The sequence below is a fragment of the Notothenia rossii genome (assembly GCF_949606895.1).
Source record: "Notothenia rossii genome assembly, chromosome: 5".
Lineage (NCBI taxonomy): Eukaryota > Metazoa > Chordata > Actinopteri > Perciformes > Nototheniidae > Notothenia > Notothenia rossii.
The window spans coordinates 39,766,972-39,897,780 of record NC_136903.1 but is presented as its reverse complement, the minus strand read 5'-3'; the positions used below and the strand labels follow the sequence as shown (position 1 = coordinate 39,897,780).

Sequence of the window (130,809 nt, the reverse complement as noted above, 5' to 3'; positions counted from 1 at the left end):
ACATAAGCAGTGGAATAATAGGATATCTCTAGGTCATTCAACTGTCTTCAGTTTAATTTTATTAATACAAAAAAGAGGTAATAGAAAATGTTTCATAGTGTATTTCAGCAGAGCGGGGGGTGCTGCTGGACCTGGAGGTGCTGACCTGGGGTCAGTGGGACATCATCTGGGCAGGTTTAGGGGAAGAAGGAGAATATAAACTGTAATCACAGCAAGATTAGAACACTAATATTGTCAATCAATCTATACAACATGCTTTTGTTCATTTAAAAAACATTTTTTTATTAGTACAAAAAAATTAAGACTTATTTTAAATATGATTAAATGACATTATCTATATTTAATTAATTTGTTAACTTACTAATGTAACATTGCTGGGGGCTAAAGGAACAGCTTCACCTTATTTACCTGGCCATGGTTCTCTTTATTTAATCGCCGACGGTGATCTCCAAAAAATATAAAAGTAAAGTTTCTGGATCCTTTTCAGCTAATTTGCTAGCAGGCTGCTGGAGCAACGCAACCGAACAGCGAGTATCACGTGACGTAAATACGAAGCGCTCCGTAGGCTATACCGTCTCATTTCGTAGGCCGCTCGGTCCAGCCTACCCGGGCCCTTTCTCATTTCATCAAGTCCCCCTCCTCGACTCCTCGGTCCTCCGGTAATGACCGTGACCCGGATATGAATTTCAGCGCGCCATGTTGAAGGACATCTCATTTCTCTAAATGCACTTCGAGGACCGAGGATCGAGCGTCGAGGAGGCTCTCTCGGAGCTATAACCGAGGATACACTGATGGGTCCTCCACCGTCCTCCACGGCTCCTTCGTGGATGCATTTCTGGGAACAGAGATGTTTCAAAGAGTCGTGACGCACGGCCGGACTTATCTCAGCCAATGACAGCTCTGCATGCATCCCCTGGATATTATTTTATTCTGCTTTCATCGCGACGCGATGTTTACAGTGAGAACAGCTGTGAGGTCTGTGCAGAAAGCAGAGCAGTGTGTATAATATCACTCAGTATAACAGGCCTACTCTCTGTATTTGCTTTAGTTTAGTAGATATCTACAAACAAAGAGTATATATCTTTCTAAAACCATTTATTGCTTCACATAATAAAATACACAACGGCTGTAGCCTGTTTTAGGACCTGTAGGTGCGTATCCAGTCTCTGATAGTGTTACGTTATTATGAGTGTGCTCTGTTTGATTCTGAAATTGTATATATTTATATAAATATATACGTGTGTGTGTGTGTGTGTGTGTGTGTGTGTGTGTGTGTGTGTGTGTGTGTGTGTGTGTGTGTGTGTGTGTGTGTCGGCATCTGTAGCCTGTTATTGTCTCATTATACCGCACTTTGAATGAATTAAAAGTACATATATAAGTCGTCATGAACACATCTGTCCATCAGACAGAGGGCTGCTGTGCCTCCTGTCATCATTAATGGACGTCTCTTTAAAATGACCGCTCAGAGGAGAGGAGTTCTCATTTCTCTAACCGCCTGCTGCTTCCCCTCCTCTCTCCTCGGTTCCCCTCCTCGGCTCCTCCGCTCGCATCTCCTGTGGGCGGGACTAAGTCTCGAGGATAGGAGTCGAGGAGGGGAGTCGAGGAGGGGAGTTAGAGAAATAAGAAAGGGCCCCGGTCTACGTGGGCTGGGTCCTCCGTGGACCGCGTAGGCTGCGTACTCTGAAGGGTCCAGCCCCTGAATTGAGACACGGCCAGTGTGTTGGTTATAGGAAGACCGGAAGCTGTGTGGTTAATAAAAACCAGCGCTGATAAAAACATGTTAGTAGTAAGATTCATCCCGCTTTCATCTCATTAGTATGCATAGAGGGTGACAGGTGCTGTGACAGGTCACACCTCTACCTACTTATGCTAATGAGCTAAGTCCCGCCTCCCTTTGTTCGAGGTGTGAGATCTCAAGTAGGTGTGATATCCTAAGTAGGTGTGAGATCCGTCGATAGGAGGGGGTTGATGTGTATTCACAGGTGTGAAAAGCCCCCACTGTTGCACCTTATGGTGTATCATAAAAAATGTTTCAATCACATTAGTATGCATAAAAAGTGACAGGTGGGCCCGCCCCCAAGTCTATTAAAACAAAATGCCGCTTCCATCACATTAGTATGCATAAAAGTGACAGAAGGGCCCGCCCCAATTATGTGATGTCAGAAGACCGAGGGGGTGGAGTGAGATAAAAAAAAAAGAACCCTGTGCAGATAAAAAGCCAGTCATTTCCAATCATCAAGTCATCTCTCCAAAATGAAAAAATGGCCAAGAGACGCCTCGATATGGGTTTAATCAGCGAGACGCCTGTGACAACTTACCGCCATTCGTCCGGAGCGCCAGTCAAGAAACGGATGCAGTATCTGTGCCGGGTTCAAACACCTCCGGTCGAAGATCTTGAAGAGAAATGGCTTCTGGAAAATGAACATGTTTGGGGATACGTATTCAACTATATGGCGAATGAACTGCATTTCTACAACCTGAAGAATGGAGAAACGTATGGACCCCACAGTGTTAAAGCGACGTTGACCTCAACAGATTGGGCTGTGTTAACTCTGGTGTCTTCCAGAGATCTCCACGCAACCATTGTATCGGAAGAAGTAGTGCATCAAGAAAATACTGTGAAACCAGCGGTGTACAAGATATTTGCAACAAAAAGCAAAGAAACGCAAACAAAAAGCGAGATCAGAGAAGAGTTCTCACCGTTACCCCTCAATGTGGAGGAAGAAGAAGGAAATATCCCCCCGCCGCCAGAAGTGAAAAGAGTCCTGACAAGCACCGTCTGGGAAACTAAAAGCGGACCATCTGGACGATGGTATTACCGAGCAAGCCGTTTGCTGACGCAGGGGAAGGACCCCTCTGATGATTTTGTTTTGGAGTATTTCAACTCTACATGCGGGGTTTTTCAAACATCCTTGCGGGTGCCTCTGACTGCTTGGCTGAAAATGATTGATGAGAAATCTACAAAGCTTAAAGAACTTTTTAAACAGAGTCAGACATCGATGGACATTATACTGGTGAAAAAGACTCTCACCTATGCAGATGACTCCTCCTCCCACTCAGCATAACAAGTCCCACCCCCCTCCCCAGATCATTTAAAAGTAAGGACCGCTCAAAGACATTCACTGAACACTAACCATGGATCTGAGAAAAAACAAGTCTCTCCCCGCGAGTTGCAGCCTGGAACAAACGCCTGGAGGACCCCCATCATCTCCAACAAGCTGGAAACCCTATATCGACTATGGTGTTGCTGCCATTGATGTTACTGGTTGGCTGGATATGGATCAACCTCCATCTACTCCATCCGTGTCTCCAGGGAAATCAACAGCTTCTTCACACTCCCCGGTAGCAGACATTGAATCGCCATGCTTTTCTTATGCTCCAGAGGGTGATGCTGCAGAAGGTACTAGGACGGCTTCGTTCCTGAATACGGTAAAAGCTGTAGTGGTTCATCTGCTGGACAGGGTCCTACATCTGTACAGAAAGGAGAAATGTTACGGATGTCAAGTCGACCATCCCAGTCAAATTCAACATGAGTGTTTGTTTCCGACCGAAGAATACTATCTGGATCGACACTATGATGAAGTGGTAAAGAGACTGTGGACCGTTCGTTTCATTCCAGCCATTCGGGACGCTCTACACCAGAGCCACCTTCATGTGTCGGGGAAGAGGATCTTTGGAGCTGCTGAGGCGATTCTGCACAATCTCAGAAACACAAGACTCTTTGAGGCTAAAATCGACAAGTTTTACAAACGGCTCGACGAGACCCAGACAAAGAACATAACAGCAGCCTGGGACTCTTGGCAGCAATAGGAAGAGTTTGATAGTTTTTTTTTTCGTAAAAGTATGTTTTTTTATTTTATCTGTTTTATTTTTATTTTACTTGATCTAGTGTGTCCTTCCTAACAATCCCGTTTGTGCTTTTAAAATGTTTTTTTATTCTCTGTTTGGAGAAAAGGTTTTTTTGATATATGTGCCAAATCAATAAAATGCGTTGTAAGAAACACTGTTGTACTCATTACCTCACTGGTGCTGTAACGGGGAACATGTCTGAGAAACGTGTCATGCGAAGGGTGTATTACACTCCGTCTAATCCAGGGAGTTTAGGGGGCGTTGATAAACTCCATAGAGCTGTACAGATTGAAACGGGTAAACAAGTAAATGTAGAGAAAGTCAGAGAATTTTTATCTGAACAGAATGCATATACTTTGCATAAGCCGTCTAGGGTGAATTTTGTAAGAAACATAGTTTTCGTACTCAGACCGCTACAACAATTTCAAGCTGATCTCTGCGATATGCAGTCGCTGTCCAAACATAATTATGGTTTTAATTATTTGTTAACAGTCGTAGATGTATTTTCGAAAAAAGCCTATGCTCAGGCAATCAAGAAGAAGACTGGTATAGAGGTTGCCCAAGCCTTTGATACAATTTTAACACACAGTCAGATTCCTAAAAAGATACAAACAGACGCCGGGAAAGAATTCTTTAACAAAGCCTTATTGAAGAAACGAGGTATTGTACATTATGCAACAGCCAGTGATATGAAGGCGTGTGTGGTAGAGAGATTTAACCGTACGCTGAAAACTAAAATGTGGAGGTATTTTACAGCTAAAAACACTCATAGATATATAGACGTCTTACCTGAATTAATTGAAAGTTACAATAATAGTTATCATCGCAGTATTAAAATGACACCACTGCAGGTGACCAAGGAAAATGCGGCTCAAGTGTTTCGCAACCTGTACACCCCCTCCAGCCATGGTAAAAAAGCTGCTACGAAAATGAACTTTAAGGAGGGTGAGCTTGTAAGAATATCCAAATTGAGAGGGGTCTTTGATAAAAAATATGAGCAGAGTTATACGGACGAATTATTTACGGTGTCTGAAGGCATACCTCGTCAACCACCTGTTTACAAACTCAAAGATTATGATGGAGAAGAGATCAAGGGGACTTTTTATGAGAAAGAGTTACAAAAAGTGAAGGTATCAAGTGACAAGGCTTTTCAAGTGGAGAAAATTCTGAAAAGACGTGTGTTGAGGGGGAAAAAACAAATGTTTGTATGCTGGAAGAACTGGCCCGAGAAATTCAACAGCTGGGTTGAGACTGGCGCCATCAAGGATGTATAAAAACAAACAGACTCAACGCTCAGTCCTTCATTACAGCCATGGAGATAAATGAAGGGTTCTACATTACGCTGCCGTCCAATGCCAGCCTTGATGTATTTCAAAACAATACAAGCTCTAGTTATCAGGTAAACCTAGCACAACCTTTACACTTGGACGGTTCGTGGCAGGTCGCCATGACAGAAATGTCATACCCCCACACCTGGTATAACATGCCTTTAGAAGTAGCCTATTTTGAATGGATAAAGAAACCAAAAGCCCCCGCGATAGCGAGCAAGTTAAAGCTTCAAATGTTTCGAGGAGGTTACTATAGTAGCATAAGTCAGCTCATGGTGGAACTCGAGTCCTGCTTCAGAAAAATTGACTCAGGTGTTAGTTTGTATTATAGTCCAATTCACAGGAAAATTGAATTTCAAGGAGATGGACAATATCGTTTTCGCTTTCCAAAAACCGTGGTTTATATGCTTGGAATAAAACCAGACCAGTGGCTCAAAGTTGATGATAAATCAGCAGCCCACCCCGCAGATATAAATGCAGGCGTAACTCATCTCTACTGTTATAGTAACGTGGTCAGTCACCAGCGGGTAGGTGATGCTTTTGCTCCTCTCCTGAGAACCGTAGATATAAAAGGGACATTCGGCGACACCATCACCCAGTATTTTAGTCCTGCGTACTACTTGCCGGTAACAAAAACGCATATTGAGATACAGATAGAGATAAAAAACGATCAGAACGAGCCGATAAAGTTTACCTACGGCAAGAGTGTAGTGAAACTTCATTTCCGACCTTCAAAAGCCGGGCAATCTTTTGCAAAACGATGATTCATCACGATCCACACCGTTTTGTGAGTTACTATGAAAATCAAGCTGGGGGGTCCTTGCCTGGTTTTTATGGAACACCAGTTATGTACGGCCGAGGTATTGGTTCTATATTCTCCAGATTATTTCGTTTTGTAGCCCATCTGGTGAGAAAGGGATTTGCCATAGCTAAACCTCATCTGAAATCGGCGGCCAAATATATTGCATCAGATGTTATCAATAAGGCGGTCCATAAATGTAGCAGCCAATCAGATCAGGGGTCTCAAGAAGGAGCAGGAGGTCTGATGGTTTTAGCAAGAAGGGCCAGGAAGAGACCTCCAGGAAAACGGGTTCCGGCCGGCGTTAAAAAGGGGAAGCACACAGTCAAGAGAAAATCATTAGGGAAAAAACACCCACGAAGAAGGAACGTATTGGGGAGAGATATATTTTAGAGTGTTAAATATGGCTCTTTTACATCACAAATCTGCTGAATGCAGTATGGCTGAGCTGGATTTATTTTCGGCTCCCATGACGCAGCTTTCTATCGATGAAAAACACTACACAGAGTGTCAAGGGGAGAACACTGAGGCATGAACTCAATTGCACGACTCAAAACTCAGACTCAGATAGCGTTTCAAAATAAAGACTTTACTGGAATTTGCACAGTAATAAAAACAAGGAAAACAAAACCACTCTTTCGAGGAAAACTATAATGCGATCTATAGCATAGGTCCGTGAAAGGTCCGTGAAAAGGTCCGTGAGGTAAGCCGATACGTGGTCTTCGAGAGACAACGAACTGACAATTAACAGGAGGGAGCTAACACAATATATACACAGGTAAAGGGGACACAGTTGGAAACAATCAGGGCGGGGAAAATAATCAAGGACGCAGGAGACAGAAAAGGGGCGGGGAGCGTGGAGGCCTGAAATGAGAGGAAGAAATAATTAAGGGTATAGACATAAAGCACAAGACAAAGGGACATGACAACTCTAACATAAAGAATAAACTTTTACAATAAGTTTCTTGGACATGACAGTACCCCCCCTTCTAGGGACGGCTCCTGACGGCCCAGGCTCCTCTGAGTTGAGGCGGTCAAAATCCTCAATGAGGCTTTTGTCCACGATGAAGCGGGAAGGAATCCATTGCCGCTCCTCAGGACCATAACCCTTCCAGTCAACCAGTAACTGTCGCCCTCTACCCCTTTTCCGACTAGCCAATAGTGACTTGACCGTGTAAACCGGACCTCCATCGATCATCCGGGGGGGCGGGGGGGGTTTGACGGTGGGAACCATAGCGCTCTCCTTCAATGGTTTTAATTTCCCTACATGGAAGGTGGGATGTACCTTCATGGCCCTGGGAAGCCGTAGTCTCACTGAGACTGGGTTTATGACCTTGGTGATGGGAAAAGGACCCACAAACCGGGGAGCCAGTTTTCGGGAGAGTACGTGGAGGGGAAGGTCTCGTGTAGAGAGCCAGACTTTTTGGCCTGGCTGGTATACAGGGGCTGGTCGGCGTTTTCGGTCTGCTGCTCTTTTAACCAGTTGTGAATTTCTGCAGAGTATCTTCCTAGCCGCAGCCCACACGCGCCGACAACGCCTGACCAGAGCGTGGGCAGACGGGACCGTGACCTCCCTCTCCGTGGCTGGGAACAGTGGCGGTTGGTAGCCATAAACACAGTGAAACGGGGACAGGCCCGTGGCAGAAGTAGGGAGGATGTTGTGTGCATACTCAACCCAGGTGAGGTGCTCGCTCCAGGAGGATGGATTCTGGGACACCAGGCAGCGCAGGCAGGTCTCCAGTTCTTGATTTAGGCGCTCTGTCTGGCCGTTAGACTCCGGATGATATCCAGACGAGAGACTGACCGTGGCACCGATGAGGCTGCAGAACTCCTTCCAGAAGCGTGACACAAACTGGGGGCCCCGGTCGGAGACAATATCCTTAGGGAAACCATGAAGCCGAAACACATTCTGCATCATGACCTCCGCCGTTTCCTTAGCTGAGGGCATCTTTGGCAGAGCAATGAAATGTGTCATTTTGGAAAATCTGTCCACTACCGTGAGAACTGTGGTTTTACCTCTAGAGAGGGGCAGGCCAGTGACGAAGTCCATGGAGATCTCTGACCAGGGCCTGTTGGGAATAGGGAGTGGTTGTAATAACCCTATTCGCGACCTGGAAGAGGTCTTGTTTCGAGCGCAGATAGGGCACGCCTCCACATACTCCTTCACCTCCTTCTCCATGGATGTCCACCAGAAACGTTGTTTAACGATGAACATAGTTCTCTTGACTCCGGGGTGACAGGTGAGCAGCGAAGTGTGAGCCCAGTGGATCACCTGTGGTCGCTCGGCCTCCTGAACAAAAATCCGGTTAGGCGGGCAACCCCTTGGTGCAGGAGCTCCAGCATTGGCACGTATTACCTCCTTCTCTACTGGCCAAGTCAGCGCTCCTACCACCCGGTTCAATGGGATGATGGGTTCCGGCTCCTTGGCTGCAGGCACAGGGTCAAACAGACGGGACAGAGCGTCAGGCTTGACATTCTGAGACCCCGGCCTGTAGGAAAGAACAAAGTCAAAACGGTTGAAAAACAAGGTCCACCTAGCCTGGCGGGAGTTCAGTCTTTTGGCCTTTCTGATGTACTCCAGGTTTTTGTGATCGGTCCAGACCACAAAAGGATGCTCGGCTCCCTCCAACCAATGCCTCCACTCTTCCAACGCTAACTTCACGGCCAGCAACTCACGGTTTCCCACGTCATAATTTCTCTCTGCCGGGGAGAGCTTCCTGGACAGGAAGGCGCAGGGGTGAAGTTTGTTGTCCTTCTGTTGTTGCTGGGAGAGGACCGCTCCCACCCCCTCGTTGGAGGCATCCACTTCCACCACGAACTGGCGAGTGGGATCCGGCATGGTAAGTATGGGGGCAGTGGTGAACATCTTTTTCAGCCGAGAAAAAGCCTCCTCAGCCTGAGGAGACCACACAAAAGGCACCTGAGGGGACGTGAGGACATGAAGAGGGGCTGCAATAGCGCTGAAGCTCCGCACAAAACGTCTGTAAAAATTTGCAAAGCCTAAAAACTGCTGCACTTTTTTGCGAGAGTCAGGGGTAGGCCAACAGGCTACTGCGCTAACCTTCTCTGGGTCCATCATAACCTGACCTGGGGAAATGATGAAGCCCAAAAAAGTGACTGTTTCCACATGAAAATCACACTTTTCAGCTTTGACAAACAACTTATTTTGGAGCAGTTTCTGTAGAACCAGGCGGACATGTTGTTTGTGGGTGTGAAGGTCAGGGGAGTAGATCAGAATGTCGTCCAGATAAACAAAAACGAAACGGTTCAGAAACTCCCTCAACACGTCATTGATCATAGCCTGGAAGACTGCAGGAGCGTTTGACAATCCAAACGGCATGACCAGGTATTCATAATGTCCTGAAGGGGTGTTAAAACCCGTCTTCCATTCATCGCCCTCCCTGATCCTGACCAAATGATAGGCGTTCCGCAGGTCTAATTTGGTGAAAACCTTGGCTTCCTGAAGCTGCTCGAAAGCGGACGAGATGAGAGGGAGGGGGTACCGGTTTTTAACCGTAATGTCATTGAGAGGTGAGTAGTCGATACAGGGCCTAAGAGACCCATCCTTTTTGCCCACGAAAAAAAAACCTGCCCCTGCTGGGGATGAGGAATGACGAATAAGCCCTGTCTTGAGGGAGGCATCAATATAGTCCTTCATGGCCTCTTTCTCAGGTCCTGAAATTGCATAAAGTCGACCCTTAGGAATGGGAGACCCGGCAATTAAGTCAATAGCACAGTCATAGGAGCGGTGAGGAGGAAGAGCCAGAGCTTTGGACTTACTAAAAACTTCACTAAGGTCGTGGTAGCAGGAAGGAACTGAAAGTACATCCGGAATATATATTTTTGGGACTGTATCCTGCCTAACACTCCCAGTGTTACATCCCCTGTCAATCTCTGCTACCTGCTTAAAACAGAGATCAATGCAATTCTTTCCCCACCCCTCCACCCTCCCAGATTGCCAATCTATGTGAGGGTTATGAAGTTTCAACCAGGGAAAACCCAAAATGAGTGGATGTTGGGCTGAGTTAAATAAGTGAAAAGACATTGTCTCATGGTGGTTATCATTACATCTTACTTCTAAAGGCTCCGTTTGGTGAGTCACTTTAAACAACAGCCGCCCATCGAGAGCACTCGCTTCAAGAGGCTGGGGTAGAGGTTTAGTTTTTATGTCCCATTTTTTAACTAAACCCCAATCCATAAGACTTTCGTCCGCCCCTGAGTCAATGAGAACACCATGAGTAACTACATTGTCTCTGATTTTTACCTGGATCCGGGTCAGGGTGCGAGGAGGAAAGTCAGAGGAAGAGATCCGGCTCACCAACGTACTCCTCTTCATTGGTGAGCCTCCTCTTTTACCGGACAAGCCGCTTGTGGGTGTCCGCGCTGCCCGCAGTAGAAACACAGGCCTTCCTTGAATCGACGCTGACGTTCTGCCAGCGAAAGCTTGGCGCGGCCCAACTGCATTGGCTCCTCCACGGAGCCAGGGGGCGCTGTTGTCCGGAACGCAGGTGGTGAGGGGTGACGGGACCTCCAAGAAGAAGTAATATCCAGCGGCGAGCGTCTCCTCTGGAGAGGTGGATCAACCGCATCCTTGGATTTATTCCTTCTCCTCTCCGTCAAACGATTGTCTATTCGTAAAGCCATGGATATGACAGAGTCCAAATCAGCGGGCAGATCGAGAGGCGCCAGCTGGTCTTGTAAAGAATCCGAGAGACCGCTGACGAAAGCGTCAAACAATGCAGCGGAGTTCCAGCCGCTGTCGGCTGCCTTAGTCCGGAACTCGATGGCGTAGTCAGCCACACTCCGCTGATGTTGTCGCAGCTTGATCAGAGCCCGAGCTGCTTCCCTGCCCGGCGTGGTTTGATCGAAGGTCTTCCTCATAGTGTCTATGAAGTTCTCCAGAGACCCGCAGATAGGCGAGCCTCGGGACCATTCTGCCGTGGCCCACGCTGCTGCTCGGCCGGAGAGATGAGAGATCATAAAAGCCACTTTGGAAATGTCCGTGGGAAAAGCAGCCGGTTGGTGGTGATAGTGTAACTCACACTGCACGATGAACGGCCGGCAGCCTTCTGAGTCCCCGGAGTACCTTTCGGGTGGAGCCAGACGCATGGAAGCACTGTGCGGCTCAGTAACCCGGTTGGGATCGAATCCGGTCACCGCTGGAACCGGAGGAGTCGTAGGAGGAGAAACAGCCTGCAGGTGAGTGAGCACACGCTGAACCTCTGCTGCCAGTAGATTAACTTGGGTCGTCAACGATGTTTGTAGTTCCCCCTGGCTGCTGGTTAGATCCTGCACTCCCTGCTGCATGGTGGCCATACGCTCCTCTTGTTGCCCAAGACGTTGGCCCTGAGAACGGATAGCGTTCTTAATCTGATCTGAGTCGGCTGAGTTCATTTTGATGGTCAGTTCGTACTGTCAAGGGGAGAACACTGAGGCATGAACTCAATTGCACGACTCAAAACTCAGACTCAGATAGCGTTTCAAAATAAAGACTTTACTGGAATTTGCACAGTAATAAAAACAAGGAAAACAAAACCACTCTTTCGAGGAAAACTATAATGCGATCTATAGCATAGGTCCGTGAAAGGTCCGTGAAAAGGTCCGTGAGGTAAGCCGATACGTGGTCTTCGAGAGACAACGAACTGACAATTAACAGGAGGGAGCTAACACAATATATACACAGGTAAAGGGGACACAGTTGGAAACAATCAGGGCGGGGAAAATAATCAAGGACGCAGGAGACAGAAAAGGGGCGGGGAGCGTGGAGGCCTGAAATGAGAGGAAGAAATAATTAAGGGTATAGACATAAAGCACAAGACAAAGGGACATGACAACTCTAACATAAAGAATAAACTTTTACAATAAGTTTCTTGGACATGACACAGAGGTCCTTCCGTTGTCTGCCATTACAGATGACGGACCCATTGAATTTTTCATTCCCGGGGACGGGGATAAATACCTCGATATGAATGACACCTTGATGCATCTCAGGATCAAAATAACCAACGCAGATGGGACTAATTTGGCAGCTGATGCCCCCGTGGCCCTCGTTAATTATCCACTGAATACAATTTTTAACCAATGCGACGTTATTCTAGGGGACAGGCTGATTTCTCAGTCCAGCTCGACTCATCCGTACAGAGCAATGATTGAAACGCTATTGAATTACTCTGATTCTACTTTAAAAACTCAGTTCACTGCCGGTTTATTTTATAAAGACACCGCGGGAGCTATGAACTCCATAGTGATCGCCAATGGCCCTAACAAGGGTCTAGTAAAGAGAGCTGTATTCACAGCTGAATCTCGAGAACTCCATCTAATGGGGGCCCTGCACACCGATATATTTTTCAGCGAAAGGTGTCATGTCTCACAAATTATGTTAGTTAGTTTTTGTCTTGGTCTAGTGATTTTCCCCTTTATTTTTGAATAGTAACCTTCCCTCTCGTTTCAGATACTCTGACCTCCCTTCCTTGTGTGTCTCCCACTCCTGTGATTGTCGACCCCGCCCCTGATTGTTTCCACCTGTTCTCCATTACCTGGTGTATTTATTGTCCTCGTCTCCCTTTGTCCTGTGCCAGTTCGTTTCGTCCCTTGTGACTACCACCAGCATTAGCAATCCAGGATTAACCCCAAGCAGAGCTTTGAGCCACGTCTTGTTTAAGTATTTTTGTTGTTCATGCTCCTAGTGTTTTTCCTCTTTAAGAGTGATTTTGTTTTTGTACCACTATCGTTGAGCTTTGGTTTGAATAAAACCTTTTTTTTGTTAAATTCTGTGAGTTGTGCATTTGAGTTCATACCCGTTTAATCAGTCGTAACAAGAGGCTTCTCCTGAACTCTGTAGATTTGAGAATCAAACTCACCAGATCTAACGATGCGTTTACTCTCATGTGTGCAAATGATTCGACATACCGTCTAAAAATACTGGGGGCCTCACTTTTTATCAAGAAAGCCACCATCTCCCCTGCTGTGCGTTTAGGTCATGCTGCGGCTCTGATGAGAGGGAACGCCCTCTATCCTTTATCTCGCGTGAATATCAAAACATACAGCATCCCGGTGAATTCCAGAATATGCACCCAAGAAAATCTCTTTCTGGGTAATATGCCTAAATACATAGTATTGGGTATGGTAAATCACGAAGCCTTCACCGGAAGGAGAACGCTTTCACCTTTTGATTTCCTTCATAATGATATGGAATATCTGGCTTTATGTCAGGACGGTAGGCAAGTACCGGCCAAAGCATTCCAACCTCAATTTAACCAGGGGTCTTCAGTCAGAGTTTTACAACATGTTTACGGCTACAGGGAGACACATGAAAGACTTACCTCTGTGTATCGACCGAGAGGATTTCGAACAAGGATACTCGTTATTCGTATTTAATCTCACTGCAGGGGAAGATGCTGACGCATTGTCCCCGATTACAAGCGGTAGTTTAAGACTGGAAATGAGATTTCGAGTACCGCTACCACAGACTACCACTTTAATCGTATATTCTTGTTTTGATTCGATTCTGGAGATTAATTCAAAACGTCAAGTGTTGGTAGATTATTACTAAGAAGATATTACTCCATGAATAATCATCAATTGGATAGTCTGCTGCGTCATATGGTGGGAGACTCTTTTGGTGGGGTGTGGGCGTCAGATCAGCTACCCCAAGTAAAACAATTATTTAGATACCCTGTATACATGATTGTAAATACCCACCCCTCCCACATGCCGGGAGAACACTGGCTAGCAGTGAGCTTAGAGGAGGACGATGTGGGGACTTTTTTTGATTCTTTTGGCTTTCCTCCCGATTTTAGTCATTACCCCAAAAGCATCCTCCAATTTCTAGAAAAACAATGTAAAACTATTTTACACCACAATCAACAGCTTCAGAATGTCATGTCTACAGCCTGTGGTCAACATTGTGTTTTCTACCTGTGTAAAAGAGCGTCTGGGTTGTCTTACGAAAATGTGTTGTCTCTGTATCAAGTTGATGTGATAAAAAATGATGCTGCTGTAACTAATTTTGTGAAAAAATACCAACGGTGTGAGAGACGTCATAAAGACACTCATTTTAACCACAGTGTTTGCTCTCTACAAATGTTTAAAGATTGTTACAAAATGTAGAAAATACAAATAAAAAGGTCTGAAGACAAAATTAATTCAGGTGACTCTGTCTTTTATTGAAAAAAAATAGAATACAACTTTATGGGGTAAAATGTAACCAGCTGGGGCTTATTTTTCTATCTTTCCTTATTCTTTTCTTCTTAAGAGGGGCACTCTGAGGTTCTTCCGCATCTGCGGTGTCTAGGGTTCCTGACACCTCACGGCTGAGGGTCGTTGGAGATGACTTATTATTTCCTCTTCTTCTTCTTCTTTTGGACATATTTTCTCCATATAGTTCGCCCTCTTTGACTACACGATATTGTTCACGAGCTTGTAGGTTTTGAAAAGCTGATAGAGGAATGTTGAGCTCATTCATACTATTTAAAAAAAAAAAACAGCCTTTAGGCTCCTGGACATTTGTTTTATACGAGGACGACAGATGTCTAAATAAATCTAACATGTGTGAACCTTTTACAGCTCTACCCTTTTCTACAAATTCCCCCGTGGGGGTCAATCCATCTGTACTCGTGACTAATTTACTCATAATGTAGGCTACTCTGCATTCTTACGGTAACGCTTAGGGAGGTGTTGAAGTACCTCGTTCTTTATTTTATCATTGGACATGTCATCCTTTTCTTCTCCTTTTACCAACCCCGTGTCTTCGGGTAGAGTTAAAGCAATATGTCGTTCCTCCTGCCCGTCTTGTTTGAGTAAGGTGAGATATCGCTGCAGCAAGCCGTTGTATTTTCTTATTTTTTCATAAGAGGGTCCTGTTTCGTTTAACACCGCTCTCATTTTTTCATCCAGAGCATCTTCGGCAGTGCGTCTCATTGTTTCCTTACTATGGGGGTTAGTTACACCCGCCTGATTGAGTTGATTAAACTGGTGAGGTGATAACAAAAACATCTTTTGACTCATGATCGAATGAGTCCTCCTAAAAGCTGCGCTAAAACGGGAATCACAGCACCTAGCAGAGGCAGAAGAAAGCCTCCAGATTGATTTCTTAAGGCCTTAAATTTAGTTTTAAAATTGGCCTTTTTATTGGCCTAGAGTTTGATAATCTTCTTTAGTTTTTTCAGTTTGTTATACTGGGCGCCAGATAGTGGAATGTTACCCTTTAGAAGATTTAAAGACAGCTCACAGAGTGATTGAAGAAAATCCGTGGAGCAGTTCTTGAGTATATCCTTGCGCTTCGAGGGCTTGGCGTTACAAAAGGCCTTCAGCATCGGCATGTTTCGTTTTAAACGGGCTGACATAGGCTACTGTTTTAAGTTTTCGGTTTTGGTACATAAACAACTAGCCACTGGTTAGGTAGTGCTCCCGATCTAAGTCTGTAGATGTCTGGACAGCTGGGGGTCATGTCTACGATTAAATAACCGTGAGGTTCTTTGGTGGCGTCTTCAAAACTCTGTAGGAAAAATGATTTATTGCCAGGGTATATTTGCTGAGCAAGTATGTTCATCTGCAATCTGTCTCGGGGGTTTTTAAACAAGACCATGTAATTAGTATTCAAACTAATGGTACGACTATTTTTCCCCTGATGAAAAACATTCTGTGTAAGCATCATAACACTCATATTCCTGTGATGACGGTATTGGGTGAAAAGTCTGACTACTTCCGGATGTTCGGAGGCCTGAAATATAACATCGTCCAATATAATCAAATGACTCTGATTAGGAGGAAATAGAGATTCGTCTTCAAATGATTCAGGCAGACCTTTGATGAATTTCATATTTGTATTCTTTTCCTGCAGTTCTGCATACATGGGCTGGAAAGAAGTATAAATCCACACAATATTTTGAGGCTGTACATCCATCACATGAATACAATTTTGCAATACATTCTTGACAAAAAAAGTTTTTACACACCCACTGGGGCCAACTACTAAACAAGAAAAAGGAACACGTAGTCTGGGCTCAAAATCAATTTGGCTGGGTGAAAACATTTCTGTCTCTTCTTATTATTTCTCAATACCCAAAAGGCAAAGTATTTCCTCCGTCTAGCAGACGTCTCTTATCAAACACAACTCGGAACTTTTTGGTGAATGACACATTTCTCAAAACGAAACCCTCTTTATTCCGTACAATGTTGTGTTGCGGAGCCTCAATTACCCTCCCCCTCTCAGAGTTTTGAACGTAGCCTTCCACCAGATCTGTTAGACTGTCAAAGTTCACTCGTTCACAACATTCGTGCGTTTGTGTGATCCCTTTCACTCTCATCACAACCTTTTTCTGATTTTTGGTTTGGTAAGCATAACTTTTAGAGCCTGCTGAAACAAACTCTTCAATCGTGTCGCCCCCCAGTTCATCTGTCAGATCCCCCAGATAAACCCCCATGGGCAGTGGAGTCTCCCCCTGTCTTGTCACATAGATTATACTATCTGTGTCGTAGTAGAAAACTGTGTGCTGTAATTTCTCCAACTCACTGTACAGTTTCAGTCTGGCATACGCTGTGGTGAATGCTGCAATGAATATGTTATCTACCTTGTTGGGAGGAGAATAGCAATTGTCTCCGTAACACCACTGAACAAGAGCCGTCCTGTCGTTGAGGAATGAGAAATACTTAACCTTATGTTTAGCTGAAAACAAGAGGTTAAGAAATTCTTCTGTTTTGGTCACAATCTTAGTCTGAGTCAGATTGCTTCTCTGGGCAAATTTCCCCCAGAAACTGTTGAGACATACTTTTGACACTTGTCTTTTGGCTGGATTTGATTTGATTTTATCTGCATCCAGCAAGATCCCCTGATTAACATGGTAGTCTGTCACATACTTTTTTCTGCTCTCATCATCTGTGGCCTCTGAAGGATAACCTGATGCTTCTTGTTTGCCCTTCAAAAATGTGTGTATATAGTCTACAAAAATGCTGTCGCTTTTGTTCTCAAAATGCCACACCTCTGTGATCTGAGTCAGCTTGTACCCCATATCCAGGGCTTTGTTGAACTCTGTGGTCACCCAAACTCCTGTTAATGCTCTTTCCTCTTTGCTGTGCATGCAGGGCCCCTGTTGATTGTTAAGCTCAGCGCATGTACGGCAGAGGGTGAACACTAGCTTGCCCGCTGCAGTTCTGTAGGGAAAGACTGGAAAGTAAAGGCCCTTGGGAGGATCTACTGTGGCTCTGATTAACCCAAAATAACTCTGAGGATCTTTGAAATCTCGGAATATGATCTGGGGGTGTCCAAGTGGATATAAGCCTGTACAGTTTACAAAAGGATAGAGCGAGGTGAAATCACAATAGTGAACCAGTTCATCGGCCGCTGCCGTGTGCCTCAACTTCACTGCACATGTCCTGCCCCCGTACAAAGCCTCCCGAGGGGTCAGTGGCTCTGGAGCTTTGTATTCCCTGAGGAAAGCCTGCAAATCCTGATTGGATTTTTTCATCTCACCCCATGTATGCTCCCGCATAACGATCACTTTGGCCCCGTGAACAGACTGTAGCTCATGCAGCTTTTCCTCGCTGGCAGCATGGAGCTGCTCAAATGTGCCACCTGTCAAGGGGTTTTTCTCATGACCCTTATAGCAAGATGGACACCCGTGATAGAAGCAACCAAGAAATTCCCATACAATCTTTGCGCCCGCAACTTCAGCAAAACCGTCCATGACAAAACGACCCACTCGTTTCTCACCCTCATTCAACGCATGCTGAATAAATACACCTTCGGCTTGGGCCACCCACTCCAGCCACTGAATACCTGCATCCGAGTACGTCTTGTTTTCACGGCGGTAGTCGTCGGGTGGGGGAATTGCTAAGGTCTTGGGCGGTAGAAAGTTTGTTGTAAAAACTTTCATGCACGCAGAAGCGATGGTCCCCCGACTAAAAGGATCCACTCCTGTCTCCTCGAGAAACCCTTTTCGAAATAAAGTGGCGCCCTGGGCAAGAATGTCAACATCGTTTTTACAGTAAAGCAATGCCTGCTTTCGAAAATCAAAAGTACCTGTGCGTACCGTCTCATACCATCTGAAAAAGTCACTCTTTTCATCAGTTGTCATGCGCTCAATCCCATAACAGTGTGCTGGTGGGTAAGGTCCGATATAACTCAGATTGGCCTCAGAGCTGAAACCGTGAGGGAAGTACCCCTTGATTTTATCTTCAAATCCCAAAGCTTTTGGCATTGCTGCTAAACGCATAGAGAGATAAGACAGTGAGTCTATGTACTTTTGTCCGAAATCCTGGTCAGTAAAAGAGATCACTTTACTTCCTTGCATTATCAAAGAGGGTTTTAGCCCCTGCTCAATCATTGCATTGATAACGAGATAGCTGTCAAAACCCTTAGCATTGTGAGCGATGAATGTTGCATTTTTGAATTTGGGGGACCTAAAATGTGCCAGAAACTGCAGTGCACAGTCGACACCCTCAGCGACCCAAATTTTGCCTGCAAGGGTTTTTGTACACACCAAAAAAGGGGCATGTGCACCTTCTGCCCCCGCCATTGTCTCAAAATCATAAAACACAATGTTGTCATTGTGTTCTGTCTCTTTGGGTAACACTCCGATGTAACACAGATGTTTTTCACACTCTCCTAAAGAAGCAGAGGGTAATTTCTTGCTGCATGTTTTACATTTCTTCACCACACACTTGTGTGATTTATCTGCACTACTCTTGGGGGTGTAGTAAGAAAGTTGGCAATCTACACACTTTTTGTGTAAATCGCAGTTACTGGCAATGCCTGATGCTCTCTGTGTCTGTTTTTTATGTCGAGAGTGGCAGCCAACCGTACGGCACTTTTTGTTACAATCTTTACAAAAGATGGGTTTAAACTCTTCCCGAGTACATGAGGGGTCAAGGCAGACAAAACAATGACCAGTACAGGTGTGTGTCCACTTTGAGACATATGGAGAGCCTAAAAACCCCTTCAAGTCTTTAGTCCCATAATAATGGTTTTTGAAGAGGAACAAAAACACAGTTTTGTCTCGTTTGGGGCCGTCTGTCTGGAATTTACAGTGGGCACGATCATCGTCGCCTCTGTAAAACACCACAATCTTGCATTTCAAACTCTCTTCGAATTTATCAATGTCGTTGAATGTCACAGCTGTCTGATCTGTCAAACCCACCCTCCTCTGAATCTGTATACCGCGTTCATAAGCTTCGCTATCAGTGATGTTGTTATGCAACAACATGGCTAAATTAATAGCAAAACACAGCTGGTTGGAAGGGTTCTGAACAACGTAAAGAAACCTCTTCTTCTTTCTGACAATTTCACTGTCCAACATTTTACTAGCCAATCGTTTCTCACCACCGCCACGGGGTGATTGAACAATTTGCACCACAAGCTCAAGATTGCTGTCTGCCATTACCTCCAAATTTGACTGCACTGCATTGAACAGGGCATCCTCAAAATCATTCAGATTATTAACACCATGGGCATTTAAAATGGCTGACACGTTAGCCTGTAGCTGTTCACCTTGCAGTTCAATCTGTACAAGATCTTCCCTCTCTGCCCGTGCAAAAGCCTCATGTAGCATAGCATGTACATTGCTCATCAGAACCCTATAATAGGCCGCAAAGTCTACGCCAGCGTTAGGAGGAGTTAGGACTAGAGTCTGACGCAGTTCTGTGTTATTGAATACAGGTCGAGAGAAAACACATGTTGAGGTATCTCGGCTGGCGCCTCCACCATGTTGTAACGAGGAAACTGGTGATTCTGAGTCACTCGGAATGTCATTCTGATCAATATGTCCACCACTTTGCATGGAGGAAACTGGTGATTCTGAGTCACTCGGAGTGTCACTAACATATCCACCATTTTGGACTGTGTAGACTGATGATTCCGAGTCACTCAGAGTGTCACTAATATATCCACCATCTTGCACAGTGGAAACTGGTAATACGGCATTGGCTGAAGCTTTGCTATTTTGTCCATTCAGACGGAGTACATCGTCTGGGAGCTGATTTAAAAGCCCCCGGTTCTGGTAAGAGTCTAGTGTCCATTCCATAGCGTCATTTAATGCTGGAGAGGTTGAGTTTGTTTCAGAGGAGGGGGGATGTACGCATGCAACTGTTTCTTTGTCATTTGATTCACTGATACTGCCTGAACACGGAGGGGAAGACATGTCTCCAAAAGCGTATTCCTCCTCACTGCTTAACTCATGCATGTTTCGCATATCCTCAAGAAAAGACAGTTCTCTAGCTGTGGGGGGTTCTGCTTCTGAGGGGCTAGGAGATTCGTTTTCAGCTGAGCCTGCTATTTCACTGATATTGCCCGACCCCCGAGGAAATGACAGGTCTTCAAGCCTGTAATCCTCATCACTGCTTAGCCCGCTTATGTTATGTATATCCCGAAGAAAAGACCTGTCTACATCTGTTAAATCATCCATGTTTGACCGTTTATGAAATCATTCCCCATCAAACAAAAAAAAACAAAAAAAAAACAAAAAAAAAACAAGATAAATCAAAAATAGATGGGGCACCACTGAAGAAACATTTCATACCGCTTCTACATTTATGGTCATAAAGCCAACATACCATTCGGATACATCATTAGCAGTTTACATGAGACCCGTCCAGCTTATTCATTTGGTGTGACCGAAAAGTTGACCGTAACATCAGCAAGGGTCCTCTTGATAATAGGGGATAGCTCTATAGAGAAAAAAGAGAGAGAATAAAAAAATAAATAAGAGGATAAGTATTTTTGAACACAGGATTATACATTTAACAAACAATTCATTTAGCGCTAATCTTATAAAATAACAATAAAAGGCATTTACCGGAATGATAACTCGTCAGGAGTGTATCAGGGCCTGAGTTCAATATCGACCTGATTCTCAAGCAGATTCTGTGTTGAGGGTTGACCCCCACCTGCTGAAGAGGGGCTGTGTCTGTCGGACTCGTTTGGGATGTGTATGAACCAGTCACAGGTGTTACACACTGAGATCAGACACGAGGGCAGGACGGGTGTGTAAAAACTCCAGAAAGGAGTCCTCTTGGGGGTCGCTGCTGGCTGGCTCACGCGGGGAATTCAACGCCTTTTAATAGAAATGAGTAAGTATATTAAAAACATTATTTTGGATACTTTACTCATAAATAAAAAAAAGCCAGTAAATACAACAACATCCAAGCCAAGCAACATTAAATAATTACATGCTATTATATAAAAAAAAAAAGTACTTACCAGTGTTTTTCTTCCAAAAGATCAGATCCGGGGTCCAGGAAAAAAGCACACAGATGATCTGCTACTCACTACATGACCTCTCTGGTGAATCTGTAACCTTTATAAAAACCCCAGCTGAACTAGCGAGGTTTATGACTCTAAAAACCCACCAATCGGATTATTCCTAGTTGTTTAACAAATTAACATCACATTTGTTTTTTTTATGACAGAGAAAATACTGTTTAGGCTTATTCTTATATATATATATATATATATATATATTGATAATATGTACATACACATTACAAACATGTAGATAGTAGACGAAACTAAAAAAGAATTTCCCAGCCTTTCTGTGTTCTGATCAGCTCTGAATCAGCATATTTTGGTCTGGATATATTGACACCTCAGAGTCTCCTCTCAAAAAAAACCTCCTACCTGCTTTTTCTATACTTTTAAAGCCTCAGCCGACTGCAGGACCTTGGTTGTTAAGAGACAGGAGTCTTCATCTCCATGTGAAGACATCCGTGACTGCTTCACACACGCACCTAGGAAGGCAAAAGGTGCTTTCTTTGTTCTGATCAGCCCCAATCTGCATACTCTGTCTGAATACATTGAGAGTTACTTTTGACTCTAACAGTGTTCCACTGGAGTCATAGCTTTCTGAACTTATTTCTTAGCAGCAATTCGGTTTCTTTTAAATGGCCTAGGCGAATTTTGGCTTTTTTTTTTTTTTTTTCTCTTGCCAAGATACTTTTAGACACACTTTGAGGTATGCAAAGCCTTAAAACTAGAACACTGATGGCTGGCATACGCTGCAAACTTCATCGCCTTTTAACAAGAGAGTAAGTATATAAAACATTATTTTGTATATTTTACACATCAGCAGAAACAGAGAGAGAGAGAGAGAGAGAGAGAGAGAGAGAGATGGAAGGAAGGGGTGAGGAAGTCTCCCCCAACTCTACAGACACAGGCCATAGAAAAGAGGAAAGTGTGACATTAGGAAGGCAAAAGGTGTTGTCTTTGCTCTGATCAGACCGAATCCGCATACTCTGTCTGAAATACCTGGAGAGTTACTTTTGTTAGAGCTTTCAGAGCTTTCTGAACTTATTTCTTAGCAACACTGGGCATTTTTGTGTTGTATTGTATACAGTTGAAAAGTGCACAGATAAACAGTCAAGCATGGGCGGTAAAAATGTGTCTCATCAGGCTCTCTAATACACACACAGTCATCTCTGTGGTGCCTGCCTGCTTTCCAGGACTTTTTACAGCCTCTGGCCGACTGCAGGGCCATGGGGTGTTAAGACAGGCACCTATAGCTCTGGAGTGAAGGTCTCCCCACACACACACACACACACACACACACACACACACACACACACACACACACACACACACACACACACACACACACACACACACACACACACACACACACACACACACACACACACACACACACACACACACACACACACACACACACACACACACACACACACACACACACACACACACACACACACACACCTCCTTGGGAGGACATCAGTGAAGGTCCCCACACCCACACACACACACACACAAGCACACACACACACACACACACACACACACACACAGACACATGGGGGGCGGGCCCACCTGTCACTTTTTATGCATACTAATGTGATTGAAACATTTTTTATGATACACCATAAGGCGCAACAGTGGGGGCTTTTCACACCTGTGAATACACATCAACCCCCTCCTATCGACGGATCTCACACCTACTTAGGATATCACACCTACTTGAGATCTCACACCTCGAACAAAGGGAGGCGGGACTTAGCTCATTAGCATAAGTAGGTAGAGGTGTGACCTGTCACAGCACCTGTCACCCTCTATGCATACTAATGAGATGAAAGCGGGATGAATCTTACTACTCATGTTCTTACTCAATAGCAAGCCACAATTATTGCTTTTATTTTAAATCGTATAATTTCGGACTTTTGCTGCCGTCTGTAAGGAAAATAAATGGGGCTCAGAGCCTTTTTAAATCTTTTTTTCCTTCTAATTTGTTATTCTTTTCAAAATAACACAATTATCCTTGTTTTTATTTATTTGTTTAGTTCCATAATCTCTGGTTTTGTTGGCGTCCGTCAGGAACTGAATTTCAAAATAAAAATAACCGGAAACAGACGTCGGTATTTCGAGCGATTACCCAAGATCCTCAGCTATGGTTTAAGCTCGCCGATTGGATGTTTTAGCAGCAATGCATGTTGAGATTTGGTGTTTATATGATATGAAATTGGAAAAACATTTTAAAAGAATAAAATAATACTTAATTCCGAGTGTTCTTGCTTTTCTCTTTGAAAGTCATCACATAACGGCATTGTAATACACGGTTCGGCTGCATTACATATTACAGATCTGCCGTAGTTCTCTATTTATAGAGCCCTGATGAGAAGACCTTTGAAAAAACTGGAAGAAATGCCGCCGAAACTGAAGACTTGACGTGGATCATAAATATATCAACAATTAAACAACATCTTCAATTTCTCTTCACACAATACGTCTCCTTGCAGTATCAATAGTAATTCGGCTGACTTTTACATTTGATCTAATTCATAGATAGGTTATATTTAATTTACACCATAACGGTGCACAGCTGATATAAAAGGACTTGTAGTTTTTAAAGATATTACTGATTTTCTTTGAATATAAGAATGTAAATACAGAGTCTGAAATAGTATAGCAATATGCTGTAAAATTATGTGAAAACATGTATAAAACTACACATCTTCAGATGTTGTGCATACATAAGTGTCCTACACTAATAATACAAAGTTATTATGGATGTGTGTACCTTGTGTGCACCGCCTAGTGGTTAAAGCCCGTTATTGAATTATTGTTTTTATGTGTTATATTTGATTAAAAAAATATTAAGAGTACATACTTTCATAGGGGGGAAGTAGAAGGTCTGTGATAGCAATATAGAATATAAAAAATCAAGAAGATACTGTAAGTGATCTCTACAATAAAACAGTTTAGTGCAGGATGTACAAATATAGTAATATGAGGAGGCGCAAAACAGAAAAACGAATTAACCTTTATTTAAACATTAAATAATACCTTAGATTAAGGTCTTCTTTTAAATAAGAAAAAAGCTTTGGGCGTATCTACAGATAAACATTAAGCCTGACAAAGTTAACGTCTAATATATTGCTTTCCTGCAATGTTAACTATGTTGAAGCACTTATTTTAACTGATATTATATATATGAATTATACTCTTACGAGGCGCGGGAAGGTATTTTGAGTGAGGGTGCTGAGGTGCTGGACTCCAGTGAACACTATTACGGGCACTATAGAGCCCGCACAAAAGCACTCCAGTCCCCACACGCAAACACACAGTACACCCGCGACTGTTACAATGAAGACTCGATAAACAGCTCACGGCATATAGGCAGGGGCAAAGTGCCCCTCCTCTAGGGGGGTCCGGGGGGATGCTCCCCCGGGAAGATTTTTTTAAATATTGAAGTTAAAAGCATCAATCTGGTGCACTTTGAGAGCAACATTAAGAGATCTATGGATACATCTCTCAACATCCATATGAAACACAACTGTAAGCAGATGTTGTTTTTCTTTATGAATATTTTACAAATCACTCCCCTTTCAAACTGTTTTCTTGTTTTACTGCCATATAGTATTTCATAACTGTTTTTCCTTTATTCTCTTATTTTTTTATAACTATAATGATCATATGAAGGTGTGCCGCGGAAATAATATTTTTAATAATTTGTGACCAAACTGTTTGAGACCCACTGAGATAACTTAAACTAAAGTTAACTATCTAAACACTCAGAGAGTCCTTTAGCTCACCTGAGCCTCTCAGTCTGAGAGGAGAGCTCTCCTCCAGCTTGTTGTGGAACAAACAGCTCCGTATGTCCGTTAGTGCAGCTAGCTAACCAGATGCTAACAACACGGTCCCTGCTGCTGGCACCGGTCCCTCTCTCTCTCCCCCCCTCTCTCTCCCTCTATCACACACACTAAATGAGCTATTTCCGCACACACACACACACAGAGCCGAGTTTGAATGACACAAGCACACTTTTATTTCCATGCAGCTCTCTGATTGGTCTGGTGTCTTGCCTCTGTTTCATTCACTGAACACGGGAAATTACAGTCCTGCCGTCCTCTCTAGTGTCTTGATGAGGTTCACGTAAAGCACGGTTAATGTATTATATTATTGAGGTAGAATTGTCTGGGGCTACAAAACATTCGGGGCAGGCCCAACATATTATTTTACCAACAATGTGGAATTTATTGGCAACATATTACACAGATTATGCACAGCGGGAGCAGCAATAACCGTCAAATAATAATTCAGACAGGGGAGCTCCGCACCCCCTGCCTGCCGCTAGGGGGTGCTGCGCCCTCAGCACCCCCCTTCCCGCGCCCATGTAACTCTTATGTATGTAGATAGTATAAGAAATGTGCAGAATATGACAGTTTAATGGTGGAGGTATACACACATATTGATAGATGTCTTGTAATGCGCTGTTGAGGAACCTGTGACCCAAGATTTTCATTCATTGCATACACCGTAGTTGTGTATGTCAATAACCTTTGAAAATCTTGAAAGGGATTTGCAAAATAGTCATTAGACAGTTTTTAATTAACTATTAGTAGACGATAACGAGTAATGAATATACTTTATTAATCGTTTCCATTCATGTCAATTGCAGATAAATGTTTAGTCTTCTCAAGCACCAACTATCAAATATCTCTCCTGATTGTTGGCACTTGACAATCACCTTCCCTGAATTTTACTCAGGTAACTAAAGTCTGATTTAAGGGTTGTTTATATTTCACATCATTAATCAGAATCTGCAAAGTAACTCAAATAAGTGTAGTGGAGTAAAAATACCAGGTTAACCTCTGAATTGTAGTGGAGTAGAATTACAAAGTAACAATGAACTGTCATGTGGGTATATATTAATGCTGCGCATTATGGACACAAGCAATTTTCACCCATTTATTAATTATATGTTTTACATTTGATAACACCAATGTCATGGCAACTTCTAATTGTGGGAAAAACGAAAACGTTCAGTAGAGACGTCCCATAGAACATTTTGCGAAACACAATAGCCAGCATGTGTAGTTCTGGGGGGGCGTTCGATTCCAGTTTTGGATAGTCTGGCGTGGTTTCGTTCCATTTCAAACAGCTGTTTGACGCTAGGCTAACCTTGACGCACTGCCACTCCAACATCCAATCCCAGAGCTTGAAGATGAATCACGGGGAATGTAGTCCTAAACGATAGCTGGGGATTATGGGTAGTGTAGTGTCTTCGGCCATCCTAAACTCCTTCGAGGCCTACGTCTGTTTCCGGTTATTTTTATTTTGAAATTCAGTTCCTGATTGACGTAAAAAAATCACGAGATTATGGAAATAAACCAATAAATAAAAACAAGGATGATTGTGTGTTATTGATGAGTAAATAACAGTGTGTTATTTTGAAAAAAATAACAAATTAGAAGGAAAAAAAGATTTACAAAAATACAGATTTCAGTATCCTGAGGCTCTCAGCCCCATTTATTTTCCTCACAGACGGCAACAAAAGTCCGAAATTATACGATTTAAAATAAAAGCAATAATTGTGGCTTGATATTGAGTAAGAACATGTATTTATTAACCACACAGCTTTCGGTCTTCCTATAAAACGTAATGCTGTGAGACTACCAATATAAATACATTGCTTTTAAAATCGTGCTGTGCAACACACACAAAAGGGGAAAATCGTGTTGGTGAACACGAATCAATAGATTAAATATCGTGCTGAAGGGAACTGCGGAGTTGTGTGATAATTCTCAGAGGGTTACATTTGATCTACCAATAATAAAAAAAAAAGGCTTTATTAGTCATGACCGAAAGAACGAGATCGCGGGTACAAGCGGCCGAGATGGGTTTTCTCCGCAGGGTGGCTGGTGTCTCCCTTAGGGATAAGGTGAGAAGTTCGGTCATCCGGGAGGGACTCGGAGTTGAACCGCTCCTCCTTCGCGTCGAAAGGAGCCAGTTGAGGTGGTTCGGGCACCTAGTTAGGATGCCACCTGGGCGCCTCCCTAGGGAGGTGTTCCAGGCACGTCCAGCTGGGAAGAGACCAAGGGGTAGACCTAGAACCAGATGGAGGGATTATATCTCTTCTCTGGCCTGGGAGCGCCTTGGGATCCCCCAGTCAGAGCTGGTTGATGTGGCCAGGGAAAAGAAAGTTTGGGGCTCTCTGCTGGAACTGCTACCTCCGCGACCCGACCACGGATAAGCGGGAGAAGATGGATGGATGGATGAATGGATGGCTTTATTAGTGCAGCTTGGAGTATTAACAAGCTGATCAGAACACAGATCCAACAGAAATGAATGCGAAGCAAACATCTGAAATCTTTTTGACAATTTACAGACATTGAGACAAATGTGGAATGGATAATGTTTTGTTCAACGGCTTAAAATATAATTTCTTAAAGGTCCCATGTCATGGCCATTTCTACTGATCATAATTCCATTGTTGAGGTCTACTAGAATATATTTACACTGTTCAATGTTCCAAATCACATTGGTTTCTCATACAGCATCTCTGTAAAGTATGTGTATTCACTCTCTGTCCTAAACGGCTTGTTGGAGCTCCGGTCAACAACCCATCCCCCTTCCCTGTGAGCCCACTGTGCTCTGATTGGTCAGCTCGCCCACTCTATTCTGATGAGTCCACCACCGTTACAGCGGAACATCAGTGATTATGTGTTACAATTGTTGCCAACATAACTGGATGTTACCGCAGCAGCACAGAGGAAATGGTCCAATGTACGAGGGAGAAAAGTAGAGATGAACGAGTTGAAGCAACTAAAAAGGTACATTTGAAATGAATTTATGCACGCAGATGTCTTTGATGTCTTTTGCTCTAATTTTTGTTAATTTTGTGCTTAATCCTGTCCTGCTTATTTTATTTCCAGTAGGCCTCTGTATCAATCTTTTTATCAAAGTAATCATTCATGTTGGGCCTGAGGACCGCGCCTATATAATCATTTAATGAAGAAAACTTAAGCCAGAACTAGCAGGACACTTTCTAATTTTACAAAGTTTCTGTGTGTTTGTTCCTGAATGGTAGAATAATAGAAGAAGAAATAGACTAAAACTACATATTTCAAATTGTGGTTTATAAGATCAAAATATATACATAAATATCCTAATTATGAATTATGTATGAAAGAAAATCAGCTTTAAATAGCATATGGTGCTGTGATATGATACAACTACAGAGGGTGAATAACTCACAAAAATACATTCTAATTTTTATGAGGTTCAGTGTAAAATTCTACATCAAACTTCACGTGTTAGGGATACCTTGGCCACAGGGGAGCAGCCTGTGAGCACTGTTCGCTGCTTGAAAGTGAAACACTGAAAACACTGAAGGAAGGTTTACCTTTATCTAGCTGGAGTTAAATGTTGTGTTTAGATGAAGGTGTACCTGGGAGTGGCGGTGGATGGCGTGTTTCTGACTGACACAGCAGAAGAGCTCCTCAAGAGGAAAGAGGTGTTGTAGGTTCCAGTGATGATGGGAATAACGAACCATGAGTTTGGATGGATCCTGCCTCAGTTCACTCACTTCACATCACACATAATGTGGCTTACCCAGCCTCTTTAACAATGCTCCTTCTATTGATGTGTGTCACTAATCTTCAGACCCATCTTTTATGAAAGGAACTCTATCTTGAAGGATTTGTTCTTCATCTTGAACTCTTTTTGAAGCGTTGTCTCATGCTGATCACAGAGAGTCAGTCCTGTCAGTGGCCAACATCTTCAACCCTGCAGGGGTGAGCTCCATTATTTTACATTTTGAATTTTGCCCCTTAAAATATTCAGTCAAAACAATATGGTACTATCACTATCAACAATTTAATGACATATTTATTCTGTAAATGATCTCTTATGAGGGAAGCCATGCAGGTAGCGAGCAAAAATATATACAAACAAGTCCTTCAAACACACAGACCAAAGCATGGACTTCTGGCAGGGGCCAGTGCATCGCTTCGTTTCTAATATTGCAAAGTAAGTAAGTAGTAGAGTATTTCATGCAAGTGATATAACATAAACTGATAGGATGCTGGAACACCAGAGGAGATAACAGACGCTTTCACTGAGAAGATTGGCGACATGCTCATGGCGCTGCCCATCGTCACAGTGGCAGGATACCTCTCAGGTCTGTGACATGTTGAAGAAAACTGATTGAAGCAGTGTGTATAGGGGGACATTCATCTCATTTTAAACTGCTTTAAGGAAAGCAACACCTTACATTTAATGCAAACACTGTGTGGTTAGAATGATAATAACCTGCATATACAGTGGGGCAAAAAAGTATTTAGTCAGCCACCAATTGTTGAAGTTCTCCCACTTAAAAAGATGAGAGAGGCCTGTAATTTTCATCCTAGGTATACCTCAACTATGAGAGACAAAATGAGGAAAAAAAATCTAGAAAATCACATTGTCTGATTTTTAAAGAATGTATTTCCAAATTATGGTGGAAAATAAGTATTTGGTCAATAACAAAAGCTCATCTCAATACTTTGTTATATACCCTTTGTTGGCAATGACAGAGGTCAAACGTTTTCTGTAAGTCTTCACAAGGTTTTCACACACTGTTGCTGGTATTTTGGCCCATTCCTCCATGCAGATCTCCTCTAGAGCAGTCATGTTTTGGGGCTGTCGCTGGGCAACACGGACTTTCAACTCCCTCCAAAGATTTTCTATGGGGTTGAGATCTGGAGACTGGCTAGGCCACTCCAGGACCTTGAAATGCTTCTTACGAAGCCACTCCTTCGTTGCCCGGGAGGTGTGTTTGGGATCATTGTCATGCTGAAAGACCCAGCCACGTTTCATCTTCAATGCCCTTCCTGATGGAAGGAGGTTGTCACTCAAAATCTCACGATTCATGGCCCTATTCATTCTTTCCTTTACACGGATCAGTCGTCCTGGTCCCTTTGCTGAAAAACAGCCCCAAAGCATGATGTTTCCACCCCCCATGTTTCACAGTAGGTATGGTGTTCTTTGGATGCAACTCAGCATTCTTTCTCCTCCAAACACGTCTAGTTTAGTTTTTACCAAAAAGTTATATTTTGGTTTCATCTGACCATATGACATTCTCCCAATCCTCTTCTGGATCATCTAAATGCTCTCTAGCAAACTTCGGACGGGCCTGGACACATGTACTGGCTTAAGCAGGGAGACATGTCTGGCACTGCAGGATTTGAGTCCCTGGCGGCGTAGTGTGTTACTGATGGTAGCCTTTGTTACTTTGGTCCCAGCTCTCTGCAGGTCATTGACTAGGTCCCCCTGTGTGGTTCTGGGATTTTTGCTCACCGTTCTTGTGATCATTTTGACCCCACCGGGTGAGATCTTGCGTGGAGCCCCAGATCGAGGGAGATTATCAGTGGTCTTGTATGTCTTCCATTTTCTAATAATTGCTCCCACAGTTGATTTCTTCACACCAAGCTGCTTACCTATTGCAGATTCAGTCTTCCCAGCCTGGTGCAGGTCTACAATGTTTGTTTCTGGTGTCCTTTGACAGCTCTTTGGTCTTGGCCATAGTGGAGTTTGGAGTGTGACTGTTTGAGGTTGTGGACAGGTGTCTTTTATACTGATAACGAGTTCAAACAGGTGCCATTAATACAGTTAACAAGTGGAGGACAGAAGAGGCTCTTAAAGAAGAAGTGACAGGTCTGTGAGAGCCAGAAATCTTTTTTGTTTGTAGGTGACCAAATACTTATTTTCCACCATAATTTGCAAATAAATTCTTTAAAAATCAGACAATGTGATTTTCTGGATTTTTTTTCTCATTTTGTCTCTCATAGTTGAGGTATACCTAGGATGAAAATTACAGGCCTCTCATCTTTTTAAGTGGGAGAACTTGCACAATTGGTGGCTGACTAAATACTTTTTTGCCCCACTATATATGAGATGATGCTGTTGATCTTTGCCCTTCCTCTCAGCCAAAGCACACACCTCTGGCCTTTTGTCTCCTTGGTGTATTTAGATGTGAGTGTTCCAGTTTACATGTGAGTTTGCATACCGTGCTGAGATACACAAAAACAACCGTCCTTCCTTTGTGAAGGCAGATCATGCAGAGGATGTCGGCTTTGTGTTTGGTGGATGTTTCTGGAATGGACATTTAAAAATCATAGGTATGCTAATGCTACCCAGTACATCTTTGTAGAGTAGATGGTCTCTCTTGCTCCTTTCTACTCTCATTACAAACATGTGAGGATTATGCAATGTAAAGCACAACCTCTTCATCCCGGACTTCTGGGATATCATGGATAACAGTCTCTGATTTGTGATTGAACTATTCCTGTCCCATCTTCAGGAAACATTACCAAGGAGGATGAGACACTTTGTAGAACCATGATGGCACGTTGGAGCAATTTTGCTCGCACTGGGTGAGTATTTCCTTAAAACAACAATAAAGCTGCACTTGTAGTGCCAGTAAGAAGGAGTCGGAGGCGGAGTATTTAAGATGGATTTCCACTCTTTATTTTCCATCAAGCAATAGTAGTATCAGACATGTACTCAATGAGGAGAGTCAAGATAGAGTGCGTTGCTAGCTCTAGCTTGGCAACCTATGTCTCCGGTGTTACACTAAACAAGGTCCGTGTAGGAACTGTGACCCAAAAGTGAATTATGGTTAACTAGAGTCACCACACAAGCCCCCCCAGAATTCACAGATAAACAAAGTCCGTGCGGCGGGGAGGAACAACACGCCGACCCCCTCTACTCCTGAGTATGGGGGCAGGCAAAACAACTTCTGAACGTGCGGTTCCCGGCAAAGTGGGAACCGGGACCACAGGACTCAAACCAGTAGCGGGAATCGAAGACGGGGGGCGACCCAGTCGTGGTGGACGGGCCAACACCATCGGCTGCTCCAAGTCCAAATGAGCAGCCTTCACCCGGTCCACCGAGACGGTCTCCGCCTTGCCAACCATGTCGACCACCAGGTGCTTGTCCCCCTGCTCCAAAACCCGGAAAGGCCCATCGTAATGGGGCTGTAGGGGGCCCCTGTGTGCGTCGTGGCGGATGAAAACGTGCCCAGCCGAGCGTAGCGCTGCTGGCACCTGAGACCCCGGCGCGCCGTGCTGACAAGTCGGAACCGGAACGAAAGCCTCCGCCGCATCTTGCAGGAAAACCCGCTGAGCCGTAGGAGACCAAGGAACTGCTGCCTTGGGTAGGAATTCCCCTGGGACTCTCAGGGGTTGACCGTAAACCATCTCCGCCATGGAGCACTGCAGATCCTCCTTAGGCGCAGTCCTCAGGCCCAACATCACCAAGGGCAGCTTGTCGACCCAGTTACCGTCCGTAAGGCCGGCCTTGAGCGCCGCCTTCATAGAGCGATGGAAGCGCTCGCAGAGGCCGTTAGCCTGGGGGTGGTAAGCGGTAGTCCTGTGCAGTTTGACCCCCAAACTGTCTGCAACCGAGCCCCAGAGCCCTAAAGTGAACTGTGAGCCCCTGTCCAAGGAAATGTCTGACGGGGTGCCAAAACGACACACCCACGTCGCGATAAAAGCCCTAGCCACGTCAGCGGCTGAAGTCGACACAAGAGGAACCGCCTCTGGCCAACGGTTCGTCCTATCCACCATGGTGAGGAGGTAGGAAAGACCCTGAGAGGAGGGCAACGGACCTACCAGGTCGATGTTAACATGATCAAATCTCCTCTCTGGCACTAGGAACCGCTCCAAAGGGGCCTTCGTGTGGCGGTGAACCTTAGCGCGTTGGCAAGCCACGCACCCCCCCAGCCCAAGCTCTTACATCCTTTTTCAGCCCACGCCAGACAAACTTCGCGGCCACCAAGCGCACCGAAGGTTTAACGCCAGGGTGAGACAAGCCGTGCACCGCCTCGAAAACAGGACGCCTCCAGTTGGCGGGGACGACCGGTTGTGACAGGCCCGTAGAGACGTCGCACAGAAGGGTGATGCCCGCGTCGCCGAACACCACGTTCTCCAGGCGCAGCCCAGCGCTCTCTGTCTTCAGACTCTGGACGCCGGAGTCGGTGACCTGGTCCGCCGCCATACGAGCATAATCCAGGCCCAGCTGGACGGCTCCGATGAAGACCCTGGAGAGGCAATCGGCAACCAAGTTTGACTTGCCAGCCACGTGTTTAATGTCTGTGGTAAACTCCGAAATGTAGGAGAGCTGCCGCTGCTGACGTGCCGACCAAGGCTCCGCCACCTTTGACATGGCGAAGGTGAGCGGTTTGTGGTCTACAAACGCCGTGAACTCACGGCCTTCCAACAGAAAACGTTTGTGCCCCACAGCCAAATAAAGACCCAGGAGCTCCCGGTCAAAAGCGCTGTACTTGCGTTCCCTCGGCGTCTGCTGCCTGCTGAAAAAGGTGAGCAGTTGCCAAGCTCCGTCCAGCCACTGTTCGTGCACCGGGCCGGCTGCGTAGTCCGAAGCATCCGTAGTGATGGAGATGGGAGCCGTGGATGAAGGGTGTGCCAGCAAAGCCGCTTGAGCCAGCGCGGTTTTAACTTCAGTGAAAGCGACTTCCGCCTCTGATGTCCAGTTGATCGCCTGAACGGGGGTCTTGCCTTTCAGAGCCTCATACAATGGCCGCATGATGTGGGCGGCCCGGGGGATGAAACGGTGGTAGAAAGTCACAATCCCCAGGAACTCACGCAGCGACCGGGCTGTAAGCGGGCGAGGAAAAGCCGCAACAGCCTCCACCTTCGCCGGCAGGGGTGTTGCACCGTCCTTGGTGATGCGGTGCCCGAGGAAGTTAATGTCAGACACCCCGAACTGGCACTTTGCAGTGTTGATGATTAATCCATGTTCGCTGAGCCGCGTGAACAGGGCCCGGAGGTGAGACAGGTGCTCCTCCACTGAAACGCTTTATTTTTAATGTCCACCAACAGCCTATGAGCACACAAAAAATCCGCCCCAAGAAGAGGAAAAGAAATGTCCGGTGTTACAAACTTGTAACGCTGTTACAAACTCCCAGCTGCACAAACACATAAGCCGTAATCCGTACGTGTGAATGGGCCCGCCGTTAGCCGTTGTTAGCCGTGGGCTGTGCCCGTCTCGAGTGATGTCTTCTCTTGACGCGGGAACCACACTCCGCTGAGCACCTGTGTCGCACAGAAATAGGCTCCCTGAAACACTGTCTTTGACGAAAAGGAGCCTGCCCGTGCCGCCGACGCTCAGAGCCACTACTGAGCGTCTGCACCTCCGTTTCCCGGAGGCTTGTAGCTGCATGGAGCGATGCACCTCTTTGCCATCGTCCCGAAACGTGCATGGTAGAAGCACTCACCGGTATCCCCTCGCCGACTCGGCGCCGCTGTGTCCGGCCTCCGCCATGCTTTCTTGCCCGCAGAAGGGCCGCTGTGCGCCACAGCCAACGCCTCCGCACCAGACTGTCGTGTAGCCAGGAAGAAATGGTCCGCTTCTCTGGCCAGCGCGCGTGGCTCCGTGAGGGTTTTGTTGGCCAACGCCGTCTGGACCAGGGGAGGTAAGTGTTGAAGAAACATCTCCATGAACAAAATCTGGGTATCTTCCCCTCCTAGCAGGCTTAGCATCTTCTCCGGGCTCTTTCTCTCGTCGATAAACCAAATGTCTTCAGGAGAAGAGCCTTGATAGCCTCGTATTTGCCGAGGCGTGGGGGCTGCGATGAAACCCACTAAGCTGGCTGAAGTAGAAACCCCCAGCGAAGCCACCACGTGGTAATATCTCAGCTCTTCGTCGTGGAGATGCTTGCAAGGGAAGTGAGCCTCCACATGTGCAAACCATGCCTCCGCGGCATGCTCCCAAAACTCCGGCAGCTTTACGAAAACATCTCGTTCAGCCATGTTCAAAAAAAATTCTGAAACTATCTTGAAAAACGCAGGGTCACCAGTGTAGTGCCAGTAAGAAGGAGTCGGAGGCGGAGTATTTAAGATGGATTTCCACTCTTTATTTTCCATCAAGCAATAGTAGTATCAGACATGTACTCAGTGAGGAGAGTCAAGTTAGAGTGCGTTGCTAGCTCTAGCTTGGCAACCTATATCTCCGGTGTTACACTAAACAAGGTCCGTGTAGGAACTGTGACCCAAAAGTGAATTATGGTTAACTAGAGTCTAAAAAAGGGAGTTAGCAATGATAACGGAAGTTACCAAGCAACAGGAAAAAGAGGTGATCTTTTGGCTAGAGTAGATTACCTCAAAGGTTCATAAAAGCTGACGGCTTAAACAGATTCAGACAGTATTCATTGACCAAAACGAGACTAAAATAGTCATGCTGTTCTTTGACTAAAATCTAGTTTTTTAAAATAGACTTTAAAAACAGGATGAAGCTGACTAAATATGATTAAAAAAAGAAGGTCATTTGACACAGACAGTTAATGACAAGAAAAAATAGATCCTTCTGGGAATGATTATTGTCTTATAATGACTTAAGCTTAGTGGTTTAGTTTTAATGCCATAACTGTAATGTTTCATTCTCTCTCTCTTAGCACTCCAAGTGAAAGCTTATGTTGCTATGTGTCTGCTGGTTACGAACATGGGAAACCTTGTTTCCAAAAATCTGTCATTTACCACAGAGAAGAACAGCAGAACAGTGCGGAAAAGCATTGGATTTAGCAGTCCATTTATGAACAGACTACAATTAAGAGGAAATTGTCGAAAAACAGTTTGTTCCCGTTCCACACACACCTGATTCTCACCACCTAAACTAAAGGGTAAATGCACTTCCTAAATGTACCCCCCCCCCCCCCCCCCCCCCCCCCCCCAAGGGGCGGAACTAGACAAATATGCATGGGGTGGCAAGAGGGTGGCAGGAGATTTTGAGGGGTGGCATCCCCTGGCAGAAGTATATGCTGATTTAATCGCAGTCATATCAATCAATGTTAACTTGGAAAGCCACAATATTGATATTTTAACTTAATAACATTAGGTGACATTATTGTGGCACATCAGTAAAGCCTTAAATATAAATATATAAGGTGGCACACGTAATTTAAGGAATTGTAACTGAATGAGTTGGTTTAACTCTTAGACGAGCAGGGGTACCAAATATGCAGACTGCTGCAATAAGTACATTAACTGTCTCATCGATGTGTGTCTGTATGAATAGGATAATATTAACAATCATATTATTCCTATCAGCTGTCAATCACTGTTATGATTCACATATTCAGTGTTATTATTAAATAAACTATATTTTTTGGAGGAGTTAATGATGAATGTTCCTCAAGATGCTTGCTCCCCCTCCTTCAAATTTGAAAGACCAGTAATTACTATCATAATTCAAAAGAATCAAAGGAACAGTTCAGCGCCCCACAACTTCATTGCAAACAGTTACAACCTTGACTTTACATCAGAAAGAAAAAACATTAAAGAAATGACTAACTGCATCAGTTAGGGTTAAAAAACGTGTATTCAGCTAAAACATACATCGCTGCAGTTATTATCCAGTGGAAAGCCCTTACCTACTGGTTAGTTAAATCAAAGTGGTTACTTTTTTTTGGCTGGGCAGTGAAGTTTTACACACCGTCTTATTTGACTTTCTTAGGACTTGAAACTGTTTTTTGGGGGCAGAAACATGTATTTACACATGTAAGGTCATCTTCTTAAACAGTTTATTATTCTCATCGACTCATCCGTGAGCAGAGCATCAAGTTGGCATGTCTATAACAGCTGAATGTGGCGATTACCATCTTGATCAGCAAAACGCCTCACAAACTTATTAAGATTTAAAGCTATGGTGCGTTTTGATTCAATGCTGAGTGTTGGAGATTTGAGGATGTTCAAAACCAACCTCGTCTCCGCGTGTCGTTTGATAAGCTGGGTAAATTCGTAAAAAGGAAGGGATTAAGAAACACCAGAATACAAGTGAAACAATAATCCTGCTTTAATGATACAAGGTAACAATACAAATACAAAGAAATCACGAAGCACTCTGCAGAGTACTCCGGGCTCAGGTTCTACCACCGTGTGAGACAGGTCTCAGGAACGGCCGGTCAAAAACAAGAGCGCGAACCAAAGGAAAACACAGGCTTTCATACTAAAACACAGGAGGAGGTGTGTACGTGCTTTCCCCCAGAGGTCATCTTATTGGCAGAGACCAACACATGGCCTGTCGCACCCAATCAGTGCGACACAGCAGAAGAAACCCGGAAACAAAAAGTCTCTTTCAGTTTGACGAAGACCAGACACCTTTTGGTGTCTGGTACGAACCTGCTCTAAACAACAAGTTTCCTTCTCTTATTTCACATCTTGCAGCCAGCACACACACATCCCCTTTATGGCCCTTTGTCCCTGAGTCCATCTTCCCCCCTTCAGGTTACCACACACAAGTTAAAAGTATGTTTTAAGATATAGTTGTTATAGTTGGCTAAATATACGTAATACATGTAAATCACTTTCATATCAATAATAACGAGGAACACATTACCTATGCTCTTAAGCAGTATTAGAGATGCTTTTCAAATAGTCAAACTTCACACAGGCCTAATATAGAGAACACACTCATTTGTCCTACAGCCTTTCCATTTGTTTGAGCTATTGTTCACATCTTTACTTCAAATAAAAGGTTTCACATTGCATATTTCCAGCTTCCTTTACACATACTGTTATTATTAATACAAAGTAATTAACCACACACATCTATTGAAAACAAGTAGATTTCCCTGATAATTGACATGCTGAAAATGCTCTCTCGTCCCTATCATAAAAAACTGCTTCCATTTCATATAGAGTAATAAAACATGTTTAAGCTAATTTCTCCACAATGTTTGTAGCCATTTAGTACCCACACATGAAAGAATAAGAACAGAGGTATAGTTGACCAGTAATCATGTAGCACATATATTTACTGCAATGAAAACACACACACATCTGCTCCAAGCATGTGTAACGCACACCCTTCTTTTACGAGGGAAACATTCCAGCGTCTTGGCACTATCCCCAAATAAGGGTGTCCCCTGCTCACATCTCTCTCTAAACACAAGGACTTCACCTCAATATATTGGGGGAGGGAAAAGATACTTTGTCCCTTCTAATTTAACACACATGAATATATATAAGGTGACATTAAAAGGAATATACCAGATTGAACTTTCCTGCCATACAACGTTACTTTAATACTTCAAATAATTCAAATAATCCTTCATGAGTACAGCCAAACTTGACGGGCTCTTCTCTGTCATAGTAGACCGCAAACAGTTGCGGCTCCAGAGTATTTGTGTTGGGTAATCTATAGTAGGGCTAACCCATACAGTGGTGGGGTTCAAGTCAGTATTTGCAATGTAATTACATACACGCTCCCCTTGACAGTGAAACGCCACGCGTGAGGTTTAGATTATTTCCGTGTCTCAATCCAAATTGAACTGTATGAAATAAAAAGGCACATTTGTCTTGTAGTAAATAAAAAGGGCGACCTGGAGCCAATCCTGCAATTTCCCCACAGGTGAAAGAGTTGAAAACCCAACCCCTGCAGGGATTCTCCCCCAGGAGATTTTTTGAAATACTAACATCAAATACACATTCTGGTACTCTCTTGAGAAGAAAAATAAATAAATATATATTACTACACGACGTATTTAAAAAAAATGAATGCCATTTTAGTTTTTTGTTACTTTGTTCTGAAAGCTGAACCACTGAACTATTGAGAAGACGATCACTACGTGACAAAGGTTTTCAAAACCGTTTCTAGTCTTCGGTATTTCCAGACAAGTGGCTACTGAAATCAATCTTACTAACTGCTGTCTGTGCAATTTACTCCGCGCGAGTTGGAAGACTTTATTTAGCTTACTTTAACATCATTTTTCATGGTGGGGCTAAGCCATTTATTGGTATGGCTGTAGCCTACCCCAGCCATACCCTGACCGCAAATACCTAATTCCTTCTGTCTACTTGTATCCGAAATGCTTCTCATTTTGCGCTGTCCTCCCGTTCAAATGAAACCGCCGCCAATCATATTTCCAAGCTCGCGCCGGGGGGGGGGGGGGGGGGGGGGGGAATTGGGTTACAAGGCTCGCGTCTTGTGCTGCATTCACTTGCACTCGGACATTAGAGATTTTCTCTCATAAATGTCCGATGAGCCACAACTTTTCTTTCAAAACAAAGCTGCCAAATGGGGTGGCAGCTGGGGTGGCAAGGCATTTTTCTGAGGTGGCAGCTGCCACCCCGTGCCACCCCGTAGAACCGCCACTGCCCCCCCCCCCCCCCCCCCGCCCCCCTATATCTTTTTAACATTTAAAAATGTTTATGGCCGCAGCGACATTATTTTAAAGATATAATTCATTTCTCATTTGATATGTCGGTGTTATGTATCTGTTTGTTCTGCAACAGAACATGAACAGAAAGCAGCTTTTAAATGAAGTCTTATTAAAGTGTCAGACTGGCCAGACAAGGTTCTTCATTCAAAGTCATTCTTACTAGAATATTATCGTTCTTCTGTGATAGAGCAAAGCAAGGAGCAATATTCAGCAGAATGTGAATATATCTACTGTCAGGGAATAATTTCGCCCTACATGTTTACCTTTCACCCTCTGACGCAGCTGACCAACCTTGAGCAGCCGTTATCTCCCTTAAGGAGGGGCTGCCCTAGCAAGTTGTTTTTGCAACACACTGCTTGTTTGAGACAAGCGAGACCTGCGCAGACCTGCGCAATCTCGATCAACGTCTTGCTCGTGCGTTGCATGATGGTTAGTCATTTTGTCCGACTTGCTCTGGAGGCTCGCTCACATGAGACGTTGAAATCTCGCGGGACAAAGACGCCCGCAGCCTTGAGAGCGATGCGGTTATGGCTAGAAAGGATCCGTCTTGTGTAAAACTCTCGCGAGAGTTTGGCTGAATGTTTACGTTTGGCAGGCAGCATTTCAGTTACGATCGTTAACATCAGTGGGCCACAGCAAATGATGATGAGAAGCTAAACTATCTATTAATTATGTCAATTACAGGGAGTGTGATTGTTGAAATAGGGTGTTAGCGGTCTTGCTGGTGTTCAAAGAAGAAGAAATGACAACACTGTAGATCACCAACACTATGGTTTATTTTTTATTCACAGGCAAGTCAACGTTGTCGCAGTAAAAGTCCCAAGATAGCTCCTGGTGCAATAAAATGTTCCCTTGCAGTGTTTTACTATTATGTCGGATGTTTCTCTATTAATATTGCTGCTGCATTAATGTGTATGTTGCATCATGTTACTGCTGTAGATGTGTTTCCGAGCCGCTCCGATTACAACGAGTTACAACGAGAACGTGACGTCATATTTACACTAGACGGATCTTTTCTAGCCATAACCGAGCGAGGCGCGGCGAGGCGTATCGAAAGCCGATAGTATCGAAAGCCAAAAGTGCCATAATACGCCTGTATGTTCGTCCGTAGTTTCGGTATGGAAAGCCAAAAGTGCCATAATACGGGGGTGAAAAAACGCGCGAACATACGGGGAGGTCCGTTTTTTCGCGCGAAAAAACGCGCGAACATACGGGGAGGTCCGTTTTTTCGCGTGAAAAAACGGGCCAATATACGGGCGAATGTTCGCGCGGTTTTTTATATGATAATGAGCCCCTCCTTCTGATTTCCTTAGCCAATAAGTTAAAAGTGTCTGTAACCAATCAGTGAAGGGTAAAGCCAGACCAAAACAATCTGTAGATGAAAAGTTCCTGACATGGTGAGGCTGTGCTGTAAATTGTGCATTATTCCAGATTCAGGGGACTAAGTATTAATTTGCCTTTGAATATAATAAATATATCAATCAATATATCAATATAACCTGCCTTCATTGTTTTTTTTAAATAAAATGGCATTACCCTTTTCCTTAAACCTTTGGAGTGTGAAGTGAAGGTATTTTCTCAATTTTTAGATGTCTCCTTAAATCCACTTTTAAATGTACTTCTTATAACATGGCATGGTGTTACATGTCAAAATGTTCAGTAGTCTCTGGTGTTGCTAGAAATGCAAATTCACTCACCTTAGAGCACTGTCTTATGAGAAACCTAGCTTAGAAATCCGATTTTTGGAAAACTTCAAAACTGTTGTGAAACACATATGTACTCATGTCATCCATTTTTTTTGGTGTTTCAGATTTTGTTCACCAAAGTCTTTGGTTCACAAAAGTAGTGAAATATATCAATTACACTATAAGCCTATATAAAAGTGTTGTTCATGTCTAAAATGAAAATGTGTAAATTATAATTTAGAGTAAAATATTTCCATCCCTCTACTTTCACCACAGAAAAGTTACATCAGGACTGAATAATGACTTCATATTCCATACCAAGGTTTATGTGATGTGTACAAATACAAATTCAGCATTTCAACTTTATTTTTCAACCAACTATTTATGTTAACATATGAAACTGTAAAATCTCAATATTTCCAATATCAGAACTTTTTCAACCAACTATTCATTATAAATGTAAAGACAGGGGGTCTTTGTCCATGGTCTTTGTCTGTCTTCCAAGACAGTGGGTCTGGCTGCTGTGTAGGTGGGGCTGATGGTGCATGGCCTGCTGGTGGCTGTGTCGGAGGGAGGTAGGTGGGATTGTCCCGGGTTGATGCTGGGATTGTCCCGGGTTGATGCTGGTGGCTGGATGGGAGGTACGTGTGCTAGGCGAGACTTCTTTGCTGGCTGGGTTGATCGTGATGGCTGTGGTGGAGACCTTTGTATCGAGGTGTATCTTAATCTTGTGGCAGGCACAGATGGAGGTGGAGGCCGCTGTAGGGATGCTGGTCCTCTGGTCCTCGGGTCCTTGGTGGTGATGGCTGTGGTGGACGCCTTTGTACCGAGGTGTATCTTAATCTTGTGGCAGGCACAGATGGAGGTGGAGGCCGCTGTAGGGATGCTGGTCCTCTGGTCATTGGTGGTGATGGCTGTGGTAGAGGTCTTTGAGCCACGGTAGATTTTGACCTGGGGGCCGGCACAGATGAAGGTTCTGGCTGCTGGATAAACGCCACCTCTGGGCCACTAGGCCCAGGCAGCTGTGAAATCTGAAGGAAAAAAAACATACCTTTACATTTAGCAAATCAAAATAACTGTATGACGTATTTTTCTCTAATCAAAAATGGAAATAAATCCACATGCCATATTATGACTTTTATGAAGGATTAAAGCCTTCTTCATTTCCAGTATATAATACAGTGATAACACACACAACCCGGTTGACTGTACTCACTTTAACCTGGCTCTGTTGTCCACTGATAGGCATAGTGCTGTGTACCTGGACTCACATTCAGGTTCAGGTCCGGACTCAAGTCCAGAGGTTCAGGTTCAGGTCCGGACTTATAAGTCCGGACTTGGGTCAAGTTGTGTGAGTAACTAAAGTGAACTTATTGTGAGCTAATTATCAATTGAAAATAAACTCATAATCAACTCAAATTCAAACTCGTCAGGTTTATTGTGCCCCCTTCCAACTTGTGTCTACACCATGTATTTTCTATAACTCTACATGTGTTACTAACTACACAACACAACTACATACATAGTGATGTACATACAAGACTCAATCTGCAAGAGTACAAGTCTATGTGTTCTTGTTCAAGAACAACAGCATATTGACATTGTTTGGGTGAAGTGTTGCTCTTTCGGCAGACACTATATCACCATACATGCAAAGGAGTTAGCTTAGCTACACTACCAAATATGGCAACCAGCATCCCACGCTGTCAGTGTCCACTATGTCTAAGCCAGCTTCCCTTGACGTCACACAGATCTCGCGAGCAGTTGCGATATTTTGCGAGACTTCGTGAGTTCAGTAATGGCCGCCATATCAGAAGCCAAAACAATGTTTTTCGTCTTTTCTCAGCGCAAATTTCTCGATCTATGGAAGGTTTTAGATGGTTTAGAACAAAAAGGAGAATATACGTAAGTACCGGTTCCCGACGTTCCGGTTTTAACCGGACTTGAACCGAAACTTTTTACAAGTCCAGTACCGGTTCGGCGTACCGGTACGCAGCACATCATAGGCACAATATTAGCATAGCATTAGCGCGCTATTAGAATTTCAATAATATGAACAATTATGAACTCAGACCAGCATTTCACATATTTATACAAGCAGAATACACTTGAAATGTAAGCCAAACTACTGCACGGGAGTCATACACCTAGTAACATAGAAGAACAAAGAAGCTAGCGGACGCCATTAGCCACTGTAGTGGAGCCGAACTAGCTGACAGAATGACATTAAACTACACATAAAGAACAGTTTCAAAAACACTTCTTAGATCGAAATATGACATAATCTTTGTACACACTACTAACCTGTTGAACAGGAGAAATGAATGAAGCAGAGGGAACGTTGTTGCCGTTCCAGCCAGAATGCCAAGTCTGCGGCAGACACATAATAACAACACTTACTTTACGGCATGCGCTCAGCAACACATTCCCTTTTACGGCATGCCCACTGAGGCCTTTCCGTGTCCTATACTGCCCTCTGCTGTTTGTAATGATATACAATATTTAACATAAACATGCCTTCGAGAGTATAACTTAATTTATACAAGACAATATACATTGAAAATGTGCCCACATATTTATGCGGTTATCTGAATCATATTTTCTACCCCTTATATTCGAAAATATATGATTAAATATCTAAAATATGCGCACTTCGACGCTGCGTGGGTGGACTCCAGTTATATCTTTCAAACTAAATCTATCCACTATCTGCTTGTAGACTAACGGTCAAAGGGTCTAATATCCGGGAGGGCCGGGCTCGAGTCTCGGAAAGGAAACGTTTTTTTGTGTTATCTCTTTTCATTCACTTACAATCTTTGTATAAATGCAAAGTATTCCAAGGTCTGCTTCACCTTAATTGTCCCAACTGCTTGGCAACAGCTGTCTGTTCTCCAGTTGTTTAAGGTGGTAGCCTGTCGCCTGCGTTCATGTTTCAAATAAATGGGAATTGATCAGCCTCAGATGTATTAATTTATAAAAAAAAATTTTTTTTAATTCGAATGTTTCTCTTCAGTGCAATTGCAATTGCACATTGCATCATTTTTGTGTTCTTTGTTCTGTTTTAGAAAGGAAGGATTGTTTACTTTTTTCGTTGTCTACAAAACCGGAAAAACAACATAATTGTGCTTTTCCAGACACTGAAGAAAGAAAAATACCATGAATTTTCGGTATCAGGGCTGTTAGGGAAAAGATCAGGCAATATATCTTGAGAGAAAACTTATCTTTTGATCCCGTTTGAATTGTGCCACGAATTACACTTATGATGTTTGTCATCTTAAACAATCACTTCCATGTCAAAAAACTCAGTTTGTCGTAAAACTGTTGAAATATAAGACTATGAAAAATACGCAACTAGAAATAAGTGAAATGTGCCAACGTGACGGCCGTCTTGGTGTGTGGTGCGCGACGGGAGATGTAGGTCATTGACTGGTTTCAGGCAAAAAAAAAGTGTTACTTCACAGTTTTACGACACATTTAAATTTTTTTGACTTGCAAAATTATCTTTTAAATTGACAAAAATCATATGTGTAATTTGTGGTTCAATTCAAACGGGATCGAAAGATAATCTTTCTCTCTCCATTTACTTCAATACATACCTTTTCCGAAATAAGGTCCCATGGAGCTCAACCGGAAAGGGAGGGACTTCGCCTCTCTATAAGCATGCAGCAGCAGTAGCAGCAGCCGGAAAAATGTCCACGAGAAACTTCATCTTGCGTTGCAAAAGGACAATAAATGACTGCACAAGACTTCTCCAAACAGATGATGCCGGTCATGCCGTGTTACAATCCACAGTAACGAGGTAAGGGCCAAGCCTATTGCTACTGTTAGAAATTAAAATCAATGTTTTAATGGGGAAATGTAGTTTAAACATGCCGTCAGTTTTAATGCTCTTTTATACTGAAAAACCAGAAATTCTTGTGCACAAGCAGTTAAGCTTTTATTCTGAAAATCCTTCATCTCCGGTTAGCATTTAGCATGTGGCTAATATACGATTTCCTGAAGAGGTGAATTTAGTAGCGAAATGAGAGAGTGGTGCAAACCGAAGCCTACTGACTTAACACTACAACTATAGATGTCGAGATACTACCATGCTGAATATTAAATGAAGGTACAGTTTATTTGAATACATTATTTACAGACGAGAGTAGCATGTGACAACATCCGGAATGACCGGAAACCAAACGAGCCGAGAAGTATTGTTTAGAGTATTGATTACAGCGTTTAGAATGTGTTAAATGAAGAGTGATGAAAGAGAATATGAGGAGAAACTGCGTGTTAAGCATATATTGAATGTGAAAAGAACCTATCCTCTGTTTAAATGCAATAACGGACATTAGAGACGAGGCGAGCCGGCTGGCGGGGAGGAGCCAGCAGACGATATATAAACAGCACCGGAGGAGAGATCCGGGCTCTTCTCTTCCCTATCGAGGAGAGCCAGATCACAGCTGTTTGTCTGACTGAACAATATTCTGTCTGTAACACTACCGCGCCTCTTTTAATTAAAGTACCCAATTGAACTTTCACAGAGACTCCATTTAGTCTCCTATTTTAAAGCTTCTCTCCTGGTCGGGAGAATAACGTACACAGTTAACACTACTACCAACACAAAGGAATGTAGTTTGTTTTTGCATGTAACCTAAACTGAGGTTGTGTGAGATCTTTCACACTTACAAATTCTGTCTTCTCCCCTATTTCACCAAACCGTTTACTGGCAGGTTAGAAACCATGGAAAGGAGCCTCGAGTGGTCACGGGGCAGGCTAATTAACGTCCCTACAGCTGATCTTTTACTTCAGGACCTTCGGGAATATATACTTGAAGTCCGGAGATCTTGGCCTACCACACCCGCACAACAAGGTAGGTCGATGTGATAATTGTTCACTTTAGCATAGGCTTTCGTTGATAAACCAGTGCTAGTATTGTTGAGTACTAAGTGTCCAACAGGCCAATACATTTTAAAGTAATTATTTGTTTTAAATATGGGTAATACCAATATAAACACCTTTTTTAATCTGTAGTTGCCAGCTATTAATTACAACATTCTGGTGAGACGCTCTGAGTCTCGAGTTGTCCACTTAAAACTGTACTCCAAATTCCACCTTTATATCCTGCCACAGTAGAGGAGACGCTATTCCCCCTCCCCCGTCGAGGGCAGTCTGGCCATCTGTAGTACACCACGTATCATCAAACGTGTGAATGAGGACATTGAAAGGGTGCCAGAGGGGGAGTCTCTGTCTTCAGGGTTGGAAGACACAGACTGCAACTATGTATCTCTATGCCCATACACATTTATGCTTTTGTTCTTACTGTATACTACAACTATAGTGTATTGCATGTCCACTGGTTTAATGCCAAACTGCATTTCATTTTTTTTTAAAGTATCTTTAGGCTGGGCAATGACAATAAAATAGACGCATTGTGTGCGTTTCTGGCACAACGGCATAAATGCGTTGCTTTTACAACAATGACAATAAATGTAATCTAATGTTTTGCTGTTGTTGCAGGTCATTCTGGCTACCACGCCCCACTCATTTTGTTGGGTGGTCGAGGTCCCCCACAATTCAGCATTTCCAGAGAGCAAATCTCTTTTTTGAGGAGCTGTGGTTTTACAGCAACAAAGATGGCACAGATATTAAAAGTATCTCTGCGCACAGTGAGACGGCGATTGAGGTATGTAGCAATGTCTTCAACATTGGAAGTGCCATCTTGTCTCAATTTATTGTAAACATCCCAAGGAGGGGTTGTAGCCATGTTACACTATGCATGTTGTAAAGTAAATCTGAATACCGTAGGTCTCATATATTTAAAACATGTTTATTTTTCAGGCAGTTCCACATGCTGCGCTCTGGGACATACTCCACCATCTCATATGCTACACTAGACGACCTCATCAAGGAGATAGTGGCTGGGAATAACCAGATTGGCCCTGAATCTGTCAGGGCACAGCTGCAGGCCCAGCAGATGTGGATACAGAGACGCAGAGTGCGGGACAGCATGAGGCGGATAGACCCAGAAGCAGCTTCACTGGACATGTCCTCTCAAGCTGCAGAAGACAACTCCAAAACAGTGGAGGATCTGCAGAAGCAACTGCAGGAGTTAAGAGTCCAGCGAGAGTTTTGCTAACAGAGGTTTGCTGGCTCCGACGACAACATCCGATTCTATACAAGGTAATGTTTTGGCTAAATTCTATCCAAGTTTTTGAGATGGGTTAGCTTATAAAGAATCCTGTTTACCTGCCGTGTGACCGCTGACTATATGCATGCAGTGTTGGAATAAGTACTCAACTTAACTGAAGTATAAGTACAAATACTATGGTTTTAAAATACTCCTGAACTGAACATGTAGAATCATAAATCCTGTGTTTTCATATATAAAAAGTAACTAGAAACTATGAAGGTTAACTAAATGTGGTGGAGTAAAACATATTAATACTAACAACATACTGAGAATATTTTACTACAAGTGGAAATCTTCAAAACCTTACCAAAGTAAAAGTATGTCAATATCCACTGCGTTTCCCCCAGTTGCACACGTAAGAATGAAGAGTAAACGTAGTCATTGTGTGTAAAATGTTCCCTGTATGTTTTAGATTATTATTACTGCTGCTAATGTAGTTGCTACATTTTACTGCTGTAGATTACTATACCTGCACCTAGTGCCTTCTTACTCAGTCTATTTGAATTGTAATGTATTATAGCAAACAAGAGGAAAGCATTAGCCCATGTGTTACAGTTAACACGATTGTATTTACTGTCAATTAATGACTGACATGTGTCTTTTGTGTACAGATTCCCGAGCTATAACCACCTGATGGCCTTCTGGTTTTTAATTGAGCCTTCAATTCATTAAATGGTTTGTGTTACTAGAGCGATATCAACTGCCAAGAGTAATGAAGAAGTGGTTACACACGCACGTCCATCAACGGTAGGTTATGTTTCTTTTAACACACAATCTAAACACAAACTGAAGGGAAAATGTCTCTCCGACATTTCATTGCTTTTGTGTAGGCTAAAAGGCTAAAGTACTCAATCCTTTTTGAATACATCAGAGAACTAAAACAACTTAATGTTTTTCCCATAGTGTGCTACACTCATGACATTAATATAGTAACCTTTTTTTGTTTTTATCTTCCAGAGACAGCTGCTTCAGCCAATTGACGAGTTCTTCCTTTTTCTATGCTTCCTGTCGGTGGGTTTGAAAGAGAGGGACCTTGCAAACCGCTTCAACGTACACCAGTCCTCTGTGAGCCGCATCATTGCAACATGGACAAGTTTTCTTACAACTTTATTGGGGTCACAGTGCATCTGGCTTACACCTGCAGAAGTTCAAGCCCACCTCCCAGAGGCATTCAAAGATTTCCCAGACACACAGGTGATCCTGGATTGCACAGAGCTGAGGTGTCAAACACCATCCTCACTCCTCCTCCAAAGTGAAATGTATTCTACATAGAAATCTCACTGCACCATGAAAGCCCTGGTTGGCATAGCCCCACATGGTGCAGTGACATTTGTTTCCAGTCTGTATGGTGGTTCTGTCAGCGACAAGGAGATTTTCAAACAATCTGGAATAGCTGCGTTGTTGACTGAAAACATAGCAGTGATGGTAGATAAGAGCTTCCTGATCAGCGATTGCTGCAAATGCAAGGTGTACTGCCCACCTTTTCTGTCAAAGCAGAAGCAAATGCCAGCCTATGAGGTGAGGGAGACACAGGCCATTGCCAGACTGAGGGTTCATGTAGAGCGTGTCATTAGGAGGATAAAAGAGAACAAACTTTTTGATGGTAAATCCCACATAGGTATTGTTTGTATTCTTATCGATAGTCATGAACTTTCTCTTGTGACAAAATAGACTCTCCGTTAGTAAACGTTTACTCTGTGTAAAAGTGATTTCTGTGTGTAAAAGTGAGGTAACATGTGTAGATGAATAACATCAACTTGTATTCGTCCCACACATACACACCTATAGATGTAGTTATATTTGTGTCTGTGACTTTATATTGAATGGGAAATAACTGGAAAATACCTGTGTAAGAGAGAGACTCCTGTCCCGCCTCTCCATTTTATTTTTAGTTGTGCATTGTTATTTGTGCTTTAGAAACATTCCACTTGAACTTTATTTGAATGAACTTAGTAGTAATTATTGTCCTATATTTCTTTCAGATTTCACAGCTGCCTGGGCCTAGGAGAAAGAACCTCCATCTGTGCCTGCACCAAGGTCAAGATCTACCGTTGCTCAAGGGCCTTCACCAGAGCCATCACCACCGAGGACCAAAGGACCAGCATCACTACAGCGGCCTCCATCTGTCCCTGCCACAAGATCAAGATACACCTCGGTACAAAGGCCTCCACCACAGCCATCGCGATCAACCCAGCCAGCAAAGAAGTCTCGCCTAGCAGACGTACCTCCAATCCAGCCACCAGCATCAACCCGGGACAATCCCACCTACCTCCCTCCGACACAGCCACCAGCAGGCCATGCACCATCAGCCCCACCTACACAGCAGCCAGACCCACTGTCTTGGAAGACAGACAAAGACCATGGACAAAGACCCCCTGTCTTTACATTTATAATGAATAGTTGGTTGAAAAAGTTCTGATATTGGAAATATTGAGATTTTACAGTTTCATATGTTAACATAAATAGTTGGTTGAAAAATAAAGTTGAAATGCTGAATTTGTATTTGTACACATCACATAAACCTTGGTATGGAATATGAAGTCATTATTCAGTCCTGATGTAACTTTTCTGTGGTGAAAGTAGAGGGATGGAAATATTTTACTCTAAATTATAATTTACACATTTTCATTTTAGACATGAACAACACTTTTATATAGGCTTATAGTGTAATTGATATATTTCACTACTTTTGTGAACCAAAGACTTTGGTGAACAAAATCTGAAACACCAAAAAAAATGGATGACATGAGTACATATGTGTTTCACAACAGTTTTGAAGTTTTCCAAAAATCGGATTTCTAAGCTAGGTTTCTCATAAGACAGTGCTCTAAGGTGAGTGAATTTGCATTTCTAGCAACACCAGAGACTACTGAACATTTTGACATGTAACACCATGCCATGTTATAAGAAGTACATTTAAAAGTGGATTTAAGGAGACATCTAAAAATTGAGAAAATACCTTCACTTCACACTCCAGAGGTTTAAGGAAAAGGGTAATGCCATTTTATTTAAAAAAAACAATGAAGGCAGGTTATATTGATATATTGATATATTTATTATATTCAAAGGCAAATTAATACTTAGTCCCCTGAATCTGGAATAATGCACAATTTACAGCACAGCCTCACCATGTCAGGAACTTTTCATCTACAGATTGTTTTGGTCTGGCTTTACCCTTCACTGATTGGTTACAGACACTTTTAACTTATTGGCTAAGGAAATCAGAAGGAGGGGCTCATTATCATATAAAAAACCGCGCGAACATTCGCCCGTATATTGGCCCGTTTTTTCACGCGAAAAAACGGACCTCCCCGTATGTTCGCGCGTTTTTTCGCGCGAAAAAACGGACCTCCCCGTATGTTCGCGCGTTTTTTCACCCCCGTATTATGGCACTTTTGGCTTTCCATATTTCGGACCAACTTACGGGGAAGCCCGTAAGTTGAGGCGAAACTACGGACGAACATACGGGGAGGCCCGTAAGTTGGTGCGAAACTACGGACGAACATACGGGCGTATTTTCGCGCGGTTTTTCATATGATAATGAGCCCCTCCTTCTGATTTCCATAGCCAATGAGTTCAAAGTTTCTGTAACGAATCTGAAGAGTAAAGCAGGACCAAAGCAATATGTAGAGGAAAAGTTCCTGACATTGTGAGGCTGTAAATTGTACGTTATTCCAGATGCATGGGACTATGTATTAATTTCCCTTTCAATATAATAAATATATCAATCAATATATCCTGCCTTTATTGTCTTTTAAAATAAAATCGCCTTACCTTATCTTACTGAAGTAAAGGGTATTTATGTCTCCTTAAATCACCTTTTAAATGTACTTCTTATAACATGGTGTTGCATATCAAAATGTTCAGTCTCTGGTCTTGCTAGAAATGCAAAGTCACTCCTCACCTTAGAGCACTGTCTTATGAGATACTTAGCTTAGAAATCAGATTTTTGGAAAACTTAAAAACTCTTGTGAAAACACAGATGTATACTATGAAGTAGATGAAAAGTTCCAAGCAGACCAAGTATTAATTTTCCTTTTAATATAATCAAACAATATAAAATATATATATATAAAAAAATACAATTGCCTTACCCTTTTCCTTAACCCTCTGGAGTGTGAAGTGAAGGGTATTTTCTCAATTTTTAGATGTCTCCTTAAATCAACTTTTAAATTTACTTCTTATAACATGGCATGGTGTTACATGTCAACATGTTCAGTACAGTCTCTGGTCTTGCTAGAAATGCAAAGTCACTCACCTTATGAGATACTAAGCTTAGAAATCCGATTTTTGGAAAACTTCAAAACTGTTGTCAAACACAGATGTACTCATGTCATCCATTTTTTTTGCTGTTTCAGATTTGGTTCACCAAAGTAGTGAAATATATGAATTACACTATAGGCCTATATAAATGTGTTGTTCATGTCAAAAATGAAAATGTATAAATTATCATTTAGAGTAAAAATATTTCCATCACTCTACTTTCACCACAGAAAAGTTACATCAGGACTGATTCATATTCCATACCAAGGTTCATGTGATGATGTGTACAAATACAAATTGAGCATTAAACATTTTTATTCAACCAACTATTTATGTTTAACATAAGAAACTGTAAAATCTCAATATTTACAATATCAGAACTTTCTCAACCAACTATTCATTATAAATGTAAAGACAGGGGGAGCAGTGTAATGGTCTGTCTTCCATGACAGTGGGTCTGGCTGCTGTGTAGGTGGGGGTGATGGTGCATGGGCTGCTGGTGGCTGTGTCGGAGGGAGGTAGGTGTGATTGTCCCAGGTTGATGCTGGCGGCTGTGTGGGAGGTACGTCTGCTAGGAGAGACTTCTTTGCTGGCTTGGTTGATCGTGATGGCTGTGGTGGAGGCCTTTGTACCGAGGTGTATCTTAATCTTGTGGCAGGCACAGATGGAGGTGGAGGCCGCTGTAGTGATGCTGGTCCTTGGTGGTGATGGCTCTGGTGAAGGCCCTTGAGCCACGGTAGATCTTGACCTGGGTGCAGGGCAGGCACAGATGGAGGTTCTTGCTGCTAGGCCCAGGCAGCTGTGAAATCGGAAAGAAATATAGGACAATAATTACTACTAAGTTCATTAAAATATAAAGTTCAAGTGGAATGTTTCTCAAGCACAAATAACAATGCACAACTCAACCGTTTCTTGGAATCTAAACTAAAATGGTGAAACAAAAACCTACCGCACCCACAACATTTTCTTTTACATGTGCAATGTCCGATGTCAAGACGCCATTGTGCTAATACAGCACTAGGCCATGTTTTGGCCCAGAGGAGGAAAACATTGTTTTGTTTGTCGTTACTCTGAGCTTTGAAGTCTGCCATACAGACTTTGCACTTTGGCAGACATCTTGTGTTGGTCAAGCTGCATGATTATTTTCTGAAGTACTTCAAAAGTGAAATGAAGGGGGTTTTGGATATGCTATGTTGAGTGCATATAGCAAACCCAGAAGGAGGGCACAAGCTGAGGCAACTGAAGGCAGTTAATTCAGCCCCTCCACGCCCTCGATGATGATGCCGATGTCTGCTGGTGGCTCCTGCAGTCCTTCCTCCTCCTACCGTATCACAAACACACCCATTGTTAGCTCCTCCATCTCCTTTGGAAGATCATCTGTTCTGGAGTCCTAGAGTAGGAGTAAATGACAACAAACATCACTGGCATCACTTTGCACTAATATGCACTTAATATGGGACAATAATATCACTGGCCGGAGTCCTACTCTGTGATTACTCACTGATTATTCTGCCGACTCACATGATCAGAACCTAATATTTAATTCATTCATCTCATCTGATCCATCTGTATTATTGCGATTATGTTGAGAAGGATTAATATTAATATCATTCAATTGTTGTCAAATTGTGGACGTGCTGTGTGGCTGTCTGTGGGGGTGGGTTGTCGTGCATTGTTATGTGTTTTGTGTTAAAATTTGTAAAATTCAACAAAGAGTATTTAAAAAAAAAAAAAACATGCTAGGACTACTTTTTACATATACATGTTGTGTTTCGCGGTATACTTGGGAAAATTACTAAAAACCCAAATTCCGATGCTATGCTTTAGTTATTCCTGATGAGCAGGTGGCATGGTCCATCAGTGTATGAATGGGTGAATGTGAACGTGGTGTTAAAGTGCTATGAGGAGTTGGAAAACCATAAAGGTGCTTTAAACTTACATGATGTCAAATGTCCAAGATTATGAATATAATCAAACCCGACAGGTGTTATTTTAGTAGAGAAATGTCCCTTTTACAGCATTAATATCAATCTAATATGTATTAGCACGTGTGCCTTTGACAAGCTGTGCTGACATGCAAACTAGATATTCCTTGATCAGCTCATCTGGATCTTCTCCCAGGAAGATAATGAGGGCTCTCAGGACACACTCCCTCCGAAGATGAATGTCTTCAGTCTGGGACATTATTTTGGTTAATTTTATTTTTCAAAATGTCTATTGACAGATTTCCTTACTCTTACAGCTAAAATCCTTCACTTTATTTAGAAACAAATGGACAGTCCTAGTTACAGAGTTTCATAAAACAACGGTTGCCCTCCCAATGCATCTATAAAAGGATACACAAAATGTATCCCTTTTAGCTGGCAAGGACTCATTTGACAATGCAGATTTACCTGGTCAAAAATGTCCATGATGTCAGCATTCTTTTGACGTTTTGATCTCCTTTGGCACGGATGACTGTGATTAGCTGACTTGAGTGAATGTCCAACTGGGTTATGAACTTCTCCTCAAGAGGAATGGTCATTATCCTCTGGAACTCTGCATGAAAAGAATAATACAAAAATGACAGTGAGTAAATTCATAACAATTTTATTGAACTCAGTCTGTATGCAATTAACATTTGAAAAAAGAACCTTTGAAGCAAGTGTAAACTTCTTCCGACCCCTTTTCGGACGTGTAATTAGCTAAAGCTTTGTTGTTTATTGATACCAGACAATGACACTACAGATTATTCAATTATTAATTAAATGTTTCATTATTGCATTCATTTGTATAGTACTGTATCACCTTTTGTTTCATTTGTATTTTCTTTGGTTCTACACGCTCGAGGAAAAAAAACTAAACTAAGCATGCCTACACACTGGCAAAAAATATTAACAAATTAAAAATGTAAATTCTGTCAGTAAACACTGTTAAACATAATCTTTACCACACCATATTATGATGAATGGATAAAAGCTTACTAAAAAATGGATACACACTAGATTATTACCTCTTTTTGTTGGAACAGTGCCGGCCACCTGTCTTTGAAGTCCTTGATTCCTGGCTCTTGGTTTACCACCTCCTGTCGTCTGTAGGCGAACGTGTGAGCTATTTTGTCTGCGATGACCCTATTATTGTTCCTTATCCTGATGTCTGTCAGAAGTTCTATTCTTTCTTTTTCCAGGCTTTCCAGATTGGCACCAGTGGGGAAGGATGGATAAAAGTTAGACTCAGCTCGCTTTGGCCTCTTGAATTTTTTAGCAGGGAAAGCATCTGTAGCAGCTTTAGCTTTCAGGGAATTTACCACCAGCTCTGGGCACCCCTGCAATTTGAGCTGAGTCCTGTAGTTTCCCCATCTTATATTTCAGGCGCTGTTTCCATCCATTGCAGCCATTGAATGAGCCAGGTTCTTTCAAACAAGGATGCTTTTTGATAAGAGCCTCTGCTACTGTGCAGAAATGTGAATCATCTGGATAGGCCTTGTATCCAGAAATTGTTTCTGCAAATCTATTCAGAATATCAGACTTGCTTCGGGAGCTGACAGTCAACTTTTTATGGCTTCCATTAAACTCAGAATTCCCTTTCACTAGCTGCAGCTCCGTGTCATATGAAAATTGAGGAATCGGAAAGTCCGCTGGCCACTGTTTGGCTCGAGAGGACACAGATTCGGGGAATGAGAGGATTATTGTGTCATCTGATGCCAACGAAACATTGCCATCACACTCAAGTGAAGACGATGATGTGGTATCAGTGGCAATGTTCAAAAGGTGTATTTGTTTGCTGGTGGATCCAGTGTGCGAAATACGGGGGGGTCCGGGGGAGCTCGACCCCCCCGTTTAACACCTGAGCCCCCCTGAAAGCCTCAACAGCAACATTTAGGGGGGGGTCTGAAATTATAATATGTATTTGTCACTTGCAATGGTCACTAAAATGTTTTTAAGCCTACTATGTCCAGTATTCATAATTCAAAACATTTATTCACAAATAACTTCTATTTTGGCTGTCAAAAGCAGAGCCAGCCGCGTGACACGGGTACGCTGCGTGACGCGGACACAAATTATGCAAATTAGCCATGCGCGGCAAAGAGGAGAGAAAGACGTTACATTAGAGGACTCAAATGTCTAAGAGAAAGCTAAACCAAAGTGTTTCACTCGCGCACTTTGGGTTCACATCCAAAAAAGTGACACCACGAGATGACCATGAGACACCCAGAGATGATGCTGATGACGCAGCAGCTAGCACAGCACTCGCTACCAGAACCGTTAGCGAGTCGGGGGCTCCTGTCCCGCCCAGTCACTCCCCAGAAGGAGGTGAAGTTGAGGCAGAGCGCTCAGAAGACGCAGCAGTTGCGGAGGTAGCTGCCACTGCTGCTAGTGACTTTCCACCGGGTGGTTGGACAACGAAGCAGGTGGGCGAATGGAAAGACCGCAACCCTTGGCTTGACATTAAGGCTGGAAAGTTAGGATGCTTAGTGTGTAGGAAAGCAAAAACGTTGCTACTCTCAGAAAAGGGACCGGGTTTACACCTCTCGGAAGAATGGATCAATGGTGATGTTACTAGCCCTGATGCAAAACAGCTACGAAAGAAGATATACAAACACAGGGACAGCCAGGCCCACACAAGGTCAGTGGAAATAGTACAGATGAAAGACAAAGAAACCCTCCCAAACTGTTTCATTGATGTACAGTCCGATTTACTCAAGAAAACAACAGTCTCGTTTAGAACAGCTTACACCGTAGCAAAGGAAAGGCTATCTTATAAAAAGCTCAACCCCCTCATGACAATGCAGGAGCTGAATGGAGCCGAAGTTGGGAATATCCACAAATCTGACCATGCATGCGCAGAAATAATAAGTCACATTGCAAAGGAAATGCGCCGCAAGTTCGTCTCTAATGTGAAAGAAATGGATTCAAAGGTATCAATCACAATTGATGAAAGTACCGTTCACGGTCGTCCCTATCTAATCATTTACGTAAGATGTTATGTCAGTGGTAAGGGGGATGTAGATAATGTTTTCCTGGATATAGTGGAACTCACAGATGGGGTCGATGCTGAATCAATTTATAACTCGATGATGGCGAGTCTATATAAAGCTGGAATGGATGATGACTTTTTGAAGACGCACCTAATAAGCATAGCCACCGATGGGGCTGCAGTGCTCACGGGAAAAGCCAGTGGGCTTGTCGTCAGACTCAAAAACAATTTTCCGAACGTGCAGTCTGTACACTGCCTGGCGCACAGACTAGAACTGTCAGTCAAAGATGCTCTTAAAGATGTGAGTGGCACTAATCACTTTGAGATATTTATTTCACATTTATACTCACTCTACAATCAGTCAACCAGGAATTCCAGATTGCTGAAAGAAGCAGCGGCCGAGCTCAACATGGAAATACTGAAAATAGGTCAAATTTTCACCATCAGATGGGTTGCCAGCAACTTTAAAACAGTAAAAGCTGTATGGAAAGATTTCCCCACACTAGCACTCCATTTTAAAACATCGAGTGAGAACGCATCACGTAATGATCTTGAGAGGCAAAAATACAAGGGACTTCTCAAGCACCTAACCAACTCAGGATTCGTGGAAGATTTGGCTGTCATGAAAGACATCCTGCCTGAACTCCAGAGCCTGTCTCTCAAGCTGCAGAGAAGAGAAATGACACTTGTGGACTCAAGTGTCCACATCAAACAAACCATCAATGTTTTGACCGCCATGAAGACGACCGGGGGGAGATCAACGAAGAAGGCTGAACAGGGCGTCTCATCGGGCTTTTTTAAGGACGTAGAGCTGACAGAAGGCAGGGGGAAAATAAACAAGCCTCGTTTTTATGAATCGGTGGTTGCTACTCTAACCAAGCGCTTACCGGAGTCAAGCTTGGTCCAGACGCTCAAAGCTCTTGATAAGCGCTTTTGGCCAGGAGAGCGGGAAGACTTGACTTTGTATGGCGAACAAGAAGTACACCGTCTGGCTAAATCGCTCGGAGAACCAGCCGGGGACGCCGTGGGGCAGTTTAGAGACTGGAAATTGCAGGGCACTCCACCGGGCAAAACACTGGAACGGCTATGCATAGCAAGTCGCACTTACCTCCCCACGTCTGCTGAGTGCGAGAGAGGCTTTTCCGCCGTGAATAACACCGACAACTAGAGCCGCAACAGGTTGCGCGAGGAGAGCCTGTCTTCGCTTCTGTTTGTGGACCTAAACGGACCCCCTTTGGACAAATTCGACCCAGTGCCGTTCGTGAAAAGCTGGATTAAAGCAGGACATCGTCTCTCTTCTTCTTGGAAACCAGGACGGCAACGAGAAGAAGTCGAGCCAAGGCATCTTTGGTCTATTCTCACTTAAGGTAAAAGACTATTTTTTCGATCTTTGCTGTGCATAAGATGAGCATGTGCGTATGTCCTGTGTGGATTCCGGGGTTAAGAAGAAAAGCATAATTAGCCTTGGCCTTCAAGTTGGTGTGTGTGTGTGTGTGTGTGTGTGTGTGTGTGTGTGTGTGTGTGTGTGTGTGTGTGTGGGTGTAGGCCTGCCCCTCCCTACACGCAGATCACGCAGACTGTGTGTGTGTGTGTGTGTGTGTGTGTGTGTGTGTGTGTGTGTGTGTGTGTGTGTGTGTGTGTGTGCATCTGAGACCAGCTCTGCTCCCATTTCCTCGCATAGAATCGAAAACAGATGGTTCTTTAACGGTCGCGTATTCATTCATATGAACGTTAGAATATATAATTATTTTACAGCGCCCCGGTTGAGAAACGCTGCTACTACTGATTGTCTTGGATTGCATCCATGAAATATTGTATAGGCCTACTGCATATTGAGAAATCTTCGACCGGTATATTGCGCAATAAACGGGAGATGGGGACCCCCCGATTATTGACGGGTATTTCGCACACTGGGTGGATCACTTTGATTGTTCCCAAATCCTGAAGTTGAGTGGTGGAATTCAGATTGAAGAAGTTGTTGCCAAAGTCTTGGTCCATGTACTGCAGTCTGACGTCGCCCTTTAACCCAAAGAAAGTCTTTAACTTGATGAGAAGGTCATCCAATGATTCCGGTATGCCATTTGGAAGTGACAGTTTTTCAATGTTGTTCTCCCCCAAAATCACTTTCAGTCTTGCAGGCGTCGAATCAGCCATGGCAGTCTGAGAAGGCAACACAAGCACAATACGTTTTAAGAAAGGGCCCCAGTGTGAGAAAAAGTTTTTGGAGAGTACTTGTCCATGGACAAGTGAGTTTGGCAATTTACTTGTCCGAATACATTTTCACTTGTCCAGAATGGACACAAATTGGGGCCACTGGAATCTTCTTCTTCGCCATCGTATTTCACATTTTCCCACGGTTTTTACGACACCGCTCACGTGAGTGAGCGGTAAGATTTTACTGCATCACACATAGGGCTGGGTATCGTTTAGATTTTAACGATTCCGGTTCTGCTTTTCGATTCCAGTTATTTTCGGTTCTCGATTCCGGTTCTTTGAGAGGGTAAAAATAAGTCCCATGACAAACTGGGAGAAAAATATATTTATGAAAACATTAAGTCAAATCTGTATTCCTATTTACAAATCAGTTCATACTGTTTAATTTATTACGGTTATTGAATACAATTATATAAACATAATCTCTGCATTGTTTTGTTAGTTCTAAGTGGTGCAGTTTAAGAATGTACAATTGGCCCAGTCTCCTCTGATGTTACACTGCAACCTGCCTGTGAGACAGAGTCCAACCACACAATCTGTGTGTCCAACACATGTCCTGCAACACACATGCTGCAACCTGCCTGTGAGACAGAGTCCAACCACACATGTCCAACACATAGGCCTAATAATAATAATACATTATATTTATAGCCTATAGGCCTAGCGCTTTTCTAAAACTCAAAGACGCTTACACATGTCCTGCAATACACATGCTGCAGCTGCCCAGCTGCTCACTGTTTGTAAAAGTAAATAGATAGTATTTTAATTTCAATAATTTCTATACCCTGCTTCATAAACAATACTGACATCCCTGTGCTCCTCCGAGTATGGGGGTCCGGGGATATGATTACAGCGCGAGGACACAGGGAGGCTGCTTCACTTCATAAAGGAAATGGCGGTCAATATTAACAACAAAGGAGCTAAAAGTCCTAATAACCTTCATTACGTGTTAGAGAAAGAACATAAGAAAGTTTGACAAAGATGAGGCTGTTAAACGGGCAGTGAATCCGCTGTGTGTAGAAGAGAGAGAGAGAGAGAGAGAGAGAGAGAGAGAGAGAGAGAGAGAGAGAGAGAGAGAGAGAGAGAGAGAGAGACGCTGAGCTGCACCATGCAGCGATCAGCTGATCCGGAGCAGAGAGAGGGAGCTGCGGTCCGCGGGGCTCGGCTTCGCCTCCTGTCCTCACAACTCTTATCAATCCCGGGAACGGACAATTGTTATTTGTTCCTACTCGGAACCGAGTTTTGCTTCCCAACCCTGCCACTGTGCTACACTTCCCGCCCCGCCCCCGTCTAACTGTACAGAAAGCGGCGAGATGCATTTCATTAGGAATCGACAAACAGAACCGAAACTAACATTTCTAAACGAACAATGGCGGACACGTCCAATTTGCGAATGAGTTCTGCCTTTTGTAAACTGAATCTATCAATAATATAACAATAAATCAGGGCGAAAAACGTCACTTGTCCGCCAGACAAGTCAATTGAAAGATCTACTTGTCCGATATTGTAAATAACACGTCCCGGACGGTGGGACGTGTACTTTTTCGCACACTGAAGGCACATTAAACATAATTCCTCATTATTAACACTGTTAATGTATCATCTTATAGATGTGTTATCAGTTTTCAGTAAAAGGACTACAACTTCGTGTTAATCCCTTTTCCACTGGCGGCTGACTGGACTCCATCAGCACATATTTAAAAAATGACATAATGCCCACCCTTACCCTCAATGTTAGGTTCCTTTTAAATAAATGAAATCTGCAGTTGACAACTTGTATGTGCAAAAAAGTTGAATGTTATCATTTGCAATCTCCAAAGGGTTGATAGTTAGTCTTGAACCAATAACAAATATGTATAGGAAGTCATAAAAAAACAAATATATTGTTGTTCTGCAGGTGAAGCATTAAAACTCTGACCACTCAAAAAAAGCCCACACACTGTTTGAGTGTTCTCACAAATTATTTTCTGATATTTACCTAGTGTAATTATTTGTTGGTGAAATGATAAATAAAACCTTTGAAAACAAAAAAAAACACTGGTATGAAATAAATCTGTTTTGAGAACACAATAGTTATGAATTATTTCTTTTTCCACCTAATGAAATATCACTTTTCGCTTCCTCACCCTTTAAACATGGACATATCTTTTCAATGTGACAAGACGCATCCCTCGGATTTTGAAGTCTGCCAGTGGGTAATCATCTTGAGGCTCAAGAAGTTCCACTTCCTTGCCTGGTGACGTTTTGAGATCATAAGCTCTATAATGTTCAATGTACCATCCACTGATCTTTTCCACAATGAAGATCAACTTGTCCTGCAGTATCACCATTTGGAGGATTTCACAAAACTCTGGGAGTCCCCATAGATCAAGATCATCCCACACTTTACTGGGAGTATCTTTGTAGGTAAAAAATAATTTGTATATTAGCTCTGGCTGAACTCTAAATTGAATAACTCCACAGAAAACAAAACAGTGGATTTTGTCCTATAATCACCTCCTGCACTTTGCGTTTACGTAGAAATTACTTTCAGAACACACAGCAACATTAAAGTACTCTCTATGTCAATCACAGTAGTGTAGCTTCACGTACCTTAGGTAGTAGTCCAATACGATGTGTCAAAGCCTGAAGAAACCACCACCGGTCAGGCATGAGAAGAAAAAGAAATACATTTATATACTGTATTAGGGGGGACATTTCTATTCGTTGTTAAGCTTTCACAGTCACGTATTATCACCCCGAACGTAGTAATGGTCTTATCAGCAACAGCAAATTACACTACAACTTGGCTTCTTATTAGCACATTAGCACAGCAACATAGAGCTGGATAACGCTTTAACCACCGAGCTACTATAAATGTGAGGCTTTATCAACACCGCATCAATCACTTCCAGCATAAACAAGAAGGGAGTCCCGCCATCGAGGCGACCGGGGCACAACAAATTATTACTACATCTCCCACACAGCGAGGTTAAGTTCTATGTTCGTCAGCCGGATGCATCACCGGGCTTTCCCCAGCGCAACATGCCCCCTCACTGCTCGGTGATGCCGTATCGTCTTTATAATTACACTCGACGCAGCGGCGGTGACACTACATTAAACCGTTCACACACACACGCCGAAATAGTACCAAAAAAAATGTGTGCCGTTTGGTGACAAGCTATGTACTAATAATGATAGTACTAGCCTTAACATGACCCAGTTTGCGCATTAGTTTGCGCTAATTTGGTAATAAGCAGCTACGCCAGTACACAATAGGAATAACTTTAACACATTTCAGTGACAATATTAAACCAAGAGAGTAGGCTTCTACCCGCAAGCAACCAACTATCGTCATGTTTGAGCTAAATCTAGCGGTTTAGCTAACAGTGGAGCCAGTGCATCATAGCTTGGTTTGGTTTGGTTAAACAATTTAGGTGGAACATGTTATATCTGACATTGTACATTATTTTTATATAAGAAATATAACTTGTCTGAATCACACTTACCGTATGTCGAAATCACGTCTCAAAAGAAAAAGGCGGCAGATGTGACGGTGGAAAGATCTGGCAAAGACGTTGACGTTGACGTCATGACGTCACACGCACGTTAGATGAGAGAAACTTGATTGATTTGCTTTCACTGATAACAAAATAGCAAGTCAAATCAACGAACAAAAAAATCACATGAATACAACCCACAAAAGTACATTGGAATCTCTAAAGCATAAATCTAAATCAGATGTATTACATGTATTAAGTTACTTCAACTACTATCAAGTACACTTTTTAGAGTGTACCACAAAATGGTTCTGAGACTTATTCAGAAATGTCAAAGGTTCATCACAAACACAGCAGCATTTTCTGCTTCTACCGTATTTCATTGCATGCTTCAGAATAGATATATATACTGTATATTGATATATAGTGCTTGTGAAGGAAGAGGGGACACATATATAAATATATATATATATATATATATATATATATATATATATATGAAAACAAGAGGGACATAATATCACAAAACAATTAATGATGATGATTATTTCAGCCATATGTATAATAATGTTAATATCTATGAGATTTAAAGTAATAATAATAATTCCCTGCAAAAGCACCAATTACAATACAATAATGGCAAAAATAGCAATTCGATATATAGTACAAATCAATCATTGTCATGTGAAGCAAGGAGTGGTTGGACCCAAATGCGGAGACAGCAGAAAACTTAACAAAAATGTATATTCAACAGGCAGAACAGGAACTCAAGTAACAACAATCAACACGGGAAAAAACAGAACTTCATGACAAAGACAAACAAGGAACCGACAAGAACAGGACAGAAAACCAGGACTTATATACTAACAGGGTGACGAGGGGATGAAGTGCAAGTGGACACACAACACAGTGTGTAGCTGTGATGGAGATATTTTCAGTTTAGCTGAATGCCATGGCACACATGTATGACATACATCCCAGGTCTTAGAACACCGAATGTATAACTTTATCAGTTTAAAAAATATAAATAAACGAACCTGAAAACGTGATCAATTCCCAATTATGCATTTTGACGAGAATTGTACATTATCCGTTGCTAGGTTTTAGATTATCAGTAGGTAAAAGTGGTATCAAAATTAGTCAGTCGGAATATTTTATTACATTATGGCCAGGTACTCACAAGAACATATCCTAGATGTCTGAGATCATCCAGAGATTACATTATAAACTTAATTTTAGCCTCTTCACCTCATTGGAGTCAAGAATTACTGTCAAGCTCACCAAGAAACAGCATCGCGTATGAAGACTGAATGAAAATGGATAGATACATGTTGAAAAGCATTGTAATTAGTAAAAGAAACAAGAGCATTTTTTAAACTTCATGCAGATATTAATAGCATTTCAAGCTGTGCATGTTCTCAGGCAGCAATGCATAGTGCATTCATCTATAGCTTTTTTTTGTTGCTTTCCTACAGTATGTGCTTATGTACCGTGGCACTAATGAACAATGTTAAACTCAGGGATATGTTTTGTAATATATCAATGTCAACACATTATGTTTTCTTTAAAAAAACATTTTGTGGCTATTATTGAATTCCCCCATGAGGTCTGGACTGTTATTTGTCGAAAACACATCCCAATGGATGACTATATAAAGCCCAGTCACAGTGGCAAAGTGCAGGCCACAAGCGGGCTAGTAACTGTCACAACATCAATGAGAGAGACCATTGTTTAAACTAAGTAATTTATTTAAGGAAAATTCACTTGAATACTGCAACATAAAAACATAGGTACACACATATATACACTGCACACTAGAAAAATGTGCAAAGTAGTAGTTTTAAAAAAGGCAATTTGTATGAGTTCAAAGGGCAAAGAACAGCCTGCAGGGGAGCCGCTGTGAAATATGTGTCATGTCCGTGACAAAATCAGACAACATTCAATGTTGCCATGAATGAGAGTATATTTTGGCTGACGTCCAGTCCAAGATCTCCTCTACGACCAGCAAGAGGATCAAACTGTGCGGTGAGTTGCTCCATGTCCTCATCGCTTAGCAAGTGCTGGTTTCGAGGTACGGTGACCCTCTCTGACCAGTCCAATGCAACATCCCCTGCATCAGCTCCACCCTCTCTTTCTGGCTCCTCCTGAGCATCTCTTTGTCCTCCACCAAAGAGGCTCTGCATGGCAGAAGTGGTCTGGCCCTGCCGTTCCAGGCAACCTTGGACAAAAAGTTGTATGGGACTCTGGTGTCTTTCGGTCCTCAAGCCATGATTGTTCCACTGGTCCAAAAAACCCTGTAGGTCATGGTTTATGCGTGGGAGATAGACATAATGCAGGGCCCACATGTGCATTTCATTGTCTACGTCTATTGTGCCTTCACTTGTTGAAGAGGTCATAATAGACGTTGCTCACACCTCGCCACAGGTCACCCCAGAGCCGTTCTATTCTCTGGTTGTGAGTGCTTCTTCCACTGAGAGCACTGCCTCTGTGAGAGCCTCTGAAGATGTTCATCATTAGGCAGACAGCGTTGTTTTCGCCCCCATGGTCGGTTCTGACCCTCGAGGGCACACCATACTTGGCCACCGCGTCCATGAAGCTCATCATCACGGTAGTGCTCCTGTTGTTGTCTGAGGCCCGGAGGAAGACGACCAGGCGGCTATACCCATCAATACCCCCATGAATGACAATCACACTTATTAATTTATTAATGTGTTTAATAAATTCTGGCTAGGACAACCACACAAACGGCAGCAACTTTCCCTCTGCTTCATTCTTTTCTCCTGTTCAACAGGCTTATTATCTGACCAGCTCTGATTCACTTACAAATTATATCCGTTTTCTTCAGAATCAGAATCCGTGTATTCACACTTCCTTTCTAAGACGGAACAAAGAACACGGTGCCCCTTTCACACCAACGCAGTTCCCGTTCTAGCTCCGTGCTAGTGCTCTTTTGGGTCGGAACCGGTTCTTCTTTTCAGCCCCCAGTTCCATCCCCTGAAGACAAGGCATGTGTCATACTAGAAATGTGCAGCCCAATTAAAGAAGGAAGCATAAAGCTTGTCAATTTCTATAACCCGTGTAAAAATCTTCACATTGAAACTTGACAGACAATAGCAGGGACGGCTCACAGAAGGGAAGTATGGTGTGGTGACTTTAATGCTCACAACAGCCTATGGGGAAGCAGTCAAACCGACAGTAATGGGGATGTTGTAGAAGAAAGAGGAAAGATCATTGTTGTTGCCTTAATGATGGACAAAAAACAAGAATAGACGTGAATAGGGGGACACAATCATGCTTGGACCTCACACTTGTGACGGATAGTTTAGCTAAATCGTGTGAATGGTATGTAAAAAGTGACTGTACCATAGGAAGTGATCGTTACCCAGTTTTCACTATCATCAACACAAATAGGAAGTGAGTATATTTTCCAGGTGGTGCTTTGGTAAAGCAGACTGGGAGAAATGTAGACTTTGCCGTAAGGAGTCAGCACAATTGTTAGCATTAGAAGGAAGTATAGAGGAGTGCTCAAATCAAATCACAATGCACATTAAAGAAGCAGCAAATGAAACTATACCAAAAAGAACAACAGAGGGTAGGAGGAAAGTGGTGCAGTGGTGGAATGAGGAATGTTTGCAGTTCATAAAGTCACCACTAGGAGTGCTAATGGTATTGTTATCTTGAAGTTCGCCGTTCTTAGCCTCACTTCCGGTTTAGCGTTAGAGAAACGGCATGGGCCGAGAGAAGAAGAAGAAGAAGAAGAAGAAGAAGAAGAAGAAGAAGAAGAAGACTGGGTGCCTGCGCATGAGGGGGTGAAAGGGAACGAGTGTGCTGATAGATTAGCAAAAAGTGCACTACAAAAGGAAATCACATTACCAGTTCAACTTGGAAAAGGAGAAGGAAAAGCAGTTATTAAAAAGAAAGGGATGGAGATCTGGCAGAAAAGGTGGGAGAAAGACCAGAAAGGCAAAGAATACCATCAAGTGCAAAAGACAATTACAATTAATATTTATAAAGAAAGAAACAGAAGGGAGGAAGTAATGATAGCTAGGCTCAGACTAAATCACACTGCATTAAATGGTACGCTGTATGTCATGGGGAAAAGTGACAGTGACAAGTGTGGGAACTGTGGAGTTAGGGAAAATGTGGAACATATTTTATTACATTGTGTCACCTATAGAGTTGAAAGAGGGAAATTAAGGGATACAGTTTTAGAGGCAGAGAGGGAGTGGAATGTAGCGGGTATTCTTGGAACAGAAGGAGAAGGAGTAAGAGCTATCAGAAAAGCACTGTTCACCTTTTTGAGGGAAACTGGGATAGGGAAAAGAATTTAACAGTAGACCATGGATGATTTGTTTTTTGTTTTGTATAATTTATTTTATTTTATTTTATTTTATGGTTTTCTTTGTGATATACTGGTTTATTAGAGGACTGACATGATGATACACACTCGTGTACAGTAGGTGGCGGTATGCAACCAAAAGCTGTTTGCGACCCGCCATTAAAAAAGAGAAGAAGAAGAAGAAGAAGAAGACAACGACGACGACGACGACAGACACACACATGGCAGCAACTTTCCCTCTGCTTCATTACTTTCTCCTGTTCAACAGGTTAGTAGTGTGTACTGTGTACACAGATTATGTCATATTTCGATCAAAGAAGTGTCTTTGAAACTGTTTTATGTGTAGTTTAATGTCATTCTGTGAGCTACGCCACTAGCGTGTGGCTAATGGCGTCCGCTAATGTAGGGCTCAAACCACTATGTGTATGAGTCCCGTGCACTAGTCTGGCTTACATTTTAAGTTTATTCTGTTTGTATAAATATGTGAAATGCTGGTCTGAGGTCATAATTGTTCATATTATTTAAATGCTAAAGCGCGAATGCTATGCTAATATTGTGCCTGTACAACAGCCATGTTAAAGTGAGTACAGTCGGGTTGTGTGTGTTATCTGTTATCACTGTATTATACTGTAAATGAAAAAGGCTTTAATCCTTCATGAAAGTCATAATATGGCATGTGGATTTATGTCCATTTTTGATTAGAAAACGAAATATGTCAGACATAGTTATTTTGATTGGCTAAATGTATGTAGAATGTACATTCTCAGTTAGCTTCAGGCCTCACTGAGGAGAAGTATTGAGGTAGAAAGCTGGTGAAGCCATTTCCTGCTGTCATTATATTTTGTTTGCACAGATAATAAACCTGGTTGGCAAGAAGGAAGTCATATTAATTCGACCACACAACACAACGCAGAGATACATGTGGCGTCAAACCAGAGAATGATTAGATAAATAGAGAAAACGGATATAATTTGTAAGTGAATTTATTAATGTGTTTAATAAATCCTGGCTAGGACAATCACACAAACGACAGCAACTTTTCCTCTGCTTCATTCTTTTATCCTGATCAACAGGCTTATTATCTGATTACCAGCCCTGCACAGCAGACTTGTAACACTAGCAGCAGTGGAGATGGAGCATCAGAACCTGGAGAATACAGCAACCACAACAAGGATCCATTTGAAGATAGGTCAATGTAAATATTACAGTAATAGTGTACTTTCATTGTGTGGGTGTAACATAGTTAAATAGGTTGTAAGAGAGAGAGAGACTCCTGTCCCACTTCCCCATTTTATTTTGAGTTGTGCATTGTTATTTGTGCTTGAGAAACTTTCCACTTGAACTTTATTTTAATGAACTTAGTAGTAATTATTGTCCTATATTTCTTTCCGATTTCACAGCTGCCTGGGCAGCAAGAACCTCCATCTGTGCCTGCCCCCAGGTCAAGATCTACCGTGGCTCAAGGGTTTTCACCACAGCCATCACGATCAACCCAGCCAGCTCGCCTAGCACACCTCCCTCCCTCCGACACAGCCACCAGCAGCCCATGCACCATCACCCGCACCTACACAGCAGCCAGAGCCACTGTCTCGGAAGAAAGACAAAGACCATGACACTGCTCCCCCTGTCTTTACATTTATAATGAATAGTTGGTTGAGAAAGTTTTGATATTGTCAGGGTTCGTACGGTTATTAAAAACCTGGAAAAGTCATGGAATGCAATATTTTTCCCAAAGTTTAGGAAAAGTCATGGAAACATAACTAATGTTGCATCAAATATAATTTATGTTATCTAATCGCCAAAATAGTAATACTATAATGATAATAAATACTGTATCGTATAATGAAACGTACAATTGAGTATTTCACTGGTGAGGGATGTTTACAATCACGCCCTCTAGTCTACAGGAGCTACTATTTCATGTAAAGCTGCCAAGATGCCAGGGAAGTGCAGTTTCAACAATGTATGGCTTCTAAAGGATAGATACCAATTGTGATTATCAAAAGACATTGACCCAAGACGTGCTAAATGCAAACTGTGTTGTAACATATTCAATATTTCGAATATGGGCAAGGCATGCTAGCCACATGAAAGAGTCTTTTTTTCTGGTCATGGAAAATGAGGTAAACGTCAAGGAAAATCATTGGTGAAAAAGTGTATGAACCCTATATTGTAAATATTGAGATTTTACAGTTTCTTATGTTAACATAAATAGTTGGTTGTAATGCTCAATTTGTATTTGTACACATCACATGAACCTCAATATGGAATATGAAGTCATGAATCAGTCCTGATGTAACTTTTCTGTGGTGAAAGTAGAGTATTTTACTCAAAATTCAAATGTACACATTTTCATTTTAGACATGAATAACACATTTATATAGGCCTATATGGTAATCCATATGTTTCACAACTTTTGTGAACCAAAAACGTTGGTACACCAAAAAAAATGGATGACATGAGTACATTTTTTAAGTTTTCCAAAAATCGGATTTTTAAGCTAAGTATCTCATAACACAGTGCTCTAAGGTGAGTGACTTGGCATTTCTAGCAAGACCAGAGACTGAACATTTTGATATGTAACACCATGCCATGTTATAAGAAGTACATTTAAAAAGGTGATTTAAGGAGACATCAAAAAATTGAGAAAATACCCTTCACTTCACACTCCAGAGGGATCTGGTTGTACAATCTGGGATAATGTACAATTCACAGCCTCACAATGTCAGGAACTTTTTCTCTACAGATTACTTTGGTCTGGCTTTACTCTTCACTGATTCGTTACAGAAACTTTGAACTCATTGGCTATGGAAATCAGAAGGAGGGGCTCATTATCATATGAAAAACCGCGCGAAAATACGCCCTTATGTTCGCCCGTTTTTTCGCACCCGTAAGTTGGTGCGAAACTACGGGCGTATTATGGCACCTTTGGCTTTCGATAGCAGCGCGGCGAGGCGCCGCAGTTCCTCTCCACCAGCTGCGGAGGCGAAATGCTTGATGGGAAACGACTCGCTGGTATCTCGAGCTGAGCGCTCATTGGTGGTTTTTACCCCGTGCTGCTGATGAAGCTCTCCATTGGCTCGGCAAAAGTTTGTTGTTGTTTTGTGTCAGTTTTACGTCGCCACTTCCATTCACATTTTTCATCATTGTTCCACAATGTTTATCATCATGAAATTAATATCTATATATGTTATACTATACTTGCACTGATTACCGTTTTCATACTTTATATATCTTAGCATATTCATACACACTGTTCATACTGCTCACAGGCTGCTGTGTATATCTAGTGTATTCATACCCCTCACTGTTTATTCATCATTTAATTCATTCTATATTTTATTTAATAGATTGTGTACATTACTTTTCACTTTACTGCTTGTTGCACTCCTGGTTGGAAGCTAAACTGCATTTCGTTGTCTCAGTACCTGTAATATGTGCAATAAAGATAAAGTTGAATCTAATCTTGAGCAGGAACAAATGTATTTACTTAGTACATATCTGACATTAACGGTTAAACACATGTGTGCATTCTTTATAATGCAAACCGAGTCAAGCCGACTCCGGAGGTGGCGGTATGCACCTTAAAGTGGTTTGCAATCCGCCAAAAACCGAGAGAAGAAGAAGAAGAAGGCGAAGAAGTAGAAGAAGAAGAAGAAGAAGAAGAAGCCGACTCGGAGCTGTCCGACTTCAGGCGAGCTTTTTGAGACCTCCCCCGGCTGCGATCGGCTATTCTCGTCTACTTTCGAGGTGAGCCGCAATGCGTCTCAAACAAGCCTACTCTCACTCCATAATCGTCCAGGAGCGACGTTTGGTCAGGGTCCCGTGGCGTGCAGTTGTGACGCTCCTCGGCTCCTTCGGCTTCATAAAGGGACGAAAATAGCTTTCAACTGATTGCAATGTATTCCCATCTGCTGCGGGATTTGACGCTCATGGAAGCACGGCATTCGTTTTTGTCGGCTGCCCTGAAAGGCAATGTGAGCGTCCATTCCCATTGGATAACGGAGAATTGTGCACCCGGAAGTAAGTATTCCCCTTACTGTCTGTTGATTTTACAGTGATATCTGCACTACTCAGTCTAAGAAATATTAAGTACAAACATGGCAGTTTCATAAACCACTTATGGAAGAAATGTTTTTTAGACCACATCAAAGTTGACAAAAATGCTCATTCTTGTTATCTGGAGGGGACTTGAAACTCAAATTACTCAAAAAGTACACAGTAAAAGTAGTTCATATTATGTTTGCAAGTAGTCTAAGAAGTATTAAGTACAAACATGGCAGTTTCATAAACTACTTATAGAAGAAATGTTTTTTTAGACCACATCAAAGTTGACAAATGCTCATTCTTGTTGTCTAGAGGGGACTTTGAAACTCAAATTACTGAAAGAGTACACAGTAAAAGTAGTTCATATTATGTGTGCAAGTAGTCTAAGAAGTATTAAGTACAAACATGGCAGTTTCAGACTACTTATGGAAGAAATGTTTTTTAGACCACATCAAAGTTGACAAAAATGCTCATTCTTGTTCTCTGGAGAGGACTTGAAACTCAAATTACTCAAAAAGTACACAGTAAAAGTAGTTCATATTATTTTTGCAAGTAGTCTAAGAAGTACGAATTACAAACATGGCAGTTTCATAAACTACTTATGGAAGAAATGTTTTTTATCCCATATCAAAGTTAGACAAAAAATGCTCCTACTTGTTCTCTGGAGGGAATTTTGCCATTCTCAAAAAGTACACAGTAAAAGTAGTTCATAGTATTTGTGCAACAAGTTTATGAAGCAATAAGTCCGAACATTATTCTCATAAATTACCCTGTTCCTCAATCGCAAATAATAGAAATGAACCACATGCCATCCTTTACTTTGAAATCCAGCTTCCAAGAGTTGTTTTATTGCATTACCGTAAACCTGTAACTAATCGCGCACTTGAAATACAGGGGCGGCTGGTTTGACCACGCAAAAGTGAAAGACGGCTGGCTTGACCGCAGTTGGGGGAGGGGGGGACGCGGTGGACCCGTTCAAATCCAGTTTTGGACAGTCTGCCGTGGTTCCATCCCATTTCAAGCAGGTAGCACAATCTACCTGCATTGCATTGCTCTAAACGTGTAATAACGTGCTTTAACCAGTAGGTGGTTTGGGTTAAAAAGCTGTCAAGTTTACAATGTTAAGAAAAAAAATATATACTGCTGTTTCTGGTTTAGTTTATGCGGGATATATTTAGTTATTGTTTTGATATTTTTGACACAAAAGCGATGAAAAAAACCCACAGCAACAAAGAAAAGATGGTCTTAACATGATCCAGCGGTCTAGTAGTTAATAAAAAACAATAATATCAAAACTAAATATTACTCCTAACTTTATTGTGAAATTCAAACTGAACGGTAAAAGAATAGTTTCCGGTCTTTTCTGAGCCCGATCTCTGTAGATAAATAAAAATAAAGAACTACGACAGATGTGTAATATATTTAATGCAGCCAAGCCATTTATTACAATGCATTCATGTGATGACTTTCAAAGAGTAAAACAAGCACTGCTGAATAAAGTATGATTTTATCTTTTACGAAATATTTTTTTTCATATGGAATGCAGTTGGAGGTCAACCAATCACAGAGCTTGAGAACTAATCACGGGGTTTGTCAAACAGAGCAGATGGTGTAGTCCTAAACGATAGCTGGGGATTCTGGGTAGTGTAGTGTCTTCTGCCATCCTTTACTCCGAAAAAATATTTGTTTCTCCGAATCAAAGGGGAAAAATACAAAAGCATTGCACACAATTTAAACCAATCAATGTTGTGTAATTAACAAGGATAATCTGGTGTTTTTTAGTCAATGAGTAGTGCAGATATCACTGTAAAATCAATCGACAGTAAGGGGAATACTTACTTCCGGGTGTACAATTCTCCGTTATCCAATGGGAATGGACGCTCACATTGCCTTTTTAAGGGCAGCCGACACAAACAAATGCCGTGCTTCCATGAGCATCAAATCCCGCAGCAGATGGGAATACATTGCAATCAGTTGAAAGCTATTTGCGTCCCTTTATGAAGCTGAAGGAGCCTAGGAGCGTCACAACTGCATGCCACGGGACCCTGACCAAACGTCGCTCCTGGACGATTATGGAGTGAGAGTGTGTTGGTTGTTGTTACCAGTTTGTGACCGGGCAACTCTCGGTCAGAGATAGTTATTGTTGTGGGACACCTGGAACACATCCTTCTCGGGGTGTAGATGACCCGAGCCATAAGCGACAACAAATGTGATTCAGTGTCCTCAGCTCTTTATTCTATCTATTGAAGAATGTTGATTATTACACTCTGAACTAGTTAAAACCTGGAGCTACATGAGGGCTCTTCAGAATTGATTGTGGCATCTGAACCGTGTGGTCAGACCGTGGCCCGTGACATGTCTTGTGAATTCTCAGGCCGAAGCTCCAAATAAACCGTCAGTGTTTGCCATCAAAGCTCTCCTCGTGTCTCTCTGAGTCCTGACTCTCCATTGCTTCAGAAGTTTCCCCCACATCTACAAATACATTATAGACAACTGGATTGTTGTAAAAGCACATGTTCACTAAAATTGATGCATGACGAATTGAGGAAATTCAAGAATAATGACATTGTAAAAAGAGTTGATCAAAATCATCAGATTATTATCAAAATGTAGCTGTATGTATTTATCCCTTCAGCTCTCCAAACAGCCCCGGCCTCCTCTCCTGGCCTCAGTATGACCGGAAGCAGCAGCAGTACATGGAGCTGGGGCTGATGCAGACGCTCAAACAGAACCTGAAGAAGGAAAGTGTCCACTCCGCCTCTGTGGTCCTGACACAGCAGCTGGAGCAGTCCGCTGGGGACTGACCTGCATGCCCTCACAACAACCCTATGGAGTGTTTTGTAGTAGTAGTTAAGTAGCTGTAATAAAAATAACCATTTCATTGCAAAAAAACAAACGTGTCTCAATCATAGGTCTCAATGCACTTATGGCATGGTTTCTATGCCGTTTGAAAATAGTATTGAGAGCTAAGATAAATCATGTAGGTGAATAAGTGAGAGCAAAGTGTGAGTTTTTAAATGGAAGCCTTCCATAAAAGAGATTACAAAACTGTTTTAGATTGTACTGACATGAATTCAACAAACAAAAAAGCAGACCTGGACGATTCCAAATATCACATTATTGAAGTATATAATCCTAAAGGTTTTCAAATCCATATAGTTGTTAGTTCTGTTCAAGTTTTGTTTGTATAGAAAGTTTACGGGCACCCCAGTTTAAATTAGACAGATGTTAATTATAAACAAAACAACTACTTAAGTATATATTTAATAGGCAGGAATGTAGAAGAAGTCGCTATTATGGCACAACATAAACGTATTCATGAACATTTACTTTTCGGACAAATCAACAATTGAACACTACAATAAGAAAACTCCTTAATTGTCTCATTTTATTTCTAAACTCAATGCTTATAAAGAATATTTTCAAAATACTTGACCTGAACATCAACAAGCCTTACCAAATCCTTTTTACAATTCAGACAAATGTATACATATGTATTGAGTTAAGTGAGAGGAAGGGCATTCATTTAAAAAAAACAAAAAAAAACTCTAGAACACTTTCACAAAAATAGAATTTGTTTTTACTCGAGGTCAGACATAAATCAGCATGCATTTATTGGTGGAAATATCCGGGCTGTGAACGCATCACCGTTGCTCATTGGCTGTTCTACTTGGTGACGTCATTGGGCCCCCCCCCCCTCAACTTGTCATCCTCTTTTTGCGCGTGCGCTCTCCTTCGTAAGGAGCACAGCATTCAGCAAAAGCTACGCACAATACAAGCCGCGAGGACAGACTGCTTCTCCTTCATGTACGTACAGCTGCTACTTATGTTGTCTCATAGAATACCAAACTAAAAACTCGGCTCTTATTGTTTTACGACTCTTCACGGATTCCCCGCGGCTCACAGTTCCCTTTACAGGCACACCACGGGTACATAGCGGAAGGGTTGTTGTCCTTCTCTTATTCGGCCTTTTATTGTTTGCAGTGGCGGCTGGTGGAAAATATTTTTGGTGGGGCTGTTGATATGAGTAAAACATTTTTTTTTGGGAGAAATGACCCCTTAAATTGGGACTTCTGGTGATGTAATGGCCCCATAAAATCGTGGTTCTAGGGCCAGGAAGAACCAGGCTGAGTCGGGCTGAGTATGCTAAACTAACTGCGGTCAAGCCAGCCTCCACTCGGGAAAACCTAGTCAAGCCAGCCCTCACGTGATATTGCGGTGCGCGAATATCATATGCATTACGGGAGAGTCAAAACAAATCATCCCTCTGTGTTTAGATGAGAATAAAACAAAAACTGTCCAGTATCAAAGACTCATTTCACTTTAGGGTGATAGCAGTACATCCCATCTAGTCACTCAGAAAAAATCAGGACATTCTGATGTAGAGTTTCAAAATAAAAGACCTTTGAAATCTCTATTGTATTAGCTATCATCCCTGTTTTTAGATGAGAATAAAACAAAAACTGTCCAGTATCATAGATCCATCTCACTCCAGGGTGATAGCAGGACACCCTATCTAGTCACTCAGAAAAAATCAGGACATTCTGATGTAGAGTTTCAAAATAAAAGACCTTTGAAGTCTCATATATGAGCTATCATCCCTGTTTTTGGATGAGAATAAAACAAAGACTGTCCAGTATCATAGATCCATCTCACTCCAGGGTGATAGCAGGACACCCCATGTCGTCACTCAGAAAAAATCAGGACATTCTGATGTACAGTTTCAAAATAAAAGACCTTTGAAGTCTCATATATGAGCTATCATCCCTGTCCCCAAAGGTCTTTTATTTTGAAACTGTACATCAGAATGTCCTGATTTTTTATGAGTGACTAGATGGGATGTCCTGCTATCACCCTGAAGTGAAATGAGTCTTTGATACTGGACAGTTTTTGTTTTATTTTCATCTAAACACAGAGGGAGGATTTTTTTTTACTCTACCGTAATGCATATGATATTCGCGCACCGCAATATCACGTGAGGCTGGCTGGCTTGACCGCAGTCTAAACTAGAGAGAGAATCGCTGTCAAGGGGGCTACAACTACAACAAGATGAACATATTTGACCGTGATTTAATTGTAATACACGTTTCAAAATGATGCCGAAGTAACAACATACTGATACCGGATAGTAAAAACCATGAATTAAGGCTTTGACAAGTCTGCAGACAGACGGCAGGCGAAAAACCTTTTAAAATGCGTGTTTTCTAATGGAGATTTGGCTAAGCTAACGTTGTAAATGCTCCGACCGTCCACACTCAGAACAACGGCCTATACAGACATAAATAAACCAGCGACTGTATTCGCCATGACACAGACAGTATGTGGTTTTTACTTGTTTAACTTTTGTCTAGTTTCTGAACAGATATGAAGAGCTGTGAGCTCTTGAGTGCTAAGAGCTAACGGCTGTGTTGTTTTTCTGGGGAGCTCATTGAAGATGACGTCACGGCTCCGCCTACACTGCGTTACTATAGATACTACCCCAATTCCTCACGAGTCTAAAAAACAACTCACGTCAACGCACGTAAGCAACGTGGGCGCCAACGTGAGCGCTCTCGTGACCAAAATATTTGACGGCGAAGATTGGCTGAAATTATGTTTCGGCGGCACAGTTTACTATTGAGACTTTTGTAACGTGCTGGTTGCTGCTGTTTGGCTCGGGGGCAGCGCCCCGTAATGATAAACTAATGCCAAGGGCAAGGCCAGGCAGGAAACATGTGACTAATCAGTAACTTTAGACATCGTAACACAATTTTAAACAAGATTTTATTGTAGATTATACATTTTACTGATACCAATTGTATGATATTTACCTTGTTCATTAAAAATTAAAAATATAAAATATATATATTTTTTTGAAATATATATATTTTTTAATATAATATTTTTTTAAATATTTTTTTTTGTATGTGGGAAGAGGTGGGGTGGCGCCCCTATGGGCCGGCCGCCACTGATTGTTTGATTAGAGTTGTTTTTATGTTTATCTAGCTTCACGTGCAGGTACATGAGTGACGTGTGTCTGTCAGCATGAGCATGTGTGGTCTGTGAACAGGAAACTGTGCTCACCGCTGCTTCTGGTCGCCCAGCTGACTGTCAACACAGGTTTAAAGTAACCAAGTAGATTTAGTACTGTACTTTAGTAAAATGTTCAGGGACCTTTACTTAAGTCTTTAAATGTGTTGATACTCCACTACAATTCAGCTGTAAATGGTGTACTTTTACTCCACTACATATATTTAATACCTTTAGTTACTTTACAGATGTGGATGAATGATGTGAAATATAATCAAGTGTTAAATCAGACTTTAGTTCCACCTGGAGTAAATTCACAAGCTACCCAGCAGTATACAAAGTCATTCAATCTAGCTGCACCTTTACCAACTTTGACAACACTTTAATGATCAATCATTATAAAACATATATATTATTCTGACATGGACCAATCTGCACCATGACTACTTACGTTTGGTACCTTAACTATATTTTGATGATAATACTTTAGTTTTTTTACTTGTAAAACGTTTTGATTTGATTCTACCCTCTGACTGTCAGTCAGTCAGAGGTAGAAGAAGAACATTATGTCCTGCAATCAAAACGTTTTTCAATCTGCAGCATCTGCATTTTAAAATAAACTAAGGTGAGCACTACGGGAGTACGAGCACCTATTCCTTAAACAACCTTTTTAAAGGTGGGGTATGTAATTTATTTCAGAAATACTTTTTGTTATATTCCATGGAATGCTCTTAACATCCCGATGGCAATGAATATATTAAATGCTTTGACAATAAATCCATAAAAAAATGTCATCTGTGGAAGCCGTAGTACTGTAAAAAGCACGACCAATCATTTTAGCCGGCCCGGCTAAAATAACTGGATGGCCTACATGCCAAGCCCCCAGGAAGTGCGCCGGACTCAGATGAAAATATTCGTGGTGGCCAAACGGCGGTACTACACTTCCGTTTGGTTGCCAGGCCCGGAAACACTTTTTCCCATTGACTTACATGGGGAAAGAATGGTCTGTAAATCGTTGGATAATTTTTTTTAAACTAAATAAACTACCCAGTATGAACACTTGTATAGCCCTTATTAAAAACATTTGTTCCTCAAGTTGTAAAAATGTGCTAATAACATTATTCTGAGATTTATTTCCCTCTGCATTATGAAAGCGCATCTAACCCACGGGAACGCGCCGCCCGGCACGTTCAAGTTACGTGTTCAGTACTACATGAGTTTTACCTTTACCCATGGATGCACAATAAGAACGGACCCATATCGCCTTACTGCTATCCCACGGAGCTGTAATAATGGATACATTGCACATGTTTGCTGTAATTCATAATTTGTAAAATATTATACTACATGGGCTGTATGATTAAATCTTGTACCGTAAATGTTGTATTAAATAAAGTTAATATTACCGGCGTCGATTAACGTCCCTGTAGCTTCTTATTGCACTAAGAAGCTTATTGCACTGTGTATATACAGTATTAGGGCTGTCAGTCGATTAAAATATTTAATCTCGATTAATCGCATGATTGTCCATAGTTAATCGCGATTAATCGCAAATTAATCGCACATTTTTTATCTGTTCTAAATGTACCTTAGAGGAATATTTTTCAAGTTTTTAATACTCTTATCAACATATGAGTGGACAAATATGCTTTATGCTAATGTTTATTATCATTTGAACAATGACAAATATTCTCATGAATATTAAACACACCAACCTCTGAACATTACAAATATTCGCCTCAATTCAACCTGGAACCTCTCTACAATTGTGTGTGTGTGTGTGTGTGTGTGTGTGTGTGTGTGTGTGTGTGTGTGTGTGTGTGTGTGTGTGTGTGTGTGTGTGTGTGTGTGTGTGTGTGCTTCAAGGCATATGCTCGAACGGGAGCTGCCTGGACGCTGCAATCATGTTGTGCGCACTATCCGTGCTGAGTGTGCTGACTGTTCCCACAATGTCCCACTGTCTGGCTACCTGCATAAAGTCAAGTGCTCGGCGCAGTTGTGGCGAAATGTCGCTCCTCTGTTTTCATTTAAACAGCTCCTTATATCCGTTAGCGCAGCTAGCTAGCACTAGATGCTAACAACAATACACGTAAGGTCTCTCTCTCGCTCCACACATACACACACCCTCCCGGTCCTCCCGATGGCCAGTCGGTGCCTGCCGGTGAGCGTGGAAGTGTGGTCTGCCGCAAGCGGACGGCAGGAGCGGGGCTACCCCAGAATAAACATATGGACATGGGTTACTATTTAAAAAAAAAAGTGCAAATCTATTTAGGAACCTTTCCATGTGCACATATTTTAAGTGGAGGTGGACCTCAAATCCTCTAGGGGGGTCCGGGGGCATGTCCCCCCGGTAAGACTTATTTTTAAATGTTGGACTTAAATGCATCAATCTGGTGCATTTTGAGGGGGAAGTAAAGAGACTACACCCATATGAAACAGAACTGTATACATTTAAATAATCATAACATCATAAGAACATGGCCATAACCAATAACATACCATATCCTATATGAAAAACATTGAAACTTGTTTATTTATTTGTTTTTGGTTCATTTATAGTTGTGAGTGTGTCTGTGCTCCTGAACCAGCCTCACCTGTCTCCCCCCTCTCCCCCCTGCTCCTCTTTGAGGCAGCAGCAAAGACTAGTTTTAGCTCTCAACAAGTTTTTAAAGTGTATCTTGCCTTTTTTCACCTAGTTAAACTTTTTTTTTTAAATTATTCATGCATTTTACTAATCACTAACCCCTCAAATGGAAATATGTGTTTACATAAAGGGTGACCAAACCGTTTGAGACCCACAGAGAACTTATTTAACTATCTAAAAACTCAAGAGTCCTTTACCACACCTCAGCTGTAGTTATCAGTCTCTCAGTCTGACAGGAGAGGACTATCCTCCACCTTGTTGACAGCTCATTATATCCGTTAGCGCCGCTAGCTAGCAACAGATGCTAACAACAACACTACACGTAACCGGTGCGCGCGCTTTCTCTCTCGCTCGCTCGCGCCACACATACACACCTTCACGAGCTTGAATGACAAACAGAGACCAATCGAGGGCATTCGTGTATGATCTAATCATAACATGAAAAACATTGAAACTTGTGTATTTCTGTGAGGCAGAGTCAGACCCACATTTACGCAGCGTTGCGTTCACAATATATACATTAAAAAAAAAAAATCCTCAGGTCAGCAGACCACTTAACAGGCCAGGCCATTGGGAAACCTCCCGGTCCTCCCGATGGCCAGTCCGGGCCTGTTGACTTTAAACATTAAAAAGACCAGGCAGTTCAGAGAGAATCAAAGGAAGGCAGGCAGGCAGACAGGCAGCTTTGCATGACATTCTTCTGGACGTGTTTCATTGTGGTGATAGTAAGGGTAATCAATCCTTTTGTTGACAAGACAGTAGTGACGGCCATCTTAGTGACGTGTGTTGTTCTGCTAGACCGGAGATGTAGTTCCTTCAGCGTTTCACACAAACAAATGTGTTACTTCACAGTTTTACGATACATTTTTTTTTTTGACTTGCAAAATTATATTTTAAATCGACAAACATCATATGTGTAATTCGTGGCACAATTCAAACGGGATCGAAAGATAATCTTTCTCTCTCCATTGACTTCAATACATAATCTTTCCGAAATAAGGTCCCATGGAGTTGCACCGGAAGGGGAGGGACTTCGCCACTCTATTATACATCCATGCTACCTGCCTGTCAGCTTTCCATCTGTGCACAAACTTATCTCGTGCCCTCATTGGTCATGTGCGCGTTCGTGTGTGTTGGAGGAGGGGCTCTGTAAGGAAGTGGCAGATTTTTTCCGGTTGTGTATTTTCAAATTCTAGAGCACTCGAGCTGGTTCTCCAAAATTACCTACCCCATCTTTAACTCCTTGTATATTAAAGAGATCCATATCGCTTATTCTCTATCGAGACAGCGAGAACAAAACCTAATTGAGTGAAGGTGATTCTTTCTAATTGAGAAAATGTATATATACCAATTATAGTACACAAAGTGTTTGGTAGATGTATCATCTACCAGCCAGGCAAATTGTATTTTGTAAAAAACTCCAACTTTAGTTATTTGTGTCATAATGTTCCTTTAACAGAATTGACCCTGCACTTTACGGGTTGAAGCTTTAGGTCAAATAATTATATTTGAGATGCTTTCTATTACTGCTCCGCACATTAAAGTGTCAGTATAAAAAATCCACTTGATTTACAACTGTTTGTTTGGTAAGCAGTGCAATTATAAAATGTGCTTTTATTTGTATTCTAATACGGCGTGACATTCCTTTCATGTACTAGAATAGAAAACACAATCAGATGGCAGATTACACATAGCCCTATAACTGAATACAATGAGTACATAATAACTATAGATAGTGAACACTGCACACACAGAAGATAGATCTGTACTAAATAAGTAGTTAAACATTTGGCCTAAGCCATTTCACACACCCATATACTATACTTTTATATCTGAATTCACACAATTTAGCAGGTACTTGTTTGATTGCCTGGAGATCTTCTAAGGGCTATATTCCAGTTAAAGAGACCAATATGACAATATATAAGATAAGGTGGAACTTTATTTATCACAGATCTTAAACGTTGAATATAAAAGAAATACACAAATAGATAAAATTAATTAAAAAAATGATAGAGGCTCTAGGTATTTTGATCGATAGCTATAGATTGTGTTGGAAATTAACCTTTTTCCTCTCAAGGGCCATTTACATTTTTTCAACATCCTCCGAGGGCCGTACAAATGATTGAACTCTGCTTAAAAAAACTAAAATCACAGCCCATTCATTTGGCCTTTCTTTCATGCTGTGCAAAGAAAAAGCAACCTCTTAATCCAGATATCTTACCATGATCTGCGTATGCATGCACGTGCACGGTTGTGGTATGACCACCAAAAAAGAGATATATGGACACAAGATGTGTGCAAATGTTTTCTAGAAGATTTTTTTTTTAAATGTTGAAGTTAAAAGCATCAATCTGGTGCACTTTGAGAGCAACATTGGTAACCAGATTAGTTTAACGCTTTTTTAAAACTATTTTATGGTTGATGTAGTGAATAAGTCAATTGTTACATTGCTTTCCTATTTGCTGACATAATGATGGAGTGTGTCTGTTTTTCTGCAGCCATAGATAAAGTGTGTCCCCTGAAGACAGATGTAGTGTTGTTGTGTTAGGGGTGTTGGCTGCTCTTTCAGATTACATCTGTAACTGAGTCCCTTAGCTGAGATTCTACACCTAATTTATCTGCCATCAGCCACTTCTGCTTGTCACATTTTACAGCATGTGATGTGAGGTTGTGCAGTTCAGCTTTCACACTCTTCACTGTCGTTCTGTGCTGCTGTGTATCCTACTTTAAAGTTCAATTATTAAGGTATTTATTTCATAAAACAAACATTATAACTGACAGTGGTGTTGGGAAATGTTGTTCAGTCAAAATAGGAATGTTTTATCCTAATCACAGTCATACAAAGCTATGCCCAAGAACAGTAGGTACTAAGTGTTGGTGAAAGAATCTGTTAAATACGATAGCTGCCCCTGGTAATGCCTGTAATCAGGTGACATTCACAACCATTGTTTCTGAGATAGCCCAACCTGGTTTGGGTCCACGAGAAGAGGCTGGGGCCAACATCCCTTCACTGAGAACACTTGACTCTGTCACTTCACAGCTGCTGTAAACGGGTGATCGCCCTCCGCTTGAAGATTGCTATCCCACTATCGCTTCTGAGGCTGACATTCGTTGGTTTACAGCGGTCTTGGAAAACAACTTGGTACAATAACACAGGCCATGGACCTACTGGTTTTCGCTATTATTCCTGTCAGTAATATCAGACTTTGTTATATCAAAAAAGTAAATTGCTGAGCACTAGTAACATAACAGCACAGCATGTGAAGTCGAATGGTCAGACAAAATTGTAAACAAACCTAGGAGATGAGTCAAACTTAAACAGAGCTAACAACACCCAATTATTACCTCCCAGCACAGATTACATACGTAATTACTCCGGTTTCAGCTTTGACTGTTAATGTTTCTTGCCTTGTAATTTGCATTTCTATGTACCCATGTTCAACTCTTCCAGCTCTTTCTGCATATGTATCCAAAGTATCAAAAGAAGCAAGACAAAAAATGTACTCACTGCTTTTCTTTCAGATTCTACCTCCATCGGGTTGAGCTTTGTTTAGGATAGCCTGAGAGAGCTCTTTAGGTAAAGGACTAGTGGCGTGAGAAGAGGACTTTGAAAGAACCTTGCCCCCATGCTGAATTAATATTCTATAATCCAGTATCTCACATGAAAGCAAAGCTGATTTATATTTGTGCATTTGCTGCATGTTGCTCTTGAGGCAGGAGACGGAGATAGATTAACTATAAAACACCACAAGGGGAACAACGCCTTCCTCATATTTTGCTCAACTGTTGTTTTTTCCAGACGTCTGTGCTGAATAATATTTTCTGTGGGTGGAAGAGGCTCAGGGACATAACGGAGCTGTGTGAATCATGCCAAGTGCAGCACACACTGAAGATAAGGTGAGTTAGGACAGAGTCCTGAGGCCTATACTACGAAGCAGGATTTTTGCTTAGCGAGCTAACTTCCTGGATTTCCGGTCCTACGACGCTGGTTCACTTCTTAGCGGGCTAGATAACTTATGCTGAACGGCTAGCCTGCTCCGGAGCAGGATTGGTTCCACGATAAGAGATCAACTTCTTCTTCTTCTTCTTTGCTTTAATGGCGAATCGCTTCCACTTGGAGCATATATCGCCACCTACTGCTGATTTATTTAATGTCCATGTTAAAACCAGTGTTTTTGAGAAACTTGAAGATCAGCTTATCAGTAAATATCTGTATAACTGCCCATATTGTTCATGTAGAACAATGTAACCGTTTCAATAAGGATAAATCTATTACAGGTAGTACAGGCCTCTGTACTAAGAAGCCAGTTCAACATACCCTGGATATGTTTGAGTTATCTGGCTTAACTAACCCAAAACAAACGCAATCTCGCTAAGCGGTCCGACAACGCTGGTTATCAACTCGGTAACTCAAGCCAGGGTTTCTCTGGCCGGCTGAGTGCGCGTTCACATGAAAGGGGCGGGGTTAGCAACATTTGACCAATCACAAACATGGACAAGTGTACTGACAGCACAGCGTCATACTTCCTGAATGAAAATAAAACTATAATATTAGACAAATATGAAGAACTTAAACTTTAAACATCCATAACTTAAACACTTTATCCAGGATAAAAGCAACATAGTTGCACCTGCAAGGTGAATACAGAACGGCTGGTAAAAAAAAAAAAGTGTTTGAATGCGTACATTAATATATCACTGCCCCGTCTAAGACACGAGTGGATCTGACTTTAATTACATTTGACTCGAGTGTTTCGTCTACTTAATGTGTTTTTAAATAGGGCTGTCAAGTTAACGCATTAATAACAATTATTTTACTTTAATAAAAAAATGTAACGCCACTAATTATTTTAACGTGCGATTAACGCATGTGTATTTGTCCTTGGCCCGCCCCGTAGTTTCAAAGCCCAAAGGCTTGAGATTGTTGTTGTTGTTGTTCTTGTTAGTTGGATGGTGGGAGTTCTATTTCGTATATTGCTTCGCCCTCTAAGGCTATCGCTATTGGGTAATCCCCCTGCGCCCCCGCGCAGCACTGAAACACTTGTAGTCCACGCCCACCCGCAAGGTGGGCCCCACCCTCGGGCCTCCTTCCGGTATAAATAGGAAGGTGGCCCGGCAATCTGCTCCCTCTTTTTTTCAGCAAACCAGCACAGTTACTGAAGCACAGCAATTGAGAATCATCATGAGCAACAACTGTGTCCGTGGTTGTCCCTCATGTGGCTCTGGGTTCATAATGGGTTATGACCTGCAGAGATAAAAGCAGTATGGGAATCCTGCCGGGGGTCAGAGCACGCGTACGCGGCTCTAAACCAGCAGGTAGCATGCACTGCGCTCGTCTCCCCTCGGGCGACAGGAAGCGGAGAGCGGACACTCTTGCTGCTGTGGCCGAGGAGGACGATTGGCTTACGAGCCCGCGGACGGGGCCTCGTGTCCCTGGGGCAGACTGCCGGGCAGGAGTCCGAAGCAACTCCTGCCCCGCCTCCCTCCACGGTTCACCGTTCGGTTCTCCCCTCCCTCCTCTCCCCCGGACGGGGGAGACAGAGTCGGAGCAGGGTGCCAGCTTGGCGGCCGAACATGCTTTCCCCCTCTCCGTCACCGCAGCGCGGCGGCGTCTGTTACGGAGACGGCCAGAAAAGTGCTACTGGACGCTCCAATCAGCCCGGACAGGCTGTTCGGACCCCAGTTCATGAAGACGGCCGCGGAACAGGTGGACGGCATTCGCCAGCATGTACAGCTGGCTCCAGTCGGCTGAGCTGCCACAGCGGCACCAACGCCCGCAGCAGCCGCGGCGTCCACGCCGGCCACAGGAGGCCGCAAGCGGAGAGACGCCCACAGCAACCGCCCCAGCGGCTGCAGGGGCTCCATCCCACGTCTCCGCTCCCCCGCCAGCCCGGAGACAGGGTCTCCCGGTGGCGAGTCAAATGGGAGTGAGGCTCCCCCGCTCCTGGTCGGCTCCGCGAGAGCCTCCGAGGAAGCGGAGCCGGTAATTAAGCCGGCTGCCACTAATCCGTTGATTAAGTAGGCAGCAGGGCTCCCTGCAGAAGCCTGCTGGTTTTAACCTATCGGTTAATAAACCTGCAGAGCTTGCGGCATTCCTCTGTCGGAGATACGCCTCCTACACACGGTCATAACCCATGAGCGCCGGTATAACGCCTCATGTGGACAGCACTGCACACACCTCCACTCATCCCCTGAGCGTGTACACGCCTCATGATGACAGCCGGAGTGAAACGCAGCGTGTGGAGGTTTCCTCGCAGCCCTTTCGCCTCACGGGCAGCGGCGGCGAGGGCAATGCCCCGCCTCCCTCCACGGTTCACCGTTCGGTTCTCCCCTCCCTCCTCTCCCCCGGGCAGGGGAGACAGAGTCGGAGCAGGGTGCCAGCTTGGCGGCCGAACATGCTTTCCCCCTCTCCGTCACCACAGCGCGGCGGCGTCTGTTACGGAGACGGCCAGAAAAGTCCTACTGGACACTCCAATCAGCCCGGACGGGCTGTTCGGACCCCAGTTCATGAAGAAGGCCGCGGAACAGGTGGACGGCATTCGCCAGCATGTACAGCTGGCTCCAGTCGGCTGATCTGCCACAGCGGCACCAACGCCCGCAGCAGTCGCGGCGTCCACGCCGGCCACAGGAGGCCACAAGCGGAGAGACGCCCACAGCAACCGCCCCGGCGGCTGCAGGGGCTCCGTCCCACGTCTCCGCTCCCCCGCCACCCCAGAGACAGGGTCTCCCGGCGGCGAGTCAAAGGGGAGTGAAGCTCCCCCGCTCCTGGTCTGCTCCGCGAGAGCCTCCGAGGAAGCGGAGCCGGTAATTAAGCCGGCTGCCACTAATCTGTTGATTAAGTAGACAGCAGGGCTCCCTGCAGAAGCCTGCTGGTTTTAACCTATCGGTTAATAAACCTGCAGAGCTCGCGGCATTCCCCTGTCCGAGATACGCCTCCTACATACGGTCATAATAACCCATGAGCGCCGGTATAACGCCTCATGGGGACAGCACTGCACACACCTCCACTCATCCCCTGAGCGTGTACACGCCTCATGATGACAGCCGGAGTGAAACGCAGCGTGTGGAGGTTTCCTCGCAGCCCTTTCGCCTCACGGGTAGCGGCGGCGAGGGCAATGGCGTGGCTCGTCACCATGACGACCATTACAGCACATCACAGAGAAGCCAGAACGGGGGAATGAGCAGTATTCCAGGCTGAGTGCCCCCAGCGGAAGCGCCCGCAGCGCCACGGCGCCAGGGCTCGCTGCAGAAGCCTGCTGGTTTTAACCTATCGGTTAATTAACTGCAGAGCTCGCTAATTAAGCCGGCTGCCACTAATCTGTTGATTACCAGCAGGGCTCGCTGCAGAAGCCTGCCCGTTTTAACCTCGGTTAATAACCTGCAGAGCTCGCGGCATTCCTCTGTCCGAAATACGCCTCGTACACACGGCCTTAATAAACCCATGAGCGCCGTTATAACGCCTCATGTGGGCAGCACTGCACACACCTCCATCCATCCCCTGAGCGTGTACGCGCCTCATGATGAGAGTCGGAGTGAAACGCAGCGTTTGGAGGCTTCCTCGCAGCCCTTTCGCCTCACAGTGGCGGCGAGGGCAATGGCATCACAGAGAAGCCAGAACGGGGGAATGAGCAGTATTCCAGGCTGAGTGCCCCCAGCGGTAGCGCCCGCAGCGCCACGGCGCCAGGTCTCACTGCAAGAAGCCTGCTGGTTTTAACCTATCGCTTAATAACCTGCAGAGCTCGCTAATTAAGCCGGCTGCCACTAATCTGTTGATTAAGTAGACAGCAGGGCTCGCTGCAGAAGCCTGCCGGTTTTAACCTCGGTTAATAACCTGCAGAGCTCGCGGCATTCCTCTGTCCGAGATACGCCTCCTACACACGGTCATAATAAACCCATGAGCGCTGTTATAACGCCTCGTGTGGACAGCACTGCACACACCTCCATTCATCCCCTGAGCGTGTACACGCCTCATGATGAGAGCCGGAGTGAAACGCAGCGTGTGGAGACTCCCTGGCGTGGCTCGTTGCCATGACGACCACAGAACATCTCGAGCATGTGCGCCCGCTCTTAGTGTTTCTCATAGTGGCAGCGAGTGTGTCTGATGGACAGATGGATGAGCAGGCTGATCAGCAGAGGATACGTCCTGCAGTTTGCCTCTCCCCCACCCCCACAGTTCAATGGGATACAGGAAACACTCCTGTCCTCCCAGAAGCTATGTCTTGCGCTCCAATCCGAGCTGCTGGAACTCCTGTTGAAAGAGGATATTTCCAGGGTTCCTCAAAGGGAGGAAAATCAGGGGTTTTCACTCCCGTTATTTTTCTAATCCCGAAAAAGACTGGGGGAATGAGACATCCTGGATCTGTCAGTATTCCACATGCTGACGATCAAACAGGTGCTGGAATGTTTTCACCAGGACGACTGGTTCACTTCCACCTGAAGGATGCATACTTCCACGTACCCATCATCCCGAAACACGGGAAATTCCTGCGTTTTCCATTCAGGGAATATCAGACCAGACAATCGTCTGCCGTTCGGATATTTCCTGGCTCCTCGCATTTGTGTAGAGAAGGCTGGAGCCACTACACAGAGGAGGGATGAGAGTGTGGTTTTCCTCTGGACGACCTGCTATTTGCTGGCTCGCCCCAGGGAGGAAGTCGCTTTACAGACGGTACATCTCGTATCGCATCTGTCAAAGCCTGGGTTTCATAATAAATTGGAAGAAGAGCTGTCCTCTTCCCTCTCAGACAATCGTTTATCTGGGAGTGGAGTTAAACTCAGCCAGCATGAGAGTGCGACTCTCGCGGCAGCGAGGGGAAGAACTGACAGCTCTCCTCCGGCGTGTCACAACCCACACAGCCCTCTCCGTGACGCAGCTGTTCGGCGTTGGCGTCAGCTGGTCACGTGATGATCCCCCTGAGTCTCTTCCAACAGGGGGACACTCCAGAGGTGGTTCATTCGCTGCAGAAGCCTGCTGTTTTAACCTATTGGTTTATAAACTGCAGAACTCGCGGCATTCCTCTGTCCCAGATATGCCTCCTACACACGGTCATAATAACCACGAGCACCGTTATAACGCCTCGTGTGGACAGCATGCACACACCTCTCATCCCCTGGACGTGTACGCGCCTCATGAGGAGAGACGGAGTGAAAGGCAGCGTGTGGGAACTCCCTCGCAGCCCTTTTGCCTCACGGGCAGCGGCGGCGATGGCGTGGCTCGTCACCATGAAGACCATTACGGCACTTCACAGAGAAGCTTCTCCCCCCAGCAGTTCCATGGGATACAAGAAACACTCCTGTCATCCCAGGAACAGTGTCTTGCGCGGATTTTACCCCTGCTATTTTTCTAAATCTCCTCTGTCCGGTGCGCGCGCTGTCCTGCTATGTGGCGCGCACGGCGGCCTGGCGCCGTTCTCAGCGCCTGTTCGTGCACTATAGAGAGAGCTCGATCGGGCAACCTCTGTCTGCACAACGGCTGTCACACTGGCTGTGTGAGGCTGTGTCACAGGTATATGTCTCCTCTGGGGTGGACCCCCCGGAGAACATCAAGGCGCACTCCACCAGAGGAATTTCCTCCTCCACGGCTTTGCACGGAGGAATGTCAGTGGAAGATATTTGCACGGCTGCATCTTGGTCTTCCCCCTGTTCATTTATTCATTTTTATTTGAGGGATGTCTCCCATTCCTCTCTGACACACCCTGTACTGGGTGTCCTGTCGGGGTGAGTGACGTCAGGGAGCCAGCTGTGCGCCTCTCTCCTGCCTTTTGGCACGCGGAGAGCGGCCCATTTCCCCTCTTATAGGAGGGATGTTCCTTTTTCCTCTAACACACTTTGTACGGAGTGCCTGGTCAGAGTGAGTGACGTCAGGGATCCAGCTGTGCGCTCTCCTGCCTGTCTGCACGCAGAGAGCTGCTGTTCCCCCACTACGATCGCAGGACGAGGTGGGACTTTCGTCTCTACTTTCTCACAGCGGCCGGTATGTATTGTTCCCAGCCTTCACCCCGTCGGGAAGATAGGCATGTTTTGCTATGTTCCAGGTACGGTGATGAGCCATTACGCATGGCACATCAGGCAAGGGGGTGTTATTGAGCAGGTATGTCTGTGCTTCTAGTGCCGGGCGGACCCAGTGGGGCGCAGACTACATCATGCTTCGCCCTTAACCCAATAGCGATAGCCTTAGAGGGCGAAGCCATATACGAAATAGAACTGAGGTTACCTACTGTAACCCCAGCTTCTATGAGTAAATGGCGCAGCCCTCTAAGTGCGGGGCCCCACTGGCTCTACGAATAGCTGAAGAAAAGTTATGTTGTATGGGAGCAGATTGCCGGGCCACCTTCCTATTTATACCGGAAGGAGGCCCGAGGGTGGGGCCCACCTTGCGGGTGGGCGTGGACTACAAGTGTTTCAGTGCTGCGCGGGGGCGCAGGGGGATTACCCAATAGCGATAGCCTTAGAGGGCTGCGCCATTTACTCATAGAAGCTGGGGTTACAGTAGGTAACCTCAGATTCTAGCGATGGATATGGATACAAAAAATGTGTTTTAAACAGCAAGCCAAGCACAACCCTGCTCCTGCCGCTCGCTTGCGCTTTAAAGTGTATCGGGGAGACTCCTGGACAACAGCAGCGATAGCTAAATGGGTGGCTACAGCTTAACATTGTGGAGGGCGAGGGGCTGCGTTAGATAATTCGGATCGCATCCAACGTGTCGACTGCCCATCATAGCGCATTATTTTGACCCACAATGGGAACTTCAGTCTCATGCTTTGACTGTTATGAAGACAGAGGAGCGGCATTTCGCCGACAACTGTAAACAGGCTTGTCTGTTTGAGCAACTGGCTTAGTGCTCAGGGGCCGTATTCACAAAGGATTTTAGGGCTAAAAGTAGCTCCTAAGTGGCGAATTTAGGAGAAACTCCTAAACATAATGGGCATGTCAGTCTTAAATTTAGGACTCCTAATTTTATTCACTAAGAGCAATTCACAAAGTATTTTAGGCCTAAAAGTAGCACCTAAGTTTAGGAGAGCTTAAAAGTCCTCGAGAGGACTCCTAACTCAGTAAGACCTATCCACAAAGAATCTGAAAATGGCTGCGAGACTAAATGTTTTGGAGACAATGGAAGACTGAATTGATCAAGAGATATAGGCAAAATCGTGAGGGTATCAAACTTGTTGTGGAATTAGTGCGGGATGCAATAACATCCCAGACTAACAGGAATAACCCGATTAGTCCGGAAATAAAATGTTTGGCAACACTACGATATTTAGCAACAGGGAAAATGCAACTTTGCAATTCCGACGATTTAGGAATATCGCAAACATCAGTCAGCCGTGCCATAAACCAAACCATCAACGCGCTCTCTAGACCACATATCATCCAACAGTTTATCCGGTTTCCTTTGGACAATCAACAACTACACAGGATCAAAGCCAACTTCATGGCAATTGCAGGTATGCCCGGTGTGGTCGGTGCTATTGACGGGACGCACATAAAAATAATTGCGCCCTCAAAAGATGAGGACGTGTTCGTCAATAGAAAGAAAGTACATTCCATCAACACGCAGATTGTTTTCATTCATCATGATAGGGGGGCTTTAACGGCGGTATGGGCTGTTATTGAAAGTGTTTAAGTGCTGGAAATATGCTCATTGGATAATAGATTGCGGGGTGCTTTTAATTGCCTCCTTGATTTAATGCAATTTACGTATTTTTATTGTTTGCTCTCTCTCTTTAACGTGCATATACAACGTCATTATCGTGGTCTGCACAAACTTGTCATCATGCGTGTATTCTGCTAACTTCACTGTCCATAACTATTTGATAGGAATACATTTCTAGCCTAGGCTATTTCCTTGTTTTAGTGAGCTCGTTTGTGGGATGTTGCGGATGAGTTTCAACGAGACCGCCTGCTCTGAACAACCAATCACCGTACTGACCGCTTCTAAACTCATGCACGAGAATCGACGTAATCCATAGCAACGGCGCGTCACTCTTAGTTCACTCTTAGTGATTTATCCTTAGTATGAGTAGGTCTCAGCGGCTTTGTGAATAACTTTTAAGAAAAAACTCCTACGTAAAATGTTTTAGCGCGAGTTAGGAGCACTCTTAGCGGTAAGATAAAATGCTTTGTGAATACGGCCCCAGAAGTACACAGGGTTAGGAGAGAGTATAAGAGAGAGAGAGAGAGAGGTTCCAGGTTGTTGTATTGAATGTGTGTGTGTGTGTGTGTGTGTGTGTGTGTGTGTGTGTGTGTGTGTGTGTGTGTGTGTGTGTGTGTGTGTGTGTGTGTGTGTGTGTGTGTGTGTGTGTGTGTGTGTGTGTGTGTGTGTGTGTGTGTGTGTGTGTGTGTGTGTGTGTGTGTGTGTGTGTGTGTGTGTGTGTGTGTGTGTGTGTGTGTGTGTGTGTGTGTGTGTGTGTGTGTGTGTGTGTGTGTGTGTGTGTGTGTGTGTGTGTGTGTGTGTGTGTGTGTGTGTGTGTGTGTGTGTGTCAAAAGTTTGGACACACTTTCTCATTTGAAGTTTTTTTAATTTATTTTAATTGTTTATACATTGTAGATTTATACTGAAGACATCAAGACATATAGAAGAACACATATGGAATGATCTAGTAAACAAAAAAGTGTTTTAAAAAATCCAGAATATGATTTATATTCTACTGCAGAATGCTGCCGTAGCCATGCTGGTTAAGTGTGCCTTGAATTCTGAATAAATCACCAACAGTGTTACCAGCAAAGCCCCCCTCCACACCATCACACCTCCTCTTCCATGCTTCACGGGGGGAACCACACATGCAGAAACCATCCGCTCACCTTCTCTGCGTCTCACAAAGACACGGCGGTTGGAACCAAAAATCTCAAACTTGGACTCATCAGACCAAAGTACAGATTTACACTGTCTAATGTCCAATCCTTTTGTTTCTTGGCCCAAACAATTCTCTTCTTCTTGTTGTTCATCCTCAGTAGTGGACCTTTGCAGCAATTGGACCATGAAGGCCTGATTCATGCAGTCTCCTCTGAACAGTGGATGTTGAGATTGTCTGCTACTTGAGCTCTGTGATCATCATTGATGTGGGCTCTAATCTGAGGTGCTTTAATTTGTGGTTTCTGGGGCTGGTAACTCTGATGTATTTATCCTCTGCAGCAGAGCTAACTCTTGGTCTTCCTTTCCCGGGGGGTCCTCATGAGATTCAGTTTCATCATAGCGTTTGATGGTTTTTGCGACTGCACTTGAGGATAAATTCAAAGTTCTTGACATTTTCCGGATCGACTGCCCTTCTTTTCTTAAAGTGATGATGGACGGCCGTTTCTCTTTACTGAGTTGAGTGGTTCTTGCCATAATATGCATTACAACAGTAGTCAAATAGGGCTTTCTCATTAAGAAGGCAAGTCTTTCCACAAATGGGCTCTTGACACACGTGTTAATTGAAAACCATTCCAGGAGACGACCTCATGAAGCTGACTGAGAGAAGCCAAGAGTGTGCAAACCTGTCATCAAGGCAAAAGGGGCTACTCGAAGAATCTAAAATATAAATCTTATTCTGAACTAGATAATTCCATATGTGTTCTTTCATAGTTTTGATGTCTTCAGCATTAATCTATAAAGTAGACGTTTTTTTAAATAAACAAAGACCATTGAATGAGAAGGTGTGTCCAAACTTTTGACTGGTACTATATATATATATATATATATATATATATATATATATATATATATATATATATATATATAGGCACATGTAGACTAAATATGAACTGAATTAAAAAGTTTGGTGACGCTGCTCATTTTCTGCTTTGTCTTTCCCAAGGACGCCAAGTGGGTTTAAGAGCTCTCTCGATGTTGGCAAACTCCTAGTGGGAAACACTGCTAAATTAAAACCCATTAAGGACAGGTGACCCTTCTAACTAGCACCCACAAATGTGACCACCCTAATGTTCCTGCAGAACACTCAAAAGCTCATGCTAAAAAAAACTGTTGCAAAACTAAAAGGAAAAGGCATATTTCCAACATGGAGGGTGTAGCAGTGGACAACTTAACAGACTTTGCCCTGGCCTCGGAGGCCACAGCTGTTCGCATTAAAGGAGGCCAGCACCAAGGCCATACAGACATTTTCTCCCCAGAGCAGGCTCCTTCCATGGAATTCCAGCAGCAGCCCTTACTGCCAGACCCCACATCGCCGGCCAAGCCCAGCTCCCAGCAGCAGCCCCCAGAGGAGGGCCACAATCACAGCGATGCCACAGAGTCGGCGTACAGCGGGGACGACATGGAGGCGCCGGCTCACATGGGGGGACCCGCTCACATGAGGGGGCTGAGGCGGTCCTCGTCTTCGTCTACTCACAGTGGAGAGGAAACTGACAGGGTGGAGAGGAGGCACTTCATGAAGGCTTATGTGGAGAAGGTGTTTCATGGAAAGTAAGGAAGATTTATTTTATATGAGAACTCTATGTTAACTTAAAGAATTACTTAATCTTCTCAAAGCGACCTGATTAAGATAAGATGTACTTTATTGTTCCCAAATTGGGAAATGTTTTCATTACAGCAGCATACAAAACAAGGCATGCACATAATTAGAAATTAAAGTATTAAGTATAAGTATTAGAGTAGAAAATAAACAATTATAAAATATAATCATCTCAAAATAGAAAATAAAACATAACTAAAAAGTAGAAGATATACAAGTTGACCGAGAATATAAAAATCTGTAAACTATCTGACAAATAAAACATAACATTGAAGGGCCAATTTACGACTAATACAATATAAAAGTAGGATATTACTTGCCTTAAGTGTGCAATGAATGGCATATGAAATACAAAATAAGCGTGAAATGTACAGTGTGAAGTCCAGATAACTAAAGAGAAGCTAGGTGTTGGACAGGGCAGAGATGGAGTACTCGAGTGCCGATTTTCGGGACTCGTGACTCGTCTCGGACTCGCACTGATTGACGCGACTCGGACTTGGACTCGTGAATTCTCGCGCACGATGACTTGGACTCGACTTGTACATTGCATAGACTGTATGGTACATTAACGCTCCGACTTGGACTCGGACTCGAGCAAGTTTTCTCTGGAGTCTAATGTCCTCTATCCTGGCGTGTGCACCTGTGAGGCGAGTTCACTACTGGGCCCCGCTATTCCAGTCTAAAGATGTCTAGACACTAGAGATGTTAAGATTCACCGATTCGCATTGGTGCACCGGCATAAACGTTCAAGATGCGAGTGCACCGGTTGAAAGAGTGCACATCGGCTACAGTTTGGGTTGAACCGGGTTGAACTCGCGATGCATCGATTGCGTAGCGTCTTTGCATCGGTAAAAAAAACGATTCATTCATATAAAATCCCCTCATCTTGTCAACGCTCAGCAGAGAGGATCTTTGATATTTGCTTCGCCACTACGGAGGCCGAGAGTCTCAGTTATCAACACACACGGAAGTTGAGGAGAAAGAGAAACACAGCGCACCGAAAAATACCTACAAATCAAACGTTTGGCAACACTTCGGATTGTTCAAGAAAGACGGTGTAAAAGTCCTTTATGCTATATAGTTGACAACAGGTCATGGAGAGTAATAAGGTATCCGTAGACCTTTGTATGAGGTATCTTTATTACTTAACAGGTCTACAGCCATGATACATAGATCCGTCCTAGATGCGGACTTGCATACACACAGTATCACTCCGCAGCCGCACCCCATCAGTAACGTCCTGATGGTATATGTGCGCGGCACTATTTACTACAGACGGTCAACTTGAAAAATCACTCGCAAATTGTTAACGATGCCGAGCCGCTTTAAAGTACACAAGTAGTTCGAGGAACTTAGCGACGCACATAAAGATGCGACGTGGGGTCTGCGGCTGAAAGGAGAAACCTGAAAGTTAGACATATGAGTTAAATCACTCAGTGAAGTGTTCTGTCAGAGAGAGCGGTGTTTAGTTTACAGCAGCCTGTGGCCAATAATAATTTAAATGTCTTCCTTACTGTAAGCAGTTATGAAATACCTGTTTGTGAAGGTTATTTGTATTCTTTATTGTTCATACATATAGAAACCACTGCTTTCTGCTCACTGGTGAGTTAGCCTATGAATGAGTGTTAAGCACATCAGGCTGGCAACTGTATGGGCATTGCTCTATGGTAGCTGTTATTTGCACATTGTTAATCATGAGCAATGCATCCTTACATTGTTTAACTGTGAGGTGTTATACAATTGTACTGTACTCTGGAGAGCTTTTAAAGGTAAAAAAATAAACGGCATGATGGGATGTGCAGTACCAAATATGTAAAGCACTTTTTTGTTAATGTATGATTTGCTGCATATCAGGAATAAAACAAAAATCCTCTGTCGTAGCATATTGAAGTATCATTATTTTTGCATCGTGTTGAATCGTATCGTATCGCCCCGAATCGCATAATGTTGAATCAAATCGTATCAAACTGTATCGCAACAGGGGTGAATCGTATCGTATCGTATCGTATCGCATCGCCTGGTGTTTCAAATGTATCGTTAATGTATCGTATCGTGGCAACGTATCGAGATGCGCATCGCATCGGCCCCAGTGATGGAGATGCACATCCCTACTAGACACACCCGGCATCGTGCTACAGCACGATAGCTTTCACACATTCTGCTTCCACATTGGAAAAGAGCAGCGCAAAATGCTCGTTATGTGGAAACAATATTGAAGAGAAGGCTCCGTAACACATTACTCTAAGGATCGAGTTCAGACATAGAGGCTGTCTTGAACACTATCATCAGAGTAACGTGATCTAATCAATAAATAAAGATTCAGCCGATTACACGAAAGCACATGGCTACTTAACATACAGAATGACGTCATTTTGCATGCTAAGTAGCCATGTACTTTCTGGGGCTCAATCTTTATCGGTAAACCGATAAAAGTTAGGAAAAAAAAGTTCCTTCAAAATAAGAGTCCCGATCTTATTACTATCAAAATAAAAGTGCAAAACGAAAACTTTACCATATGAAAATATTGGCATACAAATATAATCACTTCTCTAAAAGGTAACTCATTTTAAATATAGTTAGACACATTAAAGGTAATTTACAATAATAATATTAATATTAGTAATAAGCTATATATTTGCATAGCACCTTACAAGAATTGTAGCCAAACTCGCTTCACAGCAGTTCAATAGACAGATTAGTATAACATGACAGGATAAAAGCAATGTAGAGGAGTAGCTACATTTCAACACATATCCACGAAGATTAATACATGAAGACTTGTGACTCGGACTTGACTTGGACTCTTCTTAGGTGACTCGGACTTGGACTCGGACTCTAACACAGGTAATGATGACTCGGACTCGACTCGGACACTCCTTGGGTGACTCGGACTTGACTTGGACTCTTCTTAGGTGACTTGGACTTGGGGACTCTTTTTCATGTAAGCATATCATACACATATTCAGATATCTGGCTAGGCGAATAAAATAAGTTACAAAATATACTTTACGAAATAAAGTGTGATCATTGGTACAGCAGCAAATGTATACATTAGAGATGTTAAGATTCACCGATTCGAATCGGTGCACCGGCATAAACGTTCAAGATGCGAGTGCACCGGTTGAAAGAGTGCACATCGGCTACAGTTTGGGTTGAACCGGGTTGAACTCGCGATGCATCGATTGCGTAGCGTCTTTGCATCGGTAAAAAACCGATTCATTCATATAAAATCCCCTCATCTTGTCAACGCTCAGCAGAGACGATCTTTGATATTTGCTTCGCCACTACGGAGGCCGAAAGTCTCAGTTATCAACACACACGGAAGTTGAGGAGAAAGAGAAACACAGCGCACCGAAAAATACCTACAAATCAAACGTTTGGCAACACTTCGGATTGTTCAAGAAAGACGGTGTAAAAGTCCTTTATGCTATATAGTTGACCGGAGGTCATTGAGAGTAATAAGGTATCCGTAGACCTTTGTATGAGGTATCTTTATTACTTAACAGGTCTACAGCCATGATACATAGATCCGTCCTAGATGCGGACTTGCATACACACAGTATCACTCCGCAGCCGCACCCCATCAGTAACGTCCTGATGGTATATGTGCGCGGCACTATTTACTACAGACGGTCAACTTGAAAAATCACTCGCAAATTGTTAACGATGCCGAGCCGCTTTAAAGTACACAAGTAGTTCGAGGAACTTAGCGACGCACATAAAGATGCGACGTGGGGTCTGCGGCTGAAAGGAGAAACCTGAAAGTTAGACATATGAGTTAAATCACTCAGTGAGGTGTTCTGTCAGAGAGAGTGGTGTTTAGTTTACAGCAGCCTGTGACGGCCAATAATAATTTAAATGTCTTCCTTACTGTAAGCAGTTATGAAATACCTGTTTGTGAAAGGTTATTTGTATTCTTTATTGTTCATATAGAAACCACTGCTTTCTGCTCACTGGTGAGTTAGCCTATGAATGAGTGTTAAGCACATCAGGCTGGCAGCTGTATGGGCATTGCTCTATGGTAGCTGTTATTTGCACATTGTTAATCATGAGCAATGCATCCTTACATTTTTTAACTGTGAGGTGTTATGCAATTGTACTGTACTCTGGAGAGCTTTTAAAGGTAAAAAAATAAACGGCATGATGGGATGTGCAGTACCAAATATGTAAAGCATTTTTTGTTAATGTATGATTTGCTGCATATCAGAAATAAAACAAAAATCCTCTGTCGTACCATATTGAAGTATCATTATTTTTGCATCGTGTTGAATCGTATCGTATCGCCCCGAATCGCATAATGTTGAATCAAATCGTATCGAACTGTATCGCAACAGGGGTGAATCGTATCGTATCGCATCGCCTGGTGTTTCAAATGTATCATTAATGTATCGTATCGTGGCAACGTATCGAGATGCGCATCGCATCGGCCTCAGTGATGGAGATGCACATCCCTAGTATATATAAATGTTCATCATACACACGTTTTTAAACTGAAGGGCTGCCAGCCTTTCAATTGTGTTCTAAGTTAAATAATAAGACCTTTTATATCATAGTCAGGACTCAGGACCAGGATTACTCTGAACATTTTAGCAAAACTCTGAAGGAAAAACATTCAACAGAGTTTAATGAAGACCTGATTTTTTCCTCTAAGAAAAAAGAACTGTACAGTAAAATAACCTCAAATGTCACATCGTCATTACTCGGGGCCATTCTGAAGAGGACTCTATTGAAATGTTAAGAAAACCAATAAAAACAAAAATCATTGATTTAATTTTTGATAATTCTAAAATTAAGGACATTTTCGATGCATCTACAGCAGGGGTGTCAAACTCAAATACACAGTGGACTAATATAAGAAAATGGGTACTAGTCGAGGGCCGGACTGGTTCAATGTTTATTGCAAAAAGTATTGAAATTAACTTATTGCACATATTAAACCTGGAACTAACAAAGCTTAAATGATTGCCTATAAAAACGACTCGTAATTAAAAAAATGTTTTGCCAACAACAGCTTCAAAAAAACTATTTCCCTCAAAGAACAAACCAAACATGCCCTGTTGTCGCAAGAAAAAAGTGCAGAAGGAAACATCCATTGAAAGTCAGTGTGCTGCTCTGTGATGCTAGTTCAAGCCAGATACTTGGCATCTCATCTTGGGTGCAAGTTCATCAATGTTTGGGCTCAGGCTCTGAGCTGAGGAGACCCTCAGGATGGAGTGAAGGTGTGCGTGCAATATACCGGCGGGTCAGATCTAATGGTAATTAAAAATTATCCTGCGGGCCAAAATTAAATCCACCAAGGGCCTGATTTGGCCCCCGGGCCTTGAGTTTGACTCATGTGATCTACAGTATCATCTGAGCTGACTCTCCCTGTGGTAATTGTGAAGTTAAACTACTTCTGGTTGTAGTCAGGATAATTTATCAAAATCCATTGCCCCAGCTAACCAACCTGTTTTGGAGTTATGAAAACGGAAACCCAAAGCTGCTGCTTTGTGCTGCTCTGTGCTGAACGTGTAGATTTGCAGTGAATTTACATACAGCATGGAAACAAACAGTATAGAGGAGTCCAGAGTAGCTCAGAGACACTACAGACTACTAACCCACCCTCTCTGAGAGATGTTGGGCAGCAAGCGTCATGTGGCTGGATGGCTGCCACCTTGTACTGTAGCTTCAGGGGAACAGATGAAGGGTGAAGGGGCCGTCAGAGAGGGCTGAGTTCTCTCTGAGATGGACCTGATGGTTCCCTCTCACAATGCCTGCTGACGCTCCAGTCTCTGCAGTATCAATATCCTTGATGGTAGCTCCTCAGCACACGCAGTAGGCCTTATAGAATCAGCTGTTGTTTTTTTGTTGATGAAGTGATATGTTTTGCACCATTTGTTGTTCTTCCTGAATGATTAGTGCCAACCATTTTTTGTTTTGCTTTAGCCTGTGTGTTGACTTATCATGAGATTCACAAGGCTCCATTTTTGTCACACTGAATATGAAGCATCTCCCCACTCAGAGATTGCCAAGGGGTCCAACAGACTCACAAGTATTTGACAAGAAATTCAATGTGAACAGGATGAAATGCTAAAAAGCGATTGTAAATATCTGGTTTCCTTTTTGTTTTGCATTCCACAGACATTTAATGAACTATTGAACTTTTCTAGCAGTTTTGCTGCAGGCCTGATCAGGGGGGCACGCCATCCCATCCTACAGATAGCAGACCAACTTCTGTATGTCATAATACATCTTGTCTAAAATGTTTTTTTTGCCATGCAATCTCGAGTTGTGAAATCTCCCTGTTATGACCTACAACTTCCTACCAGTTATGTTTAGTGATCAAACCCTGTTAGTGAATTCATGCCTATCAATTCCTATCTTATGCCTTAGATATATCTTCATTGTGTAGTATTGGCTGTAGTGCAACAATGTGCTGTGCTGGATTTTACATCTTTGCATTCTTCTCTCTGGATTCAGGTGTTTGTGTTAGGCAAAAAAGAAAGTTGTCATCCCCTACTTTGCACCTTCACTTTACATGTCTGCAATACATGTTGGGCGGGGATTGGGAGGTGATGAATCCTCCATTCACAATTTATTTAGTGGCAGGGTCCTTTGGTCTGTGGAGGAATGTTTCAATGTTGGTTTCAGTCATGTGTATCCTCATCTTAGCTGCAATGATGCCTGACAGGACAGGACCTTCCATGTTGTGCAGAGGCAGGTTATTGGCAGGTAGCTAGAGGGAATGGCTCCCTTCTGGGGGTCTTTCCTTGGTTTAACCATTCTAGGGGGTGCTATCTCTCAGAAGCTGGTGCAGTTGTGCTGCGTTTTATCCATGGAGTGTAGTCAATTTGTGTATCCATATAAACACTTAAAATGAGCTCAATGATGCAACCATAAACGTAATGTGCACGTGGCGCTTTTTTTAACTTCAACACAAATGTTTGACCATGTTGTCACAGGGAGGACTTTGACCAGGAAGAGAAGGCTCGTTTTGGAGAGCTGTGCAGTGGAGAGAATGGCAAAGGCAGGGAGTGGTTTGCCAAATACGTCAGTGCACAGGTGAATATGGGTAAAACATTAAATGGTAGCTAGTCTGACGTCATATGTGACCTTTAAGTGGTAAATGACAGCATTCACCTATTCTCACACACATTCATACAGAGGCAAAAATAACTACAATATTCCAAATGCATTAGACAAGGAATTACAGCTTCTTGTTGGACCCAAACATAACATTTAATAAGTGAAAAAGTCTACATGAATGCAGGAAATTAAAATTGTCTTGTCTTTATGCTGAGCCTTCCCTGAACAAGCTTCTAACTCTCTGTCTCACTGTTTTCACAGCGCTGTCATTCCAAGTGTGTGAGTGAAGCCAGCTTCTACAGACTGGTGCAGTCATTTGCAGTTGTACTGTTTGAGTGAGTCTACATGTGGTTGACTTTATTGAGACTCACTGTATTTTTCTAATCCTATTTTACGATAAAGGATAAGGCCGGTAATATTAATACAGTTCTTGGTTGTTTGCTTTCCTCTTGAAAAGACCAACATTTAAAATGGCAACAAAATTATTCTTAATACCAACATAACTTTAACTTTAGGTAGAAATAGTGTATTTGTTGGGGACTATTTGCAGTGGTGGATTAATACACATTGGGTGCTCTAATGACTATATAGGACAAAAGCACAGTGTCAAAATAAACTAAGTCAAAATAGACTCTGGATACACAGACATCCCTGATTAATAGCATCAACTCATTGTGATCAAAATGATTGATTGATACAATGTAAAGTCTCTCACCTACTCATCCTTCTTATTGAATAAGCTCCAATAAATGACATACATTCCAGCAGTGAGGTTATGACAGCATGATCTCTAAAGACTCTTTAGAGGCTTCTCAATACTCTAATTTCCCCTCCTCGACTCCTATCCTCAAGACTTATTCCCGCCCACAGGAGATGCGAGCGGAGGACTGAGGAGGGGAACCGAGGAGAGAGGAGGGGAAGCAGCAGGCGGTTAGAGAAATGAGAACTCCTCTCCTCTGAGCGGTCATTTTAAAGAGACGTCCATTAATGATGACAGGAGGCACAGCAGCCCTCTGTCTGATGGACAGATGTGTTCATGATGACTTATATATGTACTTTTAATTCATTCACAGTGCGGTATAATGAGACAATAACAGGCTACAGATGCAGACACACACACACACACACACACATATATATTTATATAAATAAATAGAATTTAAAGTATGAGAGCACTCTCATAATAACGTAACCCTCCCCCCTCCCCCTCTCTCTGGTCGCTGAAATGGGGGATTTAAATTACGGGCCAAAAGTTGTATTTACAAGTATTACAAGTAAGCATAGGACCCCAAACCAACTGAGACCCGTCTGTCTGCCGCATCTACGCACTGTACAACACACACACCTACACTGTACCACACACACCTACAGCTCCTAAAGCATAATCAGGCTACAGCTGTTGTGTATTTTATTATGTGAAGCACTAAATTATCTTAGAAAAATATCGACTCTTTGTTTGTAGATATCTACTAAACTACAGCATACAAATACAGAGAGTAATGTAGGCCTGTTATACTGAGTGATATATATTTTACACACTGCTCTGCTTTCTGCACGGATATAATAATAATATCCAGGGGATGCATGCAGAGCTGTCATTGGCTGAGATAAGTCCGGCCGTGCGTAACGCCTCCACCGTTCCCGGAAATGCGTCCTCGGAGGAGCCGTGGAGGAACCATCAGTGTCTCCTCGGTTAGAGATCCTCCATAGAGCCTCCTTGATGCTCGATGCTCGGTCCTCAATGTGCATTTAGAGAAATTAGATGTCCTTCAACATGGCGCGCTGAAATCCATTTCCGGGTCACAACCGGAGGACCGAGGAGGGGAAATTAGAGTATTGAGAAGCCTTCCTTGTGTTTACAGATGTTACCAGATGGATGACTACAGCCCAGCCAAAAACCTAATGACTATGTGCTTCACGTACTACTACAGTGGTAAGGTGTAATGAGTTTACATCTCAACGACTTATTATCTTAAGATAAGTTCCTCTATATATTTTGAAACTAACACATTTTTTTTTTTAAAGATAATTACTCATTATAATGACCAACCAGATATTAGTTTTTCATCAAAAGACAGAATGTCTTTATATTTCTTGTTTGCACATTTCAGACTTAGCCGACCACTTACATACACAAAAACCTATAGAACACACAGGGAAGGGAAACCCCAACAATTTTTTTTTTTTTGATGTTTAAACACATTCTCCTCTTGGGCTTTTAAACATTGGTTACAGATACAGATAGATGTCATCATCTGAACCTCTCTTCTCTTCTCTTGTTCAGGGAAGTCCCAGCCGTCTCCCTCCGAGCTGTTGGACCGTGGTAGTCCTCCAGCCGCTGTGGACTCCTACATCAACAAGGCCAACTCCTGGCTTTCTGTGAAGAAGGATGCAGCTGAGCTCCTCCTCAAAAGCTCATCCAAGAATGATGTGAAAGGCTTCTTTGGAGGCCTAGAGAACAAGCTGAGAAGCTCAATGGCTCCAAAGACTGAGTGAGCAAATGCATCCCCTCTTTTAAATTATTTTCAGTCAGACAGTCAAATAGTATTCATTACTTCTTCTTTTTCGTAAACACATTCTCCTTTCTAGGGATAGGGAAAGCCCTGTCGAGACAAAGCCCAAATCACCAGGTACAGTGCATCAAAAATAGATGTGTTGAATTTACTGTATACCAGTGCAAAATAAGCTTTTGGTTCTCCTGCTCCACTTAATCAGTGGAAATGTATTGAGATGTACCAGTACCTGTCATACTGTATGTTCTCTTCCGTAACAGTGTCTGAGGCTCCAGAGGAGAAGAAAGGAGAGAAGGTGTACCTGTACATCCACCTGAAGCAACAACCCATCTGGTAAGCTGAGCAAACTCACAGAGAACACATACAGGAGCTCTTAGCTTCACCATGTCCTGTCATTTTTATTTCGTTTTTTCATATACACTTTAACTTCTATAAAAGATATACATACAAAAAAGTAAACAAACAGTCAATCGTTAAAAATGCTAGTTTATGCTTGATCTGTGTAGGGGGAACCAATGTTTCAACGCACAATTAACATCAGGGAGTGGCGAAGTGTGACTTGTCACAATAATTACATTTTCCTCTGGTTCCTGTGTTTCAAACATGTCAACTGCTCTCTGGAATGTGTACACTGATTTATGGGCTTAGATCAGTCTCATAATACACACATGCCAAAAGAAGGATTCACACTTGTATTTCCGGATCTACACTTGTGTTTTTCAATGCACACACAAATGTGTTCCGTTTCATATACATGTAAATCAAATCAAATACAGAAAAAAGTTGTACATGTATTTTTGATCCTCATATATTTGTTTTCCGTTTAAAACCTCTGAACCTGCAAACACAAACCGCTTTCTGTGCATGGATCGCTGTGCATTCGTGTGTGGGTTTTTTGAGACTCCCCTGATGGTCACCCGATTCGTACTTGTAATTCTTTCTATCTATAGCCAATCAGATGTCTCCTCCATTTTAAGCCAATCACATTAGCGCGCCCCCACGAGGGTATGATGTCTTGCGTTCATGACTTAGCGCTTCATGTACGCATTTTGCGCTGTCCGGAGCTGACAGGTCCATCTCAGGACACCTCCATACTCAGTACACCTCCACTCAGGACACCTCCACTCTCAGTGCAGCGCCACTTTCCGAACAGGAAATGCACGCAAATACAATCTTTTATATTATTAAAGGACACATGTCATGCTTTTCCGGTTATTACAAGTCCCCTTGTGTGTTATGAAGGTTTTTATGCATGTAAATGGTCTGCGGAGTCAAAACCCTCAAAGTACACCCTGTAACGAGTAAAACTCTGAAACAGAAAATTAAAATACCCCCCCAAAACGCCTCGTTGGTGAAACGTCATTGTCCATTGTTTACTTCCTGGGTGCTGTGTCATAGGAGCTATGGCCGCACCCTCTGCCAGCCTAGCATATATACTGTTGGAATCTCAGGTTCAGTTCATAACTGTATCCAGTCATGCCAACGAGGGTCTGTTTCCTGTCTTGTGAGGGGACATTGTCAATGCATGCCTTACCGAGGGCAGAACCAGGACGAAGTCAGTGGTTGACATTAGTGATGGCAAAATTAAGCTTTGAATGAAGCGTCAAACCACTTTTTGTGTCGGAAATAGGTTCATTTCTCGGAGCTTCAGTTACAGCGACCTCTCCTGGCGAAGTGCAAGGCTGCAGTGGGTTTAACGTATCTTTGCCTTGAAAAATATTCCACACACACACACACACACACACACACACACACACACACACACACACACACACACACACACACACACACACACACTGAATATCATGTTCTATTTGCAATTAAAGATTGATGATTGTGTGTATTGGGTCCCACTCCCTTGTCCCTGGCTGGCTTGCTAGCTCGTTGGTAACGTAACTGATGTCTTCTAATGTGCCTGCATCTGGTGCTGAGTTGCCATATTCCTTTCATGAACCACTTCCTGATATCCATTGTTGCAGATAAATATAAATGATAATAGTCAAACTAACCTAGCAAGAGTAAACTGACAGGCTGCTGTGCCGCATCTCACTCAAAAACCCACAAGACTCAACCACAGGACTCAACCCAGCGAAAAAACAGTCTCGCGCGCAGCCTTGTGCGCAGCCTTTCATTCATAATTTCATTCAGAATTTAATAGCAAAATAAAAAAAGGATATTAAACTAATCTTTCAACATACTTTAAAACAAAAATAAATGTTAGGACAAAGCCCTACAAATAACAACACTAAACATAATAATAAAACAATTAAAATGTTGTATTCAGCCCTTAAAACAGCGGGCCCAAATCCTGGATGGGCGAGCCCAAATCCTGGATGGCGCAGTGACCATGATGCCGGGTCTGCATGCTAGGGAAAACATTGTTTTCATGCCAGCTACAATGAAGACCGAACGTAGCAGACTACCCGTATTGCAATTGTAAACATGTTCTTGCTAGCCTAGACTAGCTGTTGTTCTTAGTAGGTTGGCATATTACACTGAATAACTAGCAAACGTAGGTTAGCATATTAGCTGGCAAGCTAACTGTGTTGATTAGATTAGATAGATACACACGCCTACCACAACTACTACGAACGAATCTAAAACAACTACGTTTCTCTAATATTTTGTGATTTGCTTGATTTCGTCCAGCCAGATCAGGAAACTCCTGGCGTATATGGCGGACAACACACACACACACACACACACACACACACACACACACGGGATGACCACTCTGATAATAACTTACTCTTCTATAACAACAGTTGTAGGTACAGTTCGGTTAGTTAGCGTATAAAATATACGGTGCCGACGCCTGATGTTCCGCTCAGAGCAAGCCGAAAAAAGCACTTTTAGACATGGGCGGAGCCTCTTTGGTGGTTGACTAATCAGAACAGAGTGGCCGAGTTGACCAATCAGGGCTCACAGGGAGGGGGGGGGCAAGAGCTCCAACGAGCCGTTTAGGACAGAGTGAATACACATACTTTACAGAGATGCTGTATGTGAAACCAATGTGAGTTTGGAAAATTGCACAGTATTTTTCTATTTTAGTATACCTCAACAATGGAATTATGATCAGTGGAAATGGCCATGACATGTGACCTTTAAGGTACAGCGCCACTTTCCGAACCATTAATTAATGCTTGTGCACACAAAACGGCCGGCAAAACTAAAAAAATAAATTTGTGTTTCCTGTATGGCGAATACAGTCCCTGCTTTATTTATTTCTGTATGAAGTTGTTGTGAGTGTGGACAGAGCAGCTACAGGTTAGCTTAGCCTGATCGATCACCGGCCTGTACGATGAAGCCAGTTCAACATTTATCTGGCTTAACTAACCCTAACAAACGCGATCTCGCTAAGCGGCCCTACGATGCTGGTTATAAACTCGGTAAATCAACCCAGGGTTTCTCTGTCCGGCTAAGAGCGCTTGAAATGGGGCGGGGTTAGCAACATTTGACCAATCAAAAACATGGACAAGTGTACTGACAGCGCAGCGTCATACTTCATGAATGAAAAGTAAACTATAATATTAGACAAATATGAATAAGCTAAACTTTAAACATGCATTACTTAAACACTTATTCCAGGATAAAAGCAACATAGGTGAATACAGAACAGCTGGTTGAAAAAAAAGGAAAAAAAACAGTGTTTGAATGCGTACATTAACAGGTTTATGATATCACTGCCCCGTCTAAGACACGAGTGGATTTGACATTTGACTCAAGTGTTTCGTCAACTTAATGTTTTTTAAAATAATACTTCTGCATACAGTATGTTACAATGTACGTGTTGCACGGCCAGATAGGGCTCGAGAAGCGGACACAGATGAATGAGGTGAGTATAATAACGTAAAAATAAAGACGACTATACTACGGTCCTTCGGTCCTGAGATTAGCGCCTGCAGGCAGGCTCCATGGACCTGTCAGCTCCGGACAGCACAAAATGCGTACATGAAGTTCTACGTCATGAACGCAATGAATCATACCCTCGTGGGGACGCGCTCATGTGATTGGCTTAGAATGGAGGAGACATCTGATTGGCTATAGATAGAAAGAATTACAAGTACGAATCGGGTGACCGTCAGGGGAGTCTAAAAAAATCCACACACGAATGCACAGCGATCCGTGCACAGAAGCGGTTTGTGCTTGCAGGTTCAGAGGTTTCAAACGGAAAACTGTGTGGATCAAAAATACGCACGTAAAACTTTTTTCTGCATTTTATTTTATTTACATGTATATGAAACGGAACATATTTGTGTGTGCATTGAAAAACACAAGTGTGGATCCTGAAATACAAGTGTGAATCCTTCTGTGTGCATGTGTGTATTATGAGACTGATCTAAACCCATACTGATTGGCTGCGGGAACAGTCTGTATTGACTGCAGGTTTGCTGTGCCGAAATAGTCCCAAACGGCTCATTCATATCAGCTGTTCGTTCCTTATTAATGACACCAATATTTCAAGTACCAATGTTTCATGTATTTGGATCTAATCTTCCAGTTTAAAAAATCCGGTCACAGAAGATAACATGGCAGACTGATATTTTATGATTTCTCACTTTGACTTGAAATGGAATTGTCCTCGTGACGCCGGTCAGACAGGATCCCTCTAATACGTCCTCCCTCTCTGCCAGGCATACACTTAGATTTTGGAATGCTGCTTTTTTTGATGCCGTCGATTGTGAAAGGAAGAAAAGATCCCCCACTACGAGGTGAGTCTGCAAAGGAAAGTAGACAGATGGATACATTATTATAAACATGTTGCCATGTTGTACAGATATTGCGGTATCTTTTTAAATCAGTGGGTTGTTGTTCTTTGTAAGTACCAGTGTGACAAATCTGTCCAATGAAATATACACAGGTTGACCACCTTAGAGTAAGGTAGCATGCAGAGCTGCGTGTAGAGAGAGACAGTGGTGTTCAGTACTGCTGCTAATGTCCTGATGCCACACCCCCTCCCAGGGGCGGACTGGGGGGAAAAAGTGGCCCGGGGATTAATTGACAGACAGGCCCACTTAATGCACGGCATGTATCGGGCGGCCGGCGACGAAAGTATGTTGCTTAACAAAAAACCCTATGCATTTTTATGTTATTTTGGACAATTATTCATATAGTAATCACATTACCTGAGCCCTTGAGTTGCCTAGAGCAAAATAGTTATAGCATATATTTAGTGATTTTAATGTTATCAGATCATTGACGCAATAATATTTGGACCCAATTTGCCTGACTTGACACATGGAATAAAACATGGGCGTAGGAAGCATCCTCACCTGCCCCCACAAGGGGGTTGTGGGCAGGTGGTGGACCTCACCTGCCCCCACAAGGGGGTTGTGGGCAGGTGGTGGACCTCACCTCCTCTAGGGTTGACCCCGGGGGGCAAGCTCCCCCGGGAAGATTTTTTTTTAAATGTTGAAGTTAAATGCATCAATCTGGTGCACTTTGAGAGCAAAATTAGGGACTAAATCTATGGCAGTCAGTAGGGGCTTGGACTGTGAGCCGTAGGGTCGCCGGTTCAAGTCCCCGACCAGACTCCATTTGGAGTGTGGACTTCTACTTGGAGAGGTTGAACAAGGCACCGGACATCCCCCTTCCCCCCTCACTCCCATTGCTCCCCGGGTGCTGTACAATAGCTGCCCACTGCTCCTAGTACTAGACTCCTGGTACTAGGATGGGTTAAAAGCAGAGAACACATTTCACTGTGTGTGCTGTGTGCTCTGCATGTGTGACCATTAAAGAGGGTTCATCCCTCCCAATTCTTCTTCTTCTTCTTCTTCTTCTTCTTCTTCTTCTTCTTCTTCTTCTTCTTCTTCTTCTTCTTCTTCTTCAACACCCATATAAAACAGAACTGTAAACAGATTTACTTTTTCTTTCAACATTTATTTGTGACTGCACCGAAAACAATAAACCTGCTAGCTAACTAGCCCAAACTCAGTAACAGAATGTGCGACCTCTGAGTCAGACGTCACTTCCCCCTTTTCTATCCTACGGGTACAGCCGTACAGCCACTCCCCCTGAACCCTGTTTCCCTGCCAACGGTATTCCCAATGGCCAGTCCACCCCTGCCCCCTCCTCTCTTGCTCTCCTCCTCTTCTCTCTTCTCAACCCTCTCCTCCTGTACTCTTCCTGTCTACTAGCTCTTATTTTCCTCCCTCTATGTGCATGTTGACTTTAACCCTTTGTCTTCCTGTGCTTTGCTGCCGGGCGGGGGAACGCAGGAAGAAGAGAAAGACGAGAGGTCTGTCTTTCTATTGCTTTGCCCAAAGAAACCTAGTAAATCAAAGCACAGGTTAATCCAAGTGGAGAGGAGAAGGACAGAAGTTTTGCAATTATATCAGAAACCTTCTAGAACTGCATCTGGTTCCATCATGGCGATCCAGTGTAGCGGTTGTTTGGAAATCATAATTAAATCTGAATGGGACAGAGAGCTAGATACAAATAAATACAGCATTTTCTGATCTGGTACGGATGTGGTTAGATGATGATTTGTAATTTTGTGTGCATTTAGCTCTAGCTTTTTGTTCAGTCTGAACATGGAGAACTATTAAGAATGTTCACTCTTGACTTTGAGTTCAAACTGTCTACTGGGATTAGGTGTGTGTGTGTGTGTGTGTGTGTGTGTGTGTGTGTGTGTGTGTGTGTGTGTGTGTGTGTGTGTGTGTGTGTGTGTGTGTGTGTGTGTGTGTGTGTGTGTGTGTGTGTGTGTGTGTGTGTGTGTGTGTGTGTGTGTGTGTGTGTGTGTGTGTGTGTGTGTGTGTGTGTGTGTGTGTGTGTGTGTGTGTGTGTGTGTGTGTGTGTGTGTGTTCTCATAGTGACCAATCAGTATGATAACCTTTTTTTACAGACGTTGCAAAGAGCACTGGGAAGAATTTCTAAATATACATTTAAAAACATGCAGATACAATACAAGGTGGATTAAGCTGTACAGATCTGCAATTTGAAATATGTGATCACAGAATGATTAATTGATTAAGAAATAAATGGTACTACTGTCTCACTCGTTACTCATCTGTTGTTGTTTTTTAACAACTCTTGGTGAATTAATTCTTTGTTTTTATTATTTTTGCTAGTGGATGGTTAATGTCTTATTGTTTTTTTTGTTATTGTTGATTTGATTTAGGTTTAATGGAATCCCTGTTGTTGCATCCCATCATAAAGTGAACTGTTTCTGTAGAGAAGCTGAATTTTCAGTGGAGACTTTGGAATGAAAGGCTGACTGCCACTGTGTCTGTGCTGCAGGGAGAAGTGGTGTCACATGACCCAGGAGGAGAGGGACGACAGCTCCAAGATGGACGAGAACATCGCCTTCGGCCAGCTGGGGTGAGGGGCTGCCAGAGAATAAAGTGGGGGGGGGGAGCTGAGAGCTCAGAGGAGTTTCTCCAGGTTGCTCAGTAAGGCCTCACTGTGGTGAAACAAGTTAATGCTCCCAATAATATAAATAAAAGGAAGATGGGTGTTAATAAACTGTACGTCTGCGTTTATAAAGGACATGAACCTAAGTTTTAATACAACTAATATGTCTGTCCTTGTATAGTCAGATCATAAATGATATAGTGGACCATGAGGCAAAATATAAACCCAATAGTTAAAAAGTAAATGATGTTACATTAGATACTCAAAAGAGCTCAAAGATGTCCTTCTTATTGGATTTATGTACCACATTATTAGATGTTCCGTACACACAATAGGGCTAGACCAGATCGCAGACTCATTAGATGTTCACTATTGTGCATGTTTTTAGCTAATTAATTATACGCACAAAGTATATTCCAAGTGTATTCAAAGGGAGGAGTAGAGACCGTCTAAGCAGAACTGTACAAAAGTTAGAAAAGAGCAAAGGGAATGTGAATGGAAGAAATACACAGTGCCTAACATCTGGCCTGTGTGTGTGGGCTGTAGGGGAAGGGCATGAACGGAGGGCAAGCATTTTTGTATTAGATACTATACATTTCACTTTCAATACTTTACTTTTTAAATATCAAGGTTATCTTCATTTCATTTATATTGACACACACTGCGTTTCTAATGGCACTTATGGCACCATATTGTTCTTGAAATGATGAATACAGAATGTAGCATATGTTTGAAATAACTTCCATTTGTACTGAGATGAGTTTGGTGCTATGTGTATTTTCAGGACATTCACTCATAACATGCTGGCGTTTGGGCTCAGTAAGAAGCTTTGCAATGACTTCCTGAAGAAGCAGGCGGTCATTGGGAGCCTGAATGAAGGTAAAACATTGAAGCAATAAATACATCTATACATTCTCTCAGGCTTTCAGCCTAAATACTTCCTTGGCTTTTTTAGATGTAAATCATGTAATGGAGTAAGATAGTAATCCGCAAACACCAGCATACACTTACGGTACTCACATTTAGCAAGCTTCAGGTCTCCACAAGGGAGAGCTGTTGTATGGTCTAAAACCTCCACAGTCTCTGCTCTACAAATGACATGGGACTTGGAAATCAGGTCTTACTCCTGCTATACAAAAATAACCCTGCAAATTCAAAACTGATATGTGTGTTTTAACCCTTTGCAGAACAGTACAAGTTGCTGAGTGACCACATAGAGAAAATGGCGTCAGAGTAAGTTTGAGGATGCGACTCGAAGTCTCCACAGGACAGATTAACAACATGAGAAGTTTATCCGCAACCCACAGACCAACTCTCCGTCTGACTGTTGATGCATCTGTGTGCTACACTGCTGAATATCATATTAACCTACAATACTGAAGTGTTCCCCAGCAGAGCCCTGCTCCTCTGCACCCGGCCATGTATCAGCAATAATACAACATCATCAGCTAGTGCAAAATTGAATACACTTTCAAACTTCCTAATGTGATGTAATTGGAAAAGAACTTGGAGCATAAAGTGAAACCGTCTCGAATAATACCCAAACAGCCTCAGCATGGTGTCAGAATCTTGTTCGCATGATGTGTGAGCTATATATACTCGATGCCTTTGTCTCCTGGGTACACACACTAATTACTTGTTGGTTCTAACAGCATCTGGTGAGCCATGGCACTGAGTATCGTCCTGCCTGGTTACATTGGACAACAGACAGCTCAAACCAGACTTGGGTAGAATAGTAAAGTCATTTCAGTTTATTACTGAATACTCATCTGTGCTTTGTGCAACACTGTAGAATCCTTTATGGCAATACAAACAATAAAATACCGCTTTACCATAATATGTAACATGTACCATATAACCTTATCACTGGCACCACAACAATTCCCTGTATGCCTTCTCTTCATTGGTTTAGTTTGACACCTTGAGAAGCACACTCAGTAAGGCCGGACTTAGCTTAGCATAAAGCCTGGAAACAGAGAGAAATGGCTAGACTGGCTGCCTTTTAAAAAGGAACAACATTTTCCTACCGGACCCTCCTTGGTAGTAATGCTTAGTTAAGAGTGTTATTAGAAAAGAAGAGCAGCAGTCTTCCTACTGACGAGAGGAATCTAATACCACTCTCTTTTTACTTTGGCACACATGTACATTCTAGTGGAAATTATTTTTTGTTTTCCTTAATTAATAACTTCATTATACCCTTGAAGCCATTTGACAACACTTACCTTTCCAAATTAATTAAATGAAAGTAAATGTCTTACATTCAGATGCTCTGTTAACCAACCAAACACTAATGCAGAGCCTATACTGTTCCTCTGTTACACATTTCCTGCGAGATAAAATAAACAACAACTTCTGCATGCAAATAGAATTCATCCCTGTGTTTGGAGATGGTTATACAGTAAGTAGTTTATCTTCATTTGGTTGAGCTTCAATGCCAGATGTTGCCTGAACCACCATACACATTTTCTCCTGCTGCATTTATATCTTTGCATGTAGCTAGCATGTTCAAACGGCATCAAGCAAGTGTCAAAAGTGCAAATAATCTGTGAAGCGACATTTCCTGTTCATCCTACCACTGCAGGGTAGCCTCGTGTAATGATGAAAGCTATATGCGTTGAATTCCCGGATAATGCACTTTCTGACAGTTTGAATCCCATTTCAGTTGGATAATCTGTTTTAATCTATTGTGTCGATAGATTGAGATGATAGATCCTCATTTGTAATTACTGCACATATTCTCCATAGGTTAAACAATTGATCATGTATTTCTGTTTGTAAATTGTATTTTTTTTTATGGAAAATGTTTGATCAATAGATGTTATTGATCATTGTGTCCATGAGGAACATCTACCTGCAGTTCTGACCCTGTAGTTCCACTCATACATCCAAGCCCTGTGTTACGTGCTCTTTTAAAGATTTGCATATAGTGTTGTGCAATAGTCTCCAATGTTGATGTAATTCATTCGTTTACAGCTTAGTGACATGTTTTCACCCATGTGCATAATCATATAAATCATATAGAAAGCCTTGCAGACCTGTTTTCCCCCTTTATTGACTCTTCCAATTCTCTCAGGGGTCCCGTTGCACGTTGTCTAATAATATTGAGCTGTATGTTGTACTTGTTGGCACAGCATGAGCCATTTGCACTACATGTATCTTCTGAATATAATGAACTATGTTATATTGATGCCTTTTATATTTGTTTAGCATGGCAAGTTCATGCTCTATCTGTTGTTAAAGGTTAATGGTAGTTTGTCTTTTGTAGCAAGGTAATAACAAATGTTTTACTGTATTGCCTTTATGTCAATTATCAACAAGGTGAAATTTGTAATTAAACTTACATGAAGTTGTTATGGGATTTCCCTCTTGGTGACCCCCTGTTGTGATGACAATGTGGTTTCGGGTTTTCATGCTTGCATTTTTGTACTTTTGTCTGTTGGTTTCCACATTTTTTCATTCAGGGTATTGGAAATATTTTCGAGCCCCCCCCCAACCCAGTTCCCACCGAGATTGGATGAGTTGTCTATAGTTGTACAAACATGACCTTTTCTCTGCTAATAATATCTAGACACAAAGATTCAACTTTACTTTGACATGTTATTATGGATTGAAAATGAACCAAAGTCCTTGTATTGGCGGATGATCCTGTGCACTGTGGAATAATGAGGCCTAATTGAAACTAGAAGGCCTACTACCCTGAGTAGTAGATGTTTAAATTCACATATTTTTAATTAAAATATATCAATCATTAACTAATATTTGTACTGTAGGTTGCAAATAATCACATCACTATTCCATTCCTATTCCACACATAGCCTACCTATCAATGAATTGTCGTTAGGGATGGGTATCATTAAGATTTTAACGATACTACTCTTACCGATACTGCTTATTGATCCGGTACTTTTAACCATATTTTTAGCGGTAGTTTTTGTTATTTTTTTACGGAAAAAACTAAACAAATAAGAAACATAATTAGCTTTGCTTTATTTAATAGTATGGATTCTTGGCTACTAGCACACATAACATACAATATATAGAACAAAGTATTGGGCCCCCTACACATTACAACAGGAGCTTTTGCAACCCAGACTCACAAAAAAACGTGTTGGTCCACAGGGCAAATTGTTGTATGTTCACAAATATATGGCAAGCCGTTTGAGTATTTATTCCATATCCTTGATATCAGACGGCAGCTGCCTATACTAGTTGACTCTTTAATTGCACTTGTTAGATATATGGTCAAACTAGTTTGGCACTCTGCTTTACTAGTTCAATAAAATATTATACTAGTCACTCTTTTTCAGCAACTAGTGGCACTTATGTCTGACTAGTTACTACATAAGCCTTACTAGTGACGCCGGGAGCGGCACTAGTAACACCAAAGTCCCAACTTGTAAGCTTTTTGATGAACTAGTGACCCTCTGAACGTACTAGTGACCCTAAAAGTCTTACAAGTTAACTGGTGCACTGCAAAAGCTCTGACATGTTAACTAGTTACAAAAAAGAAGCAGAACTAGTTAACGAGTGGCATACATTTGTCTGCACTAGTTAACTTGTAACACCCAGAATCACTCACTAGTTAACTAGTAAAGGCAAAAGGTTCACTAGTTGACGCCTCTTTTGACCTTACTAGATCATTAGTGGGGCTTAAAATGACTACATGTTAACTAGTCAACCTTTTGTCCTTTACTAGTTAACTAGTGAGATACATTTTTAATTCAACTAGTTTGGCTTAAAATGTTTACTAGTAGTAGGTCTACTAGTGGATCGCAAATGCGCACTAGTCACACTAGTTGCACAGAATGCTAATGAGGAGGAGGGAAATAATGCATCGAGTTCTCCTATTGGCTCTAAACTAGAGCTGTTTTAAAATACAGTCATATGACCATATTTACAAAATTATAAAAAAAAGTGTGTTTGTAATTATGATCATATGACTGTATGTCAAATTAGGTAGAACATTGAAGATTTTTTTTTTAAATGTGAAAGTTGCCTTAGGACTGTAGACAGTAATATAGATCCTCTTCAAAACATTTTATTAAGGTGCAATTAGAAAATTGCTTGGATTAGAATGGCATTGTGATAACAGAGGGACATTAGTGGTGGATAGAAAGAGGAAGTAACCCTCTTCCAATCACAGCGTTACTGAGAGGTAGACATCGCAGATCGCCGTGACTTCCGTAAATATTACCCCTAGATTCCAGCGGGTCCGTCTGCACCGCGTTACGGCTGCGCCGCGGCATTCACAGCGATCGCGATCCCTCTAGTCCAGTGGTTCTCAACCTTTTTACACCAAGTACCACCTGAGAAAATATTCGGCTCTCCAAGTACCACCATATGACCAATGTTAAAATGCAGTCTCTCTCTCTCTCTCTCTCTCTCTCTCTCTCTCTCTCTCTCTCTCTCTCTCTCTCTCTCTCTCTCTCTCCACAAGTGAGAATATAAAGAACAAAATAATAACTCAATAACAACAAATGTCAACTGTACACACATGTCATTTCCTGGACCTATACCAAAGTTTGAATGTAGGCCTCCTGCAACAACCTACATCGTAACAGAAAATATCCTATTGGGAATTCAGTTCCATAATAATAATGAAGCCTCCAGGAGCAGATGAGCCTAAGGGCTAATAGCTCATCTTCAGTCTGCTGATGTTTGCTATTGCCATTTCTGTGGTGGCAAAGTAAAAAAGAAAAGAAAAAAGATAAGAAAAAAGATAACAATTAAGGACAAGTGTGTGCTTTTTCAGCGTTTGACCTCGGTCACAGCTTTTTCTCCATTATTTGAGCAAATGCCTTCTTCCTGAGTCACTTCACTCCTCCATCACAGCGGCTGTGCATATCACTTTTGCGTTGCTTGCGGAGCCTGCGCTTGTGCTCGGTTGATGACTGTCCTCCTCCTCATTCACTTGTTCACTTTCGCTGGTAATATTCTCCTCTGTACCTCTCTTCCGAAAACCTCCCGTTTTTAGCCACGTTTTTAACATCATTCAGCTTTCTTCTTTCTTTAGCTTGCTTGCAACGTTAGCGGGTAGTAAGGTCGAAATTAGCAACGCCAGAAATAAAATAAAATAAATGTTTTCGTTTCTAAATCTAAAAACAACAATAGCCTATTATAACTAATTTAAACCACAGTTTCAATTATCTCAAACTTATTTTCATTCGTTGTAGTATTTTGATAGTATGATTTAGTTTTTAATTAATGTTATTCAATCAAGCCTACATTTTTTTTTTTTTTTTAAATGTCCTCCACGTAGGCTACCACTAGCGGGAGCTGGCGTACCACCAGTGGTACGCGTACCACAGGTTGAGAACCACTGCTCTAGTCAATAGGCTCGTTGTATACGGTGTGATTTGTGTCAATGAATCAACTCACTGAGGTCACTAACGCGTCGATCGACGCCTACCATGCCGTGAACTATGCCGCGAGAGAAGTAACGTAACACTCTCGTCGCCACCCCTCTCGTCTGAGAAGCTACGTGACGTCTGCGTCTGAAATTACTTTATTTTGGTAGTTATCACCAAATAACCCAGTAATGTTACAGACACAGTTGCTGTTCAAGCGAGACTCTATTTCAATATAGTTTTGGTATTAAAATAATGTTACACCCCTTCCTTCCCCTTCCTGAACGCAAAAACAACCACAGACAAGAATATATATTTGTAATTATCAAAATGATAACAAAGGCTGAAAAAACAGGAGAAGCCTGTCTTCCCTTGGTCTCCAGGAGAAAATGCCATATAACCAAGTGTTCATAGTTTTGTGTGTAAAATAGATCACTGCAGTGAACACGACTTGATGTATTTGTTTGTGGTTTATTTGATATGGAGGGATGCAAGAAGTTCAGAGAAGAAGCAACCCTTATATATTGTTTATTTTATTTCATTTCATTTTGGCACCATGGTTGAGGCAAATATAAAGTTAATGTGCGGAGATTGTAATGTCCCGTTTACTAAAATATGTATTGTTTTATGATGTTTAGTTGACAAAATAGTCACTGAGCTACATTACACACTATACACTGCTGCACTCAAGCATACATCTGAAGACAAATTGTGTCCCCCTTTGGCCACAAGGGGGAGTATATATATATATTTATATATATATATATATATATATATTGTATAATATATATATTTTGTATAGATGTTGCAACTATACAGAGCTTTGGCAATACTATATGTAACTGAGGTCATGCTAATTGAATTTAATTGAGTATACCTTTAAGTGGGCTGTCAGGAGGAAACAAAGGTTCGCCAACACATTACTCTACTGCTGAGAGAGGCTGTACAAAGACGTGAAACGATGTGCTGCAATGTCTGTGTATTTTTGAAGAATGCCAAGTAAAGGAAGAAAGTAATAACTCGCACTGAGTCTTAATACATCACTTTATTTCATTATTTTCCCCCTTCATTTGAGAAACACTATCCAATGATTTATTATGTTTGTGTTACACACACACACCATTACTGAATTAATTATAAAAACAAGAATAACCTACATACAACAATAGGGAGCCCTGGCTCAAGGACGGACAAAACAAGGACACCACACATGATTCTTTTCCAATTACAGTATATAAAGAGAGTAACTAAATTGTGATATCAGTTTAATCAGTAATGTGTGTGTAGTGTATGGGTGTGTGATGTGTCAGCAGGGCCGGACTGGGAGCATAGGTCAGGCTGGGAATTATACACCCAGACAGGCCATACCAGTTTTTTTTGGGGGCGTTTTGCTGGATGTATCGTCAATATCTACAACGTTGCTGCCCTACTCAGTTGCAATTTCCCTTGTGCTGGACCCTGAATCTTGACTTGTCTCGTCAACCTCCTCAGCATCTGCTGGTACTGAATAAGAACCAGCATTGGGATGGATTAAACTCTGATCAATAACTATAATAACTTATTGAGAGAACATGAACATAGCTTGCTTATACTGTTGTCATTACATTTCCTTTGGTTTTGTTCGGTGTCAGTCATAGCTGAAACAGTTTCCTTTCTACCTGCCAGTTCTGTCCACTGAGCTTTGCATCTCTCCCTCAGGGTTATCACCATCAGCATCGTCTGATAGTGGAACTGAATAAGGAGAACATGTAATCATTACATTAACAACTATGTATGAAATAACATTATTCAAGAACATATATTATACAACACTTATTTGATCACTTAGTTGACCCTGTATTTGCATGGCCTAATACCATAATGATTGTCTCCCCTTTAGACAACATAACCATCTCAAGTTATTCACTCACAGTATGAGAGGTTTGTATACAGTTAGCTGCAGTCTAACAGTTATATTACATATATTTGCCTTGAGTAACATTAAGGACATGTTTAGGTTTTGTCTAGCCTTATAGTCTCCAGTCACACAGAGCCTGCCACTAACTTAGACTGAGACTGAGAAACTGTTTTGTTGACAGTCGATGTGCTATCAGGCTACAATATAGAAAGAAAAGTGGCTCATATAGTGGCACTGACACTAGAAAAGTGGATCACATCACTCCGGTTCTGAGATCATTACACTGACTTCCAGTCTGCCAAAGAATTGATTTTAAAATACTACTGCTAGTTTTTAAATCACTAAATGGCTTAGGACCGAGGTATATAGACGACCTACTCCATCACTATGAAGCATCCAGGAGTCTCAGGTGTTCTGGGTCGGGTCTGCTCTCTGTTCTGAGAATAACCACTAAACATGGAAAAGCAGCTTTTAGTTATTATGCCCCAACAATTTAGAACAAACTGCCTATATCATGCACGTCCGCCGAAACACTTCCTATTTTTAAATCCAGACTAAAAACGCACCTATTTGCCGCTGTATTCTGTACCTGCTGTGTTTATTTATTTATTTCATTTCATTACCTTTGCTTATTATGCCTGTTTTTAAATGCCTTTTTAATAATGTATTTGTTCTTAAATGTCTTTTGCTTTTAATCTGTAAAGCACTTTGAATCGCTACATGCTGAAAAGTGCTATATAAATAAAATTGCCTTGCCTTGCCATAATGTTCACTCACTTACTTTCTCTATACCATACGGGGTTCTGAATAAATCAGTGATTTTAGCCAACACACTCGCACTCCATAATCGTCCAGGAGCTACGTTTGGTCAGGGTCACCTGGCGTGCAGATAGCTGGGGATTGTGGGTAGTGTAGTCTCTTTGGCGCTCCACCTTTCAGAGAAAACAAGTTGTTTCTCAGAATTGAAGGGGAAAAACACAAAAGCATTGCACACAATTTAAACGAATCAATGTTGTGTAATTAACAAGGATAATCTGGTGTTTTTTAGTCGATGAGTAGTGCAGATATCACTGTCAAATCAATCGACAGTAATGGGTGTACTTACTTCCGGGTGTGCAATTCTCCGTTATCCAATGGGAATGGACGCTCACATTGCCTTTAAGGGCAGCGGACACAAATGAATGCCGTGCTTCCATGAGCGTCAAATCCCGCCGCACATGGGAATACATTGCAATCAGTTGAAAGCTATTTGAGTCCCTTTATGAAGCTGAAGGAGCCGAGGAGCGTCACAACTGCACGCCATGAAACCCTGACCAAACGTCGCTCCTGGACGATTATGGAGTGAGAGTGTGTTGTTTTAGCACATTTCGCTGCCTTTTTGTTACAGGATGGGGGTCCATCCTTCCACAATAATTAACCTTGCCGTCAGTTTCAGTCGGTCCAGTCCACACTAATGTAATCAGCAGCGCGCTGGTCTCGTGAGAAACGGAGAGTGGAACAACCAATCACATCTTCAATATTCTCCTGAAATTGAAATGTGCCCATTCGCTAGTCTGACAGGTGCGTGGTTCTCACTGCGCCTCATAACGGTGCAACTTTGAACAACTTCACAAATATATTAAACATTATACTGAATTAAACACGTATTATTTTAGTCCTGTGTGTTTTTTAGATGCCATGTCAGCAGGCCACATCATATTATGCCAGCGTTGCGTTCACAAGACATACAAGCCACAAACTGGCAATTGAAATATGCTACAACCTGAGGGACAGTGAATGAGACACACAGACACACACACCTTGAGGGAGGGAGGAGAGCTGATCGCCGTGCAGCAATCAGCTGTTCCCGAGCAGAGAGAGAGAGAGCTGCTAGACACAGCTCTTATTAATCCCTGTACTAGATAGCCTACTATAGAATGCTAACGGAGGCGAGACGTACGTTATTCACACGCTTATCCACACGTGCGTTATCAACACGCATATCTAAGATAGCGCTTTCTAAGCTACGCCGCCGCCACGTGAGCGCGTAATTTGATCGCACCTATGATACGTCGCCGTGACGTCTGACGTCTAACATCGTCGTGACGTCGCCTGTATTCTACGTCAACCCATTCAAAATTGATGGAGGCGTTGGCGTACGTTGACACGTCAGTGCTCCGCTCAGTTAGATTAGTTATCTGTTCTTTGGCACAAGTCACACCTCATACATTTGAGATGAGCGAGACCGACGGAGACCTGCTCAATTGCAACTGCCGTCTTGCTAGTGCATTGCATGATGGTTAGTAATTTTGTCTGACTTGCTCTGGAGCAGGGGCGGATCTAGAAAAATAGTCATGGGGTGGCAAGAGGGTGGCACGAGATTTTGAGGGGTGGCATCCCCTGGCAGAAGTATATGCTGATTTAATCGCAGTCATATCAATTCATGTTAACTTGGAAAGCCACAATATTTATATTTTAGCTCAATAACATTAGGTGACATTATTGTGGCACATCAGTAAAGCCTTAAATATAAATATATAAGGTGGCAGACATAATTGAATGAATTTTAACTGAACAATAACTGCATGAGTTTGTCTCACTCTTACACCAGCAGGGGTACCAAATCTATGCAGACTGCTGCAATAAGTAGGCCTACATTAATTAACTGTCTCGTCGATGTTTGTCTAAATTAATATGATACTATTAACAATCATAATATTCCTATCAGCTGTCAATCAGTGTTATGATTCACATATTCAGTGTTATTATTAAATAAACCATATATTTTGGAGGAGTTAATGACGAATGTTCCTCAAGATGCTTGCTCACCCCCCTTCAAACTTGAAAGACAACTAATTACTATCATGTATCAAAAGAATTAAAGGAACAGTTCAGCGCCCCACGACTTTCTGACTTTACATCAGAAAGAACAAACATTAAAGAAGTGACTAACTCCATCAGTTAGGGTTAAACAACGTGTATTCAGCTAAAACAAATACATCACTGCAGTTATTATCCAGTGGAAAGTCCTTCCCTACTGGCCTAGTTAAATCAAAGTGGTTACTTTCTGTTGGCTGGGCAGTGAAGTTTTACACACCGTCTTATTTGACTTTCTCAGGACTTAAAACTGTTTTTTGGGGACAGACCCCCACAAAGAAAATGTTATACACACATAAGGTCATAATCTTAACAGTTTATTATGCTCATCGAGTCATCCAGGAGCAGAGCATCAAGGTGGCATGCCTATAACAGCTGAATGTGGCGATTACCATTTTGTTCAGCAAAACGCCTCACAAACGTATTAAGATCCAAAGCTTTAGTGCGTTGTGATTCAATGCTGAGTACAGCCAAACTTGACAGTCACTTCTCTGTCATTGTAGACCGGAAATACGTAATTATTTCCGTCTGCTTGGATCCGAATGCTTCTCGTTTTGCGCCTTCCCCCCGTTCACATGAAATCGCCGCCAATCATATTTCCACGCTCGCGCCAGGGAGGGATTACAAGGCTTGCGTCTTGTGCTGCATTAACTTGCACTCGGACCTTAGAGATTTCCTCTCATAAATATCCGATGAGCCACAACCTTTCTTTAAAAAAAAAGCTGCCAACTGGGGTGGCAACTAGGGTGGCAAGGCATTTTTCTGCCACCCCGTAGAACCGCCACTGCTCTGGAGGCTCGACTGCATGCGTTGAAATCTCGCAGGACAAAGACGCCGGCAGCCTTGAGAGCGAGGCGGAGCAGTTTCTCTCAAGCCCCCAGGAAGTGCTCTGACTCTATTCCCACAATTTGTAGTGTCCAAACCATGGGTGTATAATAAGAACTGGATACACTATGACTATGCACTGCAACATTTTTTGTTTTGTAAATTATTTATTTTACTTGTTCGAAATACGTTTATCAAACAATCAATCAATCAGTGCATGCGCTGCATCGTCCAATGAGTGAGCGATATAGTAAGGGGGCTGGGCGAGTGGCTGAGGATTTCACCGGAGGATGGTCTGGTGGTTCCTCGATGATCGCTCCTCCGTTATCGCTCCTCAATTCATTTTTCGTATCACTTCTTGGAACTGTGTGATGTAGTGTTGACGCGTTAAGCTAGTGTAAACTGCACATCACACATGCACATGCAAGTACGCACATGAACTGTAGGGCAGTATGGAGACGTGAAAAAGCCACTGGTCAACAATGGCTGCAACCAAATGACCCTCTTCTATAGAATGTGTTATAACTTTTGCACAGTGACAAATACAAATGGAAGGATTCTATATGGTCCGGGTTCTCTGGTGCTTCCTTTGGTGGAATACTTTTTTAACATGTGTAGTACATAATGTAGGTGATGAACACTTCTGGTCAAAATCCTGTTGGTTGTCTAAATGAACGTGGGGTAAAAAGCAAGTATACGCAGCCTTTGCAAATGACGCATGGTGACGGTGACCCCCTGTAGCCATGTGCTGCCCACACTGCCATTTCCATCTGTGTATAAATAAACAGAAGTCACTGTGCGGCGCTCTCATTGGACAACATTTAATGAGCTGTGAAAGGCCAGTCAGCAGCGTCTCACTCTGAACACCCCCCTTCATTTACCTCAGAGCAAAGGCACCCTTTTGTAACTTTTTCTTCATATGCAGCTCCACATGTGCATATGTAAACTTACATGCAGTTGTGTCTAGACATGTGCAACATTTGCTATAGCTAATGTGTAACGGTTGCACATCTGCTCATTTGATCTTGTTGTTGTGACTTCAAGTCTTTATGTATGGCATTTTCTTGATGTATTATTTTTGCATTTTATTTTTTGTTTTCCGAACATATCCCGATTAAGATGTGCTAACACCCCTTGTTGTAAAGTAGCATTACCCTCATAAGCATGATGTTCCATGTTCCCATACAACACAACTCCATTAGCTATGTGTTTTGTTCCAGATTTCACGCAGGAGACCAGTGTTTCTGTCCTACTTAAAGTGACCCAAACCTTGATCTTTTTACTAAACCAAGTAGTATTATTGTTTTGTTTCAATTAAAAATCTGAAATCCTGCAGTTTGGTTGAATGGGAACGACATGTCTTGGTAGGAGACAGGGTTGTGAACTCCTAAAAAGGTTTAGGCACACTTCTATTCTCCGTAGGCCCACATCTGTATATTTGACAGATACATGTTGGTTTTCTTTACGCTGACTTCTCTCCATTCTTTCTTGTTAATGATAATTTGTGCAAGGAAGCCACACACGAACACACACACAAACAGCCTGTAATACGCGTGTGATTAGAACACACACATATTCACTAATGTATTTTACTGTAGACACACATTGACACTGAACACTCTGTACTGTACATACAAACATTACTATTCATTCAAAGTCACTGTGACAATAACACATTCAGAAAACATGTCAGATTTGTACGAGAGCAGCTGTACAGAATACATCTGAAGTGGTTTGTTTTAGCTCAAGTGAAGTGTGTGTATGTTTGTGTGTGTGTTCGATTGCAAAAGAAATCCTACTTTGCAAGTTGTGTGTGTGTGTGTGTGTGTGTGTGTGTGTGTGTGTGTGTGTGTGTGTGTGTCAGCCTGTGGTGCAGCTCCACTTCCTCCTGGATTAAGTGTTAATTTCAGGGTGGTCCCAGTGTGGGGGTGGTAATCCTGCTGCTGTGTACAAGTCCTTCTGCCAGTGTTCGTATACACGCATACATATACACACAAGCCTCATGAGACTGAGTATTTATTTACAGTTCGTGAAAGCAAAGCAGCAGAATGTTGAAAAGTTTGATGAGAGCAGAGTTTGAGGGGGGAGTCGCCTCGTTAGTCCAGCATGACGCCATCGTCTGCAGGATGGACAATGTTTGGTCTTTTGGGTTTAGTTTCCAGCTTTGACTGCAACACACTTGAAATGAAATAAATACTTGTTTCTGTGTATTGCACTACAACCAGGGGGGGAATGTAGTAAAGTTAATTTACTCAAGTGAACTTCGAGGAACTTGTACTTTGATTTTATGCTACTGTACAGTATACTTTAACTCCACTACATTTGAAAAAGCCAATATTGTAATTGTAGTCCTTTAAATGTATTTAACAGCCTTAGTTATAAGTTACTTTCCAGATGCAGATTATTAGCTAAAACCAAATATAAAAACACTAATAAAGAAACATTGTCATATAATTACTGGTTACATTACATTGCATTTAGCTGACGCTTTTATCCAAAGCGACTTACAATAAGTACATTCGACCAGGAAGACACAACCTTGAAGAAAACAGAATCATATAAGTACATCAGGTTTCATAGAGCCAAACATTTCAAGTTCTACTCAACTGGCTATAGATAAGCCAGTCCTTTATTAGTATATAAGTGCTCTGTTAGCAGTTCTTTGTTAGTAATTCTATCGCTCGAAGTGGAGTCGAAAGAGATGAGTTTTCAGTCTACGCAGTCTATAGTCTGCTGTCCTGATTTCAATGGAGAGCTCATTCCACCATTTTATATATATTATATTTCAAATATCAAGCAATAATATATAAAGTTTTCATCGATCTTGCCAAAGCCCTCGACACTGTAGATCACCAACTGCTTCTGGGAAAGCTTAGATGCATTGGTGTCACCAACCAATCGATAGCCTGGTTTGAAAACTACCTGTCCATGCGCACCCAGTGTGTAAAATCTGAAAATCTGATGACACAGCCCCATCCATCTCTAAGGGAGTACCACAAGGCTCTATCCTAGCACCCATCCTATTCTCAATATATATAAATGACATGGAGAAATCAGTGGGCAAATCATCTATCCACCTACAGTTGCAAGAAAAAGCAACCCTGTGAACCCTTTGGAACTACCTGGATTTCTGCATAAATTGGTCATAAAATGTGTTCTGATCTTCATCTAAGTCACAACAATAGACAAACACAGTCTGCTTAAGCTAAATCCACACCAACAATTATATGTTTTTATGTTTTTATTGAACACACCATGTAAACATTCACAGTGCAGGGTGGAAAAAGTATGTGAACCCTTGGATTTAATAACTGGTTGACCCTCCTTTGGCAGCAATAACCTCAACCAAATGTTTCCTATAGTTGCATATCAGACCTGCACAACGGTCAGGGGGAATTTTGGACCATTCCTCTTTACAAAACTGTTTCAGTTCAGCAATATTCTTGCAATGTCTGGTGTGAATCGCTCTCTTGAGGTCATGCCACAGCATCTCAATTGGGTGGAGGTCAGGACTCTGACTGGGCCACTCCAGAAGGCGTATTTTCTTCTGTTGAAGCCATTCTGTTGTTGATTTACTTCTGTGCTTTGGGTCGTTGTCCTGTTGCATCACCCATCTTCTGTTGAGCTTCAATTGGTGGACAGATGGCCTTAAGTTCTCCAGCAAAATGTCTTGATAAACTTGAGGATTCATTTTTCCGTCGATGATGGCAATCTGTCCAGGCCCTGAGGCAGCAAAGCAGCCCCAAACCATGATGCTCCCTCCACCATATTTCACAGTTGGGATGAGGTTTTAATGTTGGTGTGCTGTGCTTTCTTTTCTCCACACATAGCGTTGTGTGTTCCTTCCAAACTTCCAACTCAACTTTGGTTTCATCTGTCCACAGAATATTTTGCCAGTAGTGCTGTGGAACATCCAGGTGCTCTTTTGCAAACTTCAAACGTGCAGCAATGTTTATTCTGGACAGCAGTGGCTTCCTCCATTTTATGACCAACTTATGCAGAAATCCAGGTAATTCCAAGGGTTCACATACTTTTTCTTGCAACTGTATATGCCGATGACACGATTCTGTACACTGCTGGCCCTTCCCCAGATACTGTCCTGAAAACTCTTAAGGATAGTTTTCAGAGAATCCAGTCACATCTCTCTGCCCTTGGCCTGGTCCTGAACACCACTAAAACCAAGATCATGTGGTTTGGCCGCAGTGGTGCCTCCCAAACTGGCACTATTGTGACCGCCGATGGCCGGGACCTCAAAATAGTTAAATCTTATAAATACCTTGGATTTTGGATTGACAGTAATCTTTCATTCTCAGAACATCTCTCCAAAATTCAGACCAAGGTTAAAGCTAGACTCAGCTTTCTATTTAGGAATCGCTCCTCATTCACTTCATCTGCTAAACTCTCTCCGGTCCAGATGACTGTCCTTCCTCTGTTCGACTACGGCGATACCATCTACCGCTCGGCGTGCAAAGGAGCTCTCAATCATTTAGACGTTCTACCACTCCGCCATCCGCTTCGCCACCAATGCCCCTTACAGGACACACCACTGTGACCTGTACTCTCTGGCTAACTGGCCCTCTCTTGAGACCAGGCGCAACATCCACTGGCTGATGTTTGTTTACAAAACACTCCTATGCCTCACCCCCTTCTACCTCACACAATTAATGCAACTCCACCCACCCCCGACGCACAACACCCGGTCAGCTACAAGCATCCTGCTAAAGATCCCCAAAGCCCATACATCCTTTGGCCGCTCCGCCTTTCAATTTGCAGCAGCAGATAGCTGGAATGTCATTCAAAAAACGTTGAAAATGAAAACCTTTGTCTCCCCCCGCACCTTCAGTGTCACTATTATAGACACCCTGGTACACACATGTAGCTGCTTTGCCTGATGCTGATTTTAATGACTGATTGAACCACAGCAATATTGTTTTAGAGTTTTTATATGTTTAACTGCTATGCCTGTCATCTTTGCCCTATGTGTTTGTGTTGTCTCCTGTGTTCTGTAGTGCCCGGAGTCTGTCTTTTTATTTTTTTTCCTCCCAAACCCCATCCCCTCGGGAAGCCTTTGCCTCCTGTCAGCAGTGGCGCCAGCAGGGGGGGACCAGGGGGGGCCATGGCCACCCTGATATATTTGTTGGCCCCCCCACTGGCCCCCCCACCACACACACCGCCTCACCAGTCACGTATGCGTAGTAGTTTATCTAATATTTAACAAATACACAGCCAGCGAGTCGCTTGATTTGAGCTTCCAACGCTCATACTGCAGCCCCTCCCTCTCCCTCTGCTACCGTGGTAACACTCTGATACTCGGCGCACCACTCTGACACTGGCGTGCACCACTCTGAGATTCGCACAGACAGCAGCAGGTTGCAGCAAAACGTTTCTTTCTACTGACTGGGCTGGAGTTGACAAAAATCCACCAGACTTCTAGAAGGTAAGTCGTATACGTTTGTTGCCTGTTAAGCCCCACAACACTTTAGGCTTTAGTGTGTTAGCTTTAGGTAGCAAAAAACGGAGATATGCTTACCTTTAGCAGTTATTCTGATCAAAATGTGTGTTCAATGGCATTAAAACGAGAAAAACGCTGGAAGACCTGGAAAACAGGCTCGGGGCTCAGTCAAGGCTGGCTTGACTTCAGGTATAATTCGTCTGTAAACACACTTTGGCGGCTATTCTAGTTAGCGTTAGTTTAGCTTGCTAAGCTAACGTTAGCTGATGTCGGTATGCTGGGCTGGTGTAATGCGTAGGCTACTATTAATCACTGCTGTGTGTAATGTCAATTTGCAGAAAATAAAGAGAAAGTCAACAGACATCTCTTCTTATTTTAAGAAGAAGATGAGCAAAGGAGAGACAGAGCTGACAGGGGAGCAGCAGCATAGGGCTAGTGAGGAGATGGCCATACATGCTAGAAAGTACATGTGGAACTCTGTTTTGCAAAAGTGAAACTAAAACCTAAATACAGTTTTATTAATGTGATTGTGACCTTTGTAATCATTTAAGTCTTCTACACACTTTAGGTCTGCAGCTCCTTCAAAATGAAACGAGAATCTATGCAGCTTTTCCTCTTCTGTGTTCTGAGGTTATGAGCCGACCATTAGTCAAGTTTGTTTTCATAATGTTCTGTATGCTAATTTAAAAAAGGGTAACCAGTTTGTATAAATATAGTATAAATATACATTTTCAAAACAAATGGAATACAAGCTATATGTATTACTCAGCAATTGAATTTGCTATAAAGGTCAATAATAGATGGTGTTTTTATGTTCAATCACAGTATTTATTTACCATGTTATACCACTTGAGTTTTTGGGTCCTGTTGAAATAAAATAGTCATGTTTTAAAACTTGATTTAATAAAGTCATGTCAATCATCTTTGATCCCAGTGTGACACAAACAGCTTTGTTCAGTCTAAAACAATTTATAACCTAGAGACATAATATAACTGAAGAACATGTTGTGTTGCTGTTGTGTATTGTATTTGTTGAGAATGCTGAACATGTTGTGCCTTACAATAAAGGAACTTATTTAAATTAAGCTGTATTTGTCTTTTTAAAAGGAAAGAACAACTAGCATATATAAAAAACAAAACAATAAATCACCTAACACATGTATACATAACACAAAACAAGGTTCTTTTAAATGTTGTTTGAAGTCAAATGTTAGCTATCCGTATTATATTCACTTCAGATGAATAGTATCAGAAAATGTAAAATAAGAAACCAAAGTATATCAGAAGGTGATTCTCTTTGCCATTATTTTCATCTAGTCTATACTTTTACAACAATTAAATTCTTGGTTTTGGTGGGCCACCACAAGATTTTCAGTGGCCCCATTTGGCCACCCCTATGAAACATTTCTGGAGGTGCCACTGCCTGTCAGGTCATCCTTGTAAATAAGAATGTGTTCTTAATTGATTTTCCTGGATAAATAAAGGTTCTACCACCGTTACCAGCTGTGATGAACACATTAATGCATCATTACATATAATGCAGTAATTTCATATGATATAAAGGTACTTTTACTTTTTGGTACTTAAAGTATATTTGTATGCTGAAACTTTTGTACTTTTACTTAAAGGGGACCTATCATGCAAAATGCACTTTTGTACGTCTTTTATACATGAATATGTGTCCCCGGTGTTTTTGACCAACCGAGTGTGCTTGGCTTGCTTTTCTCTTTGAAAGTCATCAAATAACGGCATTGTAATACACGGTTCGGTTGCATTAAATATTACACACTGCCGTAATTCTCCATTTATAGAGCCCTGCTGAGAAGACTTCTAGACAAACAGGAGAACTGCCGCCAAAACTGAAAATGTGACGTGGATCATAAATATATAAGCAATTAAACAACAGAGAGAGAGATAGATAGATAGATAGCAAGATAGATAGCATACATAATTAACTATTAGTAGAGAATAACGAGTAATGAATATACTTTCAGGGATCCTATTAATATCTAATAATAAAATAATAAAATTCAATAACGTTCTTCAACCACCATGTGTCCCTTTCTATCAGCTCTGCACCGTTATGGTGTAAATACAGCCTATCTACCAATTGGATCAAATATAAAAGTCAGCCAAATTAGTGTTGATACTGGAGACGTATAGGAGGAGACGTATTGTGTGAAAAGAAATGTGAGATGTTGTTTAATTGCTTATATATTTATGATCCACGTCACGTTTTCAGTTTTGGCGGCAGTTCTTCTGTTTGTCTAGAAGTCTTCTCAGCAGGGCTGTATAAATAGAGAATTACGGCAGATATGTAATACTTAATGCAGCCGAACCGTACAATGCCGTTATATGACGACTTTCAAAGAGAAAAGCAAGCACACTCGGAATAAAGTATTATTGTATTTTTAAAAAACAATTTCAGATTTCACATCACATAAATACCAAATCCCAGCATGCATTGCGGCTAACCATCCAATCATCGAGCTGAGGATCTTGCCTACATCTGTTTCCGGTTTCGTTTATGACCGATGTATTTTGTTATACACACATTCCTTCACATTTACATTTTAATTCGTATTAAAGTATTTCGTGAGGCCTTCTAACATGTTTTTAAATATAACTACGGTTGTAGTTGAAGAGTTTATAAATTAACATGAACCGAAGTTGCTTGGCAACTCAATCGCACAACGTCACGTCTGTTAATTCCACATCCACACGCACGGATTAACATCGATTTAATAAATTAATGTAGCCTTTGTTTCTGCTAAAAGAGGTGTCGACCAGCTGGGGCAACAAGAAAATCGGCGTAATCGAG

At 42.5% G+C, this 130,809-nt stretch overlaps 5 protein-coding genes and 3 long non-coding RNA genes across 24 annotated transcripts; 4 read left to right on the top strand and 4 right to left on the bottom strand.

Annotated features, from left to right (window-relative positions):
- Positions 1-15,172: 15,172 nt before the first annotated feature.
- On the bottom strand, positions 15,173-21,146 carry LOC307041555 (uncharacterized protein). Its single transcript, XM_079685022.1, has 2 exons — positions 20,766-21,146; positions 15,173-20,637 (listed from the first exon to the last, which is right to left on the bottom strand). The coding sequence occupies exon 2, from the start codon at positions 20,373-20,375 to the stop codon at positions 16,032-16,034; it is 4,344 nt and encodes a 1,447-aa protein (XP_079541148.1). The 5' UTR covers positions 20,376-20,637; positions 20,766-21,146; the 3' UTR covers positions 15,173-16,031.
- Positions 21,147-28,634: 7,488 nt separating this feature from the next.
- Positions 28,635-73,769, top strand: ces2a (carboxylesterase 2a; the record flags this gene model as incomplete). The annotated part of the gene is given in 8 exon segments (XM_079680479.1): positions 28,635-28,718; positions 28,722-28,774; positions 28,950-28,992; positions 29,279-29,378; positions 31,209-31,230; positions 31,232-31,356; positions 31,539-31,611; positions 73,210-73,769. Coding segments are annotated over 8 exon segments (669 nt in total). The 3' UTR covers positions 73,379-73,769.
- On the bottom strand, positions 37,025-44,080 carry LOC307040970. The gene is made up of 2 exons (XR_013808650.1): positions 43,406-44,080; positions 37,025-42,132 (listed from the first exon to the last, which is right to left on the bottom strand). It is a non-coding gene; the product is annotated as an uncharacterized lncRNA (long non-coding RNA).
- LOC307040966 (uncharacterized protein) lies at positions 42,785-49,799 on the top strand (the record flags this gene model as incomplete). Of its 8 annotated transcripts, none has more annotated exons than XM_079684220.1 (8): positions 42,785-43,006; positions 44,713-44,900; positions 45,817-45,956; positions 46,604-46,769; positions 46,925-47,266; positions 47,888-48,023; positions 48,234-48,287; positions 49,259-49,795. In XM_079684220.1, 5 exons carry the CDS (start codon positions 42,785-42,787, stop codon positions 47,220-47,222), a joined length of 1,014 nt encoding a protein of 337 aa, XP_079540346.1. In that variant the 3' UTR covers positions 47,223-47,266; positions 47,888-48,023; positions 48,234-48,287; positions 49,259-49,795. The 8 variants fall into 8 exon arrangements, with proteins under 8 accessions (XP_079540346.1, XP_079540344.1, XP_079540342.1 ...); XM_079684218.1 differs by having other exon boundaries at positions 48,234-48,341; XM_079684216.1 differs by having other exon boundaries at positions 48,234-48,470; positions 49,259-49,789.
- Positions 51,296-62,294, bottom strand: LOC307040969. 3 transcript variants are annotated; one of them, XR_013808647.1, is made up of 5 exons: positions 62,198-62,294; positions 61,302-61,334; positions 54,532-58,655; positions 53,933-54,077; positions 51,296-52,929 (listed from the first exon to the last, which is right to left on the bottom strand). It is a non-coding gene; the product is annotated as an uncharacterized lncRNA (long non-coding RNA). The 3 variants fall into 3 exon arrangements; XR_013808648.1 differs by having other exon boundaries at positions 54,532-54,706; positions 62,198-62,257; XR_013808649.1 differs by having other exon boundaries at positions 61,282-61,334; positions 62,198-62,234.
- On the top strand, positions 65,916-68,759 carry LOC307040968 (uncharacterized protein). 3 transcript variants are annotated; one of them, XR_013808645.1, is made up of 5 exons: positions 65,916-66,131; positions 66,646-66,795; positions 67,381-67,500; positions 67,601-67,722; positions 67,928-68,759. XR_013808645.1 is itself a non-coding variant. In XM_079684225.1 (4 exons), the coding sequence occupies exons 1-4, from the start codon at positions 66,112-66,114 to the stop codon at positions 68,034-68,036; spliced, it is 378 nt and encodes a 125-aa protein (XP_079540351.1). In that variant the 5' UTR covers positions 65,933-66,111; the 3' UTR covers positions 68,037-68,759. The 3 variants fall into 3 exon arrangements, 1 of the variants encoding a protein (XP_079540351.1); XR_013808646.1 differs by lacking the exon at positions 67,381-67,500 and having other exon boundaries at positions 65,932-66,131; XM_079684225.1 differs by lacking the exon at positions 67,381-67,500 and having other exon boundaries at positions 65,933-66,131; positions 66,649-66,795; positions 67,621-67,722.
- Positions 73,770-74,302: 533 nt separating the features above from the next.
- kiaa0513 (KIAA0513) lies at positions 74,303-113,964 on the top strand. Of its 6 annotated transcripts, none has more exons than XR_013808643.1 (13): positions 74,340-74,381; positions 83,030-83,127; positions 93,027-93,631; positions 100,622-100,721; positions 101,007-101,080; positions 102,608-102,678; positions 103,030-103,237; positions 103,335-103,375; positions 103,519-103,591; positions 107,893-107,970; positions 109,477-109,496; positions 110,498-110,578; positions 111,396-111,490. XR_013808643.1 is itself a non-coding variant. In XM_079684212.1 (13 exons), the coding sequence occupies exons 3-13, from the start codon at positions 93,228-93,230 to the stop codon at positions 111,846-111,848; spliced, it is 1,275 nt and encodes a 424-aa protein (XP_079540338.1). In that variant the 5' UTR covers positions 74,340-74,381; positions 83,030-83,127; positions 93,027-93,227; the 3' UTR covers positions 111,849-113,964. The 6 variants fall into 6 exon arrangements, 4 of the variants coding, with proteins under 4 accessions (XP_079540339.1, XP_079540338.1, XP_079540340.1 ...); XR_013808644.1 differs by having other exon boundaries at positions 109,459-109,496; XM_079684212.1 differs by lacking the exon at positions 109,477-109,496 and adding an exon at positions 111,799-113,964.
- A 65-nt stretch (positions 113,965-114,029) lies between these two features.
- LOC307040971 lies at positions 114,030-120,799 on the bottom strand. The gene is made up of 3 exons (XR_013808651.1): positions 120,655-120,799; positions 119,637-119,787; positions 114,030-118,689 (listed from the first exon to the last, which is right to left on the bottom strand). It is a non-coding gene; the product is annotated as an uncharacterized lncRNA (long non-coding RNA).
- Positions 120,800-130,809: the final 10,010 nt, after the last annotated feature.

Coding starts and splice junctions, on each gene's coding strand:
- kiaa0513 (XM_079684213.1), top strand. CDS start 93,228: ATGGAGGGTGTAGCAGTGGACAACTTAACAGACTTTGCCCTGGCCTCG. Junction 103,376..103,518: donor GACAAAGCCCAAATCACCAG/GTACAGTGCATC, acceptor CTTCCGTAACAG/TGTCTGAGGCTCCAGAGGAG. Junction 107,971..110,497: donor AAAAGATCCCCCACTACGAG/GTGAGTCTGCAA, acceptor TCTGTGCTGCAG/GGAGAAGTGGTGTCACATGA.
- LOC307040968 (XM_079684225.1), top strand. CDS start 66,112: ATGGAGATCTGGCAGAAAAG. Junction 66,132..66,648: donor ATGGAGATCTGGCAGAAAAG/GTGGGAGAAAGA, acceptor CGTGTACAGTAG/GTGGCGGTATGCAACCAAAA. Junction 66,796..67,620: donor TACTTTCTCCTGTTCAACAG/GTTAGTAGTGTG, acceptor TCTGATTACCAG/CCCTGCACAGCAGACTTGTA.
- LOC307041555 (XM_079685022.1), bottom strand. CDS start 20,375: ATGGATGATTTAACAGATGTAGACAGGTCTTTTCTTCGGGATATACAT.